This window comes from Erpetoichthys calabaricus, chromosome 1 (genome assembly GCF_900747795.2).
Source record: "Erpetoichthys calabaricus chromosome 1, fErpCal1.3, whole genome shotgun sequence".
Lineage (NCBI taxonomy): Eukaryota > Metazoa > Chordata > Cladistia > Polypteriformes > Polypteridae > Erpetoichthys > Erpetoichthys calabaricus.
The window spans coordinates 202,806,078-202,950,256 of NC_041394.2; positions in this window are offsets into that span (position 1 = coordinate 202,806,078).

The following is a 144,179-nucleotide window of genomic DNA, read 5'->3' on the forward strand; positions in this document are numbered from 1 at the left end:
TTTCTTGACAGCAGGCCATTTAAAAATCACCATTCGTTTGGACTATAGGACAAATTCTGAGCCTCTGGATGAAAGCCACAGAGCACTGACAAAATATGCCAGAATATGCCTGCATAACGCAACCAGGAAGAAATGCATTGCCCAAACATTGCACATGAATTCTGTCCATTATGTCAGCATCCTTGTGGGTTTGAAACACCCCAGAGATACATTTAATGCCAATTGGAAAAGATGGAATTATAATTCATGTTGTTTCTTGGCCCTCCCTGAAAAGAATTCCTGGCTACACCTATGTTAGGACTTCAAGAAGCTCTTTTCTGCTCATGGATAAACAAATGTAAACCCCCTTTGCTTGTCAGAGTAGGGCATACCCTTTAAGACAGTGGTGCACATGACTGCTTTCTTCTGCAGTTTCTATTGTTATGTCCGTCTTTCAGTGTGGACACAGTACCCCAGAAGTGACCTCATTAACATTGTAGAGCTTTGCCAAAATGTTCCTTTATTTACATTCAATTGAATTTTACTATGAATTGATTGAATTGAATTTATCCAATTAAACAGCCATCTTTTCCACTCTGTAGCAACATAACAAAATGCTTTAGTCACAGATTTCCACATAATGTTAGCACAAATACATTAAAAATAACAGAATAAAATGTTATAATATGTTGATTTTTACTTTTTTTAAAAATAACTTAGTCTGCCTTGATTCAAAATTCTACATATAAAATTGCAGGGAAGCATAACAGAAAAAATATTAAAGAGATTTGATTGGTAAAAACCGAAAGTAGCTTAACTCTATCCATTGTAAAATTATTTAAATTTACTTTTTACTTTACCGACTCATTTGGACAGACGTGAACAGACCAATCACGCCTTTAGTGGTGGACCAAAAGATCTAGATGATCCCTTTATAAAGGGTTGTCTTGGTGCAGTACCAAGCAAATCCTGAAATAGTTTGCATGAGGTGTGAATGTGACCTGACATGACACCAGCTACAATAAATATTGTGTATTATGGGTAAATTTGTATGTGTTGTGATAATCATGTAACGTGCCTGCTGTCAGTAATTAGAGAATCTCATTCACAGCATAATGAGTCCAGGGTTGACATGGAACATTAAAAATAAAAAGATCAAAATAAATACACACATAGGTGCAAATGTAACACAATTCAAATAACACAACTCTCACAATTAGCAGTCAATCAGAAGAACCACAGCACCTGATACATGCCTCGCGTTCACACGCATAATCGTACAGTAGTTGAAGAAAAACAAAAGATGAAAACTCACTTCTGATCGGGTCAGTTGAAAAACATTCAGTGCTTGTGAGAAATGAATAGCAGTGTCCTTTGTTACTAATGATTAAACCCATAATCTTGTATCCATGAAAGTGATGTGCATAGGTGGGGCATCCTCTCAATGTAATCACTTCACTAACATTGACATATGTAGTAAATGTTAACTAAATATGACTGTTATTAACAAATAGTTATAGGAGTTATGGCAGTAGACATATGATTTGAGACCTAAATTGAGGTTGTGTTCATATGGTGGAAACTGGAGAGTAAACACAAAGCATCATACAGTGAAATGAAACTCAACTGATACATCAGCCATCATAAAACTGAAGCAGATCACTGTGTGCCCTCAGCAGAACTTGCCTTATTTTGTACCCTCACCTATTTGAAACATTCTCTTTTCATATCATAGATAGATAGATAGATAGATATCATGAACAGAAGCGCATCATTTTTCCAGGTGTTTGACCATAAACCTTTTGATTATAGTGTTGTGCTTGGTAAATAAACCCAATAATTATGGCAAATGCATAGTGTGCAAACACGTCAACAACTGTTCGCAACTTTCTTTTTCCTGGGAAAAAATATTTCTGCCCAATGAAAGAAGTCCATGAGATGCTTATTGATATGTTTAGTTTGCTTGAAAGCTTGAGGCATAAAATGCAAACTACCTGGAAAATGAAACAAAATAACAAATCATCTTCTGATTTGCAATTAAGCAAACAGACTTCAAATCTGAAATTGACTTGAGACTCTAGACATCTAAATAACACAAATGAATGTCTCTTTTCCACTTCCTAACTAGGACGCTTACTTTGGGCTCATGTAGTTTTTAATTATGTAAACATTAATCAGCTAAATGCATCTTCACAAATGTAACATACAATTTAGCCAACTGTAGAGTTTTTAATATTAATGGGTTCTTTTCCAGTGGCAAATTGTTTATGCATTACTGTGTTTTTTTTTTCTTGTATTAATTTCCTGCTGCTGTCTTTGGTCTTATCAATTGTACAGCTGAATATAGCTTTATTGTACTCACAGCACCTCTGATCATCCCTGTGCTCCATGTCATACTAAGCTGTCATTCAGAGCACTGTGTATTGTTCATTATTTATCTCCTACTCTTCTTAATGTATTTTATAAAATGTTTTGGAATATTGTACACTATGCAAGGTACTGAAAAAGTGATTGTGAACCCTTGTTTGTAGCTACATTGACAAAGCGGATAGTGCTAAGCCTTCTATAATTGCCGGAATCATTTCCTTGGACCTTTATAACAAGCATAAAGGACAGCATACAGCGGAGACAAAATAAAAACTGTCAAACAGTTGAAGGAAACCAGAAATTACACCACCAGAACAGGTGCTCTCAGAATTTAATTGGCTGGTGAGTCATGTACATAAGCCTCTGCATGTGTCAGATATCACCTTTCAGCTGTGTCACTTTATTGGGTCTTAAAAAAACATTCAGCTCTCTGCTAGTGTCCCAAAATGAAGATTAAGAGCAAGCTGTTGAAAATGATTATAAAATAATACGTGCTGGTGCTAGAAAATAGAAATGATTTATTATGCTATGGATGGCATATTGGTGCAGTAGTCCCTAGTTCTGTCTGACAGCACCACAGACCTGGATTTGACGGCCATCCTAGTGGAGTGTATCTATGGGTGTGTTTTCCATGCTCTGTCATTAGCTATGTGTGTGTGTGTGTGTGTGTGTACCTTGTGATTAGTTGAGAGATTTATTTGAAGAGAGTTTCTGCCTTGCAGCAGATGTTGCCAGATAGTCTTCATCTCTCCGTGACCCTGCAATGAATGAAAGAGGTCAGAAAGGAAGGATGAATGTCACATTGGATGGATTCCAAATAAACATCCTACATGAAGACAATATGTTGAGTGATCTTTTATTTTTCAGTAGTCTGACACATCAAGTTTACAGAAGAATTTTTGGAATACTTTCTTAAAGTTTCCAAATTTTCCATTATTCTGTTAATGATATTTGCTCACCAACTGTACAATTTTTAAAGACATGGTTAATTATGTCTATATCTGTATAACCCAAGGTCATACAAGAAGCCTGTATTCAATGGTGGGCTCTGCTGACTACATAAATAGTTTTTCCCTGTGCAATAATTGCCAGAAGACATGGCCAACTGCCACGTGTCAGCTGTTACATCATCACAAAAGTGTCCAAATGAACTAGAGCTTTTCTTTACTTCTGCTCTTACAACCATAACCAGAATTGCAATACAAGAGAAAGGCCATCTTAATTCACTAGTCCTTGTTTCTGGCAATTTTTGTAAAATCTGTGCCTGCCCAATTTCTGTTTATTTAAATTTATATGCAACTTAGCAAAAAAACAGCTAATTCCTTAAATTTCATTTTGAGTTTCAAATATAATATGTGTTTTAGTTTTCCTTTTGGATTCCTATTGCTTAGGCAGACTCTTTTAGTCTTTCCTCATACTTTGTAGTGGGGATACATAATCATAAGTATTTGTTTTTTGTCTGTGCTGAGTGCGTTTTGTTTTCATTGTCCCGTTTGCTATACTATATGTGTGTATTTAAAAGGAGAAGGATGATGAAGGGAGACCGCAACCCCAAGATGGAAATTACCTGTTGAATCCACCAGTTACATCTGGGACATTCTGTATTTAAACAAGAGGAGTGAAAGGCAAGAGAAGAAAGAGGAGAGGAGAGAGAAGAAAAAGAATCATTTACGCATCCATATTTCAACTCATTTCTGTTCATTTTACAAGTCCATTACTTGCTCCTTAAGGATCCGTATCATTATCACGACTGCCAGCACAGAGAAACCCCAGGGGTTTGGATACTTATCAACCATTGCTGAGGACACTTACGGTGAGGTTGTTTTTTATATTGTTGGGAGGAAGCAAAATATCACATCAGCCAATATTCAACTATTACCGGACTTTATTACCTTTTGGACTCATTTATCACTTTTATTTCAGTTGTTGTTTATCATTCATCTGTGCTTGTGTTTCATGTTTTTTCGTTTATTATTTGGGGGCAAGGGAGGGTTTTTGTAAATATTGTGTATTCGTGTTTTCATATAATTAATAATTATTCACTGGTGTCATTGGGATAGTGGTGGTTTGTGTGCACATACAGTATATATTATTGAATATTCGTCTGTCTTTGTGTGTATTTATATTTATCACTGTCGATATATCCGTATTTGGTTTTACATATCTGTCTACTGTTTGCTTGTTATTTCATCGTGTCGGGAAAATAGGACAGTCTGTAAGGAGTATAGTTTGTTATCGTCTTGAGAGTCTTCAGGCTAGTCTAAGGAAATAGTCTTGGTAGTGTAGTGGCCGGTCTGGGTAAGGGCCCTTACAACTTCAAAATGCTTCAAAATATACAGCCCTTGAATATGTTTCATTGTGGCATGGGGTTTCCGCCTCACCCAGAAGAGCTGACAGACTATGTGGATGGATGTTTGGAAGCACTAAAATAAGAGGGACTGTCTGCTTCACAATGATGAGCCAGAGTCTGGTGCAAGGTGAACAAAGCTTGCGAGGAGGAGTGGAGAAGACAGTGATCAAGAGAGAAGGAAGAAAACAGTACTTTATTGTGCCGAGACTAGTGCTTATTGCATACTTGTACTTGTGGCTGTGGTGGGAAATGCTTGGGGAAGAGAATCCTATGAATAAAAAACTGTTTACCTTTTAAAAATGTGTCCTTGCCTGTTTGTGTTGGGTGTTTGGGGAGATGGAGTGCCCCCTACTGTCCACAGAGCATAGGACCTCACAAGTGTCTCCATGTATATAGGTACTGTCCCGTTGAACTCTGTACGCAAGCAGTAAGGATTTGAACTTAACAAGTGCTTCTACTGGGAGGCAATTTACAGTAGCAGAAACCTTAACAAAAAAAAAAGAAACTTTAACATAAAAAAATCTGATCAGACTCAAATCATATGAATAAAAAAACCCAAACACTATAGTAGGCGTGTGACCCAGACATCCAAGTACACAACTCACCATCATATTTGCTTTCCTAAGCACTTCCACACAAAGTTGGATGAAGATAAACTCAACTTTTCAGATGTTGTTTCAGGTGATTTCCGATAGAATTGATAAAATGATGTCTAATAATATATATAGTAAGTTCAGTAATGTGTTATTTGTTTAAGATGTCAACATCCTGTGTTTTGACTTTCTTGTTAAATGAGCTCCAAGAACTGAGATGTCACATGTAAGCCTTTGTCCTGCTCCTGGATTTTGTCTGATAGTAACATCAAAACCAGAACTGAATATTTACACACTACTGAATAAATAAACAGCTGAAAAGGCATACATTGGTATAATAAAAACATGTATATTTGAATGCCATTTCAGTAGTAAGAGACAGTAACAGATTGGGAATCACAAAAGGAGTCAAACAAAAAGAATGCATATCTCCAAACCTATGTTCATCAATGACAGAAAAAGTCTTTAAAGCCATAAAGTGGACTTAGGTTGGGATAGATATCAATGGAGAATATTTAAACCATATGTGCTTTTCAGATGACATAATACTGTTTGCTTCAAATTCAGAAGATCTTCAGCTTAGAATGCAGGAGATTATTGTGTAAAGAAGAAAAGTAGGTCTAAAAATGAATCTGAAAAAACTTAAAGTCATATTCAACCAACATAGTGAAAAAAAGCAATTTTTATTTGATGAAGAAATGATTGCATTGAGGAATACATTCACATTGGTCAGTTGAGAACTTCAACCAGAGCTCTATGAGACAAAATAAACAGAGGAACAAAACTAGCATGAGGTGCATTTAGGAAGTAGAATTTTCAAAATCAATGTGCCCATGTCTCAAAAGCACAAGACTTTTGACCAAAGTGTTTCACTTGATATGACATATGGAAGGGAAACATCCATCCATCCATCCATTTTCCAACCCACTGAATCCGAACACAGGGTCACGGGGGTCTGCTGGAGCCAATCCCAGCCAACACAGGGCACAAGGCAGGAACCAATCCCGGGCAGGCTGCCAACCCACCGCAGGACACACACACACACACCAAGCACACACTAGGGCCAATTTAGAATCGCCAATCCACCTAACCTGCATGTCTTTGGACTGTGGGAGGAAACCAGAGCACCCGGAGGAAACCCACGCAGACACGGGGAGAACATGCAAACTCCACGCAGGGAGGACCCAGTAAGCAAACCCAGGTCTCCTAACTGCGAGGCAGCAGAGCTACCACTGCGCCACCGTGAAGCGGAAGGGAAACATGGAACCTGAATATAAAGAAACTGAAAGAAACAAAAACTGAAAGTTAGCCAGCAAGCCATGGAGAGCTAAATGCTTGGCATTACTCACAGAGATTAAAAAAGAAATGAATAGGTTATGCCAAGGAACTAAGGTAGGGGATGTCATTGCCACCATTAAAAAAGGGAAAGTGAGATTGGGCAGGGTATGTAGCCAGAATAATATATGTGGGAAAAGATGGGGGATGTCTATGTTTAACAGTGGATAGCTGAATGTCAAACGATAATGGCTGAACAATTTTTTGGGGGATTACCCGCAAGCCTTTTTTCCCTGCACAATGCACAGGGGCTATAATGTTTGTTCAATTTCATTCTTTTAAAAACTATTTTAAATATAATTTGAGCCCATATCTCTAGCTATATTATTTGATTGCCCTGGTTGTTTTAGTTGAAGTGGCCAGAGGTGGAACACCAGAAAATGCAAAGGATCAGGGGAGGAGTTTACCAAGTTAAAAATGTTCTTGTTTTCTTTACAAAATGGTTATTTTTCAGGTTACTTTTTAAAGTATGAGTACTCTCATTATGTTTATTTGTAAATGTAGCCCCCCAGTCCTGCTCCACTGACAGACTGAGGAGATCGTTCCTCCCCCAAACTATGCGACTCTTTAATTCCATCCGGGGGGGTAAACATTAACATTTAACATTATACATAGTTATTGTCTGTTTTTCACCTGCATTATTATCATTCTTTAATTTAATATTATTTATTGTATCAGTATGCTGCTGCTGAAGAATGTGAATTTCCCATTGGGATTAATAAAGTATCTATCTATCTATCTATCTATCTATCTATCTATCTATCTATCTATCTATCTATCTATCTATCTATCTATCTATCTATCTATCTATCTATCTTTGATTAAATTCTCTAAATAAAAATTTTTAATTACCCTTCTTTTACTTGCCCATGGGCAGATGGGAATTGACTTGCAACAGGACAGACAGTTATGGCACCACTTTTCTTCACCATAACCCTGAGTTCAGTAAATGGATATTTTTCTAACTAGAACTATTATGTTTTTAGGAGTCACCTGCTTCCCTTATTTGCCGTTGTGCACTTGTCCTTCTCAACGGAATTTTACTGAATCCCATCTCTCCACAGCACCTCGTAACTACTGCTTTTTTAAAGCAATTATGGAATGCAGAGAACAGCAAAACCCTAAACCACAAAAGCTCGGATATTACCCAAACAGAGTCAGAGGATAGTAGGAGTATTTTAAGTAAGCAAATAAGATTTTCAGTCTTTTTAATCTTCATTATAATTTACTGAGCTATTCAGGCCATGATGTTTTAACAGCAGCATTACAGGAAATTAGTTCAGGAAAATACTAAACTCAAATGTCACTAGAAAAAATGCTAGATCCATTTGTACTGTTTTGTGAGTATTGATGAATATTTCATTGCATTACTTTTGACATTTGTGTTGGTGTAGCCAACATATTTAATAAGAGAGATTGACATTTAAAACATTTAACTGTGTGTTGAAAGGAAGGATGATGCCCGTGTGAAACAATTTTTTATGTTGATAATTCATCTAAACATACATTAATCTTCTTTAAAAAATAATCAATATAATAAACATTATTTTCCACAGATAAGTACTAAAACAAGGTAATAAGCACTAAAACAAAGTAATGGAGAAACAACACTCTGAGTTGCATTTGTTTGGATATCTGTTCGCTAGACATGAATTTATTACAATTATTTCAGCAAAGCAAACTTTTGCAGAACTGAAGGCGTTATAGTATAATTAACATATAAAACTGAAATTAAAAAAAAAAACAAACAGAAAATTCAGCTTGAATAATTTAATATTCCATTAACCAAGTTTCAAGATCTCTGCTATTAAAGGCTGCTAACTTGTCAGCAATAATAGCCTTAGAATGTATGACAGAACTCCAGCAGTTCCTCCTGTCTTAGATGCTCTTTCTCTATACAGTACATTGCCAACAAACATTGTGGCAATCTAGAGCTGCATGATCTGATCTGTAATTGTGTGAAACTTGACATACATCTTTAAAAAAATTTAAAATAATAGAACAACAATGTTACATTTAGCTACGTCACATCCCGAGTCTTAACTTAATTTAATCATTTGGCACCCAATACAAAGTAAAGCTTGCTGAACCCATAAGCTATGTAATGGATGGTAATGTAAATGTTATCCACTGTTCCAAGACATCTTTTACAAGAGGATTAGAGGTGACAATTTACTGTATTTGGAGTGAGAAGTTCATCATCATGTTTTTTTTTTTCAATGAAACTAAGGTCTTCATCTCTTTTCTTCATTACTTCAACAATCTCCAGTTGAGGCTTTTTCAGTCTGAATGCTTATGGAAAGTTTGGCAAAAAGATCTGGATGTTTTGGTCTATTGACATTTGAATGTTTTTGTTTCTGCATCAGGGTTATTCTTCCTTTTCTTTCTTGTATTGACAAGAACTTCCTCACAACCTGCTCGCTCCTTACTGGGGCCACCTACTGACCACCAAGCCTCTAAACCACATGCTCGCCCAATTCTCTGCTCTTCTGTGTTATCTCTCTCTCTTTCTCTCCGTCTTGCTAGCAAACTATGCTCTCTGGTTTTCCAATCCCTCTTCCTCTCTATAGGCTCTCTTTTAGCTCACGTTGATGTGATGCCCTAATTACAACCCACACAGTGCCAATGTAGAACAGCTGACCTAATCAAGCAATCAGCGGGCCTCCACACCAAACAACTCTGTGGCAGCCCTGCTCCTTAGCTGTGCCCACAACCGCAGAGCCCAAATCGCACTGTTTAAAATAAAAAAATAAAATAAAAAAACTGTATACCGCTACCAACCTTCACCATGCATTATCACACCATATTTCCTTCATGGAGCTTAAACTCCAAATCATGTGAAAATGTGAGCATAGTGAAAGTTTCAAGCCATCAATTTAGTCTCTCTGGTGATCCAACCTCTAACAGAAGATCAGTGTCTGTAGATGAAACAACTTCTGATCCATACAGTTGGAAAACATCTTTAGTGTTGCTTCCTGTGCCAAATCTTCCATATCACAGAATGAACAAAGTTTTCCACCAATGTCCAGGTCCTCATAATGCAAGCTGAAATCAAAATTAACCTACAGGTTTTCAGCAGATTCAAATTGAGATTAAGCAATAACCTTTCTGATGTCATCAGTTTTAATAATCAACCTGAGTTTAAGATTTGGAATGACTGTCATTTTTGGAAGAAATCATATAAACATACTTACTTGGGCAAAATAAAATATTATTAATTACTTGAGTTACAAACAATTGAGACAGTAACATTCAACCCCAGGGATGTCAGGTCTAGTCCTATAATAGATTTTCAATTATCATTACGCATAAAATACCTGGAGTTATTAAATCATCAACTCTCCCCAAAAGGGTTTCTGAAAACAAACTTAACTGTACTGTTTTGGGTAAAAAAATAAAACTATGTGAGATCACTTTAGCATGAACAATGTAGTTGGATGAAGTATTGAAGTGTCAACAGGCAGTTGGACATTATGCATAGAAGGGAAGGAAACCATTAAATTCTGTTTTCAATTTAACTACAGGACTTCTGTTGATGACAGTTCATAACTGCACAGATGCTCATCACACCATACATCAAAGGGCTTACAAAGAAAAGCAGTGTCACTATTAACAAGATACATATGAAAATTTTACAACATTGTGGCAGACCTCCTCTCATTCCCACAGACACAAACATGCCAAATTAATAGTCCATTCTGTCAACTGACACTTTTTGGGTACTGTTACTGTGCATCTGCTTTGGGTTGTAGTCTTTAACAACTTCAGGCAATGTAGAAACCAGAACTGCACTAACTTGAGAGCTTTGGGCTTATAGTTTAAAATATGACGGCATACTGAGATGGAATGCTGAAATAAAGAAATTATATTTACCTTCAAAATTGCATGGTCTAAAGGTGTATGAGTGGTCCAAATCACCTAATAAGATCTGGATAGTGATCTGGATGTTTTGTCCAGAGTCTCAATTCAGGAAAAACGTCCTGTAACACATCCTCACTGCTTTTATATTTTACAGATTGAGTTGTTTCTTCAGTAAAGCACAGTTTCACTACATCTTTCCAACTCATTAGGACCTCTCATGTTTTTTCTCCTTCTGGAATTTCAGTATCTGTCAACAACAGATGAAAACAGGGCAAATAAACATTCTCATGGACATTCTCTCCTGTTGCTTGTTTATTGACTAAGGCTTTTGGGATTGGTTGTGTTTTGTCAACGCTTGTTTTGGTAAAATAAAGACATTATTTTCCTATTAAATAATAATTAAATGAAAAGTGTTGAAAGTTCTACTGGCAAAATGCCTTCAAGGAGGTTATGTAATATACTAGGTAGGAAACCTGCCATGTCATGAAAATGTGGCAGGTTTTTATGAAAGATGCAGTCACTTTTCACAACAAACTCACAAGATGAGGTTTCACACTGCCAAATATTTTACACATGAACATCATGAACGTCTTTTAAAGCTATCTGTTCTGACTTCTTTGGACTCAATTTCCTCTCTAATAGGTATACAGAATCTACTTGCAGTATATACTTTGCAATGAGTGATTCTGTAAAACCCACTATGCTATGTGCCACAAAATTGTCGGCAGCAACAGAAAAGATACATCCTTGGACACATCACGAAGGATTCGATAAATATTCCATACCATTAAAGAGTACTTATATCTTATAAATGTAGCACAAAAACATTAGTATAGCCACTTTTCTGTTACACAGTAGAGCTAGTTGGACAGTGTACAAAAGTGATCTACAATATGTTTACTTATAAGAACCCAATAGACCTCACATACCTAGTGGATTAGCAATTTCAAAATAATCAGTATACAACATGTTGTGCAGCCATAATTCTTCAGGCATAAAGTAGCTAATTTTCTTTGAAGTATGACTCATATTCATATAATATGTAATGACAAGAAGGAACAACAAGTTCTGAAGTGTTGCTAGAACTGAAATACAAAGTATGTGCCCTTACATCTTCAAGACATTATTGTAGCTATATACGGTATAATAGTAGTATCTTATAGTTTAGTATATATAGGGTTGTTTGATAAGTTTGGTAAATTTCTATGAGATGGCACCACAGTTCATTTGGTGACATCATGGCTAGCAAGTGTCACTCTTCAAACTAGGTCAAAACCAAATTTTGGTTGCAAAAATGGAAAAAAAAAAGTTCTGAGCAGTGATAAAACATTTTTATTTAAAGTAGTGGACAGATGCCCAGATCAAAGTGGATCTGGACAAAGTTGACAGGGGCTCTGCACCAGCATTGAATACTGTTTATTTCTGAATAAATGTGGTCAAACATCCACTGAAGATCAAGCACACTCTGGACACCCAGTTGAGGTCACCATGATGGATATTGATGAAAAAATCCAAAGTATTGTTATGGAACACTGCCGAGTGAAAGTGTGCGAGGTTGCTCAGACTGTGGGTATCTCAACTAAATGAGTGCACAATATCCAGAACAAAAAACTGCACATGAAAAAGCTGTGTGCACGATAGATGACATGATTGTTGACTTTCAACCTAAAACAGATGCAAAAGGACATTTCAACGCAACGTTTGGTAATGTTTAACTGCAATCTGCAGGACACTTTGCGTCAATTCATGACTATGAATGAAACATGGGTCCACCACTACACACCTGAGTGAAAGTAGTAGTCTAAACAGTGGGCAATGCGTAGTAACAGTGCTCTGAAGAAAGCAATGACTGTTCGTATTGGTAGGGAAGGTGATGGCCACTATTTTTTGGGATTCCCAAGGAATCATCCTCATCGACTACTTGGAGAAGGGAAAACCAATTGCAGAAGCCTAATTATTGGACCATTTGAAAGAACAGCTGAAACAAAAATGGCCAAGATTGGTATGTAAAAAAAGTGCTCTTTCACCAAGATAATGAGCCCCATCCCACAAATCGATCATTGTCATGGCAGAATTGCACAAATTAGGCTTTGAAATGATTCCTCATCCACCCTATTCTCCCTGCTCCCAAGCTTGAAAATTTGACTTGGTGGGAAGAAATTCTCATCAAATAAGGATGTCATCATCATTATCAATACATATTTTGCACCTTTTAGAAAAACTACTTTTCTGACGTGATGAAAAAATTGGAAACTTGATGGACCAAGTGTATAGTCTTCAAAAGAGACCATGTTGAAAAATCAAATCAATTCTATATATAACTACAGTATGTTGTATATATTACTATGTTATATATTATACTGTATACACAGATCAGCCGCTACATTAAAACCACCTGCCTAATATTGTGTACTGCAGGTTCCCCTTATGCTACCAAATCAGCCCTAACCCATCAAGACAAGGACTCAACAAGTCCACTAATAGTTTTCTGTGGTAGACATTAGCAGCAGCTCCTTTAAGTCTGGTAACTTCAGATTGAGGTCTATAGAATGTGGAGGCCAAGTTGACAACTTGAATTTTTTATCATGTTCCTCAAACCATTCCTAAACAATTTTTGCAGAGTGACAGGGCAGATTATCCTGCTGAAAGAGGCCTCTGCCATCAAAACATATCATTTCCATGAAGGGGTATACATGGTCTGCAGCAATTTTTAGGTAGGTGGTAAATGTCAAAGTAACATCCACATGAATACTAGAACCCAAGGATTCCCAGCAGAACATTGCCCAGAGCACCACACTGCCTCCGCTGGCTCAATCTCCTCCCATAATGCGTCCTACTTCCATCTTTTCCTCAGGTAAATGCACATGCACCCAGACAAGCATGCACCCAGCCATCTACATGATCTAAAAGACAAGGTGATTCATCAGACCAGGCCATAATCTTTCATTGCTCCATAGTCCAGTTCTGATGCGGAAGTGTCCATTGTAGGTGCTTTTCTCATCGGTAGACAAGGGTCATTATGGGCACCCTGTTCATTTGGTAGCTACACAGCTCCATACACAGCAAGCTATGATGCACTGTGTGTTCTGACACCTTTCTTTCATGGCCAACATTACATTTTTCAGCATTTTTTGCTATAGTAGCTCATCAGTGGGATCAGACCAGATGGCCTAGTCTTCAGTTCTCACACGCATCAATGAGCCTTGGGTGCCCATGACACTGTTGACAGTTCACTAGTTTCTCTTCCTTGGAGCGCTTTTGGTAGGTACTAACCACCAAACAAGACTTACCATTATAGAGATGCTCTGACTGAGTTGTCTAGCCATCACAATTTGGCCCTTGTCAAAGTTGTTCGGATCCTTACGCTTGCCCGTTTCTCCTGCTTCCAACAGATCACCTTTAAGAACTGACTGGTCACTTGCTTCCTAATATATCCCACTCTTTGACAGGTGCCATTGTAACAAGATAATCAACCTGTCATTGGTTTTAATGCTGTGGCTGATCCGTGCATATGGTTTCATACTCATTACATCTATGCGTACTAAGTAAACAGGAGAAGCTGAAGATTAATGTAAATAAGAACATGCTATTTCCTATGCATACAGCATCACTTCATCTAAAATTTAATCAGTTCTCTTTAATAGTTTCACAGTAGTTCACACAGCTTGGAATCACAATTATACAGCAATTTAATCATATTTTGATTTATGTTTTACTGCCATTGGCTGACACCTCACAAATCAAAACTCCTACAGTACATTCATATCCCTTTTCTAGTCATTGTCCATGTAAAATTTGCACCTTCTGTCTGTGCCTGCATGGGTTTTCTTCTGGGTAGTCTGGTCATCCGCCCCCAAACCCAAACTCTTGCTGGTTTGGTTTATTGACAATTCCAAATTAGTCCCTACTTGAACATTTAGTATGGGTGCATGCATGAGTCCTGTGATGAATAGGCAACCTGTAAATGGCTGGTTCCTGCCCTGTGCCTAGCAATATCTGGACAGAATCTGGCCCTGAATTAGGTTAAGCAGGCCTGAGAATTTTATGCTATGTTTAGCACCCTGATGGAATATTTCAAACAAGACATCATTTGATCACATGTTAATCTCGGATTACCAAGGACAATTAACATTACAACTAATATATGTCCAGTCCTGAATGTTACCATTTCAACAAATTTACAGGGCCTGTCTTGCCCAATAGATTTCAGCTGCAGACTAATACAGCTCTGCTCCATTGATGAGCCAATCAGATTGCACATATCCAATAACATTTAGCTGCCTTTGCATTACACAACAGTCATGTCACATAACACAGCCAGTCATTTGTCTTTCTCAACATACCCATTTCATGATGTACCTTGTGCATTTCTCACATAAAATATACTTAACAATGGTTAAGGTTAGGGTTAGGGAGGGTAACCTTACACAGGACTAATGAGGATAACCGAGTGGGCATGTCTTGTAATGAATGAATGTAATGTTCTGTTGCCTACAGCCAGGCCCTTCTCAAAGTTTTCACTGTGCAAATCATGTAGTATAAACATGCATTCCGTTTGGCTGTTCAGCAGAGCTTCTTAATCTCAGAACTCCAGAGGTCTACAACTAGATTCTAGTTGCCTTTCCAGCCAAGAATACTCTTACCTGGAAAAGGAACAGTGACTCAAGCCCTATTTGACAACTAGGATATAAAAGACCTGGCTTCCACTACCTGCCTTTTCAGATCACACAGTGGCTATTGCTAAATGTTACACTGGTGCACATTCTGATGTATTTCATCTGAAGTTATCATTATTGTCTTTACAATAAAATATGTTTCCTCATTTAGGACCCAATTCTTTTTAAGTTTTCTTTACTTTCATTTTAAACACAAAATGTGTATATCCTTTTCAGTTAATTCCAATGTATCTTTCAAAAATCCTTTCTGAAAAAAAATTGGACAAACCTTTGCTTTGTTTAGAGAAAGACCCTGATAAAAATAAAATTTTCAGAGATCTAATGCAGAGGGAGTACAGAGCGATCTTCCATTTCTACTAATGAACTGAAAAATATGCACTAAGAGACTATTGGTAAATACCAGAAAGAAATTAACTGTCAGCAGTGTGATTAGCTTTACAGGGTGATCTTTGAACTAATTCCAAGTATACTTTGCTCAGTGCACCATTAATTTCCACCAATTAAGTAAAAATCAGGTGGGTGAACACTTACTGAAAATATACAGTAGTACCAGAGCAGGAGACATGGAAGGGCTGAAATGTTACTGCTGCCTCCTTACAAGATATCCATGCATTTTTATGTCACTCAGTTACACAATATTTTAATCTATAGAATATGTCAAGTTGTGAAACCATTAGAGATTTGTGTATTGGCAATAAACAGTATTAAACTGTGGACCTGACACTTTCAAGTTGCTATAAAAATGCTGATGCTATTTTCAAGCTTTTCCTGTGCTATTAAAAGAGTGCATCTTCAGATAATCAGAGACAGATTTTCAAAAAATGAATGGAAGCAAAACTGCACAAAAATAAGCTCTTTCTTCCTTTTAGTGAAACATGGACTAACTAAACTCAAAATTAGACATCATCCACTGTCTCCGATCTATTTAGGTCTTGATCTTAATAGTAATTATTGGAAAGAGGTCAGTTGACATTTTTTCAGAGAGTCCCACAATCTGGTTCTAGCCAGTCCCAGCAATGGTAATCTGTCATCTCACTTCACTGTACTCTCTAATGGATTGGCACCCAGTGGCTAATTCTTCCTTGCACTTGATGCGTATGGGTTAGGCTCTGGTCCCCATGACCCTGAACAAGAATACACTGGTTTGATAGTGGATGGATATATCTGACCTAAGTAATTAATTAAATTTAATGTACAAGACCAGCTGAACACAGGCTTCTACATGTTGGTCAATGGAACAATCTGACCTAAATTCTATACCTTACCTCTAGCTCTCCAGTCCTTTAACACTAGAATTACCAGAGCCTATGAGAAAACTCGTAAATCTGGCCCACCTTAAATCTGTTTGCACCTCTCCATCAGCTTCTTTTGTCCTGTAAATGTGCCGATAAAGACAAGCAGCAAGCAGCCTGTTATTCCATCCCCCACAGTTGCAGAACGTTCACAAAGTTCTCCCAGATCATGCCTTGATTGATTATCTGCAAGTGAAGTGATGGAGTTTTAGAGTGGAAATAATAGATCGTTATTTGGGACACATGCATTTCATGTGTGTTCTGTTTCTACAGTAATCTGTATAAACACATTGTTAAAACAGAACCTTTTTCATATTTTAGTAATACAGTTAGATCCATAAATATTTGGACATAGACAACTTTTTTCTAATTTTGGTTCTGTACATTACCACAATGAACTTTAAATGAAACAACTCAGATGCAGTTGAAGTGCAGACTTTCAGCTTTAATTCAGTGGGGTGAACAAAGCAATTGCATAAAAATGTGAGGCAACTAAAGCATTTTTTAACACAATCCCTTCATTTCAGGGGCTCACAAGTAATTGGACAAATTAAATAACTGGAAATAAAATGTTCATTTCTAATACTTTGTTGAAAACCCTTTGCTGGCAATGACAGCCTGAAGTCTTGAACTCATGGACATCACCAGATGCTGGGTTTCCTCCTTTTTAATTCTCTGCCAGGCCTTTACTGCAGTGGCTTTCAGTTGCTGTTTGTTTATGGGCCTTTCTGTCCAAAGTGTAGTCTTCAACAAGTGAAATGCATGCTCAATTGGGTTAAGATCAGGTGACTGACTTGGCCATTCAAGAATTTTCCACTTCTTTGCTTTAATAAACTCCTGGGTTGCTTTGGCTGTATGTTTTGGGTCATTGTCCATCTGTATCATGAAATGCTGCCCAATCAATTTGACTGCATTTAGCTGGATTTGAGTAGACAGGATGTCTCTGAACACCTCAGAATTCATTCGGCTGCTTCTGTCCTGTGTCACATCATCAGTAAACACTAGTGTCCTAGTGCCACTGGCAGCCATGCACACCCAAGCCATCACACTGCCTCCACCATGTTTTACAGATGATGTGGTATGCTTTGGATAATGAGCTGTTTCACGCCTTCTCCATACTTTTTTCTTGCCATCATTCTGGTAGAGGTTGATCTTGGTTTCATCTGTCCAAAGAATGTTTTTCCAGAACTGTGCTGGCTTTTTTAGATGTTCTTTAGCAAAGTCCAATCTAGCCTTTCTATTCTTGAGGCTTAGGAGTGGCTTGCACCTTGCAGTGCACACTCTGTATTTACTTTCATGCAGTCTTCTCTTTATGGTAGACTTGGATATCGATACGCCTACCCCCTGGAGAGTGTTGTTCACTTGGTTGGCTGTTGTGAAGGGGTTTCTCTTCACCATGGAAATGATTCTGCCATCATCCACCACTGTTATCTTCCGTGGACGTCCAGGTCTTTTTGCGTTGCTGAGTTCACCAGTGCTTGCTTTCTTTCTCAGAATGTACCAAACTGTAGATTTTGCCACTCGTAAGATTGTAGCAATTTCTCGGATGGGTTTTTTCTGTTTTCGCAGCTTAAGGATGGCTTCTTTGACCGCATGTTGTCTGTTCACAGCAAAATCTTCCACATGCAAGCACCACACCTCAAATCAACTCCAGGCCTTTTATCTGCTTAATTGATAATGACATAACGACGGACTTGCCCACACCTGCCCATGAAATAGCCTTTGAGTCAATTGTCCAATTACTTTTGAGCCCCTGAAATGAAGGGATTGTGTTAAAAAAATGCTTTAGTTGCCTCACATTTTTATGCAATCGTTTTGTTCACCCCACTGAATTAAAGCTGAAAGTCTGCACTTCAACTGCACCTGAGTTGTTTCATTTAAAATTCATTGTGGTAATGTACAGAACCAAAATTAGAAAAACGTTGTCTCTGTCCAAATATTTATGGACCTATATGTAAATGTTACAAAATGTAGGCATAAACTATATAATGTGTGAAGTCCAAAGATCAAATAAACACTTTCACAAAAGGTTCAAGGATGATACAACAGCTTCTGCGGCGTAGCAGTAAGATTTGCTGACTTGTACTCGAGTCTCTGGTTCGATCCCAACTGCCTCCTATCAATTTTATTCTCTCAGTCACAACCACGATACATACTACTGCCCCAATCCCCCCCTCCCCCCCACTCAGGGATCTGACGCTGTTACTTTTTATCTGAAACTGGGAATAGCTGTAGATGTGAGTGGTGTTTTGAAGCAATAGAACTGGACATTCTCTGATCTGGACGGATAAAAGACATAGGTATATATATTTGGAATAACTCATTTTATGACCTGTATAGTACATTTCGGAAAACATCATGGCAAGGATGCAACATTATTCATATTAATTCACATAACACTAGTAGTAATCACTGACCGCGTGTTTTGCGTGTTTTTTTTTTCCCCCAATCTTGCCAGTCCCCACATGTTGCTGTATGGTGATGTTTCTTTTGTACTCCAGGACATGCAAGAGAAAGAATAGTACAGAGGTCAGTTCAGCGCTATATGCAATCATCAAATTAAAATGTTAACAGTTTACACACACGCAAGAACCGTCCTTCCTACATTTATGACATGTGTACCTGTTGCAATGCACACACTTCTCTCTGTGCTGTGGTTTTGTATTACACACCTGAAAGAAAGAGACAATATATGTGACATTTTAAAGAAATAATTTTATGACCTGAATAGTACCAATCAGAAAACATCATCGCACTAATGCAATATTATTTGAAAACGAACACCGTCAGATTGGGTATGAATTTATACTGGCGCTGTTACTTAGAGTCAGATCTCTTGATTACAAGTCAGCAAATCTTACCGCTACGCTACAGAAACTGTTGTATCATCCTTGAACTTTTTGTGAAAGTGATTATTTGATCTTTGGACTTCAGGCTTCACACATTCTATAGTTTATGCCTACGTTTTGTAACATTTATTACTAAAATATGAAAACGTTTCTGTTTTAACAATGTGTTTATATAGATTACTGTAGAAACGGAACACACATGAAATGTATGTGTTCCAACTAACGATCTATTATTTCCACTCTAAAACTCCAGCATTTCACTCCCAGATAATCAATCAAGGCATGAACTGGGAGAACATTGTGTACGTTCTGCAGTGGTGGGGGGATGGAATAGCAGGCTGCTTGCTGCTTGTCTTAATTGGCACATTTACAGGACAAAAGACACTGATGGAGAGGTGCAAACGGATTTAAGGTGGGCCGGATTTACGAGTTTTCTCATAGGCTCTGGTAATTCTAGTGTTAAGAACATAAGAAAAGGCCATACTGACAACCATTTTAAATCTTTATTCACTGACCTTTTTCAAACATAGTCAAGTAGATGCTTGTTGACTTTGGAATACAGAGTGCAAAGGATGAAGAGGGAGGAAAGCAGGCTCTCCATGTTTATCTCATATCTACCATTAAAAAGAGCACACCAATCACAGCAATGATCTCAAACTTATTTCCTGTGATTGTAGATTGTAGAATTGCATTGAACCCTGTTTGAATCACAGTTTTCACAGTTCTGAGAAAATAAACATACTTTTTAAACTAAAAATTAGAACCCCCTATATTTCTCAACTCTTTTTTTCACTTGTAAATATTTAAATCAGATACTTTCTGATGAATACATACAATTATAAATTTGGTCAAATTAGCTGCAACACAATTAGCTACTTTGCTGTTCATTTAGTAGGTTATGAAAAAAGAGTTCAGAATCCTAACAGATGAATTATAGAAGGAAAAAACTGTATGAGTATAAACTCAATAAGAATCTCTGTATAGAACACAGGGTAATAAAACCAACGCTATTTGTAATTATTCAAATTGCAGACAAAGGAAAACCTTCTAATTACATGAAATGTTTCTTTAACAGCAAGAATTGCATTCTAATTAACAACCTGATTAGAACGGAAAGCAGCACTCTATCCAGGGTTTTGAGACCCTAGCTAAGGCACATCTTGATTGTAAAGCTTCATATTTCACATTTGGTGTTAGCAGACACAGTGCAGTTATATATTCCCATTCCATTTCAATTAGTTTACATTAAATTTTTTTGTTCTTTAACAGGAGTAAAGCATATACGTGTACTGATAAGTACACGTTGAGAGGTCTCTTTATTAGATACACCATCTCTCAGGGCCTGATAATGCTCCGTGCTACATGGCTAGAAGAGTCCTGGAAAAGATCCAGGAACATGGCTGTGAATTCAAGTTAATGCAATGGCCTCCCCAATCATCAGATCACAGTTTGATCAAGCATCTGTTAAATGACACAAAGTAGAAATGGAGCCGCAACACAAGCTATTTACATACAACCCTGGGACATGTTTGAATTAACAATGTCAGCATCTCTGTGGTGCATTTTTGACAACAGCAGTTTTGCAAAATCTCTCCCAACAGCAATGAATGCCAGATTGTTAAAGCAACAGAACAATGAAAACATTTACTAGATTGTATTACTAACATTCTCTTTCGATAGTAAAAGTAGCTTTTCATTCTCCGCTATCCTCACAAGGACAACACATGGCACATCCATGCACAAATTTGAAAACTATGCAACATAGTTAAAATATCAAAGTAAACTTTATAACAAGTAGCCTTTTCTAGTTTTTTCTAAAGGTAAGTGGTTTAGTTAATGTTACCTTTGCATCCACATCTTAATTTTTGTAAATCGTTGAGAAGTGTCACAATCTGAAACAAGAAGGCTCTTTTCTTAAAACTAGTCAGAAGTCCACAACATGACCGTGACCAAGAATGCAAGCCCTGTTTTGTTTGTCTGTTGTTTGTTTTGTTTATTTAGACAGCAAGAAACCATGGGGCTTATATTCGGAATAATCTAACAAGCAGAGTGGCCAACCATTAGAACAAAATAGAGAGTTCTATAGTCAAAGCTGGCAATATAAAATATATACATACAAGTAACGTGCACTCCTGTGGTGGGTTGGCACCCTGCCCGGGATTGGTTCCTGCCTTGTGCCCTGTGTTGGCTGGGATTGGCTCCAGCAGACCCCCGTGACCCTGTGTTCGGATTCAGCGTGTTGGAAAATGGATGGATGGATTCGTTTTAGTGCACTGCACAATCAAACGTTTATCATTCGTTTGCTCAGAGGTTGATGTGCTTGCTGCTTCCCGAGCAGCTCTTCTTTTTTTCACCCTAGCGGTCTGCTTCTTTTCTTCTTCCGTTGGCATCTTTTTGTGTTAAAACTGATTATGTCAGTGTTTGTGCTGCAATTACTTAGTACGTTTTCCTTAATTTCTCATTTAAGCAAACACTTAAGTTTTTAATCTGCCTCAAGAATGATTTAAGATATGAAGAGGGAGGGGAAGTGACGGCGAAGGTGGTAGGGATGAGAACGGAGCCCGTACACATGCAACGCACGGCCGCCATGCTGGCCGCTGCAGAGAGTTGATTCTACAATAAAATAAAATAAAATTAAAAAGAGGAATAATGTTGGAGGTCAATCATCACCCTAAAAGTGGATAGTAGACATCATGTAGTACAGTAATCCCTCCTCCATAGCGGGGGTTGCGTTCCAGAGCCACCCGCGAAATAAGAAAATCCGCGAAGTAGAAACCATATGTTTATATGGTTATTTTTATATTGTCATGCTTGGGTCACAGATTTGCGCAGAAACACAGGAGGTTGTAGAGAGACAGGAGCTTTATTCAAACACTGCAAACAAACATTTGTCTCTTTTTCAAAAGTTTAAACTGTGCTCCATGACAAGACAGAGATGACAGTTCCGTCTCACAATTAAAAGAATGCAAACATATCTTCCTCTTCAAAGGAGTGCACGTCAGGAGCAGAGACTGTCAGAAAGACAGAGGAAAGCAAACAAATCAATAGGGCTGTTTGGCTTTTAAGTATGCGAAGCACCGCGGCACAAAGCTGTTGAAGGCGGCAGCACACACCCCCTCCGTCAGGAGCAGAGAAAGAGAGAGAGAGAAGAGAGACAGAGAAAAACAAACAAAAATCAATACGTGCCCTTCGAGCTTTTAAGTATGCGAAGAACCGTGAGCAGCTGCACAGAAGGTAGCAACGTGAAGATAATCTTTCAGCATTGTTAGACGAGCGTCCGTATCGTCTAGGTGTGCGAACAGCCCCCCTGCTCAATCCCCCTACGTCAGGATCAGAGAAAGTCAGCGCAAGAGAGAGAGAGAGAAAAGTAAGTTGGGTAGCTTCTCAGCCATCTGCCAATAGCGTCCCTTGTATGAAGTCAACTTGGCAAACAAACTGAGGAAGCATGTACCAGAAATTAAAAGACCCATTATCCGCAGAAATCCATGAACCAGCAAAAAATCTGCGATATATATTTAAATATGCTTACATATAAAATCCGCGATAGAGTGAAGCCGTGAAAGGCGAAGCGCGATATAGCGAGGGATTACTGTATATGTGTGCCAAATTTCTGGTCAATAACTCAAACGGTTTGCGAGCTACAGGTGATTTAAAATCCTGGACAGACAAACGAACAGCCACGGTAGCGTATTATATAAGAAGACTGTATATAAAAAACAAATTTGTTGGTTGACATTGAATATGTGCAATCAATGGCATTATATATCAAAATAAACATAACAACTACTGAATAAATTAATAGATATGTATACTACATTACACCAAAGAAATATATTTTATTTATCTCCACAGGTACAGTAAGTAGAAGATATGTGTGTTTTCTTCAGAAAGAAACTTTATTAATTTCTAATTGTTTTAAGTAATAACAAAAACACAAGAAAAAGATGGGCATGTCACATTAAGTGAAAAAGTGTCTTGAGTCTTCTTTTATTAAAGAAAATAAAGACGTTCAAAATCTAGTGGTGTGGCAGTAGTCTTGCCCTAGTATTGTCTGTTTAAGGTTTTAATAAAATCAGGCCACTGACATTACTAAAATAAACAGTCATTTTGTGCTGCCAGTGTAGCAAGAGTTGATCAAGAGGATTATGATCTAGAATTCCTCTCCAGTTCAAATGTCAGTCTCGAGTGTCTCTGCAGGAGGTTGTAAATTGGAGGTTTTCTCTAGATGGTGTCCTCATATTTATTGCATCTAGGGAAGGACAAATACACAGCATATCTATATTTACATTGGAAGAAATAGGGCGGCCTTGGGATGAAACTAGTAATAATGTCAAGAAGAACAGAAATAAAAAGAAAAATTATATTAGGAAAAAAAAATAACAAGAGGCCAAAAAAAAAATAAAGTCAAAGTTCAAAATAATAGAAAGAACACACAGTTCACCAGAAGCCATTCTAGACTTTCCTAGTTCAAGGCTAGTGTGCCTTATTGTCTCTGGAGTGCTTTGTCCAACACATTTCACTCATTCTCCTTGTCCTTTTTGCTTTCTTCTGCCATTTAAATCCAAATTCCCCTCACTTTTCTGGAATAGCTTCAAGTTCACTCTCAGGCTCAATTACATGGTCAGAGTGGCCTTATAATGTGTCCAGGGACACCTGGCTACAGCTCCCTCTATCAATCCTGGTGTCCCAGTATCACTGAGCCATCAGAAAGTCTAAAAGACTTTACTCTTAAGGATAGTCAGCCCACAGAGGTGCAAAGCTGGTATGTGCCCTCTTATCTTCTGGGATAAAACAGCATGTTTTACATTGGCATGTTTCTTTTACTTTAATGATGGTATCCCTCTGGAGTACCCCACACATTCATAAGACATTTCCCCACCAGTAATGTGCATAATATTGTAGTGTCATGGTAAATTCATGTTGGCAATTCCAGCAATTCTGTCCTTGTCCACGATGCCCCTAAAGTCCTAGCCCTGACTGGGCTACCGACTATGACGCACAGTTTATGTTTAATGTCTTGAGATTGAAAAATGATGAACATATTTAACCCTGACCCCACCATTGATTTTATTTTGTTGTAGATTTCAGTTCTTAGCTCGGACTGAGGTACCAATAATGAAGTATACTACTAAATATAAAAGCAACAGAAAATAATCAAAAAATATTGTTGGTTTTTCATACAAATAAACAAGATCTGAGGAAAGTGTTTTAAAAGTCTAGTTTAGAAAACAAGTCATTCGTCTCAAAAAAGAAAACATAAGAAGAATAAATCTTCATAATAAAGAGAAAGTTTTTTTTCTTTTGCATAAAATCAAGTCCAAAAACTCCATAATGTTAAATAATTGAAAACAAAGTAGGTCACGGTATTCCGAATGCTGAATACTGCATATCTATTGGGAAGAGAGGAGGAATATTAATATTTTCCTGGTTGTAAAATGATTTAGAATTAATGAAATACAGTCATGGCAGTACACAATTTCAAATGCAAAAATTTACTGCATGTCTAATTTGTTTACTTTTTAAAAGTGAATATATGAACTATTTTAGTAACTCTCTCTTTTGAGCAGATGGTACCAAACATAAGTGTTGCTGAAAAAGAAATCCCGCTTTGAGCACACCAATGTGCTGTACATATCAATATTTTAACCATATCTTTTATTAAATGAATGATATTGCACGTATATCAATTACATGTATTTACCACAACAAAATGGTGTGCATAGGTTTGTCTTTAACAAACACATTCTCTTTTAAAGGGGCTGTAAGCACCTTATGGGCTTTATTTTTATTATGCTCAGTTTTTCATATTTCTTTGTGAGGAAAAACACTTTTTTGCCACACTTTGTAATATATTGTTTTAATGGATGTGCAGTAGAGAGATGTAATGGTCAGCACGCTACACTCGATGTTCAGATAGTCCTGTCACTGTGGTGTTTTTACACTCTGCCTATGTTTGTATAGCACACAGAGCAATGTCAGGATGAATTACTGTAATGAGCAATTAGCCATATCTAAAATATGGGACAAAGAAGAGTTTTGTTTAGAAGAAACTAAGGTTCCTCAGTTGGGGATGACAAACAGGACAGTCCTAAGAAAAATATGTTTGGTCATCCTATTCAATGTGTGTGAGTATACCCAGAAAAGGAAAGGTAGAAAGCAATCAACAAAGAAATACAATGATATGAAATGAACTAAAGTCACATATAAAATAATAATGATATATAGCAAAGCACAGTACTGTATAGTATATACTGTTACAATTAAATGCTTTTTCATCATTATTTTCATCATTATATTCTGGTAGGCTCCACGTTAGGTGCGCAATTCTTGTTGTTGTCTTTAACTATTGGTTAGCACAATTACAGCCTTTTAACTAGGCTTATGGGTATTTTTTTCTTTTTTCTTTCTTTCTTTTTCTTTTTTTGTTTTAGTAGTCAAGTATTACATTTCTTCTATTTATTCCCCTTGGTTTAATTCACTAGGTTCACATTTCAGGGATCTGACTCCACATGTTTGTTCATTCTTTTAGCACCATATCCTCAAATAGTCATTACATGATTGTATTTTCTTTATTAGAATACTTGAAGAAGAAGTTTCTTTGAAATACATTGACTGGATTTTGAAAAAAATTGCATTTTATGATGCCAGACTCCTTCTTGATTGGTTGCTGTTAAGACCACACTTCATCAAGTATTATTCACAACACAGTCTATCATAAAGCTTTGCTCTCATTCACTGCACAGTGTGGCCCAGGTGGTGCTTCCTTTTTTTCATACTGTTGAATATGATTGTATCTAATTCTTTACTATATATCATTATTATTATGTCTTAGGTGATTTTAGTTCTGTTTCATATCATTGTATTTCTTTGTTAATGGCTTTCTATTATTCTTTTTTTTGTTTAATTTTTATTGTAATATATTTTGCTTATTTATGCTTGTACTTTTCTCTTCTTTCCAAATTTTCTTTTGTATTTTGCTTGTATGCAATTGTATTCTTTTTGTATTGTCTTAAACTCTTATAAATTATTTGCCATTCTGCATAAAGCTGTGGTTCAATTAATTTACACTTAAGTGCTTATATTATTATTCTTATTGTTTTAATTTTATTATGTTATTATTGTTTATAACATTAAGTTCTACTTATTGTCTCTCATTTCTTATTTTCATTATCATTGTGTAAGCATTGAATACCTTATTATTGACAGTTGTTAGGAAATTATAAGTACAACATATATCCACCTAGTTCTGCTTCCACTTGAATGTGCCAGGATAATCTGAGTGCCGCCATTACCATAACATTTAGAAAAGTAGATTCAGTGAATCTATGAATGAAAAATTAATTTACACAAAACAAAGCCAGGCTTACACATTATAGCAAATAAACCTTAGTATAATGTGTGCTCAGTCATATAACTACCAAGCACACAGAAACGCAAACATCTTAATACGGTAGTTTTGCATATCACAAAAAAGTGAAATATAAACAGACACACTGTTGAAAGGTTACAAGATCTACAACAACAACAACAACATTTATTTATATAGCACATTTCCATACAAAAAGTAGCTCAAAGTGCTTTACATAATGAAGAAAAGAAAAATAAAAGACAAAATACGAAATTAAAATAAGACAACATTAGTTAACATAGAAAAGAAGTAAGGTCCGATGGCCAGGGTGGAGAGAAAAAACAAAAAAAAACTCCAGAAAGCTGGAGAAAAAAATAAAATCTGTAGGGGTTCCAGGCCACGAGACTGCCCAGTCCCCTCTGGGCATTCTACCTAACATAAATGAAATAGTCCTCTTTGTAGTTAGGGTTCTCACGGAGTCGCTTGATGCTGATAGTCATACAGACTTCTGGCTTTTAATCCATCCATCATTGTTGGAACATCATGGTGCTTTGAGTAGATGGTGGTGGCACAAGCTAGACAGAATCTAGACAGCTCAAAATAATTTTGTCAAGTTATACACTTTAGAACCAAATTAATTTAAAAAAATTGAGTTTTTAAATGATGTGAAGCAATTAAACTGGAACAAAAATTCATATGCTACCTTCCAATTTTGAGCCAGAAATCACTGACTTCATTCAGCTTATTTTTTCCACATCCGCCACATTACCTCTATAAATTCAGCTATTTGTATTTGTAATGGAGTAAAATATGAGATATGATTTAACTAAGAAACTGAAAAAAACTTTTTAAATTGTGAAATGATATCTGTGGGTATTTCTATAGCTGTAAAACAAATATATTTAAGTATATCATGCCTGCCCTTATCACTTTTGCTTTGCATATGCCTCTGTCTTCATGAATATAAAAAATAAGTAAACACACACACACACACGCACACACACGCGCACACACACGCACACACACACACACACACACACATATATATATATATATATATATATATATATATATATATATATATATATATATATAATTTCTGGTGACATTTGGGTTTGTTCACTTTGTGGAAAAGCTTATCTAGTTTTATTGATGAAAAACAATACAATAGCATGAAATATTTATATCTAAAGTTGCCACTCTGGAGAGAAGCACCAATTTTTTCTTTTAAGAGATGCTGCTCAGCTCTGAAAACAGATTCTGTTGACATTATACAACCAATGCATTGTTCATTTCTTTCTGTATTTTTTTTTTTCAGTAATGAAACTAGTGAAGAAAGAGTGAATAGGAAAATGTGATTTTATTTCCAATTCTTGGAAATGTTTGCATGAAAGCAGTTTTGTAAATTGCCTACATGAGGGAGTGTCAAACATATGCTATACTGAGAAGCACAAACCAAAATGTAAAGGAGTTTCTTATCCAAAATGTCAGAAATACACAAAAGAAATACGTTGGTTCCCATGAGGAACTGTAGACTTCAAAACGTCTGCTGTAATCTGCACTCCCTGAGCATGAATGCAAGAAACAAACCTGCAAGTCATATCTGCTGCCATGGAAACCAAAAGCATAGTGTCACATTATTTTTCGTGGATACCAAACCCCACTGCCTCGAAAACAGTAGGCTGTCACTTATGCAAAACCCATGCTACTGTCTGTAGCACATCTGCTCATAGCAAAATCTATGCAGAAAGAAAAATGTGCAGGTGGACATCATTTATAGCACAAAGTTATATTAGCACTGAAAGGCCAGGCCAGTTAAATCTGTTGACATAGCTTTGCTAGGACCTATGGCCTGAAGCTCGAGGCTAATGCTTTGTTAAAAGATGCCAGGCACAGATATAAAGAATTCTTGTCTCAGACTACATCACCCTTGCGGTCAAAGCATGAAGATTTACATAGAAAAAGCACAAATCAGTGCATTATTGTACATATCATACATATCTTCTGATTTGTTTCCATTATGCACTTTTACTATATAATTAATTTGAAACAGATCAAAAACCCAGATATACTAAAAACAGAAGAATGACTCTAGTATAAAATTTGAGAAATGTATAAATTAAACACTCAACAATACTTTTCAAGGCGGTAATTATCTCAGAACTGAATGCACTTAAAAAATGTACGGCCTTTACCCTGCTTTGTGATGTCCACAATTATTTCAGAGGCTTCAAGAGAAATTGTTAAGCAGTTCGTTGTCACATTCTGTTTTTCTTTGGCCCTGCAATAGAAGTGCAGGTAGTATTAATTTGAAGATATTTCACTTACTATGAAGGATGCAGTGGCCTGCAGCTCTCTGTTTAGATGTTGTTTTGTTCTTTATTGCTATTTTACATTTAAGCACAGTGAGTAACTGTACACAGTCTAGAATAGGTAAAATAACATATAGCCTGCAAGAAATACTGGATATTAAAATGAAGGGCTTTATTCCACCATTACTTCTCAATATCCCAGGTGAGCTTTACAGCACATTGGTGCCCGTCTGGATCACTACTCTGATGAGGAAGCGGCGCAGGCAGAGACAGGAGAAAAAGCAGATGTGGGGTAAGAGAGCGAGCATCCATGTTACACTAAATAATTCCCTAAACACCCAGTCAACAAATTGAGACTGAGGATTTCTTCACACAGCACGAAAGGCTGCACCTTATTTTTTTTTGAAACCTGGCTGAACGCTCGATGCAGCTATTGAGCTTGCAGGCCAGACTGTTACAGCTCAGATAGGACTGCTAAATCTAATAAGGACAAAAGTGGCAGGGTGTGCATATTTTTAAATAATGCTTGGTGCACCTCCACGGTCATTGTTCTCCGGACTTGGATAACACTGAAGTGAAGACCTTTCTAACTGTTGTGTTCCTCACTGCAGTTTATATCCCTCCACAAGCTAATGTCAAGCTGGCAATGGCTAAACTGCACGATGCTACAAACGTTTTGCAAAATATTCATCCAGACTGTGGACGATTTTAATCACACCAGCCTTAAGACAGTGCTCCCCAAATTTTATAATTTTATTGATTTCCCAACCAGAGGGAATAATACACTGTATCACATATACTGTAATGTAGCGAATGCTTATATAGTGTCGACCTCCCCCCACCTCGGCCGGTCTGATCACATTTCTCTGTTCTTGACCTTGTCATACAAACCCCATATTGCCAGGACAAAACCTACCATGCAGGCTTTCAGAGTATGGCCTTAGGAAGACATAACTGAATTAAAGGACCATTTTGATGATACCAATTGGGAAATGTTCAAATAGGCAGCTATAAAGGACAATATTGTGGACTTAAAAACACCTATGTCTTCACTGTTTTATCTTACATTAACTTCTGTATGGACAATGTCACAATTGCTAAGAGCATTTGTACTTTTCTTAATAGGAAACCCTGGATGAATAGGGTGGTCCAAGACCTGACATTGCTTTTCATATGGGAGGCCTACAAAACAGCTAGGTCCAATCTGAGGAAAGGCATGAAGGAGGTAAATTGCTGTTACAAAGCAAAAATAGGGGAGCATTTTAACAGCTCTGACTCCTGACGCATGTGGCTGGGCATTAGGTCATTCACAGACTACAAGGGTACCACCTGCTCAACCAACATTGGAAACTCATTTCTTCCTGATGACCTCAATCACTTCTTCACATAGTTTGACAAGGACAGCAACCAACCTATCACCAAACTAACCCAGCAAGAGGTCCCATTATGCACTCTGGAGCTAAATTCACATGAGATGAGACAGGCTGGAAGCCACATTAATCCTATTAAAGCAGCTGGCCTAAAGCATTGTGCAAAACAGCTGACAGTGATATTCACAAGCCTGTATAATATCTCTCTAGAACAGCCCACTGTCCCCACTTGCCTCCAGTCCACTACAATCGTCCCTGTTCCAAAACAGGCAGTGGTGAGGTCCCTGAGCGATTATTTCCTGGTGGCCCTGCACCCTATTGTTATGAAGTGCTTTGAACAACTCATCCTCAGACACATTAAAAGCAACATCCCTGATCCCCCCAACCCTCAACCTGGTAGTTCACTTACAGGGCAAAGAGATCAACTGAGGATGCTGTCTCACTTGTCTTTCACGCTGTCCTGTCACACCTGGAGCACAGGGAGAGCTATGTGCGGCTGCTGTTCATCAACTACAGCTCCACCTTCAATACAACCCGCCCCCCCCCCCCCCCACCAACAAGATGGCTATTAAACTAAACAGCTTGGGTCTCAACTCACACCTGTACAACTGGATTTTGGATTCACTTTCTGAGGAGCCAGGAGAAAGCACATCTCCCACAACAGCTGCCAGTTAACTTCTACTGGTGTACCATAGAGTTTGTCATCACGTACTGCATTACATTATAGTACTCTGGCTGCACCTCTGAGAACAGGAAAGCCCTCCAGCGTATTATCAAAAGAGCTCAGAGAATTACTGGCACTCAGGTATCATCACTGGAAGATATCTTCACTATCGGCTGCAGCAGAAAAGCAAAGAATATTTGTAGAGATCTAACCTACCCCGGCCATAGCATTTTCATTCCTCTGCCTTCTGGCAGGCGCTTCAGAGCCCTGCATGCCCGCATTACCAGGCTGAATAACAGCTTTTAACCCAAAGCAATCAGCCTATTCAATGCACAGCGATTACTGCTCCTTCCTATAACAAAGACCACCATTGATTGAAATGAACTTCTGCATCAACCACACATAGTCACACACTTATACATGACCCATATGGAACTCATGACCATTACATTGGCTGTAATCTTCACTGTAACTTTATATGTATCTATCTATTATTGCTTACATATTTACCCTTACTTTTATAGGTTTGCTCCAAATGATATTTCCTTATATTTTACTGTGACAATAAAGGTATCTTATAATCTTATCTTACTCTTAACTTTCTGTCTCTTTTTTCAGTTTACCCTCTTTGTCCAGGTGCTCAGGATGATTTACGTTATGTTATTTATTTAGAGTTTTCTTGTATTATTTGTATTTTTATATTTTATTATTGTTTATTGTGTCTTATTCTTTTTCAAAGCTTTTAATATCCTGTATTTGCCTATTTAGTGTTTCAGTTGAATGTTATTTGTATGCAAAATTGTATATGCCCTTTTGTTCATTCTGAATTTCTGTGAAGCGCTTTGAGCATTGAAAAGTCAAGTCAAGTTGGGGAGCATGCTCTGGTACAGTGCGTTGCTGCACCCAATACACGACAAAACAACTCGGGATTCCAGTTAGCAATCCCCTAGGCAGACACGCGGTCCAGTCCCACCCTCCAGAAATGACCCTCTATCTGCTGCAGCCAGGTGTTAAGTGGACATCACCTTGGCCTGGTCAGGTCACTTGGGCCCTCAACAATGAAAATCCTGTGAGCCAGATCACCCTCGGGGAATTGCGCCACATGGCCGTAGTGCCATAACTGACTCTTCCTCACAATGCAGGTAATGTACCTCATTCGGGACTCCATGAGCAACCGCTCATTCGACACATAGTCAAACCAACAGTACCCAAGGATTCTCCGAAGAGACACAGTACCAAAGGAGTCCAGTCTTCATCTCAAGTCACTGGATAGATAGATAGATAGATAGATAGATAGATAGATAGATAGATAGATAGATAGATAGATAGATAGATAGATAGATAGATAGATAGATAGATAGATAGATAGATAGATAGATAGATAGATAGATAGATAGATAGATACTTTATTAATCCCAAGGGGAAATTCACATACTCCAGCAGCACCTTACTGATACAAAAAACAATATTAAATTAAAGATTGATAATAATGCAGGTAAAAACAGACAATAACTTTATATAATGTTAACGTTTGCCCCCCCGGGTGGAATTGAAGAGTCGCATAGTTTGGGGGAGGAACGATCTTCTCAGTCTGTCAGTGGAGCAGGACAGTGACAGCAGTCTGTCGCTGAAGCTGCTCCTCTGTCTAGAGATGACACTGTTTAGTGGATGCAGTGGATTTTCCATAATTGATAGAAGCCTGCTGAGCGCCCATCGCTCTGCCACAGATGTCAAACTGTCTAGCTCCATGCCAACAATAGAGCCTGCCTTCCTCACCAGTTTGTCCAGGTGTGAGGCGTCTTTCTTCTTAATGCTGCCTCCCCAGCACACCACCGCGTAGAAGAGGGCACTCGCCACAACCGTCTGATAGAACATCTGCTGCATCTTATTGCAGATGTTGAAGGATGCCAGCCTTCTAAGGAAGTATAACCGGCTCTGTCCTTTCTTACACAGAGCATCAGTATTGGCAGTCCAGTCTAATTTATCATCCAGCTGCACTCCCAGGTATTTATAGGTCTGCACCATCTGCACACAGTCACCTCTGATGATCACGGGGTCCATGAGGGGTCTGGGCCTCCTAAAATCCACCACCAGCTCCTTGGTTTTGCTGGTGTTCAGGTGTAGGTGGTTTGAGTCGCACCATTTAACAAAGTCATTGATTAGGTCACTATACTCCTCCTCCTGCCCACTCCTGATGCAGCCCACGATAGCAGTGTCATCAGCGAACTTTTGCATGTGGTAGGACTCCGAGTTGTGTTGGAAATCCAATGTATATAGGCTGAACAGGATCGGAGAAAGTACAGTCCCTTGTGGCGCTCCTGTGTTGCTGACCACAATGTCAGATGTGCAGTTCCCAAGACGCACATACTGAGGTCTGTCTTTAAGATAGTCCACGATCCATGCCACCAGGTATGAATTTACTCCCATCTCTGTCAGCTTGTCCCTAAGGAGCAGAGGTTGGATTGTGTTGAAGGCGCTAGAGAAGTCTAGAAACATAATTCTTACAGCACCACTGCCTCTGTCCAAGTGAGAGAGGGATCGATGTAGCATATATGATGATGGCATCCTCCGCTCCCACCTTCTCCTGATATGCAAACTGCAGAGAGACGAGGGCGTGTTGAACCTGTGGCCTCAGGTGGTGAAGCAGCAGCCTCTCCATGGTCTTCATCACATGTGATGTCAGAGCAACAGGCCGGAAGTCATTCAGCTCACTAGGATGTGATACCTTTGGGACTGGGGTGATGCAAGATGTTTTCCAAAGCCTCGAGACTCTCCCCTGTTCCAGGCTCAGGTTGAAGATGCGCTGTAGAGGACCCCCCAGCTCCAATGCACAGACCTTCAGCAGTCGTGGCGATACTCCATCTGGACCCGCTGCTTTGCTGGCACGAAGTCTCCTCAGCTCTCTGCTCACTTGTGCTGTTGTAATTATGGGTGGGGATGTCTCTCCTATGCTGGTATCATCAGAAGGATGTGTGGAGGGTGCAGTACTCCGAGGTGAGAGTGAGAGTGGGTTAGGGTGGTCAAACCTGTTAAAGAAGTTGTTCATTTGGTTTGCTCTCTTCACGTCTCTCTCGATGGTGGTACCCCACTTCTAGCTGCAGCCAGTGATAATCTTCATCCCATCCCACACTTCCTTCATGCTGTTATTCTGCAACTTCTGCTCCAGCTTTCTCCTGTACTGCTCCTTCGCCGCCCTGAGCTGGATTCGGAGTTCCTTTTGCATGCGCTTGAGCTCATGCTGATCACCGCCTTTAAAAGCCCTTTTCTTCTGGTTCAAAAGGCCCTTGATGTCACTTGTAATCCATGGCTTGTTGTTAGCATAGCAGCGTACAGTTCTTACTGGAACTACAATGTCCATACAGAAGTTGATGTAGTCAGTAATGTAGTCAACAACTTCCTCAATGTTCTCACTATATGATCCCTGCAGGATATCCCAGCTTGTAGTTCCAAAACATTCTCTCAGAGCATTCTCAGCCTCCGGGGTCCACTTCCTGAATGATTGTGTGGTTGCAGGTAGGACCCTCACTTTTGGTTTGTAGTGAGGCTGAAGCAGAACCACGTTATGATCTGCTTTCCCAAGCGCAGGCAGCGGGGTGGTGCTGTATGTGTCTTTAATGTTTGCATATAGTAAATCAATAGTCTTATTTCCCCGGGTGTTACAGTCCACATACTGGGAGAATGCAGGTAATGTTTTGTCCAGCGTCACATGGTTAAAGTCTCCAGCGATTAGCACAAGCGTCTCAGGGTGCTGCGTTTGTAACTTAGCAACAGCAGAATGGATGATGTCACTCAACAGTTCGATATCCCTGCAGCAAGTGGAGACTTTGACGTTAACATGTCCAGAGTTACACCACCGTGTATTAACATAAAGAGCGAGTCCTCATCCTTTGTGCTTCCCGCAGGTACTTGCATCTCTGTCCGCTCTAACTGTGCTAAACCCGGGTAGCTTCACGTTAGCATCTGGGATGGTGGTAGTTAGCCACGTTTCGCAAAAACACAACAAACTGCATTCTCTGTAGGTTCTGACATTTTTCACCAGCACAGCCAGTTCGTCGATCTTATTTGAGATTGAGTTCACATTCCCCAGAATCACAGAAGGCACCGAAGGCTTAAAACGCCACTTTCTCGCAAGCCGCTTCATTTTTAGCTTAGTGCCAGCTCTGCTGCCATGATACCGCCTTCTTACCTCGTCGGGTAAATATGGAACCACACCGGCACTGGCATTTGTTCTCAGCGCTCGAAGTTGAGTACTTGAATAGACGAGTCTCGGCGTGTAAAAATCCATGCCCACGTTGTAAAAGTAAGTGTGTCCAGGGAACGAATCCTCATAAAATAAAGTGATAGGAGTGATCAATTAAAAATGTCCATGTCTCGCAACCATATAAAAAGCGCTATATAAATAAAATGTATTATTATTATCATTATTAAATATGCTAAATTATTTTCACTTTATAATTTGTTAGTCCCAAAAAGTGTAGAAAGATATATGCAAATAATTTCCTTATTGGACTGTTGTGCTTTTTATGTGGTTTAAACACCTAATGGGAGCATGATGGGTGCTACAGCAGGAGTCATATGGATGCTTCCCTTCAATGTGCCTCCACTTTTGGACTGATTTAGTTTTCTGTTGTTTGTCATTCCCTTGTATAGATGTGCAACGCAGAGCCCAGATTTTGATTTCATATAAAGAGGGCAATAGGTGCTGTCAATGGAGATTTGGAATTGTGACTTACAGACAGGCTGCTAGGGAATGAGAAATGAGAAGTGCAATTGTGACACACTGCAATAATGTATGCTTCAGAATATTAATTTTTCAAAGAAGCTTTGTTTTTTTCTAGGTTCCCGAAATCAAGCAGCTACTGAGTTGGCAATGTAGTATCCAGCATAAGTCAAATGTGTAATAAAGGAAATTTTGTAGTCCAATTAACTATCCATCCATCCATTTTCCAACCCACTGAATCCGAACACAGGGTCACGGGGGTCTGCTGGAGCCAATCCCAGCCAACACAGGGCACAAGGCAGGAACCAATCCCGGGCAGGGTGCCAACCCAATTAACTACATTTTTAAAAAGGTTTTATGAAAGTTCAGAAAAGAACAGATCACAAAATTTCAGGAAAAACTACACATGCAGAATAAAAGCTAGAATAAAGGAACAATGTTACATTACAAAAATGAAATGTAACAATAGGACATTACACTATTGGGAAAATGCACTAAAAGTGGGTGTCAGGAAAGCTAGCAACTCAGTGTTCTGCCACAGAAAGATTTTTATGAACAAGGATCAGGTGAAAATACATTTTTCAAAAGTAGCGGAAAGTTTGTTTACTAAAGATTAAAGTGGATCTGTCATCAAACCTAAAAGTAGTTACAAAAATCCGAGTCAAATGAATTAAAGCACAGGGGTTTAAACAGGAAAATAATAAACAAAAATGCACAAGTAACCATCAAAGTTTCTATCCACTGTGAGCACGGGTCCGAACACCATCAGACAAACACCAGCACTTTACAAAACACACGTTTATTTAAATTAATAAAGTCCTCACAGCACACAGTGCTCCCGCACCAATCACTCCCAACACGGGCCTCTCCCCATGCCCTCTTCAGGCCGCCTTTCTCTCTCCTGTCACTGGAGCTTCGTCCTGCTCCAGCTCCCGACTCTAGCTCTCCGACTGTAGGAAGGCGGCCCCTTTTATATTCACCAGGATGTGCTCCAAGTGCTTGATGACGTCGTTCCGGCGACACTTCCTGATGTGGCGGAAGTGCCACATGAGCACCTGGAAGCACTCCGGGTGTCACTGGAAGGACCTACCCCCACCTTTCCAGGTGTGGCGGAAGTGCAGAGCTTCCAGGCTTTATGAGACTTGGGGCTCCCCCTGCTGGTAGCCACGGGCCCCCACAGTTTTGTGCCTCCTTGCTCCATCCCCGTGGTCCCCTGCTTATCCAGGGCGGTTGCCTGCTCGCGGCCTGGGGAACGTACTGACTACCTCCCCGTCCTTCCAGGCATCCCGGCTGGGTCTGGCCCCCAGCCTCCTGTGACACCACAAACATAAATAACCAGGAATTTATTGAGCTGACCTATATACCTTCTAACAAGTGACATCACGGGTCATGACCTCCAGTAGTCCAAGCCAAAATATAGTACATAACCAAGTCAAAAGTAGCAGCGCCCAAAAAAAACAAACAAACGATATAGTGTAAAAGACATTAAAATATTGTTTTACTGTTATCACAATAAGATTTGTCAGCCTTACATGATCCAAAAAGTTCAAGGAAAAATAAAGTTTTTTTAACAAAAGCAAATCATAACACTTATGCTGTGTTACATTTACCTCAGACATCAGAGCTGGGAATGATGTCACTCCTGAGTTAACCACGTTGAAGTAAAACATTCAGAAAATCAATATTATTTCATCGGAATAAATAGCAGTTGATAACAATGATTTACGTGATATTTTGTGTATCCACACAGCACAGCAACAGTTCCACAGATAGAAGTTGGACAGTGCTGCAAATATGGCTGATTTAATAAGACACATTAGACAGAAGTACAAATAAACAGTATAATACTATAGTTTTCACTAAAGTGAATATCACCATTTTAGACTGACGTCATGACAGACCAGCCCTGAGTTGGAAATCCAGAACTCGGAAATTCTGACGTCCCGCTTCAAATGGAATGCAGCATAAGTAACAAACAGCTGTTCTCTTGGGGAGATAAGTAAAGATTCAAGAAAATGGTCACTCAAATGAGAAAACTGAACTGTAGAGGTGGAGGTTTGGCAGTTGTAAAATCACAGTGGCACAGCATGTACCAGTAGCTCTACTGAAGTGCTGAGAAGAACTGCTTGAACACCTTCATAAATCTGTGGTCATAAGACTAACTGGGGACCCATTATTGCTGATAAAAGTGCACAACCACTGTCAACATGCCATATGCTAAGTCTCTTACACTCTTGTAGTGCTGGAGAGTATAGTATGTTAGGCAAATAACTGAAGGCAGCTACAGGCGTGCTGTTAGACTGGCAGAAATGCAAACACAGCTCACTGGGAAATGGCCTATTATTGGTCCAGATGGAGTGCAGAAGGCTTGGCTGCCAAAAATCCAACTCCTCACACAAAACAAGAAAGTCGTTCTCCTTGCAGATGTTAACTGCAGTTCCCTAGCCAGACAATGTTCAAGATGCATGCAGTCAGGCTGTCTCTACAAGGGACGCTGGCAGACAAAGTGAGAAAACACAGCCAGGTAAGGAGAAGTTCACAACCACAGGTTACAGTATTAGTTTGTTAAAGTTGGGAAACATTGACAGAGCACTAAAAGCCCATTATTTGAACTGTACAACTGATTTTTGACCTTATGTTTACTATACAAAAACTCAGCTGTAGAATTCTGAATGAGTTCTACTTCTACAAGAGAAACAGCTGTCACATTGCTTGTTTAAGCAGCTCATTTCTATAGGGGCAGCACTACTCTATACCTTCTTTTATTACTTGATTTATGTCTCTTTTCCACTGTGATGAATCGTATGTGGAGCATTAAAAAAAGGCAAGGTGGATGGCTGTATAAACAGTGCATTTACACAGAATTGGGAATGGCATGCTTTTTTCAAAAGCTCAAGCAAAGTTGCAAAACACAATTTAGTTTTTCCTGCAGAGTGAGGATGGCTGTGGGCACACCCTTCAGATCTTTCTGTACCTCAGGTCATTTGTGAAGACAAAATGTGAAGTCATCTGCACCTTATTATATTTAGTAGTTGTTTTTTTCTAAATGCACTCCTGTGACTTTTTTGGATTGATTTAAACAATCTCTCTATTATATAAAAAAAACCTGGGACGAGACGAGACTTTTTAGCCTGGGACGAGACATGACTTTTTCAGAGAGATACTTTCAAGTCCCATGAGACGAGACTTTGTGCCAAGAGATTTAACCACGCTCATGGCCGGAAATAAAAGACAAAGAGTAGATGGCAAAGTAGAACGTCGTAAAGAGGTTCCTAAATGTTGGCGCAGTACACATGCAGAGCAGGTTAGAGATAGTGAAAGTACTAAAATTTGAAAGTCTCAAAAAAATGATAGTAAAGATCGCATTAGCGCAAACAAACAGAAATTATTACTTGGAAAAATAATGAAACAGCGAAAAGAGATCAAATATATTGTTCGGATTTAAACTTTAAGTCGGAGACTTGTAGATCGTCTAATTCGTGTTGCCATCAGGGAAAAGTAGTGTTTCTTCCCAATGAAGAGGCGTATCCGTGAGAATTAAAAGATTTGTTGTTTGGTGAAAGTGAAATCCACAAACTCAAGCAGCAGAGACACAAAGTGACTGGCGTGTAGCACAGGTAGGGGGGTTGGCAAGCAAAGCCCCCTAGAATTTTAGTTAAAAAAATGCACAAGTTTTGTACATTTTGAGCATACAAGTGGATGACTTGACATGTGTCTTAGAAGACATGAGTAACATGAAATTTTCTCATGGACATTTTTGCATTGTTTACTGATCTCTATAGACACTCATTCTGTCACAAAGTTCATGTTCTCCCTTTTCATGAAAACATGAAATTAAAAATTTTTCTCAGTCATTGCTGCAAACCACATGGGACAAGTAGCATATGAAAAATGTCATTTTTGGCTTGAGTATTCCTTTAAAGTCTCATTTACATACCTGTGCAATGTGGTACAACCAAGAGATAAAAACTTTAGAATTTTTCACCCTTATTACTTAGCTCACCTGTCTTCATCATAGTGTCATTTTTTCCTTGTTTTTAACAATAACAAAATTTTCTCAAAGCCAGATGGGGTAAGAGATGAAAAAAATCATATTTTTCTATTCAGCAGAATTTGGTTGCATTTGTAATTCACATCAATTAATCAATATCTCCAAGATACTGTAGTCAAAAGTTGAAAGCTTTTATAACAATGCTGTTAAAGCAGAAGCTATCATGGAACCTAAAATGTTTTAATATTCTGTGTACATAAAAGGAGGATTACAGTTCCACTTTTTAACTGCTCACCTATGTTTAATTATGCTTAGGAAGGTCCAGAAAATTATCTAACCAGTAAGATATTTCAATTACAGCTGGTTAAACACAATGCACATCATTACAAAAGCCATCAGATTTCCATAAGGCTGACATGATAATGTAAAACATGCAAAAGTGAAAGGAACATTTGACCAATAAATGAAGTTGTAAACATTTGCTGTCATGACAGAATGCTGTAGCTGTTTGTACCCAGACCCAAGATGGTATGTTTCAACAATTTTAAGTATTTCATAACTATCTTTTTAAAAAATTTGTACATCAGATGTATTTACAATACTTGAGATTCCCCTACTCATGATGTTCTATTGTTTTTGGTATAGAAAGAATTGTTTGTACCTGTTCCTGGAGGTCGTAGCAGAGCAGTGAAATAAAACAAAAATGAGTGCCATTATAAACAATGCTGCACATCCACTTTCTGACTGTGACAGTCAAGTCAGAAGTTCTCTTTCTTTTTAATTTTCTTGCTTTTTAGACATTCTAGTGTGTGTTCAGACGATAGTGTGTGTATGTTTATCTACTTTTTTAATAAAGTATCTATCTATCTATCTATCTATCTATCTATCTATCTATCTATTGTTCTGATCTTATCAGGATTCTTTTGTAAATCTACTATGAATTTTTAAAAAATCATGGGAAATTTATTATATATCATTTACTTCCCATTAACAACTCAAACATGTGCTTTATGAAAACATTTCCAGCTATGGTTCGAATCACACAATTTAGGGTATTACATTAAGACATAATACAAATCCATAGGCCTAATCACTTATTAATAGCATAATTCCCCCTTTCCATTTCTGAAAACACAAACACGTAACAGCCATTAATGTGAAAGGAAAACATTTTAAGCGTTTCCCAAAAAATTACTCCTATTTTATTGAACCCTAAACTACATGGAAATTGGCAGAATTAGTTTAATAGTAATATTAATTGTTAATAACAATCCTCAATAAAAAACAAACATTAATTTTGCTTCACAGATAGTAGTTGTCATGGGTGACCCATGAACCACATTTTTAACTGCAGGTGTGGTTTTGGAAAGGTGTCTTAATAAAATGTTCAGTGTGTTCTAAAATCACCAATGTAACACTTCAGAAAATACAAATATTTATTGATTTTTGTCAAGTACTAAAACAAAGAAGAGACATAAATACACTGATCAGCTTTACAGTCTTGGTATCATCATAAACATTTGGTGGAATGATGACTTTTAAGGCATTTTGTGGTGGGTTTGCACTTTTACTTGTAATACTTATCTGTCCTGCTTACATATTCATTCATTTTTCTAGCACATTTTTCTAGCACTATAGAAACTAAGCAACTGATGCAAATAAGAAGAAACCCCAGACAGAGACGCATAAAAAACTGTTTTCCAGTACTTGCCCTGGCATACTAAGGGCACTCCACCTGGCAGTTATGAAGCACAAATGGTAAGGGTTATTTCCAGTTAAACTGCTGGCAAATTTGCAAACTGGAGATGATAAATGTATACTGCAAATGATGAATGAATCCTGGAGATTATTGTACTGGAAAACAGCTAAAATATTAACAGTAGGGAATTTGACACAATTTTTGAATGCAGGTAATCATGCAAATAGCCATCTTTCAGCATCACAGACAAATGATTTATTAGAACCAATGTTCATTGTGATTCTGGTTTTATGCAGCCAGTTGGAAATCCTGGTTGTCTGAAAAGAGAAAAAAATCAAAATTGTTTACATTTGTAACCCTGCAATCTCCTTGTCATTTCAGTTGTTTGTTTATACTGCCTGCAGTTTGAATGGGAATCTTTATAACTGATTCAAATTACAGAATGAGGCCAGATTTGTTTGTATTAAAGGCAAATCTTAACTTCAAAATTAAATATACAGTAAAGTGCACTTCTTGTTTCTGCTCCATACAAAGATCATCCAGCCTTACTATATTTATAAGTTTCCCCAAAGGTTTTTCATATACTACTCATCTAAATAGTTCTGATTTCAGAATTATTTTTAATTAATTATGGGTGACACAATAATAAGCATCTTCCCCAATTAAAGCTGCACCCCAAGTTATAAAAGGCTGGTACTTTTCCAACTTCAAGTCTTCCACGGAGCTCTTTGGAGAATAAATAGAATTTAATTAATAATCTGACATGTAGAATTGTATCATTTTTAATAATAAAAACAAAATAATGTGGTCAACCAATACTTCTTACGAAAAACAAAACTAGTTTAGAAGATGAATAGATTGGAAACACTACTGTATATTAGCTTTCATTTTGCTCTTGAAGCATGTTATTTAAAAGCCTTTCTCGCTTTATTAGGATAATTGCTGGTGTAATCCTTCCTACCCCGCTGTATGCCCTGTAGAGGTAAATGATTACCCAGTTTTGTGGTATTCATTTTATTGTACATTTAAAAGCTGTGTTTCTGTTCTTTAACATTCCAGATAGTCATTTAAAACCTACAAGAAATAATATTAGCTTTCTTTGTTTTCAAACACATTGGCCTTTCTTTGTCTGCTGGTCCACTACCAGAAGTGTAATTTTGAATCTTGAAAAGTTGCTTTTTAATGGCTGAGCTTTGATATAATTTGAATGTCATGCACACAATTATCTAATTTCATTGTTTAGCACTGTGATGGTTTTTGGAGGGAGGGGACTCCTGCATTGTTCACCCACCTAGATGTGCTGAGGGGTCCACAGAAACATTAGTATACAATGTGTAAAGCTAAGGAGTCAAATAAACTTAAATAGGCACTATATGAGTGTGAGACGATATTACAGGGGTGTGGATAGCAGCAAAAACCACAGAAACAGGATCAGAGATTATGAATGAATAGAGAGTATGAAATGGAAAAGCTAAAATTATAATTGATAGCCACCATGGCACAGTGCAATGTAAAATATTACAAACAAAGACAGTCGGATCCATTTCAAGTATCTTATTTTTAGGGACAAAAAGAGGGAAAAGGTCAGAGGGAGGAAAAAAATATTGAAAAACATTATTCTGCCCCCTAACTATTTTCAAAATATTATTTTTCAGAAATGAATTTTCACTACTATGTAAAGTGACAGATTGCCATCAAAATGTAAACATACAGCTACTAGGGCAAGAAGTTTCCTACTCATGATCTACATACAAGATGGTCCATAAGTCTTTTGAAAGAAAGGTTTTGTTGATTAGTACATATTACCATCAAGCTTTTGTAACTGCAAAGAAGGCTAACAGCTCATCATAACTGACATCAGTCCACATGAGCACCCTGGATTTTGGTTTCAGTGTGTACTGCTGGATGAGTTGCTGTACATGCCTTTTGGTCTCAGTCACAATCACATCTAACATGCTGTCCCTGATGAGCAAACTGAAATTCTGTAAGGGATCATCTGTATCTGAGATATCAGTAAACAGCAGCTTTAAAAGTTACCCAAAGCTCTTGTTGCACCATATACAATCAGAAGTATCATCAGAGTTTACCGTTTATGGAAAATCATCCCCTTTGTATGTATAATTATCACTAGAACTAGAGTCTGTAATGATATTATTGCTGAATAAATTTGACTATTTAACACAACCAATCACTTTCTTGCACAGGTGCTTTTCATTCCTACAGCCTGCACTTAGCTCTCCTGCTGCTGTAAATGTTTTCCAACTGCCACCAAACTCAGGGATGACAGGGTGTGTGTGACTAATGGTGGATGGGTTATCTCAGGGATAAGGGTAAAAGGGTTAAAGTGGACTGGATTGGCCAGTCTAGTGGCAGTAATGTTTATTTCAAAAATAAAGAACAAGTACTGTATTTGTTTACATCTTGATTAACTTTGAGGGCCCCAATAGCCTATGGGGCCCTGAACTGCAGACCAGAACAGCCTGTGCATAAGTCATAAGCTGTTACTGTTAATGCTGTGCAAAACTATCAACCAAGAAATGAATTTAAAAAATTACTGAATAAAAACAGAAAGAGAAGAAAAGAGAAATGTATAAAAAAAGCCTTCTTAACAACTTACTACTGACTCATTGGTGCCAGGAAAAATTCTCCCTATTAATGCTTGCAGAACTAAGGAGCTGATTATAGACTTCAGGAATCAGGAGGACTCCCTTTTAAACTGAGGTATTTTTGAGAGTCGCCATCACTGAAAACCTGAAGTGGGTACATTACATCTTGTCTTGAACACTCAAGAAGGCCCACCAATGATTTTACTTTCTCAGGCACCTGACGAGAGTCCAGATGTTTCCATTTTTGTCCTTCAGCTTTGTAAGTTCTATAGATCTGTACTGTTTATTTCATCCTGGTATGGCACCCGATCAGTTCAGAACCAGAAAGCACCTCAGAGTGTGGTGAGGTCAGTTCTGAATACCACTAAGGGCTTGTTAATACTTCACGCTCAGAACGCGTACGCGCACACATCATGGCTGCCACATGTTCCCAGTGTTCATTTGACACACACAGGTCCTCAGAAATTAATGCGACGCGTGTGCGAGTTGCAGTACCAGCAAAAAGTCGGGGGTTGCAGTGTGATAAAAGTTGGAACGTGACGTCGGAGTCTCTGTTTACTATCTACATGTGACAGAAAGCCGAGTCTATGCAGATCCAGCGGGATTGATGTGCACGCTTCGATGTTTGATGAATGGTTCGATGTGGTGAAGCAAAATGTCGACATACAGATGCATTTGTGATACTTTTATATTCAAGCGTCGCATATTCCTGATCGTAATGACACGATATATATTTTAAAAGTCTCACATATCATCTTTTGTGCCATCTTTTTTTTCTGGGGCTTCCTCCTGACCTGACAGCAGCGGCAAACAGCAATAGATCACCACACAGAACGCATTAAATGTATGATAGTCCAACTCTCTGCACATTTAGAATCCTTAGATTTATACTTGATATCACTTTCATGATGAAATGCATTAAAGTACGTATGTTACATTTTACAGATAAATCGTTACTTTTGTTTAAATAATGAATACTGTTAATAATTACACACATGGGTGTGACACGGTGGCGGAGCGCTAGCACTGCTGTCTTTCAGGGAGTCACATTGCTGGTATTCTCTGCCTGGAGTTTGCATGTTTTCCTGCTGGGTTTCCACAGTGTGCTCTGGTTTCCTTCCAAAGATATACAGATTTGGTGACACTAAAATGACGCTAGTGTATGTCAGTGCTTGTATTCACCTTGTGATGAGCTGATGCCTCCTCTAGGGATTGTTCCCAATGCTTGCTGGAATGGACACATACCTGGATTGATGGATTTAATCATTAAACATCCTTTTCAGAGATATTGCGGTAAGTTGTCATTGGAATTTAATGGGTATTCCAGGCAACACAGCAAAGCCGAACCTTTTCTCGCTGTGATAATATCTCGCACTGCCACCTGGTGGATTTTTCCAGATTTACGTAAAGTACACGTGCAAGTATAAACAGTAAAACGCTTGCATAGCAGGAGCGTCCGCTGCAGCATGCGTCACGTGAAGTATAAACCCTGCCTAAGACACAACTCCCTTCTGTTCAAGAGACACACCACCTTAGAAGGTCAAATGGTATTATTAGCAACATGCTCTTGCACTGTCACTCCATACCATCATCAAATCTATCAAATGTTGCAGGATAAATAAACATTTGCACCAATAGTTCCAAGAAAAGATTTTATCTACTCATCATAAGGCAGTCATCTTAACAAATACATGAGTGTTTCTTGTGTGGTTCCATGATATAGAGTGTGTTGTTTAATTCATGATGTGGTGTTGAAGTTTACTATTGTGCTACTTATATTTAGAGTCTCTTGTGTTAGACCATAACTAGGTGAAGGTGATACACAAAAATTGTAAGGTTAGTATCCATAAAATGAAGAAAAGAAAAAGAAACTTAAAAATTAAATGTAGTGGACGTGATTGCCATGAGAATAATGATAGCCAAACATCAAGAATGTGAGCAGTAATACTTCATCAGGCACCATTAAATGTTAATGTCAATGACATATTCTTCACATCTAAGAGCAGATCATTCCAAAATTAGAAACTTGTAATTTATGGACCAGCTTCCAACAATAATTTCCTTAAAATTGGAAAATCTTGATAGCCTGCCTGTTTAAGTTATGGAATACATGATTGTAGATAAGAAGGATTACACATATTTTAAAATAGTTTTAAACTTAACCCATAGCCCCTGAAGAGACTTCAGCAAGAAGTAACATTTCAAAGGTTTTCCTTTTTATTAATACCTTTTGCTGTGAATACATAAACTAGTCTTTTCATATTCCATGATGGGAGAGTCTGAATTAAGCAAATCTTTAATACTGAATTAATGTGACCATTAAAACAAACCAAAAAAGCTGCCTCAGCTAGATTTCTACCTTTACACAGGAAAACTAAAAATTGCAAGCTGTTTGAATTCTTAGAGCTGCATTACTATCTGTGGAATTTCTACCCACTAAAATAAAATTGGCCATTCAGGAGTTTGAGAAAAAGCAGTATTCTCCCATGTACTGTTCAATCTCAATTGATCATTTTATAAAGGCTGAAGGAAATCAACTAGGATTAGTTTTTGTAATTACTGTACATAAAGCAGAGTGCAATAGAATTGCCCATATACTACATAATGAAAACGTATTGGGAGAAAATAATATTGATCTTCAAACTAAACTAAACCACTCATTCTGCCTCTTTCACCATCTTAATCACCTTCTCATTCAGTCACTCTGATGGGCTTTTCAGCTGTCCATTTTGTCGTCTGCCTTCTGCTTTTAAAAGGATCCTCAATGGATCATCTGACTGTTGATTTTTAAAGTGACTCGTGATGGTGCTTTCTGCAAGAGGTGCTATAGCAACATAAGTATTGACCATTACACTAATTAATTAATATGATAATAATGATAATAACACTTGAAGTTTGATAATAAACAGTAATATATCATTAATAACTCTAATTGTGATTCATTTTTCAATTCCCTTTTTTGTTATTGCACAGCATCACCATGGCATAAGGGTAAGTGTGGATCCAGTGTCCCCAATTTGAAATTCCATGCCCAATAGTTATCGGTGTGAAGTTTACTTATTCTTTTTGTGTCTGTATGGGTTTCTTCAAGGTACTCTGGTTTCCTTTTAACATTCCAAAGAGATGTGTGTGAGTGAGCCATGTGTTGATTCAGCCCTTTCACCCAATACTGACAAATACCCAAAGCCCCCCGCAATCTTAAAAATACTCTAAAATGTCACTTTTCTTGTTCCTCATAGAATGATTGCTTGACAAAAACAGTTCTTTGCATATGCAGTTGGTTCTGTGAGCTTTTGGAAAGGTTCCTAATACTAAGGGCAAGCCTGAAATCTTTAATGTATAGTAGGAGACTATCAGAAACCTGAACTTAGCCCATGTTATTGGAGGCAGCAAGAATCCTTTTAAAATCACGAATCCATTGGTATTTCACAAATGTACTATTATCGATTCATGGTAATGTATGGAACAGTAATATACAAAACAAATGAGTTTCAATTTGCATACAGTTTCATGAAACTGACAATAATTCATTTTGCAGGTGATTTGGTGGCAAGCGTTTTGGGGTTTTAAAGAATTTTTTTTGTAGGAAACAAGGAAAACTTCTCTATAAAGCTTCGTTCACACATTCATGTTTACTTGTGCACTTTTCTGCAGCTGCATAAAATATGTAAGCTTTACCACACAGGTAAAATTAATTCTAATCCTCTCGTTCATCACAGAGGAGTGCAGTAGGTTTTTTATAAAATGTGATATGCTATACATTTTCCAAATGAAGGCACACTAAAAAAATATCATTATATACATTACACACTTCTGGTGATATTTTTTTGTTCACCAGAGCTCTTTATTTAAATACTAAATGACAGGCAGAGGCATGTGGAAATATTGCAGTAAAACACATCCTGACAGGAACTAAATGCTTGTCCTTTTGTGTAAATGGAAGCAAGACACAATTTACATGACAAATTTGTTTGTGAAACAAAACACAGAGTTTCACTGTGAATGCAATTTCCTTGCAATCGCTTCACTCATCACTAGCTCTGAAGAACCATTACAAGGTAATAATACCTAGTTACTCTGTAATTATACAGGTAATTATATGGTAAGTACGGCATACTTACGGACAACTAATCTAAAGTGATACTGAGAATTGTATGTTGTTCTTCCGAGTGCACTTTATGTAACAAAATAGGACATCAAAAAGACATACACAACAAACATAAAATGTAATACTGAAACATAAACAGAGAAATCCCAGCAGCACTGGGCTCAAGGGTGGAAACGGCTTTGGACAAGACATCAGTAAACTGCAGTGCTGTAGTAAATTAACCGGTGACACTCTTGTTTAGGTGTTGCAAAAATGCATCCATTACTCATTTGCCGTTATGTAACAAGAGCTTAACATTCACTTCTTTGGGTCTTCATAACACTTACAAAGCATTAGTAAAATGTTTATTCATAACAGTAAATGAATAATAGATGCATTTTTACAGTAACTAAAGTGTTACCAATTAACCAAACCCTAACATAATAACAAAACAATCTCAAACCTTTTTAAGACAATTCACGGTATGTTTGCCAAACCTGAAATTTTAATGCTATGGTTTTTCTTCCACCTAGAATTTTAGAAATAAATAGGAGGATGAGGATCAATCTTTAAATCTTGGAAACATTTGATTTCTTATCACAGGACAAGCAACTGCAACTTTGAAGGGAACCAGCGTCAAGACTTCCAGATGTCTGCCACCCAGTAGCCAGTAGTGTAATGCTGGTGGATAGCTAATATCTAAGTGGATAAATATCTGAGTATCTTTATCAAAGACTGTGGACAAAAAGCAACACTCTCAAGCCATCCTCAAACGCAGCATAAATGGCAAGGGTATTTTTATTAATAAACATAAGTAACATAGAGAAGGGGAAACGCAAAGAGTAATACGGTACGAATAAACACAAACACAATGCTATCCCAGTGAGTCTAATTATACAGAATTTGCACCCATATCTCTCCTCTCTAGTGGAGAGCCTTGCACATTTGCCCTTCTTCAAGTGACACCCATAGCTCTGCTCTCCCTCATCTTTTATGCCTTTCCTCAAGACGTTGACCTTTCTTTCTCCCACTAGTTCAACCCTTGCCTCAACTCACTGTATTGACCAGGACTGTAAGTCAGAGGCTCCTAAAACCCCCCTTATATGTGTAAAAAAGCGCTATATATGCACCCGACCTGACACAGATTCACACTGGAGGCACACATATTAAATAAATAAACTTTTTATTTTCTTCAGCTGGAGGGCACGTCTTCCCCGTGTCACTCAGCCACAACACAGTCCCAAAAGCACCAATACACCAAAGTAAAACACTCCTCCTCTGCACCACCACTCCTCCCAGGCAACCTTGTCCTCCTCCATCTGACTCTGGCCGCTAAGTGGTGGTTGCTGACCCCTTTTATTGGGTACCCGGAAGTGCTCCAGGTGTTTGATTGCCAACATCTGGCTGCACTTCCGGGTATGGCGAAACTAGTGCCCAGAAGGGTCCAGCAGCTTCTGCTGCAGCACCCCTTGGTGGCACCTGCAGAACCCAACAAGGCTTCACAAAACTCCAACCCCCATGAAGCCCTGGGGGAGTCCGAGGTACCACAGCAACCCAGGGAGGCTGCCATCTAGCGTCCAGGGGGAGATGTTGTGTTTCCCATGCTTGCTCCCCTGGTACATATGTTGCAGGGGCGTCCCGGCTAGGCATGGGCCCCAGCCATCCATCACATATGGCTCAAGTATCCCTTTAGTCTCTGCTCCCATTTATAGGGACAGGGAAACCCTGAATGTCTGTCTAATATAATGAGAAGCAGAAAGCTGTGTGTAAATTCAAGGACTCCTACTGGATGACGGGAGGTGTTGTCTTACACTAGCTCGTTGGTCTGCGTTCCTCCCTTTTAAAGCCCAGGTTTTATTTTTCTGATGGTGTTTGAACTACAGCCTACTAACTTTACAGTCAATCGATCCTGTAGTACCCTGGGTCATCTGCTCTTAGGCATTCATTATGAACATTTCCTCTAGGACACACTCCTTTCATTTCTTCATGGGCCCCCTTCTGCAAAGCCTAATGGGTCACCCTACACAGTTTAGGGATCATAACAACACTGTTTCCTGGCATGGCCACAGACTGGGTATGAATCAGTGCTATGATAGACTGCAGCTCTGTCAGCATCAGCCCCCCCACTACGCTAAACTGAATTACGGGAGGTTTAGAATATCTTGTCATGATTTGAACTAATATCATTAACATGTAAGAGAATTCTTGTTTGAATGTAAACACTGTGCAGGATGACTTGAGTTAAGATTATTCTCTTACTGTATATATACTATAGTATATATATTTACTATTTACGATAAAAAACTTTACTGCATTTAGAGTTACACAAAACATCTTACCAATTTATTGAAAAGTGGAATCAGTAAGTAAACTAATAAATGAGGAAAATAAATATGGATTTAGAGGAACATGTGCTTATGTTAATATCATAAAACTATAGCACTCAAGTCTCTTTTCATATTCATGATCTACACTTCAAAATATAAAATGTCAGTGTCACAACCAGGAGGCAAACAAAAAAAGAAACAACAACAACATTTATTTATATAGCACATTTTCATACAAATAATGTAGCTCAAAGTGCTTTACGTGATGAAGAAAAGAACAATAAAAGACAAGGTAAGAATTAAAATAAGACAACATTAATTAACATAGAGTAAGAGAAAGGTCCGATGGCCAGGGAGGACAGAAAAAACAAAAAAAACTCCAGACAGCTGGAGAGAAAAAAATAAAATCTGTAGGATTTCCAGACCATGAGACCACCCAGCCCCCTCTGGACATTCTACCTAACATAAATGAAACAGTCCTCTTTGTATTTAGGGTTCCCACTTGAAGAACTTGATGATAATGGTCATGCATGGTTCTGGCTTTTAATCTATCAATGTTGGAACATCATGGTGCTTTGATTAGGTGGTGGTGGCGCAGGTCGCCAACAACAAAAAACCGGGAAAAGAAACAGAAGAGAGAGTTGGGTTTAGTACAGATACAGTACAGTACAGATTTTAGAGCCACCATAAATAGTTATTATAATGAATTGAATATACAGAGCATCAGGATTAAACTAAATTGAAGTTATGAGAAAGCAATGTTAAAGTAATGTGTTTTCAGCAGTTTTTTAAAAGTGCTCCACCATATCAGTCTGGCGAATTCCTATTGGCAGGCTATTCCAGATTTTAGGTACATAACAGCAGAAGGCCGCCTCACCACTTCTTTTAAGTTTTGCTCTTGGAATTCTAAGCAGACACTCATTTGAGGATCTAAGGTTACGATTTGGAGTATAGGGTGTCAGACATTCCGATATATAAGATGGAGCGAGATTATTTAAGGCTTTATAAACCATAAGCAGTATTTTAAAGTCAATTCTGAAAGACACTGGTAACCAGTTTAGTGACATTAAAACTGGAGAAATGTACTGAGATTTTCTTTTCCTAGTTAAGATTGTAGCAGCTGCATTCTGCACTAGTTGCAAACGATTTATGTCTTTTTTGGGTAGTCCTGAGAGGAGTACGTTACAGTAATTTAGTCGACTGAAAACAAAAGCGTAAACTAATTTCTCAGCATCTTTCAATGATATAAGAGGTCTAACTTTTGCTATGTTTCTTAAGTGAAAAAATGCTGTCCTAGTGATCAGATTAATATGTAATTTAAAATTCAGGTTACAGTCAATAGTTACCCCTAAGTTTTTTCCCTCCGTCTTGACTTTTAATCCTAATGCATCGAGTTTGTTTCTAATAACCTCATTGTATCCATTATTGCCAATCACTAAAATTTCAGTTTTTTCTTTATTTAGCTTGAGAAAATGACTATTCATCCATTCAGAAATACAAGTAAGACATTGTGTTAGTGAATCAAGGGAATCGGGGTCATCAGGTGCTTTTGATAAATACAGCTGTGTGTCATCAGCATAGCTGTGGTAGCTCACGTTGTGCCCCGAGATAATCTGACCTAACGGAAGCATGCAGATCGAAAAGAGCAGCAGACCCAGGATAGAACCTTGTGGAACACCACATAGGATATCATGTGTCTTTGAGTTGTAATTACCACAACTAACAAAGAATTTTCTCCCTGCCAGGTAAGATTCACACCAATTTTAAGACACTGCCAGAGAGGCCCACCCATTGACTAAGGCGATTTCTAAGAATATCGTGATCAATGGTGTCAGATCTAAGAGGATGAGAACAGATAAATGGCCTCTGTCTGCATTTACCCACAAGTCATTTACTTCTTTAACAACTGCAGTTTCTGTGCTGTGATTTGTTCTAAAACCTGACTGAAACTTATCAAGAATAGCATGTTTATTGAGGTGGTCATTTAACTGCATAATGACTGCCTTCTCTAGAATTTTACTTAAGAAAGGCAGATTAGAGATGGGTCTAAAATTTTCAAAAGCAGAGGGGTCAAGATTATTTTCCTTGAGTAGGGGTTTAATTACAGCAGTCTTAAGACAGTCTGGGAAGACCCCGTATCTAATGACGAGTTTACTATGTCAAGAATATTATCAATCAATAGTTCTTTGAAAAAACTTGTTGGTATTGGGTCAAGGACACAGGTGGAGGGTTTCAGTTGAGAAATCCCATCCATCCATCCATTTTCCAACCTGCTGAATCCAAACACAGGGTCACAGGGGTCTGCTGGAGCCAATCCCAGCCAACACAGGGCAGGAACCAATCCCGGGCAGGGTGCCAACCCACCGCAGGACCCACACAAACACCAAGCACACACTAGGGCCAATTTAGAATCGCCAATCCACCTAACCTGCATGTCTTTGGACTGTGGGAGGAAACCGGAGCGCCCGGCGGAAACCCACGCAGACACAGGGAGAACATGCAAACCACGCAGGGAGGACCTGGGAAGCGAACCCAGGTCTCCTAACTGTGAGGCAGCGGTGCTACCACTGCGCCACTGTGCCGCCCAGTTGACAAATTATTCTATGTAAATCAGGTAAATCTATCCTGGTGAAAGAATTTGTTTATAACGGAATACTGGGGCTTAGGAGGATCCGCAGTGTTGGGGAGATATACTATGTTATTTCTAATATCATTAATTTTTGATTGAAAAATACAGCAATAGCCTCATAGGTTTTACTGGAAGTATTTTGGAGGCATTCCTTTGCATTACCTGGGTTTAGCAGACGATCAATCGTCGAGAATAAGACTCTGGGATTACTAGCATTGTTATTTATAATCTTAGAGAAATAGCAGCGCCTCTCAAGACGGACTGTGTTATTGTATTCTGTTATTTTAACCTTCAATATTTCATAGTGGATAGTTAGTTTAGTTTTCCTCCATTTACGCTCACCTCTATGGCATGTTCTCTTTAAATTAGACACTCTTTGGGTCTTCCATGGTATAACAATGCTAGAAGATTTTTTAACTGTCTTTTCAGGTGCGACTATGTCAATAGCAGCTCTCACTTTAGTATTAAATTTTCCACCTTACTATTTACATTATCCTCGCTATTATAGTTGGCACTATAAACAGACTGATTGCTTAGAATGTTTGTATGTTTTAAAGCTGCTGATGAATCAAAGAAGCGTTTTTTAACAATATGCTTCTCATGAATGTTTTCTATCATTATTTCTGTATTAAATAGTAAAAGAAAATGGTCTGATAGACCCGTATCAATGACCTGCTTTACATTCATTTTTATGTCCTTTGGTAATTACTAAGTCTAACGTATGACCTGCTTTATGTGTAGGCTGATTAACGAGCTGTCTCAAATCAAAAGAAAAACACAAATAAATGTGTATGATACGTGAAGTGAGCAGCAACAGGGAAGAACAATGCCTGCTCTATAAAACCCTTTTAGGCACCATCTCTAAAATTCAAAGCTAAAATCTAAGCCCTGAATGGGTTTTACAAGGGACTGACTCACTCTGGAGTCTATGCAGTGAGCGTGGCCACATGACTATGTTTACTAACTTAATCCAATGAGAATTAACACTACTGTGTTGAAAAAACAGAAAAAGTAAAGAACCTAAAATAGGCAAAAAATCAAGGTCATCAAAACATGCTAAAAAGTTAATATGAAAAATGAAATGGAATCAATGATAAACAAGTCTGAAAGATTGAAATAGATCATATAAAAACACATATATTATCAATTCATATTAATGAGTCAGATCCAATAGATTAAGGCCATGTGATGATACCCCATGAAGTCACAAGTCCACTGCATACAGTATATATTCTTTTGAGACAACATGACGTGGCTGCCATGAAAGCACAGAGAGATCACAGGGAAACAAAATAAAAGGTAAATGTCAAAAAATGTGCAGAAAGACAGAAATTAACTTAACCAGATTATACACTAAACGTGATCAAAGTGTTATGTACTTAATTATTTTTCATTATATGTCATTTGTTATTATTTTATATTTATTTATAATTCATTTTATTGTTATTAAAAATGACCATTATATTTGCTTACATTCCATAATAACATTTAGTTTTTAGGTTCATTCGCATGTAATGTTTAAAGCACCTATTGTGATAGCCATGTCTGTCTGTCTGTTGAGATGAAAGAGCTCGGCCCCCATGGACCAAATTTGTTGAAATATGGTACGCTTTTTAAATATGGTATGCTGATACGAAATTTGTCCAGACAGGCCACCTTTTGTTTAGATATCTTGAACAGATTGCACTGTACAAAGGTTTGAAATTTCAAAACCTCCCTTTAAAAAGTATTGCCGAATCTGCCAATTGTCTGTCTTGAAATGGAGAAACATTACGAGCGACTTTAATTACAAATTGGAATACTGTTTCAGTTTTACTTTGAAAGCAATTGCTTGAACTTGTCAGCAACTAAGTCAGACACTGGGGTGAGAGTACCTGCCTAATCAGCTCACACAGATGTGCCCTCTCCTGCTGCTTTACGTACAGTAAGTTACGCATAGAAGTACGAAAAAAATTTACTTCTCTGGAAATAAATGGAAGGGGAACACAATTATGTAAACATAAATAAGGCTGAAATGGTTAAACTAGTAATATCTGAAAATTATTATTGTAAAGAACCAACATTATTAACTAAGTTTAAACTAATTAATTATAAGTGAAAAGTGCAGCTTCCCTAATTGATATACACATAGGGTGGGTTGAGAAATGGAGCTCCAGTCACCGAGCATACAAGAAGGTCCACACTGGGCCATAATAGCAAGGATTGATTACTTAGTGGTATCATGTACAACTGACAGACCATGCATCACGGTTCACAGGTACCTGAGGAGCCTCTTTTGCTACCGTGTATCTTCAGATTAGAACTAAAACCTTTAAGACAATTGTCACCTTTAGTATTCTCATTACACAATTGATCAGTTACTTTCCAAATTCTTAATTACTTATATAATTTTAACAAATTACTGGGTTTTAAAAATATACTAATAGCTAGATGGGGAACTGATTTCAGTTGTTTTATTTTTCATTTGCTAATCATTGCATAACTACTATATTTCATATACTTTTGAAATGTTGAAGAAAACTGAACAACAGTTAGTCATAGACCCTCCACCACTAACACACTATGATTGATGCCATTTTCACATCACTTGAATTGGAATCTGCTGTGTGAGTAACTTCCACCACACCAGGAAGTGCTGCAGGAAGGTCATCAGGGAGCACCTGGAGCACATCCAGGTGCTATATAAAAGTCAAGTCAAGTCAAGTCAAGTCAACTTTATTTATAAAGCACTTTACATACAACAGCCGCTGACCAAAGTGCTGAACATAGGCTAAAATAAGTTTTAAACAAAAACAAAATAATAAATAAGTAAAATAAAATACAATAAATGAAACTAATTAAAACATAGTAAACACAACTAAACAGGGGCCGCTTCACTCCATTTGGGTGGAAGAGGACAGAGCTTGCGTGGAGTGGAGTGGAGTGGAGTGAGGACTGTGAGTTATTTGTGGTGATTTTTGCACGGTGTGTGAAGGGCAAAGGACTGTAAAGAAGAGAACTGAAAATAAAAAGTGTGAATTTGTGTAAGTGTGCCTCTTGTGTCTGTCTGTGCCGGGTTAAGCACTGGTATAGCGCCATGCCACCTTCTGTTTTAGGTCATTGTAGGGTCACCTTTTGGATGCGTGGATGTTTTAAATTCCAAATAAATTAGGTTATTATTGAATCTAATGTCTTAAAAAATTATTTGTTAATGTATTTGTGAATGTTTTGATATAGAAAAAGAAGCTTAGGAAGGATATTCATCTTGACAGTGTTAATTCTCCCTGCTGAAGTGAGATGGAGGGTAGACCAACTATGCACATCTTGTTTAAGGGTTTCTATGCAGACAGCAAAATTTTGTTGAAAAAGAGCTTTATGTTTACTTGTGATGTTTACCCCTAGGTATTTAAACTGACTTGCGATGATAAAAGGGAAGGTGTCCAATCTAATATTGCATGCTAGAGAGTTCACTAGAAAAAGCATACTTTTATTCAAATTAAATCTGAGTCTAGATATCTTTTGAAATTCTACTAGTGTTGTTAGGACTGCAGGCACGGTATTTTGTGGATCTGATATATATAGTACCATATCATCTGCAAATAGTGATATTTTCTCTGATAATCCCCTTTATCTCAGAAGCATTTCAAAAGTGAACTGCCCATGGCTCAATGGCGATTGCAAATAGCAGTGGTGACAAGGGGCATCCTTGTCTAGTACCATGTTCTAGTTTGAAGTAGTCTAAAACAATGTTGTTAATACAAACAGAAGCTTCTGGACTGGTATACAGCAGTTTGGGCCAAACCCACATTTGTGCAATGTAGTGAGTAGGTAGTCCTGTTCATCCATATCAAATGCTTTTTCCGCGTTGAAAGATAATAAGTACTCTGGGGAGTTAGACTTTGTGGGTGAATGTATTACATTAAACAGGTGTCAAAGATTGGAAACTAAGAGCCTTTAATAAATCCAGTTTGGTCTTGCAATATTACTGAAGGAAGCACTTTCTCAATCCTTCGAGCTAGAACTTTGGAGAGTATCTTAACATCATTATTCAGAAGTGAGATTGGTCTGTGTAATGCGCATTATAGTAGGTCCTTATTTTTCTTTGGAAAGATAATAATTAATGCTTGGGGAAATGTTTAAGGGAGAATTTTATTGTCTCTGTCTTCTATAAATTTTGCTAATAAAAGAGGAGTTAACTTAATTGAAAATTTTTTATAAAATTCATCAGGGTCTACTGCTTTCTCACTCTAAAGTGAGATTATAGCATCTAGTAATTCTGAGAGTGTCACAGGTTTATCCAATGAGAGTATCTAGCTGTGGTATCTGTAATGCATCGAAACACATGTTCGATTGCATCTTGCCTTCTTTAAACTGAGTAGAATATAAGGACTTATAGTAGTCTCTAAATGTGTGCATTATATTTTTAAGGTCAATGATTTTGTCTTCATCTGTGTTGGTAATTACTGGTATTGCATTGCTAACTTCCTGCTTGTGTATTTGTTGAGCTAAGATCTTACTAGCTTTCTCTCAGTGTGCATAGTAATAATGTTGTGATTTTAAAATGAGTTGTTCCATTTCTTTTGTTGTCAAGAGACTGAGTTCTGAATGCAAAGCCTGTCTTTTCCTATAAAGTGCCTTATTTGGGAACCTGGCATGTTCTTAACTATCCTGGTAATTTCACTGATTAACTCTGACGCCTTCTTAGTTTCCAATTTATTTTTGTCGGAGAGATGTGAAATAATCTGTCCTCTAAAAATGCCCTCAGCGTTTCCCAGAGTTATCCTGCAGAGACGATGTATTTGTCTATAAAAAAATCAATTTGCTTGGATACAAGTTCTGTACAGTTCTTGTCAGCTAGTGGGTTAAGACGCCAGGTGCGAGATGACTATGTGGGGCATAATGATTTGAGCTCCATGATCAGAGAAATGTGTTCAGAGGTAACAATAGTGTCATACTTGCAAGATTTGATCGTGGGCAAAAAAATGTTATCTGTAAAGAAATAATCAATTCTAGAGTAACAATGATGTACTCGTGAGAAGAAGGAATATGCTGTCAAGTTTCGATTTAGAAATATCCAACATTCTGATAAGTTGTGATCAGTTACAAACTGTGTAATTGTTTTTGCAGTGTTAGATGTTATCACCCCTGTGGCTGAAGACATATCCAGGTCTGGATTTAAAACACAAGTAAAGTCTCTGGCCGTTATAATTTTTTGAGTGTTCACATTAGGAATGGATGGAAATACGTTTTGGATGAAGCCTCTGAATCCACATTGGGTGCAAAGATATTTATCAAAATCACTTTACAATTAAATAAATTACCCATAACGATCACATATTACCTTTCAGAATCAGATACTACATCCGATACTACAAATTTAGTTATTCTATATATTAAAATTCCTACATCTCTAGTTTTCTTTGTATTGCTGGATTGGAATATTTGGCCAGTCTAATCTCTTTGCAACTGAAACTGATCCTTGCTTAATAAATGGGTCTCCTGTAAAAATGCTATCTTGGCTTTTAGACCTGTTAGGTGAGAGAATACTTTCTCTTTAATTTGTGATTGAGACCTTTGACATTCCAGCGCACAAAGTTCACTGTTTCATTATAGAGACATTGCTTCTGAGCAAATGTTGACATTTTGTAGTCTTAAATTAAGGTAGTACATTATCACATACTAGCTGTGTAAGCCTGTACTGTAAAAAGCCTGGGGTCCTAGAAACTATTGAAATCGTCAGAAAAAAAATTGAAATGTAGAGATGTCAGGAAATTGAAATGAACTACTCTGGGTGTCTCTCTCCTAGGAGATTTCGTTTTGCCGTCATGCTTGCATCACTTTTGTATTAGTGGCGGGAAGAAAGGTAAAAGGGATACCGTTTTGCCAATGTGCTTGTGTTGTTAGCGGCTAAGCAAGTTTCTCTCTCCTTGGAGGTAGAGCCTTTACCCTGACTCCACTTCTCATTTCCGTGCTGGACAGACACACACACTTCCATGCGTAGACATTTATATATAAGATGATAGCTTTAACCTTAATTTCCAATTTTGCCAGGATATATTGCTATGAAACCTATTGTTGTGTTGGCACTTATAATTTTAATGGTTAAAAGGGTAGATTAGAAATAGCTCTTTCTCTCCCCCCAGCCCCTTCCATTTTGCCTCCCCATGTGAGGCTAGACCGCACTTCATGAAGTCTCAGTCCTCTGACATATAGACAGAACACATCCAAAATGAAACAAGTGCCCCAGCAGTGGTGCAGGATTAAAGTAGAGATATCTATTGGCAATACGGTCCAAAAACTATAAACCAAGAATGTACTTTTAAACAGTCCCGAAAGCATAAATCCAGGGAACGATGTTAAACAGTACCCATGGAAAAGCAGATAACATATGATAGTACAATCCTAATACAACAAACAAGGGGATGATGTTAAACAGTCCAATTTACGGAGAAAAAAAATTCTAATTGTAATTAAAATGCAAAAATAGCCGAGAGGGAAATAGAATGTATAATTATGGCAAAAGTCTCATTGTGAATGGACCAAATTGCAGGTAAAACATGATTTGACTCACTATTGTATTTCAAAAAGTGTCAGGATCAAATTTCTTAGTTCTTTTTCTGCTTCATCTGAAGAACTAAAAATGAAGAATTTGCCTTGAATATCCACTTTCAATTTAGCAGGATACAAGAGGCTGTATCTGATTTTGGCTTTCCATAGGTGCTCTTTAATGCTGTAAAATGTGGCATGTTTCACAGCTGTTGAAGGAGAGAAATTAGGGAAAATACGAATGTAGTTATTTTCAAATATAATCTCTTGTTTCTGTCTGAGAAATGACATCAAATTTAATTTAGATTGTAATTTGCTGAAATGTACAATGAAGCTTCTAGGTTTTGCGGCATTCAATCCATATATGCGGTAAGCTGCTGATATCTCAGTGTATGATTTGAAGTCCTCTCCAATTATTTTAGAAAACAGTTCAGCTGTGAATTTCACTGGGTTTTGACTTTCACAGTTTTCAGGGAGACCTTCGATTCTGATATTATTCCTTCTATATCTATCTTCCAGTGCAGCTAGTTTGTCTCCAATCACTCAGAATTTGCAGTCGATGCTTTTTTGTCAGTGGTAGATGCCAATAGTTCAACTATTTCAATACGAGTTGTAAACTTTTCCTTAACATCTTCAAGCTATGCACCAAGTGCTCTGCATTTATTCTCAAACTTACTTGCATTTTCCTATATTTTTTCCTCAATTTTTTCTAGCATGCCTTTAAAGGTTGCCTCAAAGCGATTACTTAGTTGTTTCTCCAGGTCTTTAATATTCTGAGGAAGCTTCTCATTTGTCTTGGTTATGTCCTTTATATCTTTCCATATATCCTTTATGTCCCCTTTGAGAGCAGTAGTTATTATGATAATCATTGTGGTGATTGTTACCTTCAGCTTGGACTGTTCATTTTGGTTTTCTCTGTACTCTTTAGATGGAGTAGCAAGCCCAATTGGAGTGGGGCCATTGACTTGCAGAGTGTAGTTGACAGTGTGGATAGTAAGGCCATGAACAGTTCCATTGAACCTTCTGAAATCAACGAGTTCTCCTGGCCCAACTCACTTGCAGTTTTGCTTCCATTTTTGCTCTCAGCTGGAGCTAATGCTGCAACAGAGTTCTGTTCTTTTGCCGATCTGTTCTGGGTCAGTCTCTGGCAGGTCGTACCTTGAACTTGAACGTGAGGCCTGTGACATCTGGCCATTCTTTGTGAGAACTCTCATCTCCTAGTCTTAGTTACCATTATCATGCTCTTTTAGACAACCCATTTTTCACCTTGACCACAATACAAAGTGAGAGAGAATGATTTGAGATGGGCCCAGTTCAGTGATTCTGGATAAGTTCTGTAGTAATACTATGTGTTATGAACTTCTAGTGGTAACCCTGTTTAAAATGACATGTGTTGGTAATCATGTAAAGTCATTATTAGTATGACAGTTCTAAATCATTTTTACAAACCTAAGAAATATGTGGCAGTACTGGATAAGTACCAAACAGTGTTCCAGTTAAATACATACTTGCTTATTTGTTTTGTATTAATTTCACATAATCCACAATGTTCACTGGTATGCAGTTTTGACTGTAAAATAAAGCTTATGAGGAACTGTTTGACTTGAGCTGTGTTATAGCAGCCGAGTCTTGAGCTTCTCAAAAAATAGAGTACTTCATCTTCTCAAAATCCATACCTTAAATTTCTTTACCTGACTTTAGAGTTTTCAAAGGAAATCAGAATCCATACACAGATCTTCAGAACACCTGTGTAGCAGACATGCATAATCCTCTAAAGCATGAAGGTGAAGGTTTGAATAGTAATCTCGAGGTGTGCTTTATATCCTTTAGGCAGTCAATCCACACATTAGACGGCACTTGAATGAAGCAGCTCTCAAAGGTGGGGCACACTAACATCTTAGTAGCCATAAGGCACCTGTAGGTATTTCAAATAATCACCATAAGAGTTCATATTGTCACCCTGGCAAAGCAGATATAAGACTTATGCTTCAGATTTAGAAAGAAGATCTGTAAAGAAGCATACTGTATAATTTTTAGGAACTTGGCTTTAAAACAATCTGAATAAATAAATGTAATGCAAAGAATGACAAATGATTGCAGAGTGAGACTTTGCACATTTCATGTTTTGCACTAATTGTTTTGAGGTTTAGCTCACTTTATCATTTAAAACACTACGTGAATAACAGGAATAAAAGATATTCATATTTAATTAAAAAGTATTGCACATTTTAATTAATTTTTTACTCAGTTAAAACTTGATATATGTCTTAAAATAGTATGCTTCCAGGGACATATATTTCATGTTGTCAAGAATAACATATGCACACAGAATGTAGAAATGTGGCTGCCAGGAATCCTCCTGAAAAATTGGCAGGGGACCTCCTGAACATCTCCAGCTGAATGCATCAATGAAGCACAACCACTGATCATTTTACTTCATTGATTTAAACATGGATTATTAAGAGGGTACACTTGCACAGGTGAGTAACATTCACAATTCAAAATAGTATATATATATATATATATATATATATATATATATACTGTGTGTATATATATATATATATATATATATATATATATATATATATACAGTATATCCATTATCCAAACCGCTATATCCTAACACAGGGTCAAGGGGGTCTGCTGGAGCCAATCCCAGCCCACAATGGGCGCAAGGCAGGAACAAAGCCCGTTCAGGACACACACACACACACACTAGGGACAATTTAGAATCGCCAATGCACCTGACCTGCATGTTTTTGGACTGTGGGAAGAAACAGGAGCACCCGAAGGAAACCCATGCAGACACAGGGAGTACATGCAAACTCCATGCAGGAAGGACCCGGGAAGCAAACCCAGGTCTCCTTACTGCAAAGCAGCAGCGCTACCACTGCGCCACCCGGTATAAATATATATATTATATAATAGAAGGTTAAGGCTAGAGGTAATTTTCAAAATGAAAGACAGTGAATAGAGAATATTATTTTAATGTCATAACTTACAGTACAATATCTATATTACAATTAAATTTCAGGTGTCCAGGGTCATTGCTGTCATGTGTATAATCCTTTCTTGCATGTGCTAATCAACATGTCGTCTCTCTCCTGCACCATGACTAGTGAGCAGAGCTACTGTACCTTACCTCAAAACGTCTGCCTTCCTTACATGAAAAATCTCTGAACATAATTTTTTTAAAATTTTAAGCAGAATTAAACAGCTCCAGGGCTCACCTTTGCATGTGTGGCGTTTGCAGCTTCTATCATTGTATACACATATTAAACTATTCATTCTTTTATCTGCCATACCCAGCACAGGGTTCATGGGGTTGAACTTATCCAGACATTATTAGGTGCAATGCAGACTGACCAGCCACTGCAAGTTACATTCACTTTGTGGCTGCTAGTCAGCCTAACTTGTCTATGTGACTTAAGAGGAAACTTTAGTCCCAGGAGATAACCTTCACAAACAAAGGAGGAACTGCACACTGGTAGAGCCTGAGCTGCACCTTGAATTCAAAACTCATTTCATCACTATATTTCCTCATTATAATCTATGATGCTATACTATGATACTGTAATATGACCTTGAATCCTAAATTTTGTTATTGAAATTAATAAGTAAATACTCTTATCAGCAGGAAATGAATTAAACTATCACATAGTACACTTAAAAACTCATCAACGTGCTGGTGATTTTACTGCGGGTATTTCTAAGCTCAGACATGGGTCATACTAGTAATGAGACACCTCTAATGGGTCTTTCCTAATTAGACTGCTTCTCTCCATTAGTCATGTCAGAAACACAGAGGAAAGTCTTCTTTCATTTGCTGACACAATGGTAAATAAGGCAGCTTTATACCAAGGGGGAGGTTAGCTCTCTTCTGAACTTACTAAGATTTAAAGTCATTCACAAAAATCATTACTTTTATAAAATCATTATTGAGATCAGCATGATCAATAGAAATGAATATTAAATGAAGTGAGTCTGCATCTTAGGGGACAAAGGAGCAAGATAAAGCCCACTTTTGATGGGGTAACAGGACAAGCAGGACAGGCCAACCCATTGTAACCACAATACTAGTCTTTACTTCCTACTGAGGCATTTTCAGAACATCCAAAACATATACTTCCCCGAGGATGTTCTAAGTCTTTTCCAAATATACCATTGCCAGAAAATTTCAGAAACTAATCCCACTCTTTTCCAGGTTAAGATTATGACCTCATATTTCATTAATTCTCCACCGGACAGCTTCACACACAGCTCTAGTGCACCCCACAAGAAAAAGAATCTAATAAGGGCAAGAAGATAACATCATGCACAAATAATTTGTGTTGCATCAAGATTTCACCCAACCCAGAGGTCTTACTACTGTGAAGTTTTTTAATCATGGCTGTAACATCAGTCACAAAAATGGACCTTGTGCCACTCAACGTTTCCAGCAATGCCTTCTGCAAAGAGGGTACACCCATCAGGTTTTCCCACATCCCACCAACCCTTCCTAATGGTCTGTCAAAACCCTCTTTCAAGTCACCCTCAATATTCTTATCAAACATCTTCTAGAGACAAGCCTTCCCTTCAGGACCACTATTGAAGCTGTTCACTGTTTGGACTATTTGTACCTCTTATTCAAATCCGGAAACCTTGTTGTTAATATTGTATGGGAGGGCTGTTTCTTTAATATGACAGCTATCCTCAACCCTTGTTCCCATTGACAAGCTTTATGTTGGCTGCCATGACAGGCCAGGAGCACCTATTGGCCACAGTTTCCTGCAGCTCCTTCCTTACTAAGGATATCCTCTGTACTTAAAGTCTTTGAATTAGAAATGAGCTAAATCTAAATAGAGGTACCCACTAGCTGTTCTCTTTAGACTGAATCTCCTAAATTTAACTAAAGATTTATGATAATATTAAATTCAAGTAAAAATATGGGGGCATTTTTGAATGGGGGAATATGTAGTTTGAGAAGGCATGAAAATGAAGTATTACTAAACACTCTCTAACAAGAAAAGTATTCAAGATACAGAGTTATGGATGGATATTCAGTTCATATTGTTTCTTCACCAACACAAGGATGAGAGGTTAACTCCATTGCTTGAATGTAGTTTATATGTTTGCACAATGGGCTTATGAGTATTCCCCAGATAACCCAGCTCCTAATATGCACCAAAGAGCTTAACTGGATATTTTCTCTTAGCCTGGCATAAGTAAACCAGATTGTGTACATAAACAAGGCCTGGAAATGACTGGCTTTCCATCCAGGGTTGGTTCTTGACGTATGCCAGGAAAAGCCTTTAGCTTCTCATACCTAAAATGGAGTAAAAAAAAAAAAATAGAAAAGTAAACATAGTCTTTTTTCAACTTTGGTTCTAAATGTAGCATTTTTATTACAAATCATCAGTGTAACCATCTCCATTGGTTGCTAATGCTTAATAATACACATTACACTGGCATAAACTCATCTGCAAGTGAAAAGGTGTCGTAATCACTGGGTAAACCTATGGACACCCACTGAACAACTCTAAAAAGTACAAAGACAGATTTAATTTGCTGGTAAAACAAGAACCAATTCAAATGCCCAGTTTTTTTTTCAAACATAAATGCATAAATCTGCACATTTTGATTAATCACCGGCAAATTGCTGAACACATATGTGCAATAAGCTTCCAAATGTCTGCTTTTTTCAGTATACAGGGCAAATTTTTTGTGCAGTTTATCATGTCATGGAGATGAAATGCTATTTTTTAGTAAAATAATCATTTTCTAATAATCTGAAATTAGATATAAGAAATAAGAACAGTATAAAATACATGATAGACTGTTAGTTTTGCTGTACCATATCTTCTCCATATTCTTTTTAAAAGTAAAGATTATAAGTATCGCCCAGATACTTTTAAAAAGAAAAATATTGTAATAATTGTACATTCTCATAGTTTCTACTTTAACTACATCAAGTGAAAATGGATGCAAGGAACTGCATTCATCTTAAGTGCTCATCTCCCTAATTTCCAGATTCACTATATGCCATAAACATTTCTGCTGGATCAGCTTTATTTAAACTTTGACTTTGCATTATTCAAGACTAGAGAGACTTAATTTTATAGCTCATCAGAATCAGAGAAATGCACTCCTCTTCTCTGCTAAGTTCTTTTTTGCAGTTTTGCAACCATACTTGGCACACAACTCTCTAGAGAATTTTGACTTTTATTGGTTATTAGACACAATTGGAAACAAGTCCCAGTTTTTCAAGTGCAAGCAAGTCTCAAGTTTTAAACCTCAAGTAACAAGTAAGTCTCAAGGAGTAACAAGCAAGTCCTAAGGAAGTCTCAAGTCTTTGAGGTAAACTCAAGTCCAGTGTCAAGTCTGTAATTGTGTGCCAGAAGTCTTTAAGTTTCATGTTTGGTCAGTACCATCTCCAAATATATAAGGTTTTAAGACATCAGTGGTAATGTAATCAGTGTTGTGTTTGATCCTGAAATCACTGCAAATACCTTCAAAGTGTTCACATACAGGCTCCCCTGTGTCTGTTCCTTCAAACTGCTTGCATGACAGCAGACTGGACCTCAGCTCAAGGGTTTCTCTGTCCATTGCTGTCCAATGGTCAGTGACTCCAACATAGCCTTTCATCTTCCTGTCAGACCATATATCCAAGGTTACAGAGAGATGTTCAGCTTTCTAAAATTGTTTTTTTGAATTTTGCCTATTTCTGTGCAAGCAGATTTTCTATTTTATAGGTGATTATGTTTAGCTATTGAGAGGGGTATGTTTCAGCCAACAATTAAGTCTGACAATATTGCATTAGTGATGAGCTTTTGTTGAGGGTGGTTGGAGTTATAGAGTTTAACAGCACTTGATTCAATGAACTGAGAGATGCTAGGCTGCAAAGGGTCACTGGTTACCATCTTGGTCTTCTGATTTTCTTCAAAGCTAAGAAATAAAAAAGGCAACCATATCTAAACAAACAGCAAATATTACATATTTTACTATAATGTCTGTCACGGTTATAGTCCTATCATGGTCAAATGGGGAATATTAAGTTGAGCATTGAATACAGTATACAGTAAGTAGGAAACAAAAATGAAGATTGGCTAAAGCTAATATACTACAGTGTTTGCATAATCATTATTACTTGTCAAGGTAGCAGTATTTAAAGGTACATTATCTGTAGCTACTGTATGTTGTTCATGTGTGAGTCCTAAGGCCTGCGGTTCACGTCTAACTGAACAAAATCCTATAGCCTGACACCATTCAGAATATAGGGCTGGTTTATTAGAGAGCAAAAATATTAACCAATGGACCTTTTCATAATTTTTATGCTCCTGCTGAAATGTGATGGAAACCACAAAACCGTCTTTTTTAAACTAAAACGTATTTTCATAAAAATAAAAGTGTTCTTTTTTTTGAGTTATTGAAAATGATAGCACATTTCACAAAATGTCTTTGAAAAATAGTTCAGTAAGCAGTGTGTTAGGAAAGGTCAGTGTTGAGCAGAACACTTACAGTATTTAGAAGGTATTTAGATACTGAATGTATCGTTCTTAATGTATTCAGATTTGCATTCTGAGTGAATACTTAAAATATGTAACTATTCTGAATACTTTATGAAAACTTTAAGAAATATTTCATTAATTAATATGTAGTCTAGTTCACAGAAATCATATTACAAGATAAACATATTTAAATTAAATTGCAACCAGTAAATGCACTTCAGTCTCATATAAAACAGAAGCTCTATTTTTACTGTTTGTCAAAAACAAGGCAAACCAGCTTTTTCAGGAAACCTGTATTAAAACTGTATTGAAAAAAAAATAATGTCTATGGTTCTGAGTGTGGTTTAATCATTTACATTCTGGACTTGTTCTTCTTTTAAGAAACAAACTTAAACAAAATTATCATTATAAAAACTAGGGGGCTTTGCCCCCTGCTCGCTTTGCTCGCCAGCCTTCCCCCCTTCATACCCCCCACCCCCTGCCGCTCATGTTGTGAAGAGGGTGGGCTGAACGCACCCCAAGGAGATGCGGTCACTCCTCCAAAACCCCCTCTTAAATGGTGATACAATGGGAGACAAATACAGTTTTTTTTTTTTTTTACCTCATCTTTGCTCAATCAGCTGCTGGCTTGCTGCTATTGCCGTGCCGTTATGATCTGCATCTTGTGCGGCGCTTCGAACATTTAAAAGCCTGTACAGCAGCTGTCCTTTTTTCTCACTGCCTTGTCTCTCTTCGCCCCCCAGACATCCTCTGTTCCTGTTGGGGTTTCTGCTCCCGAGGCTCGCCCCTATGAAGAGGAAGATTTTCTATTCTTTTAATTGAGAGATGGAACTGTTCCCTCCTGGCATCACGAATTATACGATCTACAAGTCTCTGACTTAAAGTTTAAATCCGAACAATATATTCAATCTCTTTTTGCCGTTCAGTTATTTCACCGAGTAATAATTTCCATTTGTTTGTGCTAATGAATTCTTTACGACTTTCTACCTCGTCATCTACTCTTTGTCTTTTTCCGGCCCCAAGTGTGGTTAAATCTCTTGGCACAAAGTCTTGTCCTGCGGGACGTGAAAGTGTCTTTCTGAGAAAGTCACGTCTCGTCTCTTTCTGAACGGGTCTCATCTCTTCCCAAGATTTTTTTATATAATAGAGAGACAAAGTTGCATTTTTCATGTTCATACTTATGCTTAACTAATCTGGCAAATAAATAATTCACTACAATGTTAATATTTGCACATAGCACGCACATCATCACTTATACTTTAAATCAAACCAAGCAACATGCCACTTTTCAGAAGATGTAAGATTTTTACTTTGTGAGGTTGCTTTGACCACTTAATTGTGTTTTTGGAGCCATCTTTTCATAGAAACAAAGGGTGCATATGTAACCCCCCTTTCTCTTTTACATGGGTACCTCAATTCCAGGCATCTTCTGTAATAAGGGGCAAGCTCATGTGCATGTAAATTCCAGATGTTACATTTGTGTAAATTCATGCTCTGTGTTGTGTCTGTCTTACCTGGTCAAATAAAGTCAAGCACAGTTCAAATTTCCTTTTAACTTTATTGCTGCAACAAAGAGGCTAAAAAGCAAACATCCACAATCAGAAGTGTGTTATAAACTGTTTTGCATTTCCTCTACATGGATAGAGCTGTTCCTTAAAACATCAAATCATTACTTAGCTGCTACTCATTAAGTCACAAACAAATATAAAGCAACATCAAACACTTTAAGAAAACTGGGTAAAAAGAATGATACTTATGAAGGAGCTGACTTAAAAAGCAAACAAAAATCACCAGAATCAGAGACATGTCGTAAACGGTTATACATGTGCAGTGCTGTAGAGAGGGAGAGAGAGCAAGCACTAGGCTTCCTAATAGAAAACATTCTGAGCCCCAACTCCATTGTTGCCAGGTCCACATTTTTCTTGCACAATTGGGTTATTTTTGATTGTCGTCCTTGAGGGGAAAAAGGGCTTTCATATGATACTTTTTTGGGCTACTTTAGAAAAAACAATGTTGTATTTTGGGATATTTTTCAACACCCCTCCACCACATTTTTACCATATTTTTCATGTCTGTCCATCCCTTCAACACTTCCACTGTTATTTGCATTTGTATTTTTTTTTTGCTGTTGTAAAATCTCCAGGGGGACCTAACCAACCCCCATTGTGTGATGGTATATACCCATTTTATCACTCTGAAATATCTCTGAGGGGAGACCCCCCCTCCCCAGCCTGGGCATTGATGATATGTACCTAACCCTCTTGCTCTGACACTGCCCCCTACTTTCCAATGTGTCATTTTTTCTGTCTCAGGTATTGGGCTATTTGTTTGGCCAAATTCACTACTTTTAAAGTTTTCTTTTGGGCTATAAATTTTTAAAGACCCTGGAGTAACCCTGCCCAAATCCCAATACTTGAACATTACATTAACTAGCCATACACACGCAAAACACAAGTAGTAAATGAATGAGACGCGAGGCAAACATCACTCAAAGAACGTACAACAAGGTGAATCCTGAATACTTATTTTTGTATTCTGAATGCGTAACATTAGAGCCAAACCCTGGGAACGATGCTACTAAAGTTAAATCACACATCACAACTTTTAATTAAACACATGGCTGTGTGTTTCTCTGACACAGATTGTCCATTTTAGAAGTGAGAGGGTATCAGCTTACCTTGCTATATGCTGCGTTTTTGTAATGCCTCACTAAATTGTAAGTTGTCGTCATTGCGTCAGTAATTGTATTTCCACGTCTTTTTTAAACTATGGCTCAGTGTTTGTCTTCTGCTATTAAGTTTAAAAAGCTATTATTTTTTGCATAATCATACTGTTCTTTACTACTGTCTCCCCGTGTTGTCAGTATTTTTATTAAAATACTTTGCTGATTGCTAATGTTTACATTAGTAGGTAATTATGTATTTCAGACGTTCCTAATGGCTGATTCTCTTCTTCAAGTGCGTTAAATGTGAAAACTTACTGTTTATTCTAAAGGTATTGCATCCCACAAAGAGTTCAGGAACAAATAAGGAGGGAGAGAAAGGAAGTTGTGTTGTAGTTATTTTTTCCACGTCATGCACCTGCAAGTCAACTCAACTTTCAAGTCATTAACTGTAAAGTTTATTTTGATCAAGTCAAGTCATAAAAATTGTGACTCGAGTCCAAGTCACTTGATTCCACTTCCCACCACTGCTATCAGATGATACTGCACTACTTTTATCTAATTTTTGATTTTTGTTATTTACTTTATATTTAATATTCTATATCCAGCAGTGTTTAATTTTTCTGTGATAAAACTTAAAGGTTATGTAAAGTTGTCTTATTTCATTGAAAGAGTTGTCCTCAAAATTGTCATGTATTATTTCAAATATATAAGTACTTTACAATTTGGCACTTTGACCATTGAACAAAAACAGGAAATTAAATGTCTGAGATCATAGAATTATGTTCTATGTTCTTGGACTGAAATTGTGAATATGTTAATTGTTAACTGTTATGTTTTAGCCATGTGATGACCCACTTTCTGAATGAATATTCACTTGTTATCACACTGTTTTCAATCCTAAGTATTTGATATAGGTTGAAATATACTGTATTTCAATACTCTCCTTTGGTTGTTGTACCATACCCTGCATAACAAAATAATAAACTCATAGATCTTTCATTTTGTGTGATTTTTATAGCATTATTCAGCTGACATTTTATCATTACTGATGCCGGTAGCCTAATACGTTGGGAAATGCAGTGTCTTCCCCTCACTCCCTCACGTGAGGTTAACTGAAAGCTTTCTACTTGATCGGTTACTTGGATCTTTCATGGTTCCAATATCCTTTCCTTTACCTGGTCCTATACCTATGCATTCACACTGCTAGCTCCGCCTTACACCACTCACTTGGCGTCAGAGGCAACACCATCAGCACTCACTTTCTCTAACTCTGTGTGTTGTATCCAAAGTAAGTATTGCTAAGTGCTTGATCATATCACACTGGGTTATTCTTTCTCTCACACATACACAGACTCTGCATCACTCTCTGTGGCTGGCTTCTTTATCCCTTCCGACAGTTTGCTGCTCCAGGATTTTCATGCCACTGTTTATGACAGGATACCAAGCATAAAACATACCTTTTCAAAATACACTTTTTTCAAAAGCAAAATGTTTTCATTCTTTACATTATTTTTGTATAGCCTCTATATAACACTATGAGCAATCTTAATCTGTCAGATGAAAAATAGTTACAGTACATGAAAATTGTGGTGCAAAACGAATGTGTTAGAAACTACCCAAAAAAATAAACATTAACTTCACTGTACATGAACAAACAAAATCACTAATGTAATCAATTAATGTATTATGATTTGTGCCAGCTATAAGGGTGATGTTGGAGCTGAACCTGCTGTAAAGCTTGTATTGCTACATTTAAACTCTAATAGGTCACTCATTGTTGCTCATTTTCCTAATTAAGAATAGCTTTTGTTTGGTTGTGACCTTTGAAATGAAGTCCACTTAAATCAGGGCAGCATTCAAAAAGTAAACTATTGATCCATTGAATGCGACCGTATGCTGTTGCCCTTAGTCTCATCCCTTTATTAACACTCACCATTATTGTAAGTGAACTTGTTGGTATATAAACAACTAAACAATCATTACTCTGAAAGCCTGTTTTTGAAGATTATGTGTACTGTATTAATATATTTATAAACATTATGGGTCCCCTACCCAGCAGGGAGATCATAGTGGAGGGAAGGAATAGATACCAGGATACCAGCCAGGATAGTTCCAATTACATTTCCTAGTCTGGGAGAAAATATAATGGATGGACTTTGAGAGGCTGCCTGCCAAAAACAGCTTGCTTCTCAGTATGATAGGTGGTCCTATGGCATGGCTCTGGCTTGGACAGACACCTATGGTGTATATATATAATGTGAATTTCCCCTTGGGATTAATAAAGTTATCTATCTATCTATCTATCTATAGGGCTGCATGAAAAGTGTAGCTTTGTTCAGCCTGACCTGGAAGTACATTCTTGGCACAATTTGCTGACATCAGAAGTACTACTGGGTCCAGTATAAAGGGAGTCACCTCAACTCGCTTTGTGAGTTGTAGTTGGGAGGAGGTGGACCAAGTTTGCCTGGAAGGAGTGGAGGATGAAAAAACATTTGTATTTATTGTGGAAGAGAACTTACATCAGGAAGGGCATCCGGAGTAAAATTTTGCCAAATCAATATGCAGAAAACAATACAAATTTCCATACCGGATCGGTCGAGCCCCGGGTTAACAACAACTGCCACCAGTACTGTTAGCCAACAGGGTGCTGGTGGAAATTGGGCTACTGTTGGCCGAAGAAGAAGAATAAGAAGGAGAACAAGAGGGAGGAGACGTGTATGAAGGCAGGAGGAGAGAAGGAAGGTAAAGAGAGTGGAACTGAGGGTAGGAACTTTGAATGTTGGCAGTATGACTGGTAAGGGGAGAGAGTTAGCAGATAAGGAGAGAAGGAAGGTTGATATATTGTGTGTGCAAGAGACTAAATGGAAGGGGAGTAAGGCCAGGTGGATCGGAGGTGGATTCAAATTGTTCTTTCATGGTGTGGATAGGAGGAGAATTGGAGTAGGGGTTATTCTGAAGGAACAGTATGTCAAGAGTGTTTTGGAGGTGAAATGAGTGTCAGGCATAGTAATGATTATGAAGCTGGAAATTGGAGGTGTGATGATGAATGTTGTTAGTGTATATGCCCCGCAAGTTGGGTGTGCAATGGATGATGAAGAAGGTTTTTGGAGTGAGTTGGATGAAGTGATGAACAGTGTATCCAAGGGACAGAAAGTGGTGATTGGAGCGGATTTCAATGGACATGTTGGTGAAGGGAACAGAGGAGATGAGGAGGTGATGGGTAGGTATGGTATCAAGGAGAGGAATGAAGAAGGTCAGAGGATAGTGGATTTTGCAAAAAGGATGGACATGGCTGTGGTGAATACATATTTTAAGAAGAGGGAGGAACATAGGGTTACATACAAGAGTTGAGGAAGATGCACACAGGTAGATTACATCCTATGCAGAAAAGTCAATCTGAAGGAGACTGAAAACTGCAAAGTGATGGCAGGGGAAAGTGTAGTTAAGCAGCATAGGATGGTGGTCTGTAGGATGATGTTGGAGCTCAAGAAGAGGAAGAAAGTGAGGACAGAGCTAAGGATCAAATGGTGGAAGTTGAAAAAGGAAGACTACAAGGTTAAGTTTAGGGAGAAGGTGAGACAGGCACTGGGTGGCAGAGAAAAGTTACCAGACAGCTAGGAAACTACAGCAGATGTAGTAAGGGTGACAGAAAGAAGGGTGCTTGGTGTGACATCTGGAAAGAGGAAGGAGGAAAAGGAAACCTGGTGGTGGAATGAGGAAATACAGGAGAGTATACAGAGGAAGAGGATGGCAAAGAAGAAGTGGGATAGTCAGACAGATGCAGAAAGTAGACAAGCGTACAAGGAGATAAGGCACAAGGTGAAGAGAGAGGTAGCGAAGGCTAAAGAAAAGGCATATAATGAGTTGTATGAGAGGTTGGACACTAAGGAGGGAGAAAAGGACCTGTACCGATTGGCTAGAAAGAGGGACCGAGCTGGGAAAGATGTGCAGCAGGTTAGGGTGATAAAGGATAAAGATGGAAACATACTCACAAGCGAGGAGAAGGTTTTGAGCAGATGGAAAGAGTACTTTGAGATGCTGATGAATGAAGAGAACGAGAGAGAGAAGAGGTTGGATGATGTGGAGATAGTGAATCATGAAGTGCAACGGATTAGCATGGAGGAAGTAAGGACAACTATGAAGAGGATGAAGAATGGAAAAGCCGTTGGTCCAGATGACATACCTGTGGAAGCATGGAGGTGTTTAGGAGAGATGGCAGTGGAGTTTTTAACCAGATTGTTTAATGGAATCTTGGAAAGTGAAAGAATGCCTGAGGAGTGGAGAAGAAGTGTAGTGGTGCTGATATTTAAGAATAAGGGGATGTGCAGGACTGCAGTAACTACAGGGGGATAAAATTGATGAACCACAGCATGAAGTTATGGGAAAGAGTAGTGGAAGGAAGGTTAAGAAGTGAGGTAATGATTAGTGAGCAGCAGTATGGTTTCATGCCAAACATGCAATGTTTGCTCTGAGAGTGTTGATGGAGAAGTATAGAGAAGGCCAGAAGGAGTTGCATTGCGTCTTTGTGGACATGGAGAAAGCATATGACAGGGTGCCTCGAGAGGAGTTGTGGTTTTGTATGAGGAAGTTGGGAGTGGCAGAGAATATTGTAAGAGTTGTACAGGATATGTACGAGGGAAGTATGACCGTGATGAGGTCTGCGGTAGGAGTGATGGATGTATTCAAGGTGGAGGTGGGATTACATCAGGGATCGTCTCTGAGCCCATTCTTTTTTGCAATGGTAATGGACAGTTTGACAGACAAGATTAGACAGGAGCTCCCATGGACTATGATGTTTGCTGATCATATTGTTATCTGTAGCAATAGTAGGGAGCAGGTTGAGGAGACCCTGGAGAGATGGAGATATCCATCCATCCATCCATCCATTATCCAACCCGCTGAATCCGAACACAGGGTCACGGGGGTCTGCTGGAGCCAATCCCAGCCAACACAGGGCACAAGGCAGGAACCAATCCTGGGCAGGGTGCCAACCCACCGCAGGAGATGGAGATATGCTATAGAAAGGAGAGGAATGAAGGTCAGTAGGAACAAGACAGAATACATGTTTGTAAATGAGAGGGAGGTCAGTGCAATGGTGAGGATGCAAGGAGTAAAGTTGGCGAAGGTGGATGAGTTTAAATACTTGGGATCAACAGTACAGAGTAATGGGGATTATGGAAAAGAGGTGAAAAAGAGAGTGCAGGCAGGATGGAATGGGTGGAGAAGAGTGTCAGGAGTGATTTGTGACAGACGGATATCAGCAAAAGTGAAAGGGAAGAAAGCAGGAGACAGAGCTGGAGGCAGCAGAGTTAAAGATGCTAAAATTTACACTGGGTGTGATGAGGATGGATAGGATTAGAAATGAGTACATTAGAGGGTCAGCTCAAGTTGGACGGTTGGGAGACAAAGTCAGAAAGGCAAGATTGCGTTGGTTTGGACATGTGCAGAGGAGAGATGCTGAGTATATTGTGTGGTGCCCGGCGGACGTCCATGCCCGGCCGGGACGCCCAGAAGGAGTGGAGGAGGGCTTGTGCCTCCTCCAGGACACGAGGTGGCATCCTCCCTGGTGGCTTTGGGGACCACGGGTACGGAGCTTGGAAGCTCAACCCTGTAAGGGCCCGTGGTCACCGCCAGGGGGTGCCCCAATGCCTTGGGAGTGTTGGCCCTCAGTACTTCCGCCACACCGGGAAGTACTGGGGGGAAGAGACTTGAAGACAACCGGTGGACTTCCGGCTTCACCATGGGAGCTTCCGCCACACAGGGGTGTGGCTACGAGCCCTCAGGATCCACCTGGAGTCCTTCCGGGGGGGAATAAAAGGGGCCGCCTCCCTCCCGTCAGGGCAAGAGTCGGGTGGAAGAGGACGAAGCTTGGTGGAGAGGAGTGGAGGCGGACCAGAGACTGATAAGGCATTGTGGGGAACAGCCCGGACACAGACAGGTAGACACGATGTTATCACCACACACACGTTTATTCATCATATTTCTATTATATACAGTGCACATACCCAGTGCCTCGGCACCAATCACCCCTTTAAGGCCTGGCCACAACACAATGCCTTATCAGTCTCTGGTCCGCCTCCACTCCTCTCCACCAAGCTTCGTCCTCTTCCACCCAACTCTTGCCCTGACTGGAGGGAGGCGGCCCCTTTTATTCCCCCCGGAAGGACTCCAGGTGGATCTTGAGGGCTCGTAGCCACACCCCTGTGTGGCGGAAGCTCCCATGGTGAAGCCGGAAGTCCACCGGGTGTCTTCAAGTCTCTTCCCCCCAATACTTCCCGGTGTGGCGGAAGTACTGAGGGCCAACACTCCCAAGGCATTGGGGCACCCCCTGGCGGTGACCACGGGCCCCTACAGGGTTGAGCTTCCAAGCTCCGTACCCGTGGTCCCCAAAGCCACCAGGGAGGACGCCCCCTCGTGTCCTGGAGGAGGCACAAGCCCTCCTCCACTCCTCCTGGGGGTCCCGGCCGGGCATGGACGTCCGCCGGGCACCACAATTGGTAGAAGGATGCTAAGGATTTAGCTGTCAGGCAAGAGAAAAAAAGGAAGGCCTAAGAGAAGGTTTATGGATGTGGTGAGAGGGGACATGCAGATGATGGGTGTAACAGAACAAGATGCAGAGGACAGAAAGATATGGAAGAAGATGATCCACTATGGCGACCCCTAATGGGAGCAGCCGAAAGAAGAGGTGGAAGAGAACTTGTAAAAGTATGGTTTCAAAAAAAAGGTATTTTGAACCCAAGACTGGTGTCTGTGTGGTTGCGTCTGAGATTTTTAGCCACAACAAATATATAAATGCATGTCCCTGCCAACACACAGTCCAAAAATCATGTTGACTATGGCAGTTATGACCTGTTAGGGGTGTCTCAGAGCCCCAAACCTCAGATATAGAATCATATAATGGAAAATGGGCCCTAGGTAAGGGATCACTCTCAATTCCAATCTAGATGTCAGTCCATTCATTTCACCTATTACACTATCTATCAGTTGCTACCCAAACTGACTGAACTATATAAAAGAATTTAAATATGGTACCTGACAACTCTCTTTCCCTCTCACACACAAAGAAGTACTCAAACATGTATCCAATTGACATTAAGTTCATGTTTAACTCGAAAGACTCATCATCATTATAATTACTTTTATTGTTGTTTTGATGTTATCCATCCTTCCATTACTTTATTATTAACATCGTTCAGTGTTGAGGGGGCAAGGCCTATCAAGGCAAAAAGACAGGAACCAATGCTGAACAGGGGACACAACCTCACTCACACATACTCACACACATTATCTCAAACCTTGACAACTAACATGGAGCAGAACTAAGATGTAGGTGGAAAACTGCATCATCCAGTAAAGGCCCCCACACAGACACAGGGAAAATGGGCCAAACAAAGTAGCAGATAAGACATTTCTGCTATCGATAGTCCCATGACTGGATGAACCCCAGCAGTATAAAAAACATCTCTATTTGAAAATTTATAGGGTAACTACAGTTGTACCAGAGGACATGTTTCTGAAAATCATGAGGTATAATTAGATGGCCATAGAAAGTTTGTTACAAATCTTGAGAGTAGAAATTACAGTGTACATTGCTCATCTAGTAAGGAGGGGGGGAGGGGGGGTGCAACATCCAAAGCAGAACAGGGGCATCTTGGAAAGACTTATGGAGAAATCAATATAATTTGCTGCGTCCTCTAAAAAAAATTGTTAAAAATAATAGTACAGCTGGAAGACTTCACACAATGCATCACTACCTCAGCAGTATTATGATGCAGATGTGCACATCTCAACAATTTTTTCTAAACCAAATGGCCGCAAGTTTAATTTCATCACTAATCTCATCAGTCATCCCCAGCCTTTGACTGCTGACTTCGAAATTTTATTACTTTTGGTTTTAATCTTTTTAAAACTCGAACCTGGTGGCAGAGTACGTGTCCTTGTCCAGGTCGCTAGTATTAATCCCTGAACAAGCTCAGTGATGGTTAGTCAGCACAGGATGGCTGCTGGACTCAGATCTGGACAGCTGGTGTTTAATTTCCGGGGGGAGAATTCAGCCAGCTGCACCAGAACCTTTGAACCTACTGTAATTGACAAAAGGCTGATCCTGTGATCAACGAAAGCTGCCAAGAGTGGTCTCTGTAGGCAAGATGAAATAATATCAATAGATTAATTCTAAAGGATTTCCTTTTTTTATTTGATGTTTTTGTAAATAATCGGTTTGTGTGGCGGTCCATCATTAATTGATGTGAAATTAAAACATCTTTTCCACACTTGAGGCTTTCAATAAAGACTCCCCCTCGGTTTTACTGTTGCTCCTCATATGACCATAAAAAACAGAAGATAATCCAGTATCAACCTGCTTTTTCATATATGACAAAGTGAACTTTCATATTTTCAAGAATCCAACCTTGTTTCCGTATAATGGTGTGTTTCAAAGTACCAATGATCTAATCCCTTTTAAAACAATTGCCGGCCTCTGTCCTTTTAGGATTAAGTGTGTTTAATCATAGGCAGTCAGCTGTTCAATTTTCTCTTTTTATTAGATTGGTATTTAAATAGTACTTAAGAGAAGAAAATCAATTGCACTTACGGAAATGATGGTAATCCCATTTTCTCATGATCAACTGCCAAATATTTGCAGTTTGCAGCAAGCATAACTATAATTATGCTAATGTGGTGTTAAGGCCTATTTCTGAGAGAACATAACCACTTTCCATATAAAAATTCCTCACATCTACACATTTAATACAATTTAATTGAAACAATTTGACAGTTCAAAGAAGATACAAGAATTAGTTGCTCTTATCAACTTATATAGAATAAATAGCATTCAAATACAGAATAAACATGTACCACAAATATGCAGACATTATGTGGCAATGAAAGGAAATGTCATATTTAGTTTTACTGTGATTATCAAGAAACCTTTAGCTCTGAAAAGATTGCTGACATGGTTTTAGTAATAAATTCAACCCCCTTGGGACCCACTTGCTGCTCTTTCTTAGGACTGAGCATGAGTTCATCTCATTTATCTGTTGACACTTTTGACCTTCTTCACCAGCTAACATGTGAATAGCTGGACTGCTGCATTACCCAGAGCTCTGTGTGTGTCAGGACTACTTCAGGTAAGTGAGAAAGCACCTCTTAAAGTGTCGGGGTAAGGGATCATGCTGAATGGGACCATTTGATACCTGGTGAGTTGTTTTTTGTTCATGTAATCACATATATTTATTCTAATGGACTCTTTTATCCAAATCTCAGTGGTACATTTGCTTACATACTTCTGCATTCAGATTGCTGACAGGTTATCAGAGGACATGTGAGTGACAAAGGCTAAATTTACAGCCTTGGGATTGACAGTCCAAAGTCTTAGAAATTTGGTCTCAGTGCTTTTCATTTCACTTTACTACTAGTGGAGTGCAAACAATCTTTAGGCAAAAAGCTACCATCATTGACTGAGCTGCAAACAAAGGACCAAGCTAGAAAAGACAAATCTACATATTTCCCCTAACATGATAACATTTTCTACACAACAAGCTGTTCCTTTCCTTCTCTAAGCATATGGCAGACTGTTCATATGTATCTGTACACTTGTCACTGTAGAGTGTGTTATAAAAAGCTGCAAAGGGTTTGCTGATGTGAAGCCTTCTGCATAATTTATGTGCTCAGTTTGATGGGCTTCGATGTGCCTTGTAAAATACCTACTCATGAAATATTTTCTGAGTCCAATAATTGCTCTGTGGTTCTTTTCCAATAAAAATCTGCTCTAATAGGATAACTGCTGTATCTTTTGTAAGCATTTACCATACAATAATTATGAAAACATAAAGCATGTTTATCAGATAATCTCATGTCTTCACTAATACCTTTCATTGTTTTGTGTTTCTGAAGTGGCAATGATGCATAGCTGTGTGAAGAGGATTACTTGCGTTTTGTTTTGTGTGTTGTATTTACCCCATTTTTTGATACCCATTGTACGCCCATACTGGACTGGGGTGTGTCTGAATTGCTATTCCCAAGATTTTTTTTCTTGTCTTGTCAGAATGTCAAACACCCTTGGGGGGTAAAACAAGGCCTGTGAAAGCCCATTGAAGCATTCCTTGTGTAATTTTGGACTATACAGGAAATAATTTGTTATTGTTTCATTAATTTATATTAATTGGACTGAATAAATGTGGGCATTATATTCTTTGATTCTTTATTATTCCATATTTTTGAAGTGTATAATTCCATATTTTCCTCACTGTTAGAAGAAGATGGGCCTGGCAGGGTCCACACTTAAAAAAGAGGAAGCCACACTAGTAACTGTGTAGGATGCGTAATCAGCCACCAAGAAGCAATATGCCAGATGTGCCTAACCAGTAACCCCTAAAAAAAGGAGAACAGAGCCAACCATACTTCCTTAGAAGGCTGGCATCTTTCAACATCTGCAATAAGATGCTGCAGATGTTCTATCAGACGGTTGTGATGAGCGCCCTCTTCTACGCGGTGGTGTGCTGGGGAGGCAGCATTAAGAAGAAAGACGCCGCATGCCTGGACAAACGGGTGAGGAAGGCAGGCTCTATTCTTGGCATGGAGCTAGACAGTTTGACATCTGTGGCAGAGCGACGGGCGCTCATCAGGCTCCTGTCAATCATGGAGAATCCATTGCATCCACTGAACAGTATCATCTCCAGACAGAGGAGCAGCTTCAGTGACAGACTGCTGTCGCTGCCCTGCTCCACTGACAGACTGAGGAGATCGTTCCTCCCCCACACTATGCGACTCTTCAGTTCCACTCTGGGAGGTAAACGTTAGCATTATACAAAGTTATTGTCTGTTATACCTGCATTTTTATCACTCTTTAATTTAATATTGTTTTTTACCAATATGCTGCTGCTGGAGTATGTGAATTTCCCCTTGGGATTAATAAAGTATCTCTATCTAAATAATTATGGGTATTTTCCCTAAAACCAATAGCTGAAAGTGGCTAAGAAGAGCTACCCTGAAAAGCTGAAAAATGAGTTTTCAACTAGTGATCCTGCATCGATGTGGAAAGGTATGCAACTGCAGAAAAATCAATCGACTGGCAGATGACCGGAATGTGTTATATAGCAGTTTTGATAAGCTGAAGCTCATATCCCATACTGGCTTCAGCCCTCTTAATATACAAATAAATGCAACTTACTCTTCTATATCTTTTGCCATTCAATTTTCACATCCTGAACTAAATATCTGTGAAAAGGATGGGTTCTAACTCTTCTAGAGATAAAACACTAAGGCAACAGCAGGTCCCGACAGTAACATTCGTTAAATTGATTTTTAACAAATGATTAGTGTTGTGAAGTTGTTTTGTGTTCCAAACAAGCCATAATCATACCAATTCCAAATCCAGCTAACAGGAGCCTATTGCTTTGACACCGTTGAGTAACTGATGTTAGTTCGCTTGAATGACACCACAGTTTCACAATTGAATCCCCTTCAGTTTGCCAACTGAACAAACAGGGACAGTGGATGATGCAGTCAACATGGTTCACCTTGACCAGTAACACCTTGACAACCCAGGGACCCATGCTAGGATTCTGTTTGTGGACTTCAGCTCACTGTTTAACACAATCATTCCAGAACTCCTATACCCAGCTTTCTGTGCCTGCTTCTACCTGTCAGTGGATGACCAATTTTTGACAAACAGCAAACAGCACATGAAACTGGAGAATGTCACCCCTGTTATAAGTTTTGTCACAGGCAAAAATAAGAGGAAGGCCTTCAAAATAAGCTAGGAAGTAGGCCAGAAAATTACTTGGTTTGCCCAGCAGAAGCAACCTCAACTTCAGCCAGTCCTGCTGGCTTCAGCTGAAGTGAGTCTACAAATGTAGAGCTGGCAAAACAACTATAAAAAATTTTAAATCTATAACGAAGATGTCACAAGGAGAAGGCTTTAGCTTCCATAAATATGCATGCAAAGAATCTTTATAAATAATTTATTTCACAAAAATAGCAAAATATAGGAGAAAGTTCAGTACAGCAAAACAAGGCCCAAAGAGGTTGCCTAACAGGCAATCCAAGGCCAACAATATCCCAAAACAAAATCCAGACACCAGAATCCTTAAAATGAGAAGAAAAAATCAGGAAAGCCAGCAAATCCAGGACAGAAAACATAATACTTACAAACTCCATAGCCTCCTTGGCATTATGTTTAACCCTGGAAAAATGAGCCAAAAAAGTAGAATTTTTTTTTTTCAGCAAGCAAAAATGTTTTTATGTGTAACAGAAACATGTACATACCAAAATTGAAAGATATGTTTAGTCTCTACTGTTGTACAGATATTGTACAGATTCATTGTGTGATATGTTTTGAAACAGTCACCAACTTACCACCCAATTTCACAATCAGGACAGTAGAAGTTTGTTTCTTTGCTCATTTTTCTTCTTTTTCTTGCTTGCGAATGAGAAGGAAGAATGTGCCAATCCACATGATTGACGTGCATCTTGTGTTATTGAAGGCTAACACAGTACAAAGCTTATTAACTTCCACATTTCCCTAACACAAATATTGTCAGTTGCTGCATTGTGAACAGTGCTTAGTGGGTTAATGTCTTTGTGTCCTTCCACTTGATCGAAATCCTTTTGCCTTTTCACCACGCACCTACTTGTACCACGCAGAACCTACAGGCAACTAAATTTACCAGGCATATTGGCAGTTTGGTCATACAGTGTCAAATTTTGTCATTTTCACTATCCATATCGTTGTCTAATGACCAGTTCGCTTTGTCATGTTTTGATTTAAATAGTGGTTCAGTTTCATTATGTTCTAAAACTGACTTTACAACGTCTTGTTTGCAAGCCATTGTGTTTTGGTTGAAGGTTCCACCTAACTCACAAATTTTGACAAATTAACTGAGAATGGCAAAACACATTGAAATATTCATGAGTTTTTTTGCAGCATAATGTTATTTTATGCACTAGATCAGTAACGCCGCACTGCCCGATAACACGCAGAGAATACACTTGACTTGAGCGTTCGTAGTTTTCATACTTTTTCTCTGTACATTTAGTATTCGTTTGCTCAGAGTTTGATGCGCTTGCTGCTTCCTGAGCAGCTCTTCTTTTCTCGACCCTAGCGGATCACTTCTTCTCTTCTTTTGTCTACATCTTTTCGCGTTAAAACTGATTAAGTCAGTGTTTGTGTTGCAATCACTTAGTACGTTTTTCTTAATTTTTCACTTAAGCTGGCAATTAAGTCTTCAATCTGTTTCAAGAATGATTTAAGATATTAAGAGGTAGGGGAAGAGACGGTGAAGGTGGTGGGGATGAGAACAGTGACAATACGCATGCGCCACACGGCCAACCTTGCTGGCCGCTGCCGAGAGTTGATTCTACAATAAAATAAAATAAAAATAAAAAGAGGAATAACCTTGGGGGTCAATCATCACCCCGAAAGTGTATAACAGACATCACGTAGTATACTGTATATGTACCAAATTTCAGGTCAACAGTTTGCAGGTGATTTAAAATCCTGGAGAGACAGACGGACAGCCATGGTAGTGTATTATATAAGAAGATAGCAGAATAGAGTCCCGAGTATTATTCGTTATTCTGGATTATAACAGCAATATCCCGAGTGACATTCGAGGTTAAGCGTATTTACGTAGAATTCCAAGTCCAAGGGATGTTCAGGGTTAATACCAAGTAAGTTAAACAATGGCAATTGCTCCCACTTCTAGGCTTTTGGATTCAGTTTTTTTAGTCTGAGGGTGGGTCCAGGAGTGGTGATATCAGAGAACATGGAACATAATTACATTTAAAGGGACAGCACACTATTGTAAAGATAACAGAAAATACATAAACATAAAACAATGAAATACAGAAACACATGCAATACTATAACAACTTCAAGCTCAAGCACAATCAACACGTGCCCCTAGGGTGTGCATGCTCTCCCCACTGCTCTTCTCCCCTATATGAATGGTTGCACTTCTAAGGACCCCTCTGGCAAACTCCTTAAATGACACAACCATCACTGGACACAGGAGAAATGGTGTCAAGTGTGCATACAGAAGGGAGGCTGAGCAGCTGGTTCTTTGGTGTGGTCAGAATAATCTAGAGCTAAACACGCTAAAAGCAGTAGACATGACAGTGGACTTTAGGAAGAGCCCCAGACATTACATTACTCCCCACTCCGTGCTGGGATATATATTCACCTGGGACTTGACATGGAAAATCAACATAGATTCCATCATAAAAAGGCACAGTAATAGGAGTACTTCTTACAACAACTGAGGGGGTTCAATGTACCACAGGAGATGCTGATTCAGTTCTACACAGCCATCATTGAGTCTGTTTTAAGCTCATTCATTTACAGAGTGCTTGGGAACAGCAACCAAACATGACAAGAAAATAAATAGTTCTGCTGAAAAGGTCACTGGTCTTCCAGGACCTGTACTATTCCAGAGTCATGAAATGGCAGGAAAAATCATCACCCACCCCTCACATTCAGGCCACTACCTCTTTGAACTTCTCCCATTTGCCAGACATTATAGACTAAAAGAACAAGTAGATATAAAAATAGTTTCTTTCCACAGGATATCAAGATCACAAATGGCTAATTTGGCTGTCCTGTTTAGTCTGCCCCTCCAGGCACCTTGCAATATTCTTACATATTGATGATGCTTAATTCAGTATTTATTTCAATATTTTATGTGTACATTTTTTGTCATAATCTCAGGCCTGTACTGATCAATTGTGTTTATGTCTGTCATGTAACTATAACTGGAGAGACATCAAAAAATTCCTTGTATGCATGCATACTTGACCAATAAACATGAGTCTCATTCTGAATCTAATCGTTACAAAGATTTGTTTAAACAGGCATCTTAGTATACCCTTATTCAATAAAACAGCATTAGAAAGATATATATATATATATATATATATATATATATATATATATATATATATATATATATATATATATATATATATAAATATATATATATATATATAGAATAAAACAGGTGGTGAAGCGGCTATTATGCACTGAAAATCTGAAATGCATGGCAGGCTAATATAGTGGAACACTTTGAAAAATTACTTTTGGAAACACTTGGGAAACTACTTAAAAATCTACTTTTTTAATCTGCCTTTTTTATAGCCTCCTTTTAGTATTGTTTGAAATAGATTACGTATTCATTGCTATGTCATAATCTTCATGGATTTGCAATCATTATTAACCCCTATTGTTGTCTGCTAACTTTTCCACTTTTCTGCAGTGGCATTTTATGCCACCATACAGTCAAAGTACTCTACTGCCAACTGTTGATGAGATGAGATGAGACAAAAACATAAAAACAGTAGGAACTACTTCAGAACATTTTTGTTTGGTAGAATGTCCAAAATGAGAATTAAAGTCAAAGAGTTCCAAAAAAGGAGCTAAAAATTACCCAGAAGCAAAACCTGACACTAGGGCTTAGTTTGCTTAATAAAGATTTTGATTTCAAGACGTGAATCCATCAAGGGATTAAATAAACAGGAAACAGCACCATATGTATGCAATCACCTCTCGTCTCGTAAGACTTATCCTACCGCATAGCGTAAGCAAAGGAGAAAATGGAACAAAAACAAAATGAACTTTAAAGATTAATTGGTTTATTTAAAAAAGTCAAAAATAAGTCAGTATTTCAAAATGTATAACAATCAGCATCCATCCATCCATTATCCAACCCGCTATATCCTAACTACAGGGTCACACACACACACCAAGCATGCACTAGGGACAATTTAGAATCAGCAATGCACCTAACCTGCATGTCTTTGGACTGTGGGAGGAAACCAGAGTACCTGAAGGAAACCCATGCAGACACGGGGAGAACATGCAAACTCCACGCAGGGAGGACCCGGAAATCAAACCTGGGTCTCCTACCTGCGAGGCAGCAGCACTACCCACTGCACCACTGTGCTGCCCAACAATCAACATATGAGTTAAAATTATTTGAAATTATTAATAAGCCAAGAGTACCCGTTTAATAAAAAAAAAAAAAAATACACCTAAATACACATATAAAATTTGCTGCCACAACATGTTAATAAAGTAAGATGTATAAATTAAACACACACTAAATGAAAGTAACTGTTATTTAAATTCTTAAAATAATTTTAACATGTTGAATACCTCAATATGCAGCAGACAATAAGCACATTCTGAAATGGATGGATGATTGAGGCCTGACTTTTTGTCCAAACATTTGATCAGTCATGCCAGGGGTTTGAAATACTTAATATGTGATAGTAAATTCTGCAAGAGGTATAATGAAAAAGACACTTATTGATCAACTTTACATGTTTTGCTTGCTATTATGTTTTTTTTTTAATTATTTTATTTACCCAGAAACGTTGTTGTTAATTTACAGCACTTGTAAGACACTGTATGACGAGACTATGGATGTGTTCTTCCCGTGTCACTGTCATAGTGCAATGTGTACACATAGTTTGCAATTTCATTTGTAATAATGCGGCACAACTGAAAGTGTGCCCCACTGAAGCTTGTATCCATTGTTCTGACTTCAGTATAAGGAAGAATTAAATGTCAGCATCAAAGTATTCTTTAATGTCTAATAGTAAAACTATTTTTACCATGTAGCTTTGAACTTGTATTCTTTATAGCAAGAATTATTAACAATCTCCTGAACCATTTTCCCCCCCAAAATCATTCTGCACTTGATAAGCTTCCATACTCTAATTGACCTGAGTGCCAAAATTTACAGATCACCTGCAAAGTGCATGGTTACCAGTCAAAACCAGCAAATTACCCAGGTACACAATAAAGACCTCGCTTAGATAATTAGATACTGTACAGTATTCTTAGGATAAGTTATAATTTATGTCACCGTGTGCTACTGTGTGCATGACAAGAAAAGTCTGCTTTTGGGAATGCATTGAAGATTTTTTTTTGTTCTTTTGGGCTTCCAGTGCAGTAGACATTTACAGCCTTTTGTGTCAGAAGCATTTCATATTACCGACAGAGAGACTGTGCTGTAGTTGTCATCTCTCTTATCTTACTGCCTCTAATATTTTGCAGCTTTCCTCTTCAGTATAATGAAGTGCAGGGTGTTACCTTCCCAAGACTGGCGCTTTGACATCTGCAGCATCTGAACTGGGGTTGTAACCTTATTGACACTGACGGCAGATGTTTTTGGCTGATATCTCTTGACATTTTTCAGGGGCCTTAATGCGTTTTGACATTCAGCAATAATTCAGTCAATTAATTTGCAGTCAAGTGTTTATAGGAAATTCTATCCCAGATTCTCCTCAAACTTTGATATCTATCTGTAGAAAAGGTTTCTGAGAGAAATATGGCAGAGCAGGTCTCACATGAGGCAAAGGAATAACTTAAGAGGTCTTTAAAGGTTACATTTATTACTCGGGTTGTTAAAATCTACTTGTACTTAGGTATGGTGCTTTATGGTGTCAAATTGTTTCAGCAATTCATTTTTATGATAATCAGTTTGTATTTGAAATTTTGAGTTAAATTTACAGCACAATTCCTTTCGTGACATAAAACTGTGTATTGTTATGTAGCATAAGGGTAATCAAAGGCTTATATTTTACTTTCTTATTCAGAATGCCACACCACCAGATCTACTAACACCATAATGCCTGTTTCACCTCCTTCTGAATCAGTATACTGTACCTTAACTGATGGACAGATATTGTTGTTTTACATTTATGGTAATTAGTTTCTACTTTGTTTTTGATGTATTTAAATAAATCTGTACCCTTATATTTGATAGTTCTGTGTTTAGTGAGTATTATAATCTATTCTTGCATTTTGTCATGTAGTTTGCACTATTGTATTGTATTTCTGAGGTGGCAATGATAGATTGGCCATCTAGCTCTGTGAAGAGGATTACTTTTGTTCTGTTTTGTGTAATGTATTTACCCCCATTTTTTGACACCCACTGCACGCCCAACCAACCACAAAGAGGGTCTTTCTCTGAATTGCCTTTCCAAATGCATACTCACCTAAAATATGACAAGTGTTTAATGTCTTGAAAAATGTCAGTATGAAATGAAAGGTATGTTGAGAGTGACCCTGTTTAGACAAATGGTAGAAACGTAAGTGCACATCTTGCAAAATATTAAGAAATATGGCCTACCTTGAGTGACTTTTCCACATGGTCCCAAGCATGGAAGATTCAACATTCTGTTAAAGAAATGTTAGGTCTGGTGCATCCTCTATGCTTCACGATTAATGAACTGTTCTAAACTAAAGAAAAAACAGAATTCATTGAAGAAGCAGTAACTTGAAGTCATAAGATGATCTGCATCTACTCTATGTTTGCTACAATTTCTTGAATTGGCACTTTTCTCGCCCAAGATTGCACATGGCAAGACTCATCTTATTTCTTTTTTTAAGCCCATTTGCCATGACAGTGGTACAGTGATAACAAGTGTTGACTGTGCAACCTACACATCATCTCAATTGCAGATGATGTGTAGGCTTGCAATTCTCGGAAGCAAAAAATGGAAGGCAGGTAAGATAAAATTTAAGTGGCACTTCAAAAGTGTCTTTATCATCATCTGATTCTACCTAACATTCTAAAACCACTTAAACCAACTTAGGGTGGCAGGGGGCTGGAGCCTATTGCAGCCGCACTGGGCACAAGGCAGTAACCAACAGGAGCCAGTCCAGTGCTGTCCTCTTATTATAGTTGATCATATATTTTAGAATCTTTCAAATAAGGATTTTGCATGGTTTAACATCTCAAGAGAAACTCTTTTGTAAACATGAACAAAAAGAAACCTTTTTATATCAAAGAAAGGTGTTGCATTTACAGTAATTAACACATGACATTCTGTGTAATACTGTCCACTAGGATTTGTTAACTTTTATTTCTAGGTGAATGTTAGGATATAGCGGGTTGGTTAATGGATGGATGGATGTTGTATATGTTGTGTTGTTTAGCACAGCAGCATGTTATGATAAATTTACTTTTTCGTATTTTGTAGAGCATATTTTTATACTATCTATGCACAAGTCTTGTCATCTTCTAAGATAACCTGTGCCTGATACATGCATAAGTTTAATCAAGTCTGTGCAAAAAAACCTTCACATTTTAAAAGAAAATATGTGTATCTTTATCAAATCCTACTTGATGAAATGTTTAATGTTCATTAAACAGTACGGTGGCAACCAGCAGCTGCTTCACAGCTCCAGTAAACTGCATTCAAATCTTTCCACAATCACTGCCTATATTGAATCAAAGTGCTCTACTATCCTACCCAAATTTTAAAGACATTCAGGCTAGGTTGATTGCCATCTCCCTCTCGTTTTTCTCTCTCCTTCCACTCCTCCAAACAAGCTCTGTCCTTCGTCCACCTCCTTCCTGCTGGATGAGGTCAAGTGGCTTCTTTTATCTTAGACCCTCAGAGTACCTCCGGTGCTAGGGCACAGCGTGACGGAAGTTCTTCCAGGTCAAATGAAAGTCCCGCAAAGTAGGAATGACAGATCCTTGCAGCATCCCCTATCAACTCCTACGGAACCCGACAAGGTTGCCTTAAGGGACTACAGTTCCCAGAATGCCTTGTCGGAGTCCCAGTGAGGCTGCCACCTAGTGTGTAGGGGGAGCATGTAGCCCCACCAGGTTGTCTCTCCTATTCCTTCCACCACACTGGTCTCCTGGCCGTATTTGGTTCTTCGGTCCAACCTTTCCTCAGTGTACCCACTGCCAGACTGGCATTCTCTGCCTGTCTCCTGGCTGAACCAGGACAATCTTCACCCTCTTTCTTGTGCCTTTTAAGTCCTGACCACTTGTTCAGGTAAGGAACCTTGCCCCATCCCAGCCGGGACATCCACTCATGCACACCATCCATCACAGCTGATATGGTTGTGTGCATGAGTGTATCCTGCAAAGGACTGGTATCTAATCCACGACTGCCTCCTGCCTTAGATCCAGTGCTGGTGCAATAGGCTCTGGTGTCTTAATAACCCTAAACATTAAGTTTAGAAAATGATTAAAGGAGGCAACTTTGCTACTAAAGGTTATGTTGTGATCTTAAATTAATTAACATAAAATAGCATTCTAAAACTCAGTCCAAGAGTGGGTTTTACGGGAGTGTAGTCTAGCTGGGCAGCCCTTGATGAAAAGTAAGAAACAGTCCTGGACATTGCAATAGCTTATTGCATTGCCCACTGGCACACACCCACCCTCACAATGGCACAGGGTCAGTCTGGAATCATCAACTAACCTAACTCATTTGTCTTTGGGAAACTAGCAGGTAAACTCACACACACTACATGGACAACAGTGGATACACAAGGCAGCAGGCACCTTTCAATTAATTACTTAAATAAAATACATCTAAATATAAAATAAAAAATTAAGTGCGTAGTTTTGACTAGAATGTGTCTCAGCTACTTTGTCTACTTAGACACATCTAGTCATTTGTGTTTTGACTAAAATGATGGCACACCATATGACTAAACGAAAACATCCAATAATTTGAAAATTAAGATAAAATGAAAACAACACTGTATGCTTTTCAATATAGAGCCACATTTTATTTTTTTCTAGTGTTCCATTAAGAAAAACATCTCCATCACCCTCACCCCTATTTAATCAGCTCAGTGTCACACTCAAGACCAAGAAGCCGAACTTTATGTATATACGATTGTGAATCCTTTGGTCATCTTCTCAGATGATGAATTGTGCTTTGTCTGTCTGGTCACACATTTGTACTGACTGCCTCTTAATTGACTAACTTGGTAAACACAGATTAGTTTTGGTTCCTTTGTGCTCTGGAACAACTGTCCTTTGCCCTCTGTTGACTCTCGATCTAATTGGTCAGTTTACTACCTGGAAAACATCTGGATCTGCTACTGCTACTGGCTTCTCATTTTACATTTGATGTTAGTCATTATTAGGCTGGCTGGCATCAGCTCTTCCTCTAACAGGTGTTTGGCAAACATCCCTTATGTGTTTTATTTTATAATATTAAAATCTTGGTCATGCACTGACTTTATAACATTATGTGTTGCTTATCAATATTAGGTCACCATATGACTTTATATTTCCTATTTTGCATTCTAGCATTCTTAGTATTCCTTAATTTACTGGAAATCACATTTAAGATCATTGTTTTTTTATTATCATCTTTAAGTTAGTACAAGAAAATGATTAGTTACAAAGTACAGTATGTGCTGAAATTGTATAATAACAATGACTGAACAATGATGAATAACCCCTACAGGGGAAAATAAAATCTAGTTCTGCAGAAAGATGGAACATCTCTATTGAAAAAGTTATTGGTTTATTGGGTGTCTTTAGAGTTTAAATTCATATTGAAGAAAAAAAAATAAAGCTTCCCAGCGTTTAAGGATTTTTCTTTCAGACCTCAATTTGCATTTTCTCCATCAGCTTTTACAAAGAAAATAAGGGGAGCAAATGTAAAAAGATGTTTTAAGACTATAGCAGAATGCATACAGAACAGAGTTTTGATTATTTTTCTTCATATTAAGGATTCTGATTACTGAATTGTGATTTTTTAATTGTGTTTGCTGTGGATTGCCTTTTAGGTAACACCTTTGTTATTCTTTTGGAAGTCTCTTACCTATTTTGCTTTGGAGGAAAGTCTATTTGGTAACATTTAACTGGTCAGAGCCCGTATTTAACACTTCTTAAATTCACATGTTTAGCAAGGCTAAACCATGTCTTTTTTCTAGCCTTGCTGACTTTATCTTATAAAAGCTTTCATGTATAAAAAAACATCTAAATCTTGATGATACTTAGATTCAGTTCACATGAATCAACCCGTTGTTTAATTCAGGATTGTCTTGTACAGCAAGAATTGTACTTATTCAGTGGCTTTGCATCTAAAGGAGAAAGCTGAAACCTCCTGCTGAAGTTTAAATTCAGTCACCGGCTTTAAAAAGTTTGAGTGAAGACAGTTTTCAAGGATTTCTTGATGTTTATTTTTTGTTTGTCTAGACTGACTTATGCTACTTATGTGTGCAGTCGGTGTCAAAGGTTTAAATGTTACCAACAAGAAAAATAAAGCTCATCAATAAGAGCAGTGGCAAATGAATGGCACAAGTGTTTTGTTTCCTTTTTAAATACAAGTTGCTAATTGCCATGTTGATCAAAGCATGCTGTCAAACAAAATATATCCGATAAACATAAATAAACCAATCAATTACTGTCATTTATTTTTCAGAAAACGGATAAAAAGCAGTTAATGCTTAATGTGCTGCATTAAAAAAGAGCAAACAAAACAACTATAAACATAATTCAAATGAAGAAAACATTAAATCACACACAGCAATAATTTAAGTCTGTGCTGCTGAAAATAAATTAAATTAGTGGCTGTTCCTCATCTACAATGTCTTGTTAATAGTGCACTCTTCTGAAACGTGCGGTTGTGTAACAGTTCAAGTCAAATCAAAATTATCTCTCTCTAATTCAATTATGTTTGATGTCTTTATTGATTGCCCCAAATACAGCTATTTTTCTTAACACATATCCTGTAATAGAATCAAAGTGTGAATCTGCTAGAATTGGTGCAAACCAGCAGCTGCCTTCTGGGTATGGTGGGCTTGGAATTGTGAAATTGTGGCTTTCAGTCCCTGACAAAACAATATGACCCTGCTAAAATATTATGTTTGTGTTTCTTTTGCCTTGTTCTGTTTTAAGAAGTCTAATGAAGTAATGACTGCATACTTCCTTGTACATCATATAGGTGTTTGTCTGAGCGACCACCACACATACACTGTTTTACTGGAAGACCAAACTTGTTGGAATAATCAGGAATTGTTTGCTTTTCTAATGCAGATGAAGACCTATATATGTCATGTTTCTTATAAAAGCTGACCAAACTAACATGACAGGAGTCTGCTGACAGAAATTAGGTAAGAAAAAAAAATGAAAACAAAACACCGTATTTGTGGCTATGATTCACGCTGTAGAAATGATATATTTTTTTTATCGAATTGTATGAACTGACCCAAGAGGCAACATGGTAACTGAAGAACAGATGTGTGTCTGCAGCTGTTTTATACGTTTGGGATGATATTTCTGTTTGTGGACCCTCCGTAGTGATGTCATATAGGAGTCAAGAGAAATAACCATTGAAAGTCGCATTGCTGTACTAGAGAGAGTGTGAGGAATGGTCAGCATAGTCTAAGAAAGAAGGTGACAGCCAAATAGGAGTGGAGTTGGAGTAAACAAGAGTTACAGAATTAGGCCACATGGAGTGTTTTATGCTTATGTCTTTAAATGTATGGCATGTGGAACTAGATTCAGGTAGGCGTTTGCAGACTAGGCATCGTCTTTGGCCAGCGGCACATGACCTGACCTCAGGTCGAGCAGCATGTCAAACTTAACTCTGTAGCTGCTGAATCTTATTGCTTTGATGTTTACACATTACATGACTAGAAACTGCATGAAATGCTTGAGTACTCACTCATGACTTTCCAGCACAGATTCCAATATCCAAAGTATCATGAGCGTGCGGCATGTTGACAGCTAATTAATGCACTGCTTTACAGTGCCAGCAGCTTTACAAATGTTTTCCAGGTATGGTGAGTTCAGCTGCAGATTCAACCCATCTTTTTCTTTCTCTTTTCTATCCCAGTACGATGAACAGGAGACATTGCATCACCCACTTGTATGGCACCAGACAAAATCAGTCTCTTTTCTATCGTCTTTTTCTTCTCAGTCACCTGCTGACTAGCAAGTTCCGGTGCTTTAACCTATCTATTCCTTACGGCCAATGGAACAAGACATCAGTGTGACTGAGAAATGAAACCGAAGCAATGTTAAATGATTGTTAGTATCATCTGCTATTATGGATAAGGACTGAATTGCAATATATTGCACAATGCCCAATTGGAGCCTGGAGGGACTTGTTAAAGCAGGGTCATCTAGTCAAAGGTTTATAGAAAGGATTAGTGATATCTATGGAATAAACCTGTTTTCCTTATTCATGGAATGTGTACCTTCATCTGAGTTTGTGCAGTTCAGTGTGCCTGTACACTTTCATCAGATACTGCATTTTCTGTCTGGAGGTGAAGTTAAACAGCAAAACTTCATCCATCTGGAATGTGAATGCCAGACCTGGTCCCACATTATGCTCATTATGCACTAAAATAAACCTAGGAAATGGGTCTGATCAAGAATAATGGTAAAACCCCATACAGAAATAAACGGGCACATCTACAAAGTGGAGCTGCAACAGCAACAGGGAGCTAAATATCATAAATGCATTTTGTAAGTTAAATAACTGGCATGCACACTATAATATTTGTTTTTATGTGAATACAATACCTTGGCCTATGTGTACCTGTGCAACGTGTCTACAGAAGATAATCCTGAACAGAAAAGAGGGACTCCTTTTATATGTGTTAGTTACTTTTTGGAGCTGTGATATAGGATTATGGAGCATGCCTGCTCTTCATGATCAGTGTGCATGTATGTTGTTGTTATACATGTGTAGAACAGTTGGTGCTCACACAGCCAGAAGTACAGCTGACTCCCTACATCTCTTCACAATACAGGTCACAACCATTTAAAGAAAGCTTTCATGATTTTATTTTTATTGGGTCAAGATTATTCCTTGAATTTACATTACTGCTCAGCTTTGAAGTACAGTGGGCAGGTACTTCTGATTTAGATAGAAAGTACTTACGTATATTAATACAGTCTTTTTTATCGTGGAGTCAGAGAGTGATAACACGTTGCATGTTGGTCAGAAATGCAAGAAACAATTTCACTGTACTATGTACACGTGACAATTAACATTATTACTGCTGCTACCAGCTACTAAATGCTCTTAAGACAAAAGAACCAACTGTGACCTTCACAAGATACAACAGCAAGTCATATCCCTGTAGTATAGGACTCCTGAAGTATGTTTTAAAAAGAAGGGTGAGTCGTTTTACAGGATTGCAAACGTTCCACCTTGTCTTGGGAAGTGCCCTGGTGTGGGTTTGTTAGTTGGGGGGTTAGTTTCAAAGCCTGGTGAATTGTCTTACATGCTACTGTGTAGTTCAAATTATTAGTTTTCTTTTATATTAAAGATGGCTCAAATTAAAGCCAATCAATTTGGATTCATTAATGGCTGCCAGCTTTTCTTGCACTGTATGGATTTTCTGGTTACTTTGTCTGTTTCAACCAAAAACATGACAATCCTTATCAGCACTGATGGCTGATAAGAAATTTACAGTAGATATCTTTCTTAGTTATCTTATAGAAATTCAATGACTTATCTTGAAACTGCAACACTAATGTCATATCCAAAAATGCTGAAGAATGCTTTTTTGTCACCATTCTAGCTTCTCTTAGCCTTTATGTTCCAACCCACAGGAACAGCCTTACTGAGGAAGTAACAGAAGCTGAACAAATTGATATTTTTAAATGATAATTTACAAACTCACCTATTTGCTCTGGATTTTATGTAGTGTTTTCTAATTTTATGGTTTCAGTTGTGATATTTGCCCGGACACCACCAGTTGGAGACCACATCTTATCCAAATACCTTTTATTTTCGGCTGTGCCACACAACAACACGACTCAGTCCCGCACAACAACACAGTGTCTTCAGCCCCAGTCTTCCTTTTCCTGGGCCTCCTATCTCCTCTCTCCAGGAGCTTCGTCCGGCTCCTGCTCCCGACTCCAGCTCAATGACAGGAGGGAGGCGGCCCCATTTATCCTCACCCGGATGAGCTCCAGGTGCTCTCCATGATGTCACGTCCTGGTGTGGCGGAAGCGTCAGGAGAGCACCTGGAAGCACTCCGGGTGACCCTGGAAGGATCATCCTCCATGGGTGTGGCGGAAGTGAATAAGTCCCGGGCTCCATGAGGCTCGGGGCGCCCCCTGGCGGTGACCAGAGGCCCCAATGGTCTTGAGCCTCCCTGCTCCCCTTCCGTGGGCCTCTACTACTCCAGGGTGGTTTCCCCCTTGTGGCCCGGAGGATAAATATGCCACGACCCATGCCGGCCAGGTCTGACCCTCAGCCGTGTACCACACAGTATTTGTACTTACCTTTTATTATTCAATTATCTTATTTGATAATCATTCTTTTACTATGCATACTGTTAGTCTTTAAATTCACTGTTAATAACAAGTGTTGAGTCAATTGCTTGTAAAGCACTTTGAATTGCATTTGAGTTGTTTGAAGGGTGCTATATTAATAAAGTTTAATTGATTTATTTCATTTTTTTATTTTATTGATTTTATTGATTTATTTCAATTTTTAACACCCAAGAGTAAATAATGGATCAGCAAACAGCTTCTCTTGAATTGTTTCTTATAAGTATTGGGCCATACAAAATGATGGCATCAGTGTGTGGTATCATCCATGGTAATACAAGGTTATTTAGAAGTATGAGACCTCTGTATAGAAAACAGTCATATCTGATTTACTGTGCTATCATTTACACAGATCTGCACAGATTATGTTTTCACCTTCATCGTCCAACATAGGGGTACAGTAGCATTACTTAAACCACAGGGGGTCCTTATTTGAAGAAGAACATCTCATGTACAACAGGACCATCCTCTTTTTCTAACACTGTCATGAAAAAATTGCTTGGCACAATTGGAGGACACATAAGGTGGAAGTATCTTGTTTTTTTTAAAGAAAACAGCCATTTTGCATATACTGGCCGAATGTGAGCCTGTCTTTGGTACATGAACTGATTCGCTGTATACACTGTAGATCCTATATGTTCTATAAATAGTTCTATGTTGTAGGAATGACAGGCCTTGAAACACAGAGGTAATTTTGTGGTGCCAAATGGGTCGTCCCTTTTATTGTTGGACATCTAAAAAACAAAACAAAAGAAATGATACCCTTTTGCGTGCGTCCCATATACGGGAATTCAGAAAACAAACAGTAGGAACTTTGTCCATGGGTTGGTTGCTCTAGCCAGCGATGATGCCTCCTTCTGGGAAGCCTGGGGTTTTATGGTGGCTGGACTGGAAGGGGTGTGTCGAAATGCCTTCACCGTGCAGCTTCTCTCCACTGTGGGGAAAGAAGGACATGACACCGTTAGCAGCAGTGCCCCATCTTGTCTCAATGGGTTACTACACACCTCAACGGAGCCTGTGAGAAGGTCCGTTCGATTCACAGGCATGACAAAGTACATTACACTGGTATACTAAAAGTCACACAAAAAAACAGACATTAAGTAACTCTGAGGTTTTTGAATATCATTCTTTCTATTATCCAATGCATGCTGTTCAAATTCAAATTGACTTGTATGTATCAAATGTATTGAATTACCATTTTTATTTATTCATGAAATAACAAGAGAATAAGAATATCAATATTACTGGCTACATGCTCTATGACAAATACAACTTAAACCTCAATATGTGCTTAAAGAAAGCTCAACAAAATTACTTCATTATATGCTGCAGAATTAGCAGACAGAAATTTAATAGGGAGCGTCTACCTGAAGAGTATGATCAACTCCTGCCTGGCAATGAATATCCTTGATTTTTAATTTTGTTTCTCTGCCTCTTTTCTTTCCATCCTTTATGACCAAACAAGCAATTAGCCCTTCAGGCAGCGGAAAATCTCATGCAGATCTGGAAAATCATCTTTCAGCTCTGCTGTTTCAGATAATCTATACATTGTTCACAAAGGTTTAATCTTTCACACACCTGCTAATACATTTTTAACTTAATTAGCCTGTGGAGTCCCGCTCAATTCCGCTAAAACTTCATTTTCACAGTATGTTAATTGTGGTTTTGTCAAGCTGCCATTTCTTTGTTTAACTGATACTTAATCATTTTGGGCAATCTTGCAGATTCCTCAAAATATGATTATTATCCTGTTATGAATCATGTTATCTTTCATCCGGTAATCCTTTAATTTGAATGTTTTTTTGCATATATACTGTATATATGCATTACATGACTGTTTATTATTTATACTGTAGCAAATATACTTATACAACATATTTCACTTATAACAGTGGTCCCAATTATCAAAATGTTTAGTTATTCGGTTAATCTGTCTCCATTTTACACTTCTTTTATAATGAAAAACAGCATAAAATGCTATAGCAAGTAATTAAAATTATTAAAGTTCAAAGAAATTCAAACTAAACCTTGGCATAACAGCAGACAGCACAGAAATCCCAGCACAGGATTACATTGAAAAGGACGTTGCTGGAGTTAGTCAAGTGCCATGGATTAGTCTCTAAGATTTCATTTTTAAACTAATTAGTAAGCGTATAAATTTGAAATTGAAGGAGTCTTGTGAATCTTACGGCTAGATGAGACCACTGGGACAACTCAGCTTAGCTAAAAAAACAACACTGTGGACTGAAAGGTTTAGATGAGAATCCAAGCAAGTGGAGAGCATTCCATTTCATGATTACCACAATGACATTGAACAAACACAAAAAAAGAAAAAAATGAAACCACAGCATCTAATAAAAAGGTTCTGTTTTTGATAACATCCATTCAAGTTTGTAGAGATGGATAGTCTATTGTGGCAGTACTGAATAACATTTTGATTAATAAATATGTATGATCTGAATTCATCTGTTATTTTTTTCTGACTTACTCATGGATCTTTTTGGTCTAAGTTCCACCTTTTTGGGAGTTTGGATATGTATGGAATTTAATTTTGTAACTTTAAAATTACAAGTATATTTAAGAATGTTAAAAATATATAACATATTACTGTAGTACGAGCGTTATTTTTATGGGCACTGCCATTTTGCCATTTTGTTTACCGTTGCTATGGTTTTCTTACCCTAGAATCATTTTGGTTGTGTGACACGTGATGCCATCAGTGTGACAGATCTGAGTGATGCAATTTCTGGTCATCTGAGAGTTAGGGAGTGTGTTTCTTTAGTCTGACTTTAGTGTATTGATCATTAGTAATAACTTTTTGATTACTACTTATTGTTTTGGTTGTGTCATGCTTCAGCCAGCATTCCTCTTCTCGCTAGGGTTCAAAGTTATGTTTCTTGTCTGTTTTGTATAATTTTGTGCCATTTATTTGTATTAATGTTTCCTTTGTTTATGATGTGCATTATTCTTTGTTATTCTTTGTATCTAGAAAATGCCTTGGTTATATCCCATGGGTTTTGTGGATGGTTCCCCAAAAGGCAGAGAAAAATGACAATCACCACCAGGAACTGCCCTTCACCCTAAAAACTGGGGGGCCTTCCATAGTTCCTGAAACAGTTGGTGGTGATCATGCGGAAGATAAAAACATCAACTTACAATATCCTGAAGAATATCTACAACCATTAACACCGTCCGGTCTTCAACCACACAAATTACTGTAGAAAGAAGGATGTATCCCAGAAAGGTAATGTAGTACTTCTTCCACAGATAACATTAGAATTCGAAAAAAGTAATTTTATTTAATAGAGAGAAAGAAACGAAATTCAATCACGGGTAGTTATACGTTGCATTATAACGATGAAAGTCCAAAATACAGAATCAAAATTCAATGCGATATTGACAAAATTTTATTCAAACATTGTTTCAACAGAGGTTTTACAGTAAAAGTGTAGGTTTAAAAAGTATTTGAATGTTAATTTCAAAGCCAAACAGAACAAAATCATATTACGCAACAAATAACTCTAACACAACATGAAACATAATTTACTTTCAGATTATTACGTTTTACTATTTTTAAATATGATTAATTACTCGCTGTAATGTAAAATAGTTAGCTCTATTATGCATATGTAACAATTCCCATGAAAATAACAATCTGTTAAAATTCTACATCCACATCCCCATACGCGAGTGGCAGAACCACAAAGAGGCTATTGCGTAGCACAGCAAAGCGAGCAGGGGGAAAATATTTTTGGATCTTCTGTGCTTTTGGGAGTCCCATGCCATGACACGTTTAGACAAAATATAAATCTGCTATGCTGGTAGCAAAGCTTAGCTAGTTTAAAGATTATGTCTCATCTTCTGGTGCCTTCCATGAAAAATTCTGCCTCCATCCACTGAAGCATAATACTTGTCAATTACTGCAAAGATTTTTTTGAGTTTGTCAGCTTTAAAAACATTGCTTTTATGCAGATTTTTAAATCTTTGTTTTCAGCGAACAATAAACCACAACTTTTCTAAACTGCAAAAATTAATGTAACAGAAATAATAGAATTTATATCATAACACCTACCAAGTCAATGTGTGTTGGGCTAAGCCTCTGATACATCAGTGACTAGAATGTGTTAATTTTGTGTTGACTGATTTATTGAAACCATTAATTTATTGTATTCATTTGTAATGATTTTGAATTAGTGGTCTGTTCAGGGCAGAAGCTCATGCTTGAATTGGTCTTCATAAAAATATGTCATACTGAAGGACACCTTAGAAAAATCAGTCATTGCTTGAACCTTGCCAGACAAAATATTTAGGAGAAAAACTCTTCAGAAAACTCAAAGCCTCGCATCTTTTTAGTTATAATGAAGGTCCAACTCTTGTTTCAAACATAAACCTATTCTGGTCTTTATAGTATATACACACTAAGATTTAATCTGATTGGTTGCGTCACTGTCTAAACTTCTGTGATTGATCAGTGCTGACTTTACAATAGACTGAACCTCATGCATGGTAGGCAGTCTGTGGCATTTAGAGTACATGGCAGTTTGAGAAAGTAGTGTCTAGCTCCTTGACATTTATTTTTCAACATTATTCTCTATTTTCATTTTTAGAACTTGTGTTTTGCTCTCACTGAATGCTACAGTCTTCACTCCCAATTTCAATCTTTGTTTAATGTCTATCTGAAAAATCAGTAAATGTCAAGTGCTTGTCAGACTAAGCCACCGTAAGCTGCAAGCAGAGCTGATTGTTTCTTTTCTTTCTTTATTGTTTCACTGCTTCTTCAAAAATGTAATTAACCAACAAACTCCATCCATCTATCCATTATCCAACCCACTGAATCCAAACACAGGGTCACGGGGGTCTGCTGGAGCCAATCCCAGCCAACACAGGGCACAAGGCAGGAACCAATCCCGGGCAGGGTGCCAACCCACCGCAGGACAACCAACAAACTCCCAAAACAGAAAAGCTACTAGTTAACCTCCTTACTCCTTCAAATATTCGGGCAGCCTTCAGATCCTGCAATCCTGCATTAGATTAAGAGAACTGTAGAATGTTGCATTATGTTGATTTTTCAGTCATGTGCGCAGAAATTATTTAACTATTGACACTGTGTAAAGATTTCAGTTTTTACACAATATGTATCTAAAATTGCAGGGGGTTGACATTCTTAACACTGTTACTTCACTTCAGCAGTAGTCAATGTTCAGGTGCTGGCCTAGTCCCTGACTGGATGACATTTACAGGTTCTTAGCAGATTCACATGGACCTCTGCATTCTGTATTTAATCCAAACGTTCTGTATATTAAGTTAATTAATAGCTTTAAACTGGCCCAATAAGAGTGAGTATGGACATGCACTTGAGTATACACACTGTGATGGAAAACTTCTCATATCTACTATATATGTGCCTAGCGCCTTCAATTTGACATGTCAATATAATGCCTTTCATTATTAGTCTATTGTGAGGAGAAAGTTATATGCTCATGTTTGCTTATGCTCATGTAACTAAGGCTGTAGCCTTGTCTGTCTGTGTTTTTGGATTTTATCGTGAATTATTTTTTGTAAGTTAATATACTTTTATGCTCTTAGTTAAACACCTGCTAAGCTGTCAGCACACCTTGTAATGGTGCCTGTATCCGGTATTGGGTTGGGATGATAACCAAGGAACAAACTGAGAATCCACATACATCTTTGTTTACCTGCCAATATATAATTGGTGACCCATTTTTTCAAGTTAGAAGATAAGGAAACTGTATCAGAAATATATTAAACAGTTCAAGTAAGAGGCCTTTTGGCATCTTAGTCTGGAATTTTGCCAATGAACAGAAGTGCAGTGCATGCTGGAGAAGCTGGAACACTAAGCTGGAATTTAAAGGGGTTTTTAAAAATAATTTTAGGAATAATAATAGGAATATTTAGCTGGAATCTTAGAAAAGTGACCTTGAGCAAACTGTGTAGTGAAGATTTTACCGAGTATAGCTGGCATGTTGCAAGCTCTGTTTGTGTGATTTTATTTACTTTCTTCCCATTAGATGATTCATGATCGTGTATGATGGATTAACATTATTGGACATAAGCTCAGCAATCGCTTATTGTAAACCTGACTTTGAGTTTCTCAACGAGGTCTTATACGGTGATATATTATGGAGTGTCTTGAAAACAGTCCAACACATCTTGGCCACTTATCAATAAAAATGCTACTGGAGAAGAGGGAAACAAGTAAGCATTTTGGTAAGACTGAGGCGACATGCTTATTGAACTTCGCTCCCCAGCATACTACTAGTGAACATGCTCTGAAACAAGCTCTGAAAACTCCGAGTGAGGATCTCATTTCAGCAAGGGACAGGGGATTGCTGTGTAATCTGCTTTACAGAAACCTGGTTGTCAGTTAAGGAAAGGGACTAAGCAAATGAGCCACTGGGGTTTTTCTATTCATCTAGCGGATACAGCATAAGAGGACATTGAGTGTCTGTCATGATTAACAACTCATAGTGCAATCACAGAAATGTACGTACTGTCAGATTTTACTGCTGCCTCAATTTGGAATACCTTATGATCATGCGTCGACCATTCTGGCTACAGAGGGAGTTTTTGGCTGTCATTGTTGTAATATGCATATACCTTTACAAGGTCACACTGAACTGACACTTTGGGGAGCTGTATGAGATGCTTAGCCGGCAGGAGACCTCGTACCCAGAGGACACGCTAATGTTGGCTAGAGAATTCAATAACACAAACATGAAGAAAGCAACATTCTATAGTAATCTGCCAAAAACAAGAGCACAGGCTTTTCATTTTGAAGGAAAAAATGCTACCAGGAGATAATTATCAAGTAGGGAGAATTTTAATACACAGTCAAGGGGTAGTAGGGGTTTGGTATGCAGAAAGAAGAAAATATCTACAACACTCAATGCACAGGAGGTAAACACTGATATGCATATTTCTTTGTAAAGAGTGTATGCTTTAGTATGTTTTAATTGAATGCTGCTTTGCATTTCTTAAATCTATGTTAGTATGGTGGTATCTTACATCTCCAGTTGTGTTCAAATTCTAGCGCAGTCGCCATCTCTGCACTTTCTGTGGTGTTTGTGTAAGTTTGTCTAGTGGTTTTAGGTTAATTGAAGACCTTATGACCTTATCGTTCCCATGTGTGTGAAGATGGTTGTGTTTCCTTGGTCTAAGGGCTTCATCCAGGCCTGATTTCTGCTTTGTACATGATGTTAGAGGCATGAGCTGAAGGGATAAGTTGTTTTTTTCCACTATTTTTTCTTTTGATTCTTTTGCACTTTTAGTACATTTTGTGTGTTTTGATGATGTTAGATGAGATATGAAGATGAGAAGTCTGGTGTGGTACTTATTGCAAAACCCACTGACATGTATTTCTACAATCTCTAAGCACAGATGGAGTCTGGCATATGACTCATGTTATTCAGGGCTGTGACTTTGCTGTGCCTTTTAAGAAAATATGAAGTGAGTAGCTAAACTACCACATCACAAAGCTGAAGAAATCTTACTTCTTTTTTTTTAATATTTAAACTGTCAAAGCATATGCAGTTAGATTACACAATTTGTCTTATAAGTAGCTCTCTTTTAGCTGGCTGATCAATATTAAAAATATTTTGCTGCAATCATTCTGGGAAATAAGAGATGAAATATCACACTGGACAAGGATCAGAAACATGCAAAAATTTAAATACATTTAACTTCCAACAAGTACAAAAGATACACCATAAGGACAAAATGACAAGATGAAAGCTAACAGCATGACTGTACCCTGTTCATCCACTTTGCATGCAAATCAACCAAAAGGTGACAACAGAAACCACTTCTCACTGTCCATAACAATGAAGTGCTCCATGTTAAATATGAGATTCAAACTGAGAGAAGGGCCTTAATAAACCCGATCTGCATTAGTATGCAGCACAGGCCAGCACTGAGCCTAAACCACCCTGACTCTGAGCAGAGGAAAGAGGTTTTTTTTTTTTTTTTGGAATTTGCAGAAGAAAGTGTTTACAGACATTCGAGACAAAGCAGCTTATGAACTTCGACAAACTAGATGGCCCATGTCTTATTCATTTAGGTGTGAAGTGGCAGTATCAATATCAATATGGCAAAGACCTAAAAATTGTGACCAGGAGACCATAAAACCTGATTTATTTTAGTAATCAACCGAAACTAATAAGCACTGAATTACCTTATGACCTTTTACTGGAAGAAGTGGGTTCAGGAAATGAATGAATAATTGGCTGATTAAAATTTTAATGTTTGGATTTTGTTGTAGTTGCACAATACTTCAAATATGAGCATTTCATATAAATATTTTCCATTTACATTCTTTGTTTTGAAAATCTGAAGTGCCATACAGTTTTAGAACATGGTTTGAAATTACGCCAATTTCCATTATCCACTAAATAGCAAAATTTATGGTTAACTTTGAATAACTTTACTGCTTTTTGTATAGTATATTTTATAGCGTGTGAATGATATTGAGCAGTTAAAATTAGACAGGTTATACTAGGTATGAATTATGGTATAGTTAGACTCATTGAAAACTTGGCAATCCATGGAAAATTTAAACTCTGGTTCTTGTGCTCTTGTGTTCTCTGCTTCACAAAACTTGTTAACCAAATGGTGACCGAATGAGCACTCAGTGTCTGCAGAATTCTCCTTCTCCCCAACTCCTGCTGTGAGACGAAGTGCAAGGTAACATTAAAATTCCACCTGAAAGATCTTCAATTCTCGATGGAATTTCAGACTAATAATATGTGTGATTATCTTACTTTCTGAAAGGCTATTTGACACCTGCTGTACTGATGCAAGATGTGGTGTTCTGAGTGTCAAGTCACAAATGCTTTTCTGTGTACATTACATCCTCTTATAGATTTCTGTATTCATTTCATTTTCACAAATTATGTGTTAACTATCATGCATTGCTTCATATTATTTGAGTGGCTTTGAGTTGTATTATTCTGTGCTTTATCTCGTGATTTCAGATAGTATACTCTAGGTGTCCTCTTATTGATAAAGATGGTTGCTGTCTGAGGCCAGTTTTGTTTCTAGAGTGAGTGCATGGCAATGGAGATGCTGTTATATTTGCTTATTTACACCTGCTACAGAGGGGAATTCTTCGCACATGTCAAAACTAAAACTAGGAATTAGATACTAACTCACAAAGTGTAAGTCAATGACAGCAGAAGCCGTGGAGCAGGTGAAAGCATGAATACATTGCAGAGCACTGGAGGGGAGTGTGGAGTCAGGAGGATTAAGGGGTGGCAATCTTAAGACTCCGCACCTTGACAAGACCCAAGGCAGAGAATAACATGAACTGGTCTAGCAAGAGGTGAGAGCTGAAACAGAGGAACAGCGCTCAAGTGGGGTGGTGATGAAGAGTCAGCAAGGCACCTGATCTAGATGGGTACTGGCTCTTGACCATAAGATATCACAGGGTAGGATGTGGAATGCAGAGCCAATTCAAATCAAGTTCCTTGTAGTATATGTCAATAACGTCCTTTCTAGTCCCTCTAACCTCTTCCATTGGGGTAATACAGAGGTTCCAGCATGCCCCATTTGGGGTAGGAGAGGGACCATAGTGCATGTTCTCAGCTACTGCCCTATGGCACTAAGGGAAGAATGCTATTGCTGGTGCCACAACCAGCTAATGAAGAAAACCTCCAGTACCATATTCATATCGAATTCACAGCACAGGCACCGAAACCATATACAAAGTGGTTAGGGCTGGGAAGAAACCACAACTACAATCAAGGGCAGGACTTCTTGGGAGAGCATCAGTCAGGCAATTAAGAGCCAAACTTGGTAGTCAGCTGAGGTTTCCAGAGTGTATCACTAGTACCACTTTCATGCTAGACATGATCCTGCTATCAGAAGCAACACGGCAGGTGGTCTTGTTAGAGCTCACAGTACCCTGGCAAGAATGGATGGAGGAAGCCTTTGAAAAGAAAAGAGCAAAGTGCCAGAAACTGGTAGAAAAATGCCACAGAAAGCAGTGGCATACACAGTGCATTCCTTTAAAGTGGGATGCAGGGGGTGTGCTTCTAAATCCCTCTGTAACACATTCAGTTTCCTGTTCATCACAGTCACATGGAAAGTTAAAAGCCATCAGAGTTATCAAAGGCAGCAGAGAGGGCCTCTAGGTGGTTATGGTTTAGGAGGATTAGTCCAAGGGCATTCGCTCCTTAGATTTGAGCTAGGGGATGACTGGACCAGCTGGGTCTGATGTTGAAAGACTCGACATACCTCATGACCCCAAGTACTCACTATCACTAATGATATGTGCACCAGCAGGGGCATCACACCTGACCATTGACAAGTATTAATGACAAAATCATTGGTTTAACTTTCAGTCGAGATGAATTTAACTGAGCTATAATTCTTTAGACTCATGCAGACATGCACAGCTGAAATAGTCACATTTCTTTGGCTAAACCTTCTTTTGTACTTGGCCCAGTTATATTTCCTGTTTGATGCCACCGATCTTCCAGGCTGGTGATTTGCCTTTTTCCCCTCAACAATTTTCACTTCATTCATTGAGAAAAGTCACAATAATAAGACGTCAATGAAGACATGACAGGTACTGACGTGATGACATGAGAGTGCAGTAGGATGTGCCCACTGGCTAAATACAATATGACTGTGGGGTCAAATGTAATCATAAAAACCAGTGTGATAATCCCAAAATCTTTAATCCCACATTTATTTGTTTGTAGCATTCTAACAACAAAACTTTTTTCCATCTCATAACATCCATGTGGTATAACAGCCCTCTGATGCACTTGGGGCTACACTACTCCCATAATGAAACCAGCTGACAGCTTAAAAGAGTCATGATGGATAAGTCATTTCTTCTTTTTTTAAAGAATGCATTTGCCCTACTTTCACTTTATTATTTTTTCTCAAGTTTATTATGTCTGAAAGTTGCCAATGTCAAAATGATCACATATTAAAAAGTGTTCTATTTTTTTAAGTGTTTATTAGAGATATAAAGTGAACTGTACTGTATCTGACACATCAATCCAGAGATCCATTTTCTAAACACATAATAGTCCCGATCCAATTCAGGGCTGTGGAAAGATGAAGCTTCTAACAGCAGCACTGGGTTAAAGGCAGGGTGCAACCTTGGAAAAGGAGTCAGTTAATGATGTGGCCTACCCATGCACACACCCACAGTACCATTTTACAGTAACTGGTCCATCTAATACACATAGAAAGCAAATCAGAGTAGCAGCAGCAAAACTCACAGAATTGGGGAGATTGGAAGACTTCACTCAGTCAGCAACTGGGTGTAAAATTTGAACCTAGGCAGGGCTATGCTAACCACTGTATTTCCATACTACATGTAACTATTCTGTAGTAAAGTGTGTTAGGGGTCTGTGGCAGAATGTGAGTTTTTAAAATAAAGTCAATGCATTCATGCTGTATTAGTGTAGGTGCATGTGAATGCAAAGCCCCACAATTGAGGAATCATTAATGTTGTGACTGGCTGATCGCATTTGTGTGTGAAAGCATGAACAGCCGAGCCAGTTTCCTCATTGATGTTCAGTGGGTCATAAGGCAGACAGAGGCGTAGCTAGGGTGTTCAGTGCCTGGGGACAACTGAAGATTTCGCGCCCCCTCCTGTTTGCCAAAATGCAATGGGGAAGGGAAAGAAACATCAATTTGGCACCCCCTGGATGCTGCGCCCAGGGACAGATGTCCCCCCTTGCCCCCCCCCCCCCAGCTACGCCACTGAAGGCGGAGCTCACCTGCACCCACATGAGTGTAAAGGAGCCCTGGAGGCAACAAAACAAAAGGAGATAAAAAGGAGACAGAACCGAGGAAGCAGTGAGAAGAAATTGCAAGATAACAGAATCATTTGGAGAGCCAGTGCTGATTGATGGCAGTAAAGTGGTGAGGGGAGCATTGAAGTGGCATGAGGGACACTCCAGACCACTCGTGCTGTGCTGAGAAGAGCAGGAGTGATTGCGGGGCTCGTAAGGATCCAGTGGACGCTAAGATGGGCGTAAGGCAGTTGGAGCTTGGCTCAGGACATCCCATCAGATGGTGACGGAAAGGCGATCAAGGTAGGAGTGGAGGAGGGACTCTTGGATTCCTAATAAATGCCACGGCGTAGAGACAGAGTCAGGCTCAGATGCCAAGAGATGATGGCCGGGAATCGGAGGACTGCTTTAGCCAGGATTTTGACCCACTGAGCATATCCAGAGGTGGGTGAGCTGATCAAGAAGAGAGTGTGACAGAGAGAGTAAAGGCCAAAGAATTTCAAAGGTGACTCTGGAATTCTGATTTTATCTTTGTTTTTTAGGAGTATTTATTGCCATTATTTATTGATCAATTTAGCTTCCTCACTGGACTCTGTTTTTATTATAGGTTATTTATTAACTTATTTCCTTAAAGAAGAAGTACTACATTTTATTTATTGTTTGAACATCCATCTGTCCATTTTCCAACCCGCTGAATCCGAACACAGGGTCACGGGGGTCTGCCGGAGTCAATCCCAGCCAACACAGGGCACAAGGCAGGAACCAATCCCGGGCAGGGTGCCAACCCACCGCAGGGCACACACAAACACACCCACACACCAAGCACACACTAGGGCCAATTTAGAATTGCCAATCCACCTAACCTGCATGTCTTTAGACTGTGGGAGGAAACCGGAGCGCCCGGAGGAAACCCACGCAGACACGGGGAGAACATGCAAACTCCACGCAGGGAGGACCCGGGAAGCGAACTCGGGTCTCCTAACTGCGAGGCAGCAGCACTACAACTGCGCCACCGTGCCACCCTGTTTGAACACTGTTTGGATAATAAAAGCACAAGTCTCTTTGTAGCAACTCTTGCAGTATTATGTGTTCTTGTTGCCCAGTGTATCCTGGTCTATGACTATTGATGTCCAGGTTCAAAGAGATAATGCCAGCTGCGGGCAACATGGGCATCACGTTTTCATATAAAATCTTTTTAATAGCTTTACAGACATGGCTGTTTCGAATGACTAAGTTTAAAGGACTATAAAAGTGTTGAGGAGGATGTCTGCAATAGGTTGTAATAACTCAGAGTTTCTGAACATCATAAAACAACAACAGCCTTTCTTTCTATAGCACATTTTCACACAAAGGCTGTAGCTCAAAGTGCTTTGCAACATGTCAAAGAAGTAGTTACATGCAAAGGAAGCACACATTAAATTTAGATAATATAATGAACAAATAGCATACAAAAGATATGCTTTTGTATATCTTATACAAAAACAAATAAGGAACATATATAATTAATAAAAATAGAGTCCTTAAAATCTAGAATTGTTTTTATTTAAGTTTCTAAGTGACAATCTATTAGGTCAGAAGGCCACAGTGAACAGAAAAAAGTTTTAAAAAATCATTATTTCTTTATCTTAAACTAAATATCCCCTGCGGCGCCACCCACATAGTAGTGAAACAGGACAAACTTTAGAAATTAATTAAAAAAAATGTAAATCTGGCCAAGCGGAAGGTAGGTACACTCCAACATCAAACGTTGCCAATGTATCTGATCGTGTTCAGCTCTGACAGGAGAGCGTCCCCCGCTTGGGGAGAAAACCATGTAGCCGTGATATCTCTGGCAATCAGCAGCCACCCTCTTAAACAAACATCAAATGTTACTCCTTAACAATCTGTAGATGATAATGTCTGTTGAACAAACAGGTATCGTTACTTAAGCGGAGGCGAGGTACGCTCCAACACTTGGTGAGAGGTAGACCAACTTGAATGGAGGCTGGCACATGAAATTGGAGGGCCCCACCCCCTCCCCGTAGCCTGCAAACTGCTCTCTCGGATTCATGCAAATAAATTGGTACCGCAAGTGAACTATGATACTACGATGACAGAAGTCGCAAAATCAACCGCAATGTTTAAGCAAATAATAGAAAAAAACTAAATCCGTTATGTAGTTCTCTCGTGAAAAGTGGACAGACATACAGACAGACAGACAGATGTTGGATTATATATATATAAGACAAGTGCAAATTGTTTAAAAATAAGTAATTGTTACAGAAACCGCATCACCTAGTGTGTTTAGCCACTTGTGTGTTGTGTGCCACCTCCAGTGTTAAAGTAAGTCTTACCCTATCTGCTCAACCTGCAGTGCAAGGCAGCCTTAATCCAGCTACATTTACAGCATTCTCATTGAAAGTTATCATTTAACCTAACAAATCCTTAGAGTAAGTGGAGAAAACTAAAGTACCCAGAGAAAAGCCAGCATGAAGGAAGACATGCACATTTAGACTCAACTAATAGTTAAGGTGAGGTCCTCAGAGCTGAGAGGTACCAAAACTAGCTGTTGCACCTTCATGCTGTCAACATCCTGGTTAATTGACTAAAATGATTCTTGGTATTAAACAACACACACACAGTCCCAGGAAAGGAGAAACAGAAGCTGAATTACTTTGTCATCATCCTCTATCTATTTAAACCTGTAAACCATAAAATGGTAACCTTTGCCCTGCTGTCCAGGGTGCACATGAATTCTGCAACATTACATTAGATAATAACTTGAGTTCTAAGACCTTAAGACATGTAAAACAGGAGATTATGTTAAAATGTGTAGAAACTTCCTCTAATGAGTGCCCACTCTGCATTTAACTGTAAGACAACACATACTTAGGACACATTTCCTACAGATACTGTACCCACCTACTTGCATTATATCTAATAATTAGGAGAAGAAATGATGTTTACTGGAGAAATGCAAAACAATGTCTCTCATTATACCTTGTGCAGAAGGCTAACAGATGGTGGAGGTAGCAGTGCCTGTATCCCGGGCATGGCTCTCTGGAGGAGTGGGTTGTTAAAAATTACAAATGCCAAGTCACACATACTGTAGCTGCATTTTGGTTGCATGATTTTTTTAGTTTGCTGTTAATGGCAATATTTAGAACCATAAATCAGGAGTGTGATTAAGAAAGACTGCAATTTATTTAAAAAAAAAGGTATTGTTATTCTGTTTTTTCTTGCATTTTTTAACTTGATGTTAGGTACCCTTTTGGTGAATATACTGTAAGAGCTAATTTTCCTGAAAAAAAAAATCATATTTTTCCTTTTTCCTTCGTTAACTGCCTTTTTTTCTATTAAAGTGGAGACTATAACTGTATTTTGTTGATGTATTTATTGTAAAAGCTCTTATGGCTTCTGTAAATGCTTGTCTGTAATGGAACGCCCTCCTTCTCTTAGAAGTGTTTATCATTTCGTTTTATATTTAACTTTTCCTTCTTCCTAGTAATTTCCTGTCATAATATAGATCCTATTTAACAGGGCAATTTTGCATCTTATTGTACATCTTCCATTATGACTGGTATGTTATCTCAACCAAATTTTACTGTTATTGTCCATTTCCCTGTAATGCATTTGACTTCATTTACCAGGTCTTTCTCTCCTAGGTGCAGCTGTCCAACCCTCCGCAATGATGGATAGACTTCACTCTGTAAAATAGTTCTGATAATGGACCTCATACTTAGACAATAAATTGCAAATGCTACATTTAGTAGACACACCATTACCAACATTCTCTGGTATGTAAGCATAAATATTTCATCAGGTAATGTTTAGTAAATATTTCAAGGAGTCAGAATCCATACATTGCACATAGAATGCATCACTCTCTGGGAATAATGTAAGGTCTTGCCCACTCAAAATTCCTTTACAAAATAAAAGAAGTATTATATGAATCCAATTTAAAGAGGCCGACTTCCCTTTATTCACAGAAACAAAAATAAACTATGGAATTCAAGGTTTGCAGATGATAACACATTGGAACCTACTGCTTCATAGCTATACTGTCAAGGGTTTGGATCAAACTTGTTGTCCTGATGAAGTTTGTATTTTCTTCTGCTGTCTATGAGAGGTTTCCTCCTGCTATTCTGCCTTTCCTGGGCATTTCCATCAAATCTCCTCCTCCATCCCTTGGACCTCTGTTCTCCGACTCATGTTCTGTAGACTTTTCTTTCTGTTGCAGCACTGGCCTGTCCTTTGAAATCCTCTAAGTCTCTATATTCTAATTTATAAATGTCCTTTTTTAAAATGTCTGGGTCCTCTCAGCCTTCTGCATTGGGGCATCAAGTTCCAGCATTAATATGAGGCTTTGTGCTGCTCAAGTGATTGATGAATCATTTAATCATTTCAACTTTGCCAATTTTAACCATTTTACTTATCTAGCCTAGTGGTATGTTTGTCATCTTCCTCGTTTTTCCTTTTTTGTATTCACCTTGCCTTATAGGGCTAGGGCCAGAGTTTGTTTTGGGATCTTTTGTAACCATTTCACTTCTTGTATGACATCTAATTTGTCATACTTCCAATTTGGGATTGTTGGGGGCTTGATCTTATCTTGGCAGCACTGGGCCCAAAGCAACAGAGGTCCAACAGAGTGATCACACTAAATATAATGTGCATACAATTTTGGGATATGGGAGGAAAAATGATGGGAGGCACAGTGGCATAATGGTAGTGCTGCTGCTGTCTCATAGCTACGGAGATTGTGTTCAATGCAGGGAGCTCTCCGTGTGTTAGCTTGAGTTTCCTCCTGATGCTCTGGTTTTCCACAGTTCAAGACATACAGGTTTGGTGGATTGAGGATGCTAAATTGGCCCCATATGTGTCTGTGTGTTAACTCTGTGATAGGCTGGTGACCTGTCCAGGGATTGGTCCTGCTTTGTGCCCATTGTTGGCTGGGATACATCCCAGCTTCCCTGTGAGAAAATGGATGTGAGGAAAACTGGAGGACACAGAAAAAACTGCAAGCAGACTGTAAATAAGTCAGACGACATGTCATAAAAGGTTGGAGCACCTAGATGAATCCTATATAATTGAAAGAAGTTGTTTGCAAAACCAAAAACATGCAATAGTTGCAGTGGCATCTGATCCAGATGTGAGCTTTCTTCAAATTGACACAAGATGGCTGTGGACCTAGTGTTCAGGTATGAGACCTACTTAGAGGCATGTTCAGGAAGGTGCAAGTCTGAAGTGACGTGGAACAGCTGTCAATCATCTATTCTCCAGAGAGAGGAAGAGAAAAGGCATTAGGTGACAGTGCCACCCTCTGGTTTGGAGTGTAATTACCAGAAGACGAGCCCTGAGGTTGTCTCCCATATGTATGTGTGTGACAAGATGTATGGAGAACATGCAAACTACACATAGTCAATGACTGGGTGCAAAATTACTGCTTACATATTAATAACTATATCCAACTGGATTTGTTTGAGTTTGACTTTTGACCAACTGCTTTTAAATAAACACGTTAAATGATTTGGTTGTTCAATGGCTTATACCTATATAATTAATTTTCAGAGGGTTTTATGCAGTATATGTGTTTTAAGATAATATTGTGTTATGTTGTTAGGGAAAATATTTTAAACTGATGTGTGTATACTCTGATGGACTGGTGCCCAATGCAAAGTTAATCACCATATTGCACCCAATGCTCTTGAAAAGACACCACTCTAACCAAAATTGTGTTAGAAAATGGGTGGGTGGTATATAGCAATATAGTAGAACAATTAACTAAGTAGATAAACACCACAGGTAAAGTTAATCACCTCCTAAAAAGTAGCCTCTCTACCAGCCTCCTGCTAACCAGATAACTGTCAGCCTTCTATCTGCTGTACTTAAAACACTATTACCAAAGGTTTTACCAAAGTGTGACAAAATTATTGAACATATTGTGTACTGAGAGATGTGGCCTTTGAAAGTGGGGCATGCTGTGGTGTTGCACATAATGAGTCATTTTAAGAAAATGTTTTATATGAAGGCAAAGTTTTGTCAGACATAAAAAGTGATTCTTTAGTCTTAACAATCCAATTTTAAGAACATTTCTGAAAAAAATGATTGAATAGCAGACCACAGGAACACAATAAACTACAGTAGAAAACAATTGCATGGATTCAAATAGATCTCTAGAATGACAAAAATACACTGTAATTTTGTTTTGCATTAAAAGAAGGCATATCTATAAATGAAAGGTTTATAGAAATCACACATTTGCTGCTGCAGGAAATACATGTACAAAGCCTGGATACAAATCAGAAATCCAATCCACTTTTCTAAATAGGAAAGCTCATTGTGAGAAATATTCAGTTTCATGAAATTATATTCATCCCTTTTCGAATGTGCGATAAATTTGCATATTTTTGTATCTGAACTTTATCAGGTTTACATTCATGTTGCAGTAAACAAACTCATATAACATAGACTACTTATTGGTTCACAGACATGGATTTATAGAAGATAAGCAGTGTGAGTTCTTTACAAAAATATGAGGGCTTATTTCAGTCAGGCCTACAATGCAGTATATAAATGTCAGATTTTTGGCTCGCATCCTCACAATGAAGTTCTCACTGCTTAAAGTCTGTAGGCACATAATGACTTACTCAAAAGAGACAAACAACGTATGAATGCCAATCGGTAGCCACTTTGTGAATCCTTTGAACAACAATCAAAGCCATAGCCATGAAATGGGATAACTGCTAATCATCTCACATGTATCAGCCCTGACAGGAGCATTTCACTTAATCAATCCTTATTTTATAAAATGCCTATTACAAAGCGCACACACCATCAGAAACAAACAACAGCATAATTCAAAGAAAAAAAGATAGAATACAAGATCACCCAACACATGATAAACTACAAGAAAAACACATTTAAAAAGAGCCAATACAACAAATAGTAGCAGATAGTTGCTGGGAGGTGTATTACCCTAAAATCAAATTGTACAAAACAAATAATTTGTAATATTTCATTGAATCAAGTATTCCATAAGAAACAGTCAAATTTAAAAAAATGGTTAGAGGCATAAAAAAGATGCCAGAGTGATCAGGATTATCTTTAAAACTGATTAGAATGTAACTGATGGGACTTCACAAGAAGATCTAGGCAGGGAGTTTGAGGCAGGAACTTGTGTGTGCAAGCATAAAAACATAGAGGATGAGCAACATCACAGATGTCATGGTTCTTTACCACCTTGGGTACAGTGAACGTTTACTACTTCAATCCCAGAAAGCTTTGTGGAAAAGGATTCTTCATGTGGAACTTGCAGGTGTGAACCCATTGGTGAAGAAAGACAGACAAATATTTTGGTATCATGGAATCTGGATGATTTATGGTACTATTGTAGAAGAAAACATAACTCCACTGTAAAGAATCTAATTTTGGCTTATGTTTTGTTGTGATCTTGAGAAAGGATCTATCTATTTAGAAGAGAAAGAATGTGCAACGGCTGACTTACTCTCCCTAACAGGCAGCTACACCACCAAGACCCGTGGCCTGGCAAGCGGAGAACGTTAGATCCAACCAGCCGTACCTCTTCCAAATAAACTTCCCAATCGACGATCAAAGATAAGCCAAAAGACAAACAATATGTACAACAATAAAGTGAGTATATATTAATAAAAAAAAGAAATGAAACAAACTCCAAACAATATATATATATTACACCCCAACCAGCCCCGACATAACACTCAACCCCAAAAGTGACCGGCAGAATGTAATAAAAAAAAGGTGCAGCAAAACAGTTAATACACAACACAATCCCTCCCTTGGCCCCACACCAAACATGAAATCAATGAGACACACAGAAAACACAAAACGCACATAAAAGTCCAGAAGATTAAACGGGAAATGAATAACGTTTATGAACCTTGTTCAGCTGGAAAAAGTGTCCTACGGCAATTATATACGGATGAAAATAATGGCTTACTCCTCTCCCCAAACAACAAGAAACAGTCTCACCATGCTTATCCTCGGTATGTCGGCGTATTCCAGAACCCCGGGGTTTTGAGTTGCAAAGGTGAAGTTGTCAGGCGTTGAAAATGGAAAGTAGAAAAAGGTGTAACAATCTGGACCTCTGCATTCCCCTGGCTCTGCAATGAATTGGCGGTATAGTAGAATGCAATTTCTTTTTTTTTCCTTTCTTTTTGTTCTCCTGTTTAAATAGTGAATGACCCGGATGCAGGTGATGGGATTAACAAGACAAATTATCATGAGGGACCACAGTTTCACTGTGTTATCCTTCCCCCTTTGTTTCCCAGGGAGCATATTTACATAGACACACAGACCATGTAAACAGGACAATGCTATTAAAGACGTGGCTCAGCACAAAATACACTTATGACGACGTTAATCATGTAGCACCGCTACAAATGTAGTGAAGTTGAGCACATAGCACTGGCCTACTGCGAGCTGAAGTGACTAGCTCAGGGCTGTGCAGTGAGATAGTGATATTGAATGAACCATCAGCTTTGAGATCTTTGAGAACATTTTATACTCTTTATCACACTGTCCACCAATTCAATTTAAGTATGGCTTGATAAGAAAAATATTGTACCTTTTCCTTTCATGCATCTCTCTCTTGTTTATATTCTTATGTGCCTATTCATGTTATTCTCACAGGCAGGAGTTAAAGAGCTCGTCTTTCCTTTGCTCTCGACTTATTGCACTGATGTTGAATATGCTGTGCTGCTTTATTACATTTTCTTTTTAATGAACTCCTATGCACATTCAGCTGTTTCTCCCTATACTAATTTGTTTCATAATGTCTTTCAGAACATTATATTAAGTTTTACTGTTTTACAATATATTCATGTACGCTTTGTAAAGTGCAGAATAATTGTTCAATTTTTTTGTTTCTCTGAAAAAGTTCCCATAAAAATAAAAATTGAATGATTCATTCTTTTACCAGCCAGTCACTGCCATTTTCCATGCATTGTGTGCATTTTCAATTTGTTTCTCTGATATAATGTGATCAATTTTTAGTCCACTGTCCTTCATTTGTTTGATAGCAAGATGCTGCATTTTGTGGGGTGCTGAAAAATATTATTAAATAGGTCAATAGTAGAAGGAATAACAATTAAAGATAAACAGCAAGATATTTAATTTGCTGTGCATGTCTTCTCTTATAACCTGACATTTCATTAAGTAACCATAATTGACATGCACCAATTAACCTCAAGAGAGACAGAGAACATCAAAACGATGAACACAACATTCACGATGTTTTAGAAATCGCTATGATGGTTTTACTCCTTCCAAAGAATCAATGTTGCCATAAATGAAATGCCAAGCTTGCAGCAGTACAGTCAGACAGAGTGACTTTGAACTATATATTGACTTTGAACACCCTGATTTTCATAAAACCTTCATTACTATAGACAAAGACATATGTGCTCAAAGCCATCCTATCTGACAGCATGTCATTTTGCAATTACACATCACTGGGTAAAGGATATTCATCTTCCCTGACTTGGATGAATACATTCTTTAATTTTCCAAATACCCCAAAATAAGATCTACATTGTTCAATGCTTCTTTTAATTTACTGCAAGCTGCAAAAGAAAAAGAAATAGAAAAGATTTTTTAATATAGTAGGCCAGGGAGCGGCTATAAAAAACGTCAAAAGACATTCCTTCAGTAGTGCAGTCAGTTGCCTCACATTGATTAGACCACCTTAGAGTTTCTGACTTTGGTAGACCTTTAGACAGAGTTTGTATTTTCTCCTTTCATTTTCCAGTCCAAACCCATACTAAATTACCCAGTATGAGTTAGTCTGCCTGTGCTCATGAGTTTTGTAACTGGGAAGTGTCCTCAACTTAGGCTGGTTTTAGGTTTGCACCTGCTCCTTTAGCAGAAGACTTTAGCCCTGGATGGATAGCAGACACAGAGATTGTGGAGTTTAGATACTGTTTTGCCTGTTCATGGAATATAAAAATGGATCACACTATACAAATCACAAAAAAGAAAAACATCCATATAGGTAATTGAGCAATGAAAAAAAGAACATAGGAAAAAAGGTTTGGCTTTCTGATCTAGCAATGAATGTCAGACATCTTAAGAGAGACAATTCTTACAGTGGATTTAGAAAGTATTCAACAACAGCAACATTTATTTATATAGCAAATTTTCATACAAATAATGTAGCTCAAAGTGCTTTACATGATGAAGAAAGAGAAAAAAGACAAAATAAATAAGAATTAAAATAAGGGAACATTAATTAACATAGAATAAAAGTAAGGTCCGATGGCCAGGGAGGACAGAAAAAACAAAAAAAAAACTCCAGACGGTTGGAGAAAAAAATAAAATCTGCAGGGGTTCCAGCCACGAGACCACCCAGCCCCCTCTAGGCATTCTACCTAACATAAATGATCAGTCCTCAGTGTATTCAGGGTTCTCATTGAAGAACTTGATGATGACGGTCACGTGGACTTCTGGCCTTTAATCCATCAATGTAGGGACATCATGGTGCTTTGATCATTCACTTATTGCATACTTTATTGTGTTGCAGATTTAATTTCAAATGGATACATTTGAAATGTTTGCCCATCAGTCTACACTCAATAACTCATAATGACAAAGTAAAAGCATGTTTTCTGGAAGGTTTGCAAGTTTATTAAAACTCAATGACTAAATTCACTCTTTTATGTAAGTATTCAGACCCTTTGCTATGGGACTCCAAATTGTGGTCAGGTTCACCCTGTTTGCTTTAATTATCCTTGAGATCTTTCTAGAACTTGATTGGAGGCCACCTGTGGCAAATTGAATTTATTGGACATCGTTTAGAAAATCTCATGTCTGTGTTTATAAGGTCTTTCAGTTCTCACTGCATGCCACAACAAAAACCAAGCCAGACAAGTCCAAGGAACTCTCTAGAGATCTCCACGATAAAACTGTGGTGAGGCATAAATTAAGGCAAGCATATAAAACCATTTCTGAAGCTTTGAGTGTTCCTAAGAGCACAGTGGCTTCAATTATTGTGAAACTGAAGAAGTTTGGAACCACCAGGATTCTTCCTACATTTCACTGTTTGGACAAACTGAGTAACCTCTTGTTAAAATTCCTCTTAGGCCTTCCTCTTTTCTTTTTACCTCGCAGCTCTATCCTTAACATCCTTCTCCCAATATACCCAGCATCTCTCCTCTGCACATGCCCAAACCAACATAATCTCGCCTCTCAGACTTTGTCTCCCAACCATCCAATCTGAGCTTATTGAGTACTCATTTCTAATCCTGTCCATCCTCGTCAAACACCAAATGCAAATCTTAGCATCTTTAACTCTGCCACCTCCAGCTCTGTCTCTTGCTTTCTGGTCAGTGCCACCGTCTCCAACCCATATACTGTAACATAGCTGGTCTCACTACTGTCCTATAGACCTTCCCTTTCACTCTTGCTGATATCCGTCTGTCACAAATTACTCCTGACACTCTTATCCACCTACTCCACCCTGCCTGCACTCTCTTCTTCACCTCTCTTCCACAATCCCATTACTCTGTATTGTTGATCCCAGGTATTTAAACTCATCTACCTTCACCAACTCTACTCCCTGCATCCTCACCATTCCTCTGATCTCCCACTCATTTACACACATGTATTCTGTCTTGTTCCTATTGAACGTCATTCCTCCCATCTATAGAGCATATCTCCAACTCTCCAGTGTCTCCTTGACCTGTTTCCTACTCTCACTACAGATCATAATGTCATCCACAAACATCATAGTTGAATGTATCCATCACCCCTACCTAATACAGTAGTACAAGGAGAAAAAAGTGAGAAATCACAGACTTTTGAAGAGAAAGATTGTAAGATGATGAGTCCAAAACAATTTCTACCTAAATCAAAAATTATATTACAACATTAACTTGGTAAACATTGTTATAGGGATCAGATAAAATTGACATCTAAGCTTTAAGGAATATACATGAATGCTAATACAGATGGTTAGTGCTGCTTTAACCCATAGCAAGTTAACTCTAAGTGTCTACAATCCATATGCCTCTTGAAATGGTTACAAGCTTCTGACGAGTACTTAAAAATGTTACATCAGGCCTCCTGAAAAGATTAGGATGTATAACCCTACATACACTTAAAGATTTACCAAAGAAATAATTTACAGAGCCTTACTGGAGTGCTGTGCTAGGTCAGAACTCACTCTGATTTTAGTAAAATTCTGATGCATAATGGCTGCTTGCCACTCAAAATCATAGTTCACTTTCTCAGTTCACTAATGAAAATACCCACCTAAATTCTGAACATTTTGCAAAAATGTATCTTCTTCTCCCTTTAGGGGTTGCCACAGCGGATCATCTTTTTCCATCTCTTCCTCTCCTCTGCATCCTATTCTGTTACACCCATCATCTGCATGTCCTCTCTAACCACATCCATAAACCATAAACTTAGGCCTTCCTCTTTCCTCTTGCCTTGCAGCTTTATCCTTAACGTCCTTCTCCCAACATACTCAGCATCTCTCTTCCACACATATCCAAACCAACACAACCTCGCTTCTCTGACTTTGTCTCCCAACCGTCCCACCTGAGCTGACCCTCTAATATACTCATTCCTAATCCTATCCATCCTCGTCACACCCAGTGCAAATCTTACAATCTTTAACTCTGCTACCTCCAGCTCTGTTATGTGTAATGAACATCAAATCTCAATTTAAGAATATTTCTATAATTAATTCTTGTAAAAGAAAGACATTAAATAATGTTTAACTCCATCCATCCATCCATCTATTATTCAACTTGCTATATCCTAACTACAGGGTCATTCCAACCAGGTTAACTCCAACCTTCAAAATTTCATTAGCTGCTGGCAATCTCTTCAACACTACAAAATGTGCAGATAACAACACAGAGCTCACAATTTCAAAAAAGCTGACTGATCCTTTGAGGGTAGCAAATCAGTAATAAAATCTGCTGAAATGTATGAAATAACAAAGCCGAACATAGAACATCTTCTCTTGCCTGTCATATGTGGTCATCCATCCATCCATCCATCCATCTTCGAACCCGCTGAATCCGAACACAGGGTCACGGGGGTCTGCTGGAGCCAATCCCAGCCAACACAGGGCACAAGGCAGGAAACAATCCTGGGCAGGGTGCCAACCCACCGCAGCATATGTGGTCAGTAAATAACACAAATGAGTGAAAAGCACTTGCAAAAGAGTGCTTTCAATTCTCAAGTACACATCATTTTTGTTAGCATTTCTGGATTACACACATTATATATTCTTTCAGAAGGAAAATAAGCATGTGGGTGTACTATTAGAAAAAAGCTTGATAATGAAGTAAAACTGCTCTAATCCCAGCATCTCGGGTGTCCAGCTCTACAGTGAAAAAGATGTGAAGGAATGAACAAATTAATACAATAAAACCTATCTACCATGATTCCAGACATTGTCTACATATGCTTTAAAACTCTTTGCAAATAGAGAGGGAGTAACCACACGTTTAGTGTGGTGAGTGACAAATTACAGGTAGTCTTCAATTCACCACTTTCTTATGTGCCGATTAAATTGTATACATTCACTTAGTTGAATTTCTTCCTTGCGTATTCTTGCATTAACAGCCAGATAAACAGAAAGCAATCTTAGCTTTCTTTTTTTTTAAGTAATCTTATCAAAAGCTCTAATTAAAGCATTTCCAAAAGTGCTTCTACTTTTGTCATACAATGTCATGTTCGCAGTATTCCATGGCTTTCTACTATCTTAACTTTCATATTTGGAAGAAGCATAAAAAGTCCTTTAACCAACAGGCAAACCAATTCAACCATCATAAGAGTTCTGTTATAACAATCTACATTTTGGTAAATGTCCCAACCAGAACTGTTTCTTGCATGCCTTGCTCCAAATAATGGCAGTAATGCCTCTGTGCAGCCCTCAACTGAGTAATTGGGTCGGAAAATGAAAGGCTGGATGAACAAATCAAAAAATAAGAGCTACAATATCACACACATAAGAGCTCACATATACATTTTCTCAAAAGGCTTCTCTCAGACTGATGTATCAATGTGAGTGTTACATAACTTATTGTAAAGAAATGAAATAGTGCAATTTAAATTCCAAAATCAAGGCTTAAGTGGGATGAATTGACTCAAACATTTTTATGAAGTATTACAGATTGACACATTTTTGTCCATGGATATTTGTATTTGGTTGTGTTGATATTACTTAAAGCCTAAAGGGAACAAGACAAGGCTTTTCTCATAGGCTCAAAAGCTCTTCTTGCATCTGTTGGCAATTTTAGCAGTGATATTAATTAAAGTTGCGCCATTTTCCTTCTTCACGTGTTAAACCTGTGTGCTATTTTAGATTCTATCTTGTCATTTGAGACTGCTGTTAACGAGGCAACTAGATCTGTCTTCTTTCAGCTAGGGAACATTTTGCAAATTAGATCTCTTCGTACTGATCATGCCACTAAAACACTTATTCATGCTTTTCTCACCTCTTTGATTGATTATTGCAATGCTCTGTTGTTTGGTGCTTTAAGCAAAGTGCTTAACAGTCTACAATATATACAGAACTCTGCAGCTAGAATTTTAACTCACAAAAAATGTTTGGGAACATATAACTACTTCACTCATATCATTGTTGTTATGGTTCAGTCAGGTTTCCCTCCCCCAGCTGAAGCATAAAAGACTTATTATGTTTGTTTTGTTAATTTTTTATGTTAGCATTGTACATTATTTATTTTCTTAATATTTTATCTGTGTAACTGCTTCTATATGCCACATGTTTCATATGGTTAGTGGGTAGACCCACAAGATGCAGGGTCACCTGCCCATCACCATCAAGGGGCTGCTATCAGCCCTATAAAGGCTGAGGGAAACCCAAAGTGCCTTGCGGTTCATTGAATGTGCTCATGGTGTTGGTGAGTTCTAGTGTTTGTTGCTCCACTTGATTTACTGTACTGGATTTTGAACCCTTGCTATGTTTTTTGACTTCACTTCCAGGATTATGTATTGGTATTTCTCCATGACAATGGTTTCATCTGTCGTTTTAACATATTTCGTTTTTACATACCACAATTTTTACAGTCTTCTAATGAAGAATTACCCGTCAGTCCCACACACTAAACACAAATCACTGCTTGAGTGTTTATTACTGTAACTCCTATGTTATACAACTCTTGACTCCTTTACATTTCAGTCTTTCACAATTGATGCTTTTAGAGTAACTTAGATTCAGAGCCAGGGTACTCTTTAAAAATCTTTCCAAGGTAATAAAGTCTTCATGGTGACCTAGCTTTATGTTTAAGGTTAGCCATGATCTTGTATTAAAATACATGGAGTTTACATTGTGTTCTCCATATGGACTCTTTAGTAACAAATCACAGATTAGTTAAAAAGTACATGACAAAACAGTGTAAAGGTCCATCCATCCATTTTCTACTACATATCTGGTCCGAGTCACAGGGGTAGAAGATTAAGCAAATATGCCCAAATGTTCCTTTTCCCCGTCACCTCCTTCAATTCCTCTAGGAGGATACCAAGGTGTTCCTAGGCCAGGTGGGAGACATAATCTCTCCAGTGTGTACTAGGTCTGCCTCGAGGTCTTCTCCTGGCTGGACATGCCTGAAACACCTCCAGAAGAAGCCATTCAGGAGGCACCCTGAACCATATAAACAGGCTCCATTTGATGGGAAGAAGCAGCGGCTCTAATCTGAGCTCCTCCTGAATGTCTAAGGCATATAATTAAATACATACACACACACACATTATATATATATATATATATATATATATATATATATATATATATATATATATATATATATATATATATATATACACATACTGTATATATATGTTTATAAAATGTATAATGTTATAATTTTTATGTTTAGTTTGGATTTGAAGCAGTATTTCTCAGTTAGTGGACAGAAAATGCCAGATAATAAATTAAGAATGTGCTAAGATAATTCAGGTATTCCATGATATACCATTCTATATAAACCCTAAGCTGAAATCCCTCCATGAGTATAAACCCCATTTGTTATTATATTAGTAGAATCCTCATCCCAGTCACACATTAAAATTCAAGCCCTGCACTGTATTTTGATACTCAATGACAATATTTGTTTACTTAAGTGATAGTTGGGTAACTACTTTATGAATATACCAGTAGTTCAAAGCTGTTGTTACTTTTAAAATGTATGTACTTCAAATTGTATTATAAACAAAGACACAATATTGTTCATTTCAATAATGGAGGTAGTTTAATAAAAAGCCATTGAATGGGATTTCCATTTTCACTGTGGTATTTAAAGGTGTTGAGTGTCATAAACTTTCATACAAATATTCTTGTATTTTGACATCCCTAATTACAACCACAAACAAAATAGTTGCTATCATGCAAAGAATTTCCCAAAATAATGGCAACCATCTACAAAACAAAATGGCTTCACTAGAATAACTATAATATTTCAGTAGTACTAGGGTGTAACATGTTACATTACATCTTGCCTGAAGAAGGGGCCTGAGTTGTCTCGAAAGCTTGCATATTGTAATCTTTTCAGTTAGCCAATAAAAGGTGTCATTTTGCTTGACTTTTCACCATATCAGAAAATGCAAAAACAAATGATATGATCACAAAATTTACAAGAATGGAAAATACAAAGCCTTTTTCTCTTTTGTTCCATTACTATCAAAACAAATTGTAAATTTTCAGGACTAGGATGGATAGATCACAAATAATGGAGCACTAACTGAGATTTTGATAAAAAATGTTTTGTATTTTATTAGTCTTTTAGTATTTCAAGTATGTATTGTCCTTATTATGGCACTACAGTGGTTGATCATACCTGGACACTTAAATAAGGAAAGAAAAACAGCTGTGATTTATGTTCATGGAGGCAGCTTGAATATTTATTTAGTTTGACAGCTATGCATTCTGTAGTTAGGCTGCACTTCTAAGGGCCAATATGGACTACATTTACAGAAGGTAACACATGCATCAGCATTTGCTTTTTAAATTGACTGAATTACACATTAGCATTCAATGGTGTATATCTGTATGAGTTATGCCCTGTTTCAAGGCTGTTAGCCAAACATAATACCTCATATTATTTTAAATGTGCACCTAATGTAAGCACTTTGCTGTAATGGGTCCTTCTTCCACTACTTGATACCTCAAATGGGCTGCAGTGGTCTGTGCAAGCTGTACAAAATGAATCTTAAACTTGGATAGATTAGCTGGCAATGAATTACAGTCGTAAAGTCCCAAGGTCACAAAAGCATGGGCCGGCTGCTTCATTGAGCTTCCATTAAGCAACTGGATGAGATATTAATCAAATCCTAACAAGTGTATTTTTATGTGCATTCAAACCAAGAAAGACTGCGTTCTTTGACAGCCGTGATTTTCATTCTCAGACAATCTTCTAGAAACTTTGTTGATTGACATCTTTCAGGATGATTTGCTTTGTTTAATTAAAAAAGTAGCCTGAAGAAAATAGCATGTCATATTGTAAAGTTACAAAAACATTAATGTCATCCTTTAATAAAAGGATACAACACCACTGAAATAGCCCAACATTTGTGTTCACACCCCTCAGTAGTGGAGGTGAGACCCCGTCCTGAAAAAAAGCATTCACAGTAGAACCCTGATTTAATATTCCCATATTTAGTGTTTTCACATATTTTTTGGATGCTATTCTCTAAAGAATTGCAAGTCTTTTAAAGCTACATTCTAAAGGGAGGTAAAATTGACCTGATGTTTGCCTTGTATCTGATTTTTATTTTTAACTGCTCAAATTAATTTTGATTCAATTCTGATATAAGTACAGATGTCTCTCCTGAATGCATCCTGCCTGAATAAAATAATTTCTCAGACCAAAGCAGACAGAAAAGTAGAGGTGGGTAACTACTCTACTTCACGTTGTTCCAGTGAAGGATGCAAGCAAATTCGTCAGCTCATGATGACAAGGTATAGAAATGGGAAATGAAAGATCAGAGCTGTTGGTTTATGCGTATTCATCATTGATAGTATTCAGTAAATGGCCCAAAGGACCGGTGAGAGAGCGATGGGGAGGGTTTGGATGAAAAACAGCCATTACAAGAGCAGTGTAAATCAATTCTGATAAAGTTTTGATTCCAGGCCATTTTTTGTTAATCACACTCCTCTAAAAACATCAGTGTCCATATTTATCAAGCATCTCAGAGTAGGAAAACAGTCCTGACTGGCTTGAAAATCTCAAAGTGATTTGGTCCTACACTTTAAAAAACTAATCCTAACTTCACCCGGATTAAAGAGAGTTCATGAGCTACCATGAAGATGGAGCTATGAGAAGATGGCATTCAGGCACAGATATAAATGAACATTCCAGGAAAGACAGAATGTTTTGGAAATGATGGACAAAAATGAACTTGGAAAAAAGGCCTTGTATGTCATGTCTACGCAAAGAAGCTATGCACTGTCAGCTGAGATGAAAGTGTTCATAACATTACGTTTTTTCACCACAGGTAAAATGCAGCTCTGCAATAGCGACAATCTGGATATGTCACAACCAACCATTTCTTGAATTTTTCCCCAATCATTAAATGCCCCTACAACATGTGAGTTAACACAAAGATTTATACATTTCCCACCACACCATGTGTTGCATTGATGCAAATCGCTAGTTTTCCTTGAGTTGTTGGTGTGATTAACGGCCCGCACATCAAGATCTTTTCTATAACTGTGCATGTAAACGGTACGTGAACCTCACATTATCAACACACAGCACACAACACATAGGTGATCTTAAATGTAAAATGTATTGTAACGACTGTCAAGACAGAAGGACCGAAGCACACACATGACAGGTATCACAGGGAAAACCAATTACAGAGCATTTATTTAAAAATAAATGATACACAGCTGTCCTTTCAGAAGAATCACCTTCTTGCTGTTATGGCCACGGAAAATACCTCATAAAGTAACAGTTACTGAAACTAGCTATGGCTATTCTGGCACTGTTTCTGGAGTTGTGTTCACTCTTCCAGTGATCCCAATCATCTTTAAGAATTGTGTGACATGTCCCCCTCTGAGATCCCACCTTATTTTCCGTGAAGCTCTGTTTATCTAATGACCTGAATATCTTCATGAGACTTCTTGGGCTTGTAGAGTGTAATGTGAATGTTCCAGGGGTTCATGGAATGCAGAGTTCAGCATAAATGTGTGCCATTTTTGTTGTCAATCACCCAGAGCCTCCTATCTTCAGGATAATATGCTGAATACTATATTATTATTCTAGATATTTTTGTGAAGTAGCAACAGTTGCATACAGTTTAGTGCAATATTCTACTTTAATATTGTGAGGTTTCTAAACTCTTTTGGGGTTCCCCCCAACGGGACGACATGCCAAAGAGCAGCAAAAAGTGTGATCGCAGCGTCTATGGAAGATAGCCTATCGTTTACTGTTGCAACCGTGGGCTACCAGCACTGGAGCAGTTTGCCACAAAAACAAATCTGAAAAGATCGCAGTCGCACTATGAGCACCTGCCATCAATGGGTGATGCAAGGAACATTATAAATGCAGGGAACAGTATTACTTGGTCACTAACCTGGTTACTGCCCTGCCTGTTTGCTGTGTCTGTCTATATGAGAATGGTAGATCCCGCTACAATTAATAACCATGCTGTTCCTGTTTCAAGCTAAATAAAACTGGTTTTGCTAAAGTACTGAGCCTCGTGTTTTGGAGTGCAAGACAGGGACTCACACGTCACAATATGCTTTCCTTCTTCTTCTTCTACTACATTTAATATATTTATTTTTATTGTTTTCTTTGTGAGGAAGCCTTAGAATTAGTGTCAGAAAAGTACAAAACATCATCATGATTTGCAAGGAAAACTAAAAAAGCCTTCATGAGTGCCATTTTGTGGCTCAGGGTGCCATAAGATCATGACGTTATTCATTCTCAAATGTGAACCCGTACTGCTCATTAGGAGTGGGTGCAGGATGCTTCATTACTACTTCTCATGTCCTACTCTGGGGTAGGATAAATTCCTTTCCTAGTCAGACTTTGGTGCATTTCCTAGGAGTAATTCCAAGACACTTGATAAATATGGGGCCAGATCTTTTTCATGTAGAAGTGAAACAATGGGAACTGAGCTGCAGTATGAATGTAGCCTTTTTTGGTTTCAAAAATCAAATGCAAGGTTATACATTGTGCACTGTAAACCATGCATTAGGCACTGGTGATTTAAGAATGGCACAGTTGTTATGAGCATGAAAAGAAAAAACAATTAGAAACAACAAAAATGACTCTAATGATTCCACAAATTAAATAGAATAAATCAGAAAACTTCAAACTGAATAATAAGTTTTAATCATAAAAATAACTGCAATGATAATACCAGGGTAAATCAAAGAGTAAAGGCAATTTGAAAATTACATGGTAACCACAATGGATGGAAGCTGATGCAATATAACACATTTGCAATGGCTCAAATGGTCTGAGGGGAGAGTTACTCATATTTAAATATCTCTCAGTCTTTTACATTACCAGGTAATATGGTGGTACATTGGCTCATATTACTTCCTCAAAAGTCCACAGACCTATGTTTGATTTACAGTTCAGTTGCTGTTTATTAGCACCTTTACATGCCATTCCATAACCTGATCATTCACAGAAACCAATTTCTAAAATGCCATGTAAACCCTTATTCAGGTTAGGGAAACCATGTTATTGACCTCTTGAGAAACCTAATTATTAGAGGCAGATTTCTCAGTGGATAACCCGGTTATGTGACCGTGTAAGCCCATAACTGGGTTAATGTTTAAGATTTTGTAGTCTGCACATGTCCACTGCACTCTGTCAACATATGTATTTGCTTCACATGCTTATTACACATGCTTTCTGCAGCCATAAAATAAAGACAGATGTTCAGGTAATCACATTTTTCCTTCTCCTAGCCAAGATAATCTGTATTTCAGAAATTGCTAAGTTTGTGTTAATAAGATGAATTTACTGTTCTAAACTCATCAACACAATCTCAGGAGCAGTGTTGGGGTAACACGTTAATAGTAGATAGATAGATAGATAGATAGATAGATAGATAGATAGATAGATAGATAGATAGATAGATAGATAGATAGATAGATAGATAGATAGATAGATAGATAGATAGATAGATAGATAGATAGATAGATAGATAGATAGATAGATAGTAATATGCCTTATGTAGTTAGATTACTTTTTAAAGTAACAAGTAACCTAATGCAAAGCTTTTCTTACTGAAGTAAAAATAGCTGAGCTCTTATTATGTCAGCAATACTCGGTATAAGGCAAGAAACACACATACAAGGTCCTTTGCAGAGTTTGATCACACAGCCAAAGACAAAAGTGTTTGCTGCATGCAATCCAGTAACTGAAATCCAGTGTCAGTATGACTAAACATATTTAGAAACACAAGAAAATGATCACAGGTGTTACGCTTACTTTCAGATTCACAATGGCTGATGATATTTAACTCTTTTTGCTCAGTTTAATGACGTCACAGTGTTTTGACAAAGAAGAATTCCAGAAGATCATTTGCGCATGTAAACAATATGTCACACGTGTGAGCACTGAGGACAGTTTAAAGGCTTGGTTAATGGTAATTGTATACTAGGAAACAAGAGGGCACTGTTGACTAACACCTTATCTCTTTCTCACTCTGCAGAACGGATGATTGACGGTTTTACCAACCTTGACGTCACGTCCAGTGTCCACCTGCCTGGACCCACCTCTTCCTGCCAGGAGTCCTTATCAGTGGAAGTTCTGCCATAGTGAAACAGTCTATTTGGAGACTCACATCTACATGACATTTTCTTTTCTTTTTCATCTCATTTATAACCTGCATTTTGTTTATATTAAACAGGATTTGCCTTAGGGTGTCCCAACAATTCACAATTGTTTGTGCTTTTTCTTATAAGAAACCAGGTTTCTGCCTTAACCAGGTTATTCACCTTAACCTGATTATGCGTAATCATGTAAATGCACTGTATTTGGAGTTGGCACATTCAATTAATTTTCAGCCAGTTCCTAGTTTCTTTGCATATCACAAATGTTTTCAATTCATGCACTCAAATATGTTATTGATTTAAATCGGGCTCTGTTATGGCTGAATGTTCTATAGTGGATTATCACATGCAGTGTCTAAGCATTAAAATACGCCCTCTAGTTAAAAAAAGCAGTTGCAGAAAATTGAAGGATTTTAAAATTCCTCTTGGCATAAATTTGTATTTCCTGAAATTTTTCATCCTGCTCAATCCCTACACTAAAGTAGTTCTCACTAAAGTTTTTTGAATATTGCCCCTCTGTCAAGAGGAGTTTGAAATGGTTCAACCACTCCTGAGTCCGTCTACGCTTGAATGTGGCTGGCAGTGTGGACTACTTGGCAAAGTCTTTGGCCTTTTTTGTAACAGTTAGGTTACCTGTTCTATCCCAAAAACCAGCCCACTACATCCTTGGCAAAACACTTATCCAACCACATTTTAGAAATATGCAATCAATTTTCCATTGGGATTTATCCCCTTGAATAAAATTCATCAATCTCTTTCTTCCAGTTTATAGGAACTTACTCTTAAGCCTGTTCCCTATCTTACTTGTATTCACAGTGAGACAGTTTAGTGTCATCAGTTCATATGGTTGCAGGTCTTTAGGATGTGAAGATAAACTGGACAACCTGACAAAGACTCATAAGAATATCAAAAAAAAAACTCCCACCTTGGTTCTGATGGAGACAAAGCAGCAGACCTGTTAGACAGTAAAATAAAATAAAATATAAACTACTAATTTGCTAGTCGATCTGAAAACTCAAATAGTAGAAAACATTCTATCGGGTAATTTAGAGTGCAAGATAGTGCAAAAGAGTGGCATATTTTATAGCATTTTAAAACCAGACACCAATTATGACACCCACCTTTGTAATGTTATACCAGTAACATACATTTTTGTAAAATTCTCCAGAATATTGAAGTTGATTGCCTAAAACTGAAACTTCATCTTTTTGAATTCCAATTTACCATGCTGCATGACTGACTCAATATAATGAACATGTAAATGGAATGGAAAGGCAGTTGGGAGATGGAAAGAATAAATAATTGATGGGAGAGATAAAATGTTAATGTGAAAACGATTAAACTGTTGGTCTCGTCCGTTATAGGAGATGGATGTCTGAAGCGGAGCTCCGTTAGCAGCAGCTTTATTTTCTCACATATTTCTTATTATTTAGAGATATCCTGTATTTACCCAACCCGAGGAGCTTCCACTACAATATATAAACATGAGTAACAAGAAGAGAGGTCAGAAAGAAATGGAAACGAAACTTAAAACTACATCAAAGTCTAGACAGACATCACGCTCAAGTGCAAGGTACGGCCTCTCGGAGACTTACCTGGAACTGGCAGATGAATGCGCAGACTTCCTAGGACCTCCCTCCACTGCATCGTCTCCAGTTGAGAGCGAAAATGGGAGCGAAGATGCAAGTGATGCAGGTCACGATGGATAGCTGATTTTAGAAGATCAATCAAAACTAGAAAAGGCCCTGCAGTACGTGCTCTCATGTACTCCTCGCGAGCCCGAAGCATCGGCTGTAATAGGAGCTGCAATTCCACCTGCGGAGCATGAAAGCCAAAGCGATCTGTCCGAACTGAAAGAGATGATTGCAACACTGGAGACTGCCACCTCCACAGCTTAAGAAGGAGCTTAAGGGGCTTAAGAAGGATAACAAAGACCGGGAAATGCATCTATTTAATTGTTTTGATTCGACCTTTAAAGGTATAGTGGGGAAAACAGAGGAACACATTGAAGAAAATACATCCAGACTGAAAAAACTTGCCGATCAGCTGGATGACGTTAAGCAGTTATTCACGGCTCTAATTGAAACAGCGGAACAATTGGCATCTAACGCCGTTGAAAAAGCTACAGCTGCGAATTCCGAATGCAAAAAACTCGGAGACAGACTTGCAGCCCTGGAGGATGGGTGCAGAAGAAATAATATTAGAATCGAAGATCTACCTGAGAAACGAGAAAGTACAAACCCAGTGAAATTTGCAGTAGAATTACGCTCTAAAATATTGGAGATTACTTTAAACCAGATACCGAGATAGCAGCAGCTTCTTGTATACGCAGTTCAAATACCTTTAAACCTAGGTCTTTTATTGTTCACTTTGGGCGACTACAATGTAAGCTTGATGTGATGGCACTTCTCAGACACAAGCAAGAGATTATATTTGAAAATAATCTCATTCGTATTTTCCCTGACTTTTCACCTTTAACAGCTGCAAAACGGGCAGCCTTCTTCAACATTAAACAGCTGTTACGGAGAGCCGATATCAAATACAGCCTCTTGTATCCCGCCAAACTGAAAGTGGAAGTTCGTGGCCAATATTATGTATTTTCAAGCAAGGAGGAAGCTGAAAAGGAATTAAAGAAGCTGTTCCCGACACTCTTTTGAAAGACAATAATGAGTCGTATCCTGTCATGCCATGGGAAGGAGCTATCACCTGCTGTCTGATCCACTTGTAAAGACATGGGTATTATAATCATACATCCTTTTCTTTACTTGGACGCTATATGTATATGTTTTAATTACAGTTACAGACGTGAGAGTGTGGAAGTTATAGACGTGAGTGTGTGGAAGTAATTAAAGTAGGGTTTGTTTTTTTTTTGTTTTTGTTTTTTTTTCTTTTACTACCCTAAAGGAGACTGTTTAACATCATACCCTTGGTTTATTATTATTTCTATTTTTGCATTAGGATTTACTATGCTTATCTTAGACCACTTTTTAACACCATTCCCAGGGTTCATTACTTTATTATCTTATTATTTTAAAATTGCTGAAGATTATATTTAAAGCTTAAAGACTGTTAATGATTATATTTTTGGCAGATAGTATTTAAACTTTAGCTGCAATAGATATCTCTACTTTTTAATTCTCAAACGCCACTGCGGGGTGGGGGGGGGGGGGGGGGTGGGGGGGGGGGGCTTGTTTTGTTTTGAATGTGCTCTGTCTCTCAGTATGTCAGAGGACTGGGACATTGTGAAGTGGGGTCTAGCCTCATGTGGGGAGGCAAAATGTGGGAGTGTGGGGGGATGAGGGGGGGGAAGAAGGAGAGCAGGTTATATCTAATCTATCCTTTTAATCCTTATAATTATAACTATCAATGCAACAATAGGCTGTATGGCAATAACTCGTTGGGAAATTGGAAATTAAGATTAAAACTGCCTCACTACCAATTAAGACTATAAAATGACATTAAAAATTCAGAATCAATGTCTCCATGATGGGACAACTAATTTTGTGAGCTGGAATGTTAAAGGCCTGAATCACGAATTAAATAGAAAGAAAGTATGCTCTCACCTAACAGGCTTAAACGCTAAAATAATATTTTTACAGGGGACCCACTTACCAAGTAAGGATCAATTCCGGCTACAAAAAGACTGGACTGGCCAAATGTTCCATTCTAGCTTTACAAAGAAAACTAGAGGTGTGGGAATTCTCATACATAGAACAGTCCCATTTGTAGCATTAGATGTAGTATCGGATCCTGAAGGGAGATATGTGATGGTCATGGGCAACTTATTTAACTGTAAAATGATTTTGATAAATGTTTCTGCACCCAATGTCGATGATAAGGAATTCATGCAAAATCTATTTGCATTCATTCCCAATGTGAACACTCATAAAATTATAATGGCTGGGGACTTTGTGTTTTAAATCCACTCTTAGACAGGACTCCTGCCACAGGGGGGGATGACATCTAACACTGCAAAGACAATTACACAGTTTGTAACCGACCACAAGTTATCAGACCCCTGGAGGTTTCTAAACTCAAACTCAAGAACATATTCGTTCTACTCACCAGTGCATCATAGCTACTCAAGAATCGATTATTTCTTTATAGATAATAATTTCTTGCCTACGATTAAATCTTTTAAATACAACACAATTGTTATCTCCGATCATGCACCTCTAGTTTTGGAGCTAAAATCATTATGCCCACCACACTCACCTCGGAGATGGCGCCTTAACCCACTTTATTAGCAGACGAGAACTGTACAGAATTTATATCCAAATAAATTAGCTTCTTCCTAGAGACAAACACACCCTCAGAGGTCTCTGCAGGAACACTCTGGGAAACTCTAAAGGCCTTCTTAAGAGGACAGATTATTTCATATCTTTCCCACAGAAATACAGTTAGGTCCATAAATATTTGGACAGAGACAACTTTTTTTCTAATTTTGGTTCTGTACATTACCACAATGAATTTTAAATGAAACAACTCAGATGCAGTTGAAGTGCAGACTTTCAGCTTTAATTCAGTGGGGTGAACAAAACGATTGCATAAAAATGTGAGGCAACTAAAGCATTTTTTTTTAACACAATCCCTTCATTTCAGGGGCTCAAAAGTAATTGGACAATTGAATCAAAGGCTATTTCATGGGCAGGTGTGGGCAAGTCCGTCGTTATGTCATTATCAATTAAGCAGATAAAAGGCCTGGAGTTGATTTGAGGTGTGGCGCTTGCATGTGGAAGATTTTGCTGTGAACAGACAACATGAGGTCAAAGGAGCTCTCCATGCAGGTGAAAGAAGCCATCCTTAAGCTGCGAAACAGAAAAAACCCATCCAAGAAATTGCTACAATATTACAAGTGGCAAAATCTACAGTTTGGTACATCCTGAGAAAGAAAGCAAGCACTGGTAAACTCAGCAACGCAAAAAGACCTGGACGTCCATGGAAGACAACAGTGGTGGATGATCGCAGAATCCTTTCCATGGTGAAGAGAAACCCCTTCACAAGAGCCAACCAAGTGAACAACACTCTCCAGGGGGAAGGCGTATCGATATCCAAGTCTACCATAAAGAGAAGACTGCATGAAAGTAAATACAGAGGGTGCACTGCAAGGTGCAAGCCACTCATAAGCCTCAAGAATAGAAAGGCTAGATTGGACTTTGCTAAAGAACATCTAAAAAAGCCAGCACAGTTCTGGAAAAACATTCTTTGGACAGATGAAACCAAGATCAACCTCTACCAGAATGATGGCAAGAAAAAAGTATGGAGAAGGAGTGGAACGGCTCATTATCCAAAGCATACCACATCATCTGTAAAACACGGTGGAGGCAGTGTGATGGCTTGGGTGTGCATGGCTGCCAGTGGCACTGGGACACTAGTGTTTATTGATGATGTGACACAGGACAGAAGCAGCCAAATGAATTCTGAGGTGTCCAGAGACATACTGTCTGCTCAACTCCAGCTAAATGCAGTCAAATTGATTGGGCGGTGGTTCATGATACAGATGGACAATGACCCAAAACATACAGCCAATGTAACCCAGGAGTTTATTAAAGCAAAGAAGTGGAAAATTCTTGAATGGCCAAGTCAGTCACCTGATGTTAACCCAATTGAGCATGCATTTCACTTGTTGAAGACTAAACTTCGGAACAGAAAAGCCCACAAACAAACAGCAACTGAAAGCCGCTGCAGTAAAGGCCTGGCAGAGCATTAAAAAGGAGGAAACCCAGCATCTGGTGATGTCCATGAGTTCAAGACTTCGTTTTGTTCACCTCATTGAATTAAAGCTGAAAGTCTGCACTTCAACTGCATCTGAGTTGTTTCATTTAAAATCATTGTGGTAATGTACAGAACCAAAATGAGAAAAAAGTTGTCTCTGTCCAAATATTTATGGACCTAACTATAAATTAGAAATTAGTAATCACTCGAGCTCCATATGCGCAAAGCATAGAATTATTCGACTCAAAATTATATACCGAGCTCATCTGTCTTGCTTAAAACTGTCCAAAATGTTTCCAGGGCAAGATCCAACCTGCGAAAGCTGCAACCAAGCTCCTGCCTCACTGGGTCACATGTTTTGGGCCTGCACCAAACTAACATCATTTTGGACCAAAATTTTTAAGTGCCTTTCAGACAGCCTTGGTGTCACAATCCCTCCTAACCCATTAACAGCTGTGTTCGGTGTTCTTCCAGATGGATTTGAAGTGGAGAAGGACAAGCAAACTGTGATTGCATTCACTACACTTTTGGCACGCAGACTGATTTTGTTAAATTGGAAGAATCCTAACTCACCTCTAATAAGTCAGTGGGAAACCGATGTTTTATATTATTTGAAATTGGAAAAAATCAAATTCTCAGTTAGGGGATCTGTACAGAATTTTTTCAAAACCTTCCAGGATTTAATCAATAATATTTTAGAATAAGAAGAAATAATTATTTCTGCATTTCTTTTCCTTCTCCATTTATCTTTTTTTGCCCTATTAAACTCAATAATTTAGGCATGTTTACAAGCTTTAAGTATTACTCCTTTGGCCATGCTGTCCTTCTCAGGGATGGGGTTTGATATGCTTTCAATCCTATTTTTTTGTAAAAATTGATCTATATGTACGTAATGATTACAATTAAATTAATAAAAAAAAGAAAAAAGAAAACGATTAAACTGATTATGTCATTAGAAATAGTCTCATAATTGTTAACGCCTCCGATTGTAAAGTAAGTTGCAAAAAAACAAAATATCATATGAAAATACATTGACCAAGAAGGACGTAGACAAGACAAACAGAAATATTAAGTGATGCAACCAGAGCTCGCCATTAGTTGGAGAGTAGGTGGGAAACAAAGTAGTTCTTGGACACATGGTTGGTGGCAGTCAACAGCAAGATGATCGTTTTTCCCTTAAGACATATTTTTCTCTTTCTCCTGGTCTGCTTCAAGTCTGTCCATTTGCCTCTTGAAAATCCCAAGGAAATAGTGCCAGGATGGATGACTAGGCAAGATGGAGGTGAGAATTAGTCATCTAGGCCTGGTGATGGCACATCGTTCTTTTCACTTTTCATGTATGCCAGACATTCAGTTGCAAGCTTGACCTTTTCTTTGTCCCCCTAAAAACCAAACAAACTGACAATCCAGTTTCTGGTAATGTATACTGTACAGTACTGCAAGAGAAGATAAGGACTTTATTATTGTCTTAGATACTGTCACCTATTCCACCTTTTATGGAGCTCATTTTTTTTTCCTGTTCTCTAGTCTCTGGCTCTGTCTGTTGGACTCTTCCCATTTATTTTTCTAAAAGCAGTCTCAGACAGTTAATTTATTTTGTCTGCTCAGTTCTCACTTTATGCCTTTATACTTTGCCCCACATTTACTCACATATGTCTCACCTTTTACATATGTCCTATGCTTGGCCTACTTTTGCTCTTAACTCCAGCTTTTATATTGTCATGTATTGTAATATTATGTTCTGTAATTGAGTATAATGGTGCTCTGGGTCACTTTCCTTTTTTATATAATGAGTGTTATTATAATGCTTTACTAATGCATTACAGCACTGGACCTCACTGTGCAATAATTACAGCAGCGAAGACCTCTTTGGATAAAGGTGTCATTTTATTAATAACAAAGTAGAAGAATGTCTAAGTACACACTTTGGCATTATGTTACTTTATTTCTCCATCTTTATAGGAGGAGGAGGAAGCTAAAAGATGTAAAACACTGTGCATACGTTCACAAGGGTTTACGTCCATCAGACTTCTTCTCAGTATTCTGATCTTGAGCTCAAGGGGCTGCTTTAGTTGCATCTGCAGCCTGAAAGCGGTAGGTTGATAGTAAGACCACACTGGGCTTTTTGGATTTCAGGCCAAGTCTATTTACCATCTTAATTGGCTGCTTAATTTGGTCTGTTTGGCTATTCATGTAATTCTTGCATAATCATTTTTTGCTCAATCTGGTTCCATTCAGACTAATTGGCACCTCACCTGCTTATTTGCTCTAATCTTCAACGTACATGTTTATCTGCTCCAGCTGCTGTATGTGATTGTCTGTCTAATTCAATGTTTCATTGTAAATAAGCCATTTTTTGCCTTCTTTTCTATTTCAGATTAAACCACTCACCGTGCACCTGAGAATGATTTGATCCATTCATCAAAGAATTTTCTGTGGCCTCTCTTTGGATAAATAAGTAAAATAATTAAATATCTTATAACAGACGTTCCAAAATCTCCCTCATACTAATTAAGTATTAGTAATTAATATTTAAATTGTACTAAACCAAGATCATAAGAAGACAGGATGCAGTGCACCTGCCATTGTGTGAGCCCTGAAAATAAATTTTGTCAGATTTGTTCATTACATTTGATGTTGTCCTGACTCTTTTGTTAATTATTTATCTGTCTTAACATACTAAATGCAATGATCTCAACTTTTTCTGGCAATTGTTTGTAAGTTCCTATGACTCATCTGACTGCTTCAGCTCTAAGCTGTAACTATGATGCCATTCTTTGATCATCACACAGCCTTAGTGTTACCACTCACTACAAATCAGGAAATGACCCAAACAGCATCAGACTTCAGTATTTCAAATTGTAAGGGTTTTATTTCTGCCACAAATATAAATTGCTGCCCTTGGGTCCTAATTTGAGATCCTGAGGTGGTTTGTCGTGTGGTGGGTGCAACAACGTGCTGTATCAGTGCATGCTCCTAACCTCTGTCTCTAAAACATGTTACCAAAATGACAACTACAGCCCTGTCTGCTTCTCTGGAGCCTCACTGACCTTGGCACCATGGTAAACAAGGTGCAAAACTGCACAAGCTGAATTACTCTCTAGTTCTCGTTGGCCAGCTTTTCTCTCTGCCATAGAAAATGACTTAACAGGCGAGATATGGGGAATTCATCTTAGCATTATTATATTTGAACATATTTCGGATGCTAAGGATAGAGCTGCCAGGGAAGAGGAAAAGAGGAAGGCCTAAGAGAAGGTTTATGGATGTGGTGAGAGAGGACATGCAGGTGATGGGTGTAACAGAACAAGATGCAGAGGACAGAAAAATATGAAAGAAGGTGATACACTGTGGTAACCCCTAACGGGAGCAGCCGAAAGAAGAAGACGAAGAAGTCCGTACGTCATTTTGTTTTTGTTTGGAAGTTTTGACTTTGTAGTACATTTTAACCATCTCTTCTGCAGTGGCCCTGAGTAGAATGTGTGAGCAGCGAATACATCTGTCCAGTAACAGAGAGGAGCATTCACTGATGGAGTCTGTTTAAGTGGCAGGGGTTTGACAGAAATCATTGTCAAAAAAAGTTTAGACAGGCTCAATTGGCAGCCTTTTATCTAATTTAGCTATAAATTGTGATCAGAAGAGTTTAGCCAGACTCTCAATTGCCCAAATCAGTTGTGACCACACATTAGATCTAATTATTATTTACAGAGTTGAGATTCAAAATTTAAATATTATTCCATTAAATTAAGTTATTTCTGATCACAACTTAATTACATTTGATTTGATTCTGCCCTTACCAATGTACATGAAATTAGAATATCAAGATTGTACCTGCACCAAAATGTATGATAATTTTGAGAAAATCAAGTATAATTGTGTAAAACAGTTTAGATCAGCAAATATCAAATTTCAGTATGAGTATGAGAGGCTTTGAATACCGTAGCTCCCATTAAAACAAAAGTGATTAAAGTGTATAGAAACTCACCATGGTTTAATGAGAATACTCAAGCTCTTAAATTAGAATGTTGAAATCTGGAGCATAGATGGAAAGCAAAAAGTTGCAGATCTTCCAAACTGCATAACCTGACTAGAGCTGCTGATTAGCCGTACATACTGCATCTCTGACTGTTAGTTATATGTACAAACATATTAGTAATAAGACATTAATAAATCATTACTAATCCTCTATGCTGGTTCTCTTCTCAGTATCTTGATATGGTATTTGCTGCCACTGCTGTCCTGCCTAGCTGTTCTCTCTCTCAATGGAAAGGTCATCTCAGATAAAGGACCATTGGAATATTTGGGTGAAAAGATTCTGTCATTAAATTGGATAGCCAGCACAGACTCTATTGTAGAATGTCAAGAAAGGGTAGGCAGTTGGTTGGCCAAGGTCACCAGGATGCTGACTGTGTCTGATTCAGTCTTTGACTTTGTTTGTTATAATTGGCCATGAACCTCTTGAGGGTTTAAGTTTTTTCCAGGGATGCTGCTGACTGGAGTTTTTGTTTTCCTCTCCTCTGTTGTCAGCTAGCCATAGTGCAACAATTTTCTGTATTTATTAAGGTGTCAGATCTATACATTTATTTTACCCTGTGCCTGCATTCACTGAAGAACACTATACAAAAATAACTGAAACTGAATTGAATTAATTGAACAGGCAAAGCTAAACTAGAACTGAGAATACAGTAAGTAATGTAAAACCTGCAATCCTTAAATTCAAACAGATTCTCTATTTAGGCCCTGAGGAGCTGTTTTTTAAATTCATTGAAGTTCACAAGATACCTATTGACACACTGAAGCCTACAACAGAGAATCTAAGAAATGGTGGGTATTCGTGGTACCCAGTATGATACCAGAAGTGAGTGGCAACATTACTAATGTGAAAATACGAACACTGAATGAGTACGACTATTTTTTAAGCAATAAAAACATAAGAAATTACAAACAACTGATTAAGCAAACTCAGAAACAAGCAGGACCTGACAGTGGATGTTTTAAAAGCAAGGCTAAGGGGAAATTAACTGCATCTGAAGCATCATTTAGATATGAAACAGTAAAATACAACATTTATAGTGAACCATATATATTTAATGTGTTTGAAATCACCACCACCATTTATTATGTCCCCAATAACAAAGCGATTTACATATCCATTTTTCATTGCCTTTTCTGAAACTTTTCTGATGCCTACCTTAGCAACATCAGGAACAAAACAGAAACAACCATGAATGAGATGGAAGTCCATCAAAGAACACACTTATACTCAAGCCCACATATTGACTCTTTGGAAGAGGAGGAGAGTACAGAACTTGTAGAAAAGCCATGTAGATATGAGGAGAACATGTCAACCCCATGGACAATGGCCCAAACCACAATCTAAAACTTAGACCGCCAAATTGCGAGGCAGCATCACAGACCTTGTGTCACTTGGGTTTTATTCAAACTAACCTCATGGTTAGTTAGCACCACAGATGTGATGTTTGCTCTGAGGATGTTGGTGAAGTATAGAGAAGGCCAGAAGGCATTACATTGGGTCTTTGTGGACCCGGATAAAGCATATGACAGGGTGCCTTGAGAGGAGCTGTGGTACTGTATGAGGAAGTTGGGAATGGCAGAGAAGTAAGAGTTGTACAGGATATGTGTGAGGGAAGTGTGACCGTGGTGAGGTCTCTGGTAGGAGTGACTGATGCATTCAAGGTGGAGGTAGGATTACATCAGAGGTCAGCTCTGAGCCCTTTTTTATTAGCAATGGTGATGGACAGGTTGACAGACGAGATTAGACAAAAGTCCCAGTGGACTATGATGTCTGCTGATTACATTGTGATCTGTAGCGATAGTAGGGAGCAGGTTGAGGAGACCCTGGTGAGGTGGAGATATGCTCTAGAGAGGAGAGAAATGAAGGTCAGTAGGAACAAGACAGAATACATGTGTGTAAATGAGAGGGAGGTTAGTGGAATGGAGAGGATGCAAGGAGTAGAACTTGTGAAAGTGGATGAGTTTAAATACTTGGGATCAACAGTACAGAGTAATGCGAGTTGTGGAAGAGAGGTGAAAAAGAGAGTGCACACAGGGTGGAATGGATGGAGAAGAGTGTCAGGAGTAATTTGTGACAGGCGGGTATCAGCAAGAGTGAAAGGAAAGGTCTACAGGACGGTAGTGAGACCAGCTATGTTATCTATCTATCTATCTATCTATCTATCTATATGGGTTGGAGACGGTGGCACTGACCAGAAAGCAGGAGACAGAGCTGGAGGTGGCAGAGTTAAAGATGCTAAGATTCGCACTGGGTGTGACGAGGATGGATAGGATTAGGAACGAGTACATTAGAGGGTCAGCTCAGGTTGGATTGTTCATTAATTTAATTCTGTCTTACTAAACTTTTTGGTGTAATTTTTCTCCTCAAATCAGAACATTACAGTGACTTTCAAGAGATGAAACATATTACAATAACATACCCAATGTCACACACTCACGATTAGGGGGCAGCCAACAGGCCCAATGGAGTGCAAAAAAACACGAGATGAGGGTATGAAACAGCGTATTAATGCTTTTCTCTCTTCCTTACCAGAAAATCCAAAGATCCAACTCCACATGAATTCTTTTCCTGAAAACTGCTTCCCGACAACTCCACTTCTGCATCCCATCCATCTCTGCTTACCATCCTCCTGTGATGACTTCATTTCTGGTCTCTTTCCGATATCCTCACCTCCGGCCATGATGATGACGTCATCAGTCTATTCATGTCATCCTCATTTCTTCTGCCTCTGTAGTTCTTCTGGCCACAACTCCATAAAAGCTCTGTCTATCATTTGTTTTAATGTCAATTATCATATTCATGCATTGTGACCGGTGTAGTGTATCTGTGCTTTTTTGGTTGCCCGAACATCCCACAATATACGGGTACGGATCCCCAACCCTTAATCTACTCTCTTGTGCCTTTATTTCTTCACACAGATAAAACCATTTACTTCTAATTAATTACAATGAAAGCAAAGGAAAAATACAAATGCAAAGAAAAAAAACAATAGCAGAAAAAAGTAAACAAACAAAAAAAAAGATTCAACCCCCAGCTTTGACTTCTCAAAAACATCATTTGTATATTATTTTGCACCACCGTATTACATGGATGCCTCCATCTTGTGAACTTTTGTATGTGGTTACCATCTTGGTTTGTCATTATTGTTACAGTCTAACATTCAGCGATGTGCACTCTTAGATTATCCAAGATTGTGGATACTTTTCCAACTGCATTTGTTTTGAATTCAGGGTTAATGAGTTTTTGGCAACATATCTTTTAACTTCATCTTTTGTATAGTGTTCAGGCTATTTTTTGAAAACTTTAAGAACAATTTAGGATCCTCACTTTACCATGGGTTTTGTTCATCGATTATGATTTTGATGCATGGTTTAGTCTCCCTGGTTCTGACCTTTTATTGGTTTATTGACAATGTTTGCCTCCCTTTGTCACTGATTCTTTATTGTCATGTTGGGTCAGTATAGGAATGGCCTGATGAAGGAAGTGATTGACAAGAAGATTCCGAGGGAGAAGACCAGTGGAAGAACAGGGATGACAGTGTCTGATGATGTTCAGAAAGGATGGACATACAAGCAGATGAAAAGAGTGGCTGAAGTGTAATCATTCATTAAGAATGTTGTCTCAGAGCTGTTTAAACACAGGACTTCTGAGGTGAAAATGCTATGCTTAAAAGGGGATCTCAAGATGCCTGCTGCTTAATCACACTGTTATTTAATTAAATATTAAATAGAAATTGAACAACATTTAAATTAATAGTAATAGGAGAGAGCCCACAAGATATTTCTGTACCCTCAGTAATGCTAAATTCTAAAGCAGCCTCTATTGCGAGGTGACTTTAAAACTCCAACCAGGGTTTACTTCAGGGTCAAACACCTAAATAACTCTTAGCTTCAAGTATGGATTGCTGTGATTACAGAAACACTAAACTAGAGCGTTCTCAGTCAGCCCAAGTGTCTATGCACCCCTGAGGCATTTTTAGTTTTTAAAGGAATGAGGCACTAGATTTCTACCGAATGCTGTAAAAACTTGTAGTTCAGTTGGAGGTGATGAACAGTCTCATACTGCTTTGCAAGTTACTTCTTAAAATATATTTACTTTAAATCCTTTCATTTTGCTAAAATGTAGGAAACACTTTCACACACTTTGACAGGCCATAGGCATGGTGAACTGGATAGGTCAAGAGTGTCTCGGGGAACTTCTGGGCTGTCCAGAATGAACCACCCTTGAGACCCCAAGCGTCCCCCATAACTCACTCTTAAATGGCAAGACCAACCCCCTGTCACCTGTACATCACACAAGGATGTATTTTTTATTGAATAATCAAATAAACAAGTCCCATTACTGTTACCTGCATATATTTGTGCCCAAGGAATAGTTATTATCTGGGCTCCAAATATGTTATTCAAGCATAATGCCCATGTTGGTGGTCTCATAATTCCATCATGACATTTTTCCTATCCTGTATCATTTTGTGCTGCAGTTGCAGTGTCTACCAGGCCTTCCTTTAAAACTTAATTTCTCTCTCTCATCTCTTTATGCTATGTCATGTGCCACTCTGTTACAATTTTCAACCCTATACATTATATATTCTGTATTATTCCTGGGTACAGCCCATTGGCAAAAAGCTACAGTCAACGTAGAGTTTAGATGTTAAACATAACCAACTGAGGAATGTTCTACAGTTACTATAGCTGTACTCCATCACCTCATTGATTTAGTACTCTCCTGTGCAGAGGATGATGTTTTCAGCCTATAACAGCCATAAGGGACTGTCATTTGAGCAGTGACACAAATGACCACCAGATGAAAACAAAGATATAAACAGGCCTTTATTCAAGCATGGAAGGCAAAATAGAAAACTAGAAAGATAAACAGAAATCTTCGCCCACCTCGGTATCTATCTATCTATCTATCTAATTTCATTCTCAAGAGGCAAATGCAAGAAACAGATTTGTATCCACAATTTGTGAACACTAATTATCCATAAACTAGTTTAGATGCTATGATTATAAACCTGAAACTGGATGCAAACCTAGCTGCTCTTTTGAGTGTGTTTCTGCATTAAGGGCCAGTGGGGC